This window comes from Necator americanus, chromosome I (assembly GCF_031761385.1).
Source record: "Necator americanus strain Aroian chromosome I, whole genome shotgun sequence".
In the NCBI taxonomy this organism is placed as follows: domain Eukaryota; kingdom Metazoa; phylum Nematoda; class Chromadorea; order Rhabditida; family Ancylostomatidae; genus Necator; species Necator americanus.
Genome location: NC_087371.1, coordinates 12,572,426 through 12,677,953, shown reverse-complemented (window position 1 = coordinate 12,677,953; position 105,528 = coordinate 12,572,426). Strand labels below are relative to the sequence as shown.

Here is a 105,528-nt window from a genome sequence, read left to right as displayed (position 1 = left end):
AAGCTCCTAGGTGCTTACAGGCTCTTTGAAAACTTTCCTGGATACTATTTCGAGAGTTCATTCCGAGGCGGTACATTTCGATTCCGAGACGATTCGCATACAATGACTGTGCCTACCGTTTAGCGGTGGAGACGCAAAATTGCGATTTTTTGCAGATAAGTACCCATGTACGTAAGGACATCCGTTTGCTCATTAGGTCAATTCTAACTTTTATTCTTCTCATCTAAGATGCAAGTACATATTTCCACTCAAAGCATACTGTATTTCCAACCAAACAACAAGTTTTTTGAGACAAATTCTACAATAAATTGTATTTTCTTTCTAACAGATCTAACAGAATACGAACTTGCTCTATTTCCTGACATGCTCCACCAGTTTTCAGTGGAACATTACAGCTGCTCGTTCAATGTTCAGTCTATAACATAAAGAGCATTCGATTTTAGAAGTACATAAAAAAAGAAATTTATTACTAGATAAAATCAGAGATGAAAAAATGACATTTGGGAGTGATTTTGTTATTCCCAACGACTTATCTGAATGAGAATGATGAGCATTTAGCGGATTCTTCGGAAAAAAAAGAAGAAAAAAACGTTTTAAAATTATCTACAACACTCTGTGTTTTTGCAAGAGGTGAACTGCTGTTTGAGTTTATTAACCAGTTTTTTTCGCATATAAATAATAATTGTATCATAAAACGATCTTAGATTCTCACCCCTAGTGTTTCGGTTTCCGATTAGAAAGTAATCCCTTACGCTTTTCACACATATTGATTTTCGCGCATAAGTTCTCCGGTTTCGCAGTATTGAGAGTCATTGACAGCATCTGAAAACTGTCAGGAAAAAAAGTGGATTCGGCTCGATATGACTTTGAATCACAGGTTAAGGTACTTACATTCACAGAGGCTTCACAAAGCGTTTGTTTCTTACCGACAACAGAGCACACCGTCTTTCCAACCTGAACTATTTTTCTTTTGAAAACTTGCGACAAAGAACTGTTTCCTGATTATGTTTTTTTTTCTCTTTTTCCCAAAATTTCGGCTTGTAAACATCTCCTGAAAACGTTCCTACATAGGACTAAAGATGCCACCGTGCCGCGCTTCATTGAAAATCGTACGTGGAAATTTCCTAAAAAGTTCTTGAGTGTTTCCGGATCAGCGCTGAACCTTTCAGGCATCTGCTATTTCTGAGAAAGACCGAAGAGCTTTTTGAGGTTTATAATTTAAAAAAAAGAAATCTAGTGCAGTAATATCTAACATGCCGCTTTGGACTTCTTGTGAGCTCATCGCTAAGGAACACATAGTGGGATGTGTGCCTTAGCGATGAAAAAGTGCTTCAACGATATATTACCTCTTTTAACATAGGACTCTTTTTATTCCAATCCTTCAACATTCCAATCGCTTGTTTACATGGTTCACAGAGTGCAAGAAGTGGATCCTAGAATGAAGATTACTGTATCTCGTGAGCTTCATCTGAAGTTCTGCATAACTTTTCCTTTTCCAAAGAAGAAGTTCCTAGGGGAAAAAGTCCTTCCATTTCGTCAACAAACCTTTTTGAAAGCAAATATTCGAAAAATACTGGGGAACGGTATCTTTTCTACTTTATTTTTTTCCAGAAAAAAATATCATCTCAAAAATACCAAGAGAGCATATTACTTTGTTGATTGCGAGATTAAACATATTTTACCTACTGCTTACTTATTTTGTTATTTACCATGAAAAATTTGAATTTTGAACGTTGAATTTAATTTGAGTGTCCGTATTTCTTTAACACCCTAAAAAAAGCTTTAGAAAAAGTTTAAAAAAACTCATAGAAGTTCTCTTGCATCTGCAAGAAAACTGAGGGGAAAATAATAAAATAGTCAGCCCCGCACTGGTCACTTTTATTTTCACAAAAAGAAGCCTTCTGGATGCTGCCCTCGTAGCCTTTGAGAGTCTTACACTTTAGAGCAATGCAGTTATTGACAAAAAAGTGAACTATTAAGTGCGAAAGCTTTTCAATAAGCAATTCTGTGCTTGTTAAATGCACTGAACTGAGTGAAGAAAGTGGCGAAAAAGAGTCTTTTATGATCACAGTAGCGGTCAGAGGTTGCGCTTCCTGCACGATCGATCGCAGATTCGAATCCGCCCTAGTGCTCACCAAGCCTTTCATCCCTCCGGGGTCGATAAATTGGTTCCAGACCTGTCTGGGAGGACAAAAACACTGACTTGACACATCGGCTAGCCACCGCAAGTGGGGGCTAGATATACTGCATAGGCCAGTTATACGTTCGTAAACCTCAAACGATTCTGAATTGAAGTGAACGTGGGGGCGCATCCCAAGCGGATTGATTAACGCCAGAAACTTTATCCTTTATCCTTTATGATCACAGTTTGAAAAAAAACCAATAGTTCTTGAACTGACAGACCACTTACTTCTTCTTCGCTGTGGGGTTTCTCAGTTGTCTTGGCGCTCACACATACGACCACCAAAAACACGGAAAACAAGTAGAACGAAACCTGTGAATTCATTGGGCGCTTAACGGAACAAATTTCGGAGAAGAATACGGTATTTATGGCGTGAAAAGGAATGAAAATATTTTTGCACAGCTATTTTATTTAAGCAGGAGGATTTCAATAACACATACAGCCAACTGAGTAAACTATTTTGGAACTATCGCCTTTACAGGAAGTGTCAATGTCTATTCGTTATTGGAATATATGTATATAAGAGTGGATTAGAGGATGTAGTCTTAAAAACTTTCATGGAACTGTAAAGGATCCCGGAAGAAAAGATTCCAGCAGTAAAATGTACTGTCCAAAAAATAAATGGTTAAGCACTGGGTCTTTTCCCTTCATACTCCTCCTCGTATCTATTCTATATCTATCGTCTCAAGTTGTTATTATGCCGTTCTCAGAAAAGAAACGCCAAAAACGCTCTTAAATATAGCAGGATGTTTATGTATCTCCTGGAACGTTATCTTTATCAGCGGATGATGTCTTTCACGTCATTTTATCCAAAACACCATTCTTTGATAACCGTATATAGAGAACAGAAAAACCCATATTTCCGTGATAGTTTTAAATATGTCTATAATATATTGATAAGAGTGTTTGAAGCTGAAGCTCGAATGGTTTGCAAAAAAAACTGATGCGTTCAAAAGAATTAATCTTCAGTTATAATTAAAAAACATTGCGGAGATACACAAGTCCAATTTCATACAACTAATAACACTAATATTAATTTTCGTTTATCAGTGAAGGCGAGCGAAGCAAACACCACAGAAAGTCTAAAGTCCGGCTTTAGCCGGACGCTCAGACAGGTGTATATATAAGAGTGGATCAGAGGATAGAGTCCTAAAAACTTTCATGGAACTGTAAATCCCGAAGAAAAGATTCCAGCAGTAAAATGATGAAAAATTTGATTGGAAATAGTATACATTAAAAAGCTATTCATTAGATAGTAAATAGTTACTACTGACTCTGACTTCAAAAGAATAACGGCGACGACCTCTTCCAGAAAATACGGTAACCAAAAACAGGCCAAAACAACAGCGATTTTTTAGAAAAAAAACAAAACTTTTTTTTCTAGAAAATCGCTTCCATGATTAACAGAACATAGATGGGCACAGCTGGAAATAGGAAGGAATAAAAACTAGGGAGAATTTTTCTAAAAGTATGGAAAAAATCATAAAAGTAAAAATAAAAAAACTAAGAGAGAAGGAGGAAATAAAAGAGGACTGGTAGGTGTTGAGAAGTTTGGAAATAGTGCAGCAGATCAAACAACCAAACTTTCGGAGATGAAAACGTTGCCCAAGGGAATATCTCAATAGGTGACAGCCCCAAAACGAAGGTTTTGAGTATTACATTCATCCGCGAATAACATTAATCATAAATAATCTCTGAAAATCCACGAAACTTGACTGCTTAGAAGTGAACATTCGAAACGTGATGAAATAAATGTTTAGCCTCATATAAGATTCCTAGTAAGCATTGATTGCGCCTCATTGGCTCAGGGGCAGAGCGTCTGTCTAGTAAACAGAAGGTCGCTGGTTCGATTCCAGCATGAGGCAGCTGTTTTGATTAGCCCTAAGATTGCTTTCTAGTAGGTTGCGAATTCAAATATGTCCATTCCTTACGTTTTGGTCTTTTGGTTTTTATCTAAATAATATTTCCTGTACTTAGATTGGCTTTTATTTGCCTGATTTTTTCTAATTTCTGGATTAATGGCAACAACAAGTGTGATTTTAGCTAAGTCACCACCTCAACTTGGCCCAATCACATAAAAATTTCCAAATTAAGGCACACAACATCGCATTTTCCAAATATTCTAATTAAGTAGATCCTACGGTCGAAGAATGAGATTCCGATTTTGACTTACTGGGGATAGCACAGAAATTGAGTTAATATCCTCGATTTTTATCCAGCTGAGGTATGTATGTTAGATTTTCCAGCGAGAATAGGAAGTGTAGGACAAAGCCACTTAATCGATAGGCCGATCATTGCGATAGATCAGCTAAGCTCTGCAAGATCCAGACAGGTTCATTTATTCACTTCACTTCACTCAGGTTCACTTGGAGAGACCACAAAAGAAAAAAGTGGTGCAATGTCCTGAAGTGCTAGGATTGTTGGGATCATCATCCGGTTGGGACCGGTATGATTACTGTAGATGTGGGTCTACATGTGAGCTGATGTCACCTAAACACCTTAGAGCAGGCGGTGCACACTTTGAGCAACAATCCAATGCTATCGAAAAATCAGTAGTTGAACTCCCTGAGGCCACAATCAGTTCAAGGTACTTTTGCGGTTTCTTTTGCTGCGCCTGTTTTTTTCTCTAATTCATCTCCCTCATCTTCATCCCTGCTTTGTTTTCTTTTCTAATTTTCCCCTTCAAAAACCCGCTCATATTTCAGACTTCTTTGCTGCAAAGTTGTTATACTTCATAGTACTTTTTTACCAGTTAGTTTACTTCTTTAGTGAAATAAGTACTTGTAAGTAATAAGGGGTTTGATAGCAGTAATAATAGATTTTGCTTTCCAAACGCTTTCATCACTTGAAACATAGACTGATAGAAGTTAAATTCTGGCCTTTAATAGTTGCGGATCGGTAAAAGAGTATTCTAAAATTGTTTAAACGTAATTGTCTTCTCGAAACTTCCTAGAATTCTCGCGGATATGTTGTCTGACTGACTTGTATTCTTCCATTTTTTTACCAAAATCTTTTAAAAATTTCTGTTTGAAATAAATAATTTTCTTGCTTTATACACATAATCTTCTCTTAGATGTTCAGTTCGTGAGATAACAATGATCATCCGTTCAATATGGATAGACGAAAGGATACCTGATTCGTGGAGACACGCTATCATAATTCCCCTCCACAAGAAGTTATCCGTCACGGACCCTAGGAATTATCGAGGAATCTCTTTGCTGCGTATTACGTACAAGGTACTGGAGCGCATTATCGTGGACCGACTCATTAAACATCGCGAAGAAACAACGCACAACGAGCAAGTTGGCTTTCGTCCTGGCCGATCTACGATTGTCCAGGTGTTCATCGTCAGGAGAGTGATCGAAATCTGGCAGCGGTGTTCAGAGCCAATGCGATTGGCGTTTCTGGACTTTGAAGTCGCTTTCGACTGTCCTCACCGAGGCCGTCTTCTCAACGCACTGAGCGCCGATGGAGTACCAGGAAAGTTCGTTCGCTTGCTTGATGACATGAATCAACGAACAACTGCTGCAGTTCGAACACCAGCCGGATGTATAACACCGTTTGAAGTGGTAACTGGAGTAAGACAAGTGCAGTGGCAGGACCTTTCCTGTTCAATTTTCGCTATCGACGACATTATGCGAAGAACAGTCGACCGGTGTCCTGCCGACATTGTCTTAGCACCATCAGGGCGCCCCTTGGCTGATCTCGAGTACGCCGACGATGTCGTTATATTCGCGGAAAGCAGTACGAAACTTCAACGTGTTGTTAACCTTGTATCGAAGCTGGCTGCAGCCAATGGACAACGCCTACGCCCTGATAAATGCAAGCAGATGTGGATCTCGAACGGGAATCAGGGTGGACGGACAGCCGATAGAATTTGTCGATGAGTTCTGTTACCTGGGCTGTACGCTGAAGAACAACGGCTACGAGAGAGATGTTCAGCAAAGATGCGCTAAGGCCACTTCTGCATTTAACTCCTTAACGAAATGCCTGTAGTCGACCCCCATCACCAACGAAGTCAAGCTGCGAGTCTACCTATCCGCAATTCGCCCCATCATGATGTACGGGCAGCACCATCAACGGTTATGGAGAGGCTTGACTGCACGGAACGAAAGCTGCTTAGACGGCTACTTTTCTACTTTATGTCTAGAGTATGCCACAATGAAGATCTTTACGCAGAAATCGATGTGGTTTACCGGCGGATGAAAAACACCAACATCTTGCACCGCCATCGAAAGTGGCTAAAGTAAATCGTCATATATTAAGTCATATATTAATATTATTATACTTTGGTCATATATTAAGGAGACCGGCAGATCGCATTGTTCAACGAGTTCTGAGGAGTTCGTCGGGTTCGAGCTGGAAGAAGCCACCTGGCTGAAAACGGAAGTTTTGGACTGAGGTGGTGAAAGAGGACCTGAGGACACTCGGCGTGGATAGGCAGTTTAGGCGAGAGTAAGGTTTCGCAGAATATGGAATAGCGACGAATGGATTGATTCTGTGCAAGCTCTCGCAGAAGATCGAGAGGGTTGGGCAGAGCTGTGTTCAAGGACGGCACACCTCGGCGAAGATGCGGGTAATCGCGTCAGGCGATGACGTCAGCCCGCCGATTAAGTCAAGTAATTCAAGATGTTCGGTAGCTACCAACACATTATTCGACTATTTTTTTCACTTCCCTTCTCGCAACTCATCTTCTACTTTTACACTTCCTCCATTTATTCTCCAAGCCTGTTTACATAGCTATGGATCGTAATTGTGAACCTGAACTGCTTCTTTAAATCTCAATACAACTAAATCCCCGATCAGGATACATTTTTGTCAATGACTAAGTAGATTCTTAGATCTTTGAAGAAGTATCATTTACAACGATAAAAAATTATCTTGCTACGTTTCTATAAGCGGTACTGTACTTCACTCTATACTGTAGTCCAGATACGAGTTACTGTTCTTAATCTAGGAACCTTTTCAGTCCCAGGTAAGATGGTTCAGCCTGCTAAACACGAGTTTATTATCGAGTTTTTTTTTACTAAGTCCAGTTTTGAAAAGGTATTGGATTTTGCTGCAAAAATATGTTTATACTAGACCATCTATCCAAAAACTTCCAGAAATTACATGGATACTGGAATGTGTGGTTCCCAGGTGATGTGCTGATACGTGTTGCTTCAAGAAAGGACAAGAATACTAAAAGGTATATCACCTCTCTTAAGATTGTTATCTCTTCTCTTTTTGTCGGGACCAGCAGTAGCGGTATGGGAAAATATGGGATAACCACAAATCCTAGAAGCCTATTTTGAAAATCTCCTATGGAAATTCAGCGGAGTCCATTTCACTCCGTTGACTTGGAATACATGAGAAATTTGACAAGGTTTTCCGAAGATCCCTTCAATTCAGCGTTCAGCGTTCTCTTTCTCCCTCTCTGTCAAAAAAAGCATCAAGGACTTCTTTTTGCTTGAAAAAAAAAACGCGAATACCCGCTATTTGTGTGGTCAAGCTGCACACGGAATGTGACACATCACTTCTTTCAATGCATAGTGTTTTTTTTTTCTTTTTTTTTCTATCGTTGACTCTTCCCCAGGACCGACTTCTTCAACGAATTCGCTAATGAGCGTCCCTCTTGTCTCGTTTCTTCTTCGGGATGAATTTCGTAAAACTCACTCGTTGTCCGGGTGACATTACTTGCGTATGCATAGAGGACAAGTGCCAGTAGTCGTTTTAGTGGTCACTAACATTTGTGGAAACGTACGACATCGTTTATGGAATTATCGAGAGGAAGGATTTGTGCTAAGGAAGAAATGTAGCATAGGATTATTTGGAAAGGAAGAAGTGGTAAAGAAAGAAAGGAAGAAAGAAGAAAAATAAGGGTTGGAGGAAGAGATAGAGTCAAAAGTTTGAAAACCCCCAACAATGCTGTTGGATCTAGCGGTTTAGTGGATACTATCATGGTAACATTATTACGATTGCGCTATTAGTGACGATGATCTATTACGGTAGTTGCAGTACCCCAAGATAAAAAACAGCCGGAAAACTCACTGCCGTAAGCTCGGCACGAGGCGATACAGATGAGGTACGCGCACGAAATCTGTGCAAAGAGAGATCATCCGAAGGTAATTTCCTCATAATGCATCGATGTGACAATGTGAATAAGGCAAGTGGTGAAATGAGCTAAGAAACACGTTAGCGACTGTAAGATATAACATAGATGAGAAAAATTGTTCTTTTTTGAAGAAAAGTTTAAAAGAGGACGTAGAGATGAAAAGGAACCTAAACAGGTTACTCAGAACTCACAATAAGAATGAAACACAAAGAGAGCCACCAGGTTACGTCGGACTCGGCTGAAGGGTTACTTCCGCGATTACGTGGCCATTTCCCTCCCTGGTTTAAACAGAGAAGTATTGTTCGGTCATTCTTGCAGTCTGAAAGCTGTGAATAGTTGAAAAGATCAGTATGAATTAAGGTGACGCATGCGCTCAGGGATAAGTAACGGATCCCCGAGCAGAAACCGACGACTTGCCGTATCATGTTACTGTAGAACAACCGTGTTCGATCTCTTCGCTCAACCGCAGAGATCAAACAGGTGGTACTCCGTGTAGTCGATGGGATCGACGATATTCTCGCTGATCCCACACGGAAATTGTAATTCATATCTATTAGTATGGTATGTTCATCCACTACAACCCTTCGCTTCGGATCGTCTCTTGTAATAGAATAAAATCCTCTCTGAAATAACCAGAACAACAACAATTACTGCTTTGTTGATGGTTACAGTTGGTCGTCTATTTCTCCCAGAATGGTACAGAGAAGATCGAATCCTTAAAGTCATAGAGGTTTTTACGTGAAAGCCTTGCTCAAGCTTAAGCATCCGTTGTACTGGAAAGTATGGATTGTCGGAACTCACTTAAATGCTATCAGATTCTCCTCAAGACCTCATCAATGTCAATGAGGTCCTTCCCCACGGTTCTGGTCTACCATCTACGTCTCTTGGATCTTAGGTGGAGCATAACTGGTCAAGGTGGATAGTCCTGTTTCACGCGCGGCACGTTTATACTTCACCCTTGACCTTACATCACTCCACACCGTACATACGTCTTATACATAGACGGTGGGTCCAGCATCCATGCATAAAAAGTACCTGCCACGCGCACACATCACGTTTCTAAGTGCCAGCAGTGAAACAGTTTATTTTAACTATTTTTTTCCAGAAAATATCACAGTACCTCCCCTCTAATCCCTCCCGTAGTGAGGACGTAGCGTTGAAAGCGTTCCAAATTTCCTGCCTGATGTTCGTTTTCCATTAGGTCACCGCGAAACGGAAGTATGTCGTGTCGAAGCGTCATTCGTCGAACACCACAACGCTCCGTGAGTCATCCGTCCACGGCGACGACTGCTTAATGATGCTGTCTGAGAATGAGATCAGTGCCGGGATAAAGCGTAATAGGGTGAGTCAAGCTCACCTTGACGATTTTTCTTTTTTTTTCTCTTGTTGTTGAATACGAAAAACAGTTTGTCCGGAGGGATGATTTCTGGTTGTCTTCCATGGTGTTAGACGTTATTGGTGAGTCATGTAAAATGTTGGAAAAAGTTGGAATTGGAAAATAACTTGAAATATTTGAAAAACCACTAACTTCAATGGGTTTAAATGACATTGTGTTAGAATACTGACGTTCTGTAATGTACCCGTTCTGGGTTTTGCCTCGGTGTGTAAGTTGATGGACGATATGAATTAAATGATAAATATTACAAAAATTAAAGGGTATAAATGAATGAGTCCTGCGATGAACTCATATTAATTCATAGGTCATAGGACCCAATGAAAATTACATTAATATATCTATGAACCGGTCATAGCTGTGTCGACGGCGATTTGAGTCGAGCTGTGGTTAATTGTTGCCTTCAAAGAAGAAAATCCAGAGAAAGAGAGAGAGAGAGAGAGAGAGAGAGAGAGAGAGAAAATAGGAAGGTCACTCTTGGCTCAAAAAAGGCACTTTTTAGGTTAAAAAACGCTTAGCTTTGGGTTTCTTAGATTTTTTTTCTCATAGAAGTTTATTTTGCTATGGCTTATAGCCAGTATGCAGTGCATGACCGGACCAGTACCAAACGAATTTTGTAGTCATTTACCCCTCAACGTCCAGTGTCCGTTAAATAAGTTGTCTGCAAATCTTTAATCTGCAGATAGCTTATTTAACCTTATTAATATAATTTTCACCTTAATTGTAATTTATTTATTAGGATCATTTTTATTGCTCTTTGTCTAGATCCACAAATGCTACCCCTAAACTGTTAAGATACTTTTGGACCTTTCTTAGACCTCAGAAACTTGTTTTCTTAAATTGAGTCGGACAAGAGGTTGTTATAATCCTTCTTCCGGCGGTTTCCGCGTGTTCGCCTTCTTCAGAGCCTGAAAGGATGAAATCGAACGAGATTTATCCGACTAAACGCCCTATCCGTCCAACAAAGAGAATCCTGAGCGTACTACTGGGTCTCATAGCTACAAGTGGAAGTGTAGATCGCCCCTTAGGACTAGATGACTTCCCTGCAATTCCTAGGTACCTGTGGTCGAGTGATTAGTCAATCGATCAATCAAATATCACATCTCTCCCGATTTCGGTTCCAGTTCTGTCCGATTCTTGCTCCGAAGGTCCCTCACTTAACTCCTTTTGCCAAGAAAAGGAATGAAGGAACTTATATGTATTACCGTCAAACCAGTTTAGTCACCTTTTCACCCTAAGTTTTTTTTCAATTTCAAAGAACACAAGCGAATAAACGAGTCCTAATCGAATAGACGAATACAATTACTCGACTTTTTTTCCCCCACGCACGCACACGTTCCACCACCTGACTCTTATGGACTCTTTTGTGCAATCACGACCGTAGCGCACCGTTACGGTATATACAAAATTTATTTCTAAAGCAAAATAACTCTTTCTCAACTATGCACAAAACATTGTGAAGTACCGTAGGAAAAAAGCAAACACATACACATTGAAAATAATAGTAAAGCGGAGCGAAGAGCGAGCGATCGCGCATAGCACCAGTACTTTGTCTACACATGCAGCGTAAGTAGTAGTAGTAATAGCGGAACAAACACACACAAACACGGTATCGATCGATGCGCGAATCGATATCGATCAATCATAGTCACGCGATACGGTGAGGTAGGACTGGCAACCTCATCACTACAAATACATGACGTACGCAAGTACGACGACTATATATGGAATCTATGACCGCATCAACTAGAAAATCAAAGGCTAACGTACAGAAAAATAAACAGACAGATCATTGTGGAAAATTGAAGCTTTCCATGGAAGAACCGAATTTTCGGGCAAACGTCGAGAAAATCGATGAAAAGAAATCAATATTGGCAACCAATAGCTCATCTTATCAGCAGCATTAACAATGAAAAAATCGATGATATCAAAGAAATCGACGTCAAATTGGCTGAGGACTCGGCGTTCTCATAGTCGTCGTCGATTTCTTCGCTTGACGGCAACACTTCTCTGTGTTTCTGTGCTTTCTCATGTTTTCGTAATGTTTCTTCTTCCGTTAGACGACGTCTCTCATCGGCACGTGCTCTTTCACGACTAAGAAGAAATTATCGTAAAATGAATGGAGTTAGAAGTAGAATAGCAACTAAGCAAAGCGAAATACCGTTCCATGCGGTTTCGTTCTCGTTCTTTACGTCTCTGCTCCTCTCGTTCTTCTGCGGTGTCTTCTTGATCTCTGCTCATCTCCGCTTCTTCATCTGCCAGTAGTTGTTGCAATCTCTCGTCCTCTTCCCGCATTTCTTCATTCAAACGTCGTCGCGTCTCGTCGAAGGTGTCTCCGAGTTCGGCTTCTGTTGGAAGTGGAAGCGCCTGGAATCGGTTAGCATATTTCAAAAAAATTTCGCGGTACTCTAGAAAATAATCTGGAAATTACCACAGAAGAATAAAATTTCAAAGTAGTGAAATAGTAGAGAAAAAGAAAATTGAAATTAGGAGGAATATTGTTGCTGACACACCAGTAATTGATGTAATCCGAAAAATTCAGAAACAGATAAATCAGTAAAATGTTCTTCTTAAATGCATCACCCCACGAATCTGAGGTGGTGCAGATTTCAGGTGGAGTATTCTTATAAGGGATAGTAGATTATGGAGAGGAGGGTGATTACGTCCATTTCGTTCTAATTGCCGTAAGAAATGGCCCGGAAGATGCGGCGCCGCACAAGGCTGGCGCGCTCCAGCCGAACTCCCTGTAGAAAATAGTGCGCCAGAACGCCTGAAGCCTATCTTCCGGGCAGTTTTTTACGACAATTAGGAAGAAATGGACGGAATCACCCTCCTCTCCATAATCTACTATTCCTTATAAGAATACTCCACCTGAAATCCGCACTACCTCAGATTCGTGGATTGATGCCTTTAAGACAAGTTTTAAAGAATTCGAAAAAAAAAATCACGGAAAGATAAAATGAGTGCAACAAAATAGCAGCGAAGGCATAAACCGTTAGATTTACGGCTATGCCATTTCTGCAATATTTCGTATTCATCGGATTTTTTTTTCTCAGTATCCGATTCGTTGACAAAAAAACGCATATATCTTGTGTGGGTGGACAGTGATTGAAATCTATTTCCGCATGGATATTATGTATGCCTCGAGCAGAGGTCGCTGAATCGTCGAGAAAATGAGGCAATTGAGTGAACTGATTAAAATAATAGCAAACATAAAATAATAGTAAGCAAATAGTAATTAAAATAGTAGGAGTTAATGAAAAGAGGAAAAGGGCGAGTCACCGTAGTGTTTACTTCTGACATGATTTTTTTAAAAGAAATTCAAGGTTAAAATCTAAAAAAGCAAAGAATTTATAGAATATCTGTGAAGGATTCAGCGATATAACATATTAGCAAAGAGAATTATTTTCCTTTATGCAAAGATAAAAGCCGACGAATAACCGCGACGCGGCCGACAGAATAAATAGGCATGACATTGACAGATAAAAATAGGCTTGCACTTCGTTCCAATGGAACGTAAAGAAGAGCGAATGTTCTGCTAATCTTGAGATCAGAAACAAAAAAAAGAAGGATTAAAACCGAACAGAAATAATAATATTAGTAACCTATTATTATGCTATCACGTTGCTGCTATCACGGAAACCAACCGAACTTTCGAAAATCAACTCGAAATATCTAACCTCATCGTCGGATTCGATGTTGTTACTAATCGCTTTTGTCGTCGCCGTCCACTTTTTGGTTGTGGTTGATGGGGTTGTGGTGGAAGCAGTGACGGTGGTGGTGGTCCTAGAAACGGGTTTAGTCCCTTTCTGCATGTATTTCTTCTGTGTGTGCTTCTTCGTGGGTGGTCTTGTCGGCTTGGTTCTTGTCGTAATGGCGGTGGTGGATGTGGTAGTGGGCTCTCCAGTAGTGGTTTCTGCTGAAAAACAGGAGGTTGCTTTGTAACCACCACGGCAAGGCTATAATTAGCAACTAATTAAAGGATAAAAGATAAAGTTTCTGGCGTTAATCAATCCGCTTGGGATGCGCCCCCGCGTTCACTTCAATTCAGAATCGTTTGAGGTTTACGAACGTGTATCTGGCCTATACAATGACTTGCGGTGGCTAACCAATGGTCAAGTCAGTGCTTTTATCCTCCCAAACAAGTCTGGTACCAATTTATCGACCCCGGAGGGATGAAAGGCTTGGTGAGCACTAGGGCGGATTCGAACCTCCGATCGATTGTGCAGGAAGCGGAACCTCTAACCGCTACACTACACCCGCCCCTTAACAACTAATTATTAACAATAACTAATTATTAACTTGCAATAGTGTCATTAATTATCCATAACATTACGATTAATTAATCATTCTGAATTTGATCACACTAAGTCCCTACTTCATTTAAATGTCGAAGACTACATGACGCACCGACGGGTCTCAAAGTTTTGTCAGGTGACCCAGGATGGGTCAAGCCAATGTGATTTTCTGCAACCATGAAGCGTAACTTTTTCAGCTCTTTAAGTTTATGCTCCGATATGCATAAATACTTATAAAGTACCTAATTATATATGTATGCGTAGAAAAGCAGATAATTTGTTTTTAACATTATAATTATTTGTTTTTTTTTATTTTATGTGTAAAGCCCTATCATATTCAGTTCATTATCTAGTGTATTTAGTGAAAACGCGATTCTACGTACGCACGAGGATAAGTGTTGCCGTCACTGTTGTGAAAATTAGTAGCGTGGTTGATGAGATCAATTAAAATGTAAATTTTCTGGGAATAGGAAATGACCATGATAAAGTACGATTCAGAAGGAAGGCTCATCTGGCACAGAACTCCCGAGTTTCCAAATCCGAACTTTTCGAATTCCATGGCGGAGGTTCAGAAAGGAATAATCCACTTGATTATTCATTAATTATTCAATCACAGAAAGTCGGTTGCTGGTATCCGACTGCAGAGTTAAAATTGTGAGAAGTCTTCAGTTGCTGCTGCTCTGCTAACGACGATTCTTTAGAGCTTTCTATGCCAGAAACTTACCAAGACGTTTTCTCTGTATCATTTTTAGATATATCGTAAGAAAAGTAAAGTCTAAACGTATAAATCCTGTACAAAATCTGTTAGATTTGCTGCTCCTTTGACCACTGAGCACTGTCGGTTCCTCATAAAACTGCAAGAAAAGAGATTTCTGGCTCGAATTCACTTCTAAAAATCTTCTAAAAATTGCACTTCTAAAAATTCAGCCATTTTTCCAAGTCGGAACTTTATCTTTTTTTAAAGATATTTTTAGGAAGCGTGAATGTTGCTACAGGATTGGTGTTTTGCATTAGGTCAGCGATCGCTATCGATCATTTCAATCTCATTTCGTTTTTTCCAATCATTTTAAATTAATATTCTAAAGTCCGAATGTTCTCTTTCAAACCAGGAAAAATCCTTCGAAGAATCAGGTTCGAGTGAATTCTTCTAAGCTTCATATGCATAAGTCATAGCTTCAAAACGATAGCCTTAAGGTTTTAGATTGGCATAGTCACATACGTGGTTGTTGACACCAGTTCAGTTACTTTAATTGGACAAAATTGAAGTGAAAAAACATTGTTTCTCCGAGGTCGAATTCAATTCTAAAATATTTCATGCATGTATTTGTTTTATGGTTATTTACATAGAAATAACTTTCAGTTTTATATCTTGAGGTTTCTAGAACTTTTGGAAATCTTTTCGCTTTTCTGTGGAAAAAAATGAATGGAATTGAATGGTGTTTCAATTATCAGCTGATTATTATTCGCGCAAGAATATACGGGCACTTAGGGCATACCACTTTTAGGCGTCTATTCTCCCGTTATTATTTAAAACCACAAAAGAACTTATGTTGAAAAATGGCAGCACGAATTCAGCTATGGAAATTCTCTTCTCACTCCTAATTAGCAATTAGGAGTGGCCTAATTAGCAGTTTTCGATACAGCAGTATTCAGTCTTTAAGGTTCTGGATCTATTTTTACCCCATCATTCATCAGTTCCCAAATCTACTGTTATTACTTCATATCCCCTACTTCTTGCCTACTGTTATTTGTGAACTATACAGTAAATTAGAGAAGGTATTATGTAAGTTATAAAGAATAAGTTGTTGTTTACGCGATATATTTGATCCATTCAGACGTCACACACCTTCCACTTCCTCTCCTAGATTCGCGCCCATCTCCAATTTCCTGATAATCACTTGCATCTTCTTTTTGTCGGATTTCTGAAAGGCGTCCAGTAATTGTCGACTCGTCTCTGGACTATTACAGTCGTCCGTTCCCCCGCACCAACATCGAACATTCCCCGAATGTTTTCGAACGCATCCTGAATGTGTGGGAAATGGCATTTGTGACACAAAAGTTCACAAGATTTATCTGTTCTTCTCGAGATTCTCTGAGGTTTTGAATAGGATTGTAAGGTCATAGCTTAAGCACACATTTTAATGGTGTTCTGCAAGAATTCCAAAAGGACGCACACGGCAGGAGATGATAGAGGATTAGAGCGTGCAGGAATTCTCTGAATTTGTTGAGGATTTTACATTAAAACATGAATTTCTGTATTTTTTACTGTATTTTTATTGTATTACAACAATATAATGCTATTATAATGAATTAGAATTATTTTGTTGTATTCAAAATGTATTTTTGGCGCAATCGAATTGAATGTTTTGCACAGCAATATTCTGAAAATCTCCATAAAAAAGAAGTATTTTTCGTATTTTTTGCCTAATGAGCGAAACTTACGATGACTAAAGGAGTTCTAAAGATTCCCTCTCATTTAGGAACGAGTTTCAAAACGGTTATTATTTCAATGTTTTTCATTATGTTTTATTGCAGAATGTACAGCAAGTTACTGGGAAGTGGGAAATGTTAGAAACACTCTGTACGTATCTCAGGAACCAAAAACTACTCGATAATGTTCTTGATAGATAAAGTAGTAATGTGAATCTTATAAGTTCTACGAATCTTTGCTATGTCTCCGCAGGAATAGTTTTCAAGGTTAAAAATTTTGCTTTTTTTATTGAGAATCCTATTTCAAGAATATCAGAATTCTATTCTCAGAAAAAATGTTTTTCTTTTCTGTTTTTTGGATAACGACTTGAGTTTTGTCAGAGAAAGAACAAAATCTCTTTCTGGAGAAATTTCATTTCTTTTATTTTCAGCCTCAGTAGCGCTTCTCAGCTCACCAGCGATTCCTTCGTACTCTCCAGGATATACACAAACAAGTTGATTCCTATCGTATAGTTTTGACCATTCATACCATTCCACATGGTCGGATCGGGCTTTGATTCGACATCCGACCGCTGCAGCAGGACAAGCCTCGGATGCGAAACCGTAACCTGGAAAAAACCTCGATAGCAGTAGTTGTGAAAACGGTAGTAAAAAGTGAAATTATGTTGTGCTGTGGCTGGGTAACAGGAGAATAAAACTGGAAAAGCAAGGACGGAATAAAAGCTATCGTATTCCTTCTTAAAATGGACCTGGTAGAAATGTGGTACTCAACTGACATAAATGATCAGAACAAATCTGCCATAACTTCTAAGAAATTTGCGGCATGGTATTTTTGTTTACTTTCATATTAATTTTAGCTCATCTGGAGCCAGCAAATGTCAGAAAATTTCTCGAAACAATTCCTTCGAGGGCGCTATTTCCAAGCGAGTTTTTTAATTGAATTATTAAATTTATTATCTGTGGACAATTATAGATATGGGTAGAAAAAAATGAAAATTTGTCCATCTGTGTAGATCGCTGAAATCTCAATCCAGATTCTAAGCGCTAGTGGTGAAACCAATCTAACATCGAAAGGACCACAATGTTAAGAAGAAATGTGTTTTCTAAGGATTTTTTTAGCACACGAAGAGAAGGAATTCGCCGATCACCTGCACCCGTCCCTTTTAATTACCAGCTGGTACCGTCCGGAATTGATCAGCGCTTCAGATGAGAGCGGCTAGGGCCTTATTAAGCGGAATTACGGTCGGCGTTGCTCAAATATTTGAGTCGCCGAAACAATAAATTTGAGGATTTACGGCCGAGTTGCATTGGAAATGCACGGCAACACACGCACAATTGCACAGCAACCAAATAGAGTTGGAGAGTACGCTGAACAAAGAGCGTGCCGGACGAGTGGACGGTGTAGTTGTTCGTAATCATCTCCGGGGAGCTCATAATTCCGGAATCACTTCTGCACACGCATGTTCTGGATTAGTTACTTCACTTTGCTATTGGCCGAAGGAACGGGTAGCAGCGGCTGGCCCCTTTGGTTGTTTTCTCCCGTAATCTTCATTCATCTTCAATGTGACTCGTCCGAATAGCCGTTGGGACCGCGTGGACCCGCGGGAATAGTGGCCCCTCGGAATCAGGCGCTCGAAAATAAGCATATTACTAATGGCGCGAAACCAATCCGCGTTCGACACTAGTACGGGTGCGAATTTGAGATGATTTGCGGCAATCAGTGCGCAACCCGTTGCAGTAGCGGAGCTCGACGCTCACCACTTTACTATTTTGGACATTTAGCCTTTAAAAGGAACTGAATCTTTAAAAGTCACCGTTAGGAGAGTGATGGACATGAAAAAAGTGGGGAGGAGATGAATTTGAATGAGGAAAATGAGCTTTTGAACGGAATACGTTAGTAGCCGCGCACATATACCATCTGATAGATGTCGTTCAAGGAAATTCCATAGAATCAGTGAAAAACTGAGCACGAAATTCATTGCTCCCAATGGAAAAAAAAACTATCACAGGATAAAGACCTGTTAAAGAATTCAGCTACTATTAAATTATTAGGATTATGTAGGAGATCAAACAATGCTAGATTTTACTTCTTCCTGGTTAAAAAAATTGGAAAGATTGGAAAAAGCTGACACGATAGTAATTATTATTCCGAGGAAAGTTTCCACGAAAGGAAAATTTCGTAAGTGCTCGACAGAATGCGAGACTCTTACTTAAAACATGAGGTCATATGTGTTGGATTTTTTGTTTCTCCAATTAATTAATTAATTACCAGTTTTATTTATTTGTTTGGTTGATCCATTACTTAATTGTTTAATTCAAAATTCTATTTACTTGTTTTTTTTGAATACCGAAATTTTCTACAAGCTATTGAAAATTGTGAGTCTGTATCATTTCTGCATGATTCCCTGTCTCCATTATTATATTTAAAATATTCTCTTTCAGTGTTGTTAGAAATGAGAATAGTAGTTGCTGCGAGAATTATGTGGTTTGTAGAAAATTTCAGATATATCCAGAGTGTTAAATGAAGTCCAGAAAACGATTAAGGCTCTCTTTTATGATTTCTGCTAATAAATTCATGGAAATTAGAAATATTAGATGCTTCATGTACAAAAAATTGTTCTTCTACTGATGAAAAGGAATATTTCTAGACGTTAAATTAAAATAGATCCCGAGACAAGACGACTCCACTGTTCCTTTATCGTGCGAAAATCGAAAATGGGTTTTTGCACATTCACTGTGCAAGCACTTTTTCGAAAATTCCATCAGTTGGTTGCGAAACTCGACAATTTTCCAGCAAGTTTTTGGAAATTTCGCAAACAATTTCCCTTCAGTTTGGAAAAGGAAAAGCTACCAGGAGAAATTTGCAACCGAGTTTGACGTCATGTGATAGCTCAGAGGGATAGCAGCCCGACTAGATTGGCTAGAGATAGTGCTGGATGAGTTTGCTATGAATGTTATGGATGAAGATCGAATGGCCAGGAGAAAGGGGTTGCTTTAAAAAATCCAACTTTAGTGATTTTTTTGTAAAATATGTAAGACCCGTCTTTGACGGCTTAAATAAAATGAGCCATGTGGATAAAAAAGAAGAAACTAGTAGTAAAAAGAAATCTTTAAAATACCATGGTTAGGTGTAAAAATAAATTCTCCAAATGAAAGCATTTCGAAAGACTCAAGAATGGATACTTTTGAAATTGTTCTAGAAATAAAGTTCAAAAAACGAGTCAAACATAAATTTTTCGCCTGTTTGTCGGAAATTTTGGAGTTTTTTCCAACCCGTACTCTCGCGAAAATTATCTCCTTTTGCTTGTTTTTGTTATTGCTCAAAGTAGTTGAGAGTACAGATCATAATTACCTGTAGCTTTTGTATGTTTGGTAACGTAGGTTGGGTCTTATGAGTGATTTTAATTTCACAGATAATTTTCCTGAAATTCAGTAGCAGATTTTCATGATTTCTCGGTAAAATTTTCCCTAAAACACTGTTCTTTTGTCACTCGTACATATGGCCTCTTTCGTCCTTCCCGTTTCCAATAATTTCATCTGAAATTCGCTGAAGTGTTTCGAAGATGTTGAGTCATTTGCCATTTCCACACTCGTCACAACAGTTATTTTAACACTCCAAAATTGGACGTTATAGTTATGAGCAGAAATTGCCACAATTCCACTTCTCCCCAATGAATCCCTCCCTCCCCATTAAAAGTTCGAGAAGTTCAATGATCAGTTGTGTGTAGACGTCGACAAGGAACTCCTATTGTTATCTCTCGGCGGTTTCGATGTCACCACGCGAGTTTTTTGTTCGTTCCGTACAAAAAGCTGACTCCGTATGTTTGCTTGAGATCATATTGCATGCTGCGTGCTAACAATATTAGCCTTGCGCGAGAAATTCACAGATCAAAAGGTTTTTAGTTGAGTTAAACTATAAATGCAGCTGGGAAAAAATCATTTTCTTTTTTAAAACATGGAAAAAACTCTTTTTTTAAGGGAACACATATGAACACCCGATCACTTTCGGGCAACTTCACAAATTCCAGCGTCTCTAAGTCTACATTTTCCACAGAATTATATAAATCGCTTAGTGCGTTGCAGCTTGATTGCTCCCAACAAGCCAGCAATTGCGAAGCCTTCGAAGCTCGTTTTTTCATCACCGCAGCACTTGAGACCATATAATGGCGACGAAAGAAGCTGACAAACATCTAATTTACTCGTGGCTGTGTGATGTATAGTAGAGGATTTAATGGAAAAGAATCCTTAAAAGGCCCTGGAAAAGCTCCACCTCGCTTATCGTAACATCATATCTATGAATTTATTATCCTCGTTGGGAATTTCCCGGAAGTCCCCGAAAATAACTCCTCTAGAAATTTCATCATCCCTTAAATTTCTTCCAATGGCTTTTGTCAGTCTTCGATTTCGTTTAACAAGGATGGGAAAAGAAATGGAAGTCCTGGAAAAAATTTCTCGTTTCCTAGAGAAACTCATTACAGTTCGGCTCTAAAAGGATTAACCAACCGTGGAGAAGAAAGAAATTTTAGTTTGCATTCACTTTTGAGAGAAAATTTTCTTGGAAAATTCCTGCCATCATCGAAGCCGTCATCAGAAATGAGAAAATTGAAATGTTCGAATTAATCCCAACAGGAGAATTTTCTTAAAGAATTAGTGGGTGCGTGTGACACATGTGAGTCATCATTGGGACCATTATTTCAGAGCCCCGGCAACTGGAAAAGCTGGTATTTCAGACTTTTGAGCATGAGTCATCCGATGACTGATAGGGTTTCTAAATGTGCTTTTGAAGCTATTTTCAATCAGGAAAAAAATCTGAATGATGAAATTTGCGCCAAAACACTTCCAGTTAATTCTCTTTTCTTCTTTTCTGTTCAGAAATCCAACATTCAACTGGGGTTGTAACGCTGGAAATTTCCCTAATTATTATTCCAAGAAAGACATAAAAAAGGCGAAAAGGAATGGGAGGGAAGATTTTATATCCAGATGATTAATTAAACAATTTACGTAGGAAAATGTTGCAGAAAAAAGAAGCAAAATGGGAACAGAGAATCCACACAACTTCTGCGGCAAAATAAAAAGAATTTCATTGAAGTGGATGAAATAATCTTCGTGAGAACATCAAAGCGAAAAAGCAGGAACTTTCAAGAAATCAGATAACTTTCGGGGATTTTTTTTCTGGTTCTCAATTGAGGCTTTTTTGCGAGTTCTAACGAATTTTGCCGAGAAAGTTCTAGGATTTTTTACAGCCTAACACCACATCATTATCTAATTATGGGGCAGTTTTACAGTCTTACAGCAATAGCCACCCCCTAATTATATGGCACAATGATAACAATCGATGGCAGCTGAATACTGTTGACTTTCTGTTGGAGAGTGAGGGGTTGTTGAGGTCGCGTTGGCTACGTGACGTACATACGTCGTAAGTTAAGCACCACAACCACTCTTGACATAGAATAACAAATGACAACCGTGAACGCTTCTCAGCGTATGACCTGCCCTTTTGCAACAAACTCCATAAATTATAGATTCCACGGGGACTTCTTTAAAATAGCCCTCCCCGGCTAAATTTTCGTCTCTGTTTTTTTTTGTTGGGGCCCACAACTGACCACCAACCATTCACAACCCGGGTATTCTTCTGTCCGTCACCGCGATGACCACCATTTAGCATATGACGGATTTAGCAATTTGCAGTTCGCCGACCGAAAAAAAAACAAGCCACTAGGGGTTACGCATTGACCAATGCGGTTCCGCTAGTGACGTGAATGGATAGATTTCTGAAGAAAAATGATGGATCTCGCAAAGAACACGTTCGGATGAAGGCTCGTTCTAGCAGATATGTCAAAATGGACTAGAATGTGAATTTTTGGCAACATGCAGGGGAACAGTATTGCAAAAAGAGCGGTAAGGCTTTGAGAAAAAAAGGGAAAAGAGTGGAAGAATCTAAAAAATTTCTTCTCTTGCTTCCTCTAAACCATAGTTCAATGTACGTTCTACGTTCTTTGTCCCTAATTAATTTAAATATTTGTGTTGTAGGGTTCAAAGCCCTTAGTTTCAAAAAATTGTTACCTAGCACCAAGGTTTTATTAAATAATTTTTTTATTCTTTTAAATTTATTTTTATTTATTCATTTTTTATTAAATAATTCTTATAATTATATCTAAGTAAGCTTTGTGTATGTAAAAAAATTTGCTCCCCCCTGACTAAACCGCTTTTTTACCTTGCCTTTAACTGATGTGAGACTCGATTAATGTCTGAAAAATGCTCGTGCGACCATAATTTCCGTCGTGTAGTATAACATCTGCGCTAATGATTTAAAGCGTCTCTGCCACGCTTTGCCGAAGGTACCGTCGTAGTTAATAAGCAAAGACTGAGACTGTAAAAACAGGTTCAAAGAGATTGAGTCTGACCGTCTGTATTCTCTTCGTGAGAGAGAGAGAAGGAGAAAGAAAGAAAGAGAGATGTGAGACAAAGTTGATCAAATCAGATATTCGTTTTACTCTTTGAACAAAAGTCGAACCAATCTGTTGCTTTGGAAGAAACCTCAGTTAGAGTTTAAAAAGGAAACAGTGAAATTTTAGAAGAAAAACAAGGAACAATCGACTACGCGGCAACAAATTTACGCTCAAAAAAGGCATGTGGCATGCTGTAGCTTTCGAAACAAATTGTGCAGAAAGACCAAGGGAATGTTGAGGCTTCGAGGCTATTAGGAATTCGGGAACCCTATAAATAGATCCTCCAAGAAACGATTGCAGAATTATGTGTTTTCGAGGTGTATTCATGAGAAGATCCGTTTGTCCTATAAACACCTACTGAGATCATGCCAATAGCACTTAAGTGTTTTGCAGCGCTGACAGAATTTCAACTTTTTCTCACCGCTGTGTGTACTTTTATTTCGAACTTTAAACTTTGTTTTTTTCTTCTGCAGCAGTTCAACTCACTTTTCTCACGATTATTTATAGAAAGCATAGAGTTTAAGCAGAAATTAATTCGTCAACGTGGAAATAATTCAAGACGAAGAAGTAAAGGATAAAGGATAAAGTTTCTGGCGTTAATCTATCCGCTTGGGATGCGCCCCCACGTTCACTTCAGTTCAGAATCGTTTGAGGTTTACGAGCGTGTAACTGGCCTCTACAATGACTTGCTGGCACCGATGTTCAAATCATTTTTATCCTCCAACAATCTGGACAATTTATCACCTGAGGATGAAAGGCTTGTACACTAGGGATTGAACCTCATATCAGAAGGAACTCTAACCCTACACCCCCCCTTACGAAGAAGTATTCTAGAAAAAAACTAGATTTATCCCTCTCCCAAGCAAAACCGACTATGATCAGAGCAACACCAAAGTTTGAACTCTCGCCAAAAAAAAAATCCTGTAAAAAATCTGGATGAGAGAGACAAATTACAAGGTCGATCCCGTTTCTATGAAAAATTAGAATAAATCGTAATATGGAACAGTCCAACAGAATAGAATAGGAAAAATCCAAAAATCAAAGAAGTACCTTTTGTGAATATTCTGAAAGCCTCGAGAGCTGGATGCCGGCCTTCGGATGAAGTAATTTATAAGTTCGCAAAGTGCTGTTGATGACTGGGATCAACAGCACATCAGAAAGCTGCTCCTCTTGCAGTGCTGGTTTTTTGTGAAATTTACACTGTGTTCATTTTACGTGGAAGATTGCGTATGGAACATTGAATTTTGCGCAATTTTGCAGATATTATCTCGATTTAAGTGATCGTATTTTTCTAGCATATATTTACAGGAGAAGAGTTTTTGAAGACATGCTTCTCAAAATAGGTTACTTATAAATTCTAAAGATTAGGTAATCATAGCATTATTTGAATTTAGAATATTTTCGTCAGGAAAAATTTAAAATTTCTGTTATCACGATGGAAAATCGTTCCAAATGAGCCACTGCTTGCGATTTTTGAGACGATTTTCGAAAGAGCGATAATCGTAAATCGTAATTAAGTTACATGTGTAGACTGTGGAGAAATTCAAAAACGAAAGAATAATTGGAGAAAAGGCTGAATTGGATTACTAACTAGTCGCAATAATAATTGTAACACAAAAGAAGAAATTTCCAAGCAAAGACTGGTTGCGCAGAACATCTTTAACTCCCAATCCTATTCGCCCCGTTTCTGCGATTTGTCTGTCCCTCTCAGATGAAACTCAGCCATTAGTCGTTGATTTCATCGGTGTTCTTCTCTTCTCTCATTATTGCTCTTCCGAATAATCTCTTCACATTCTTATCTTCCAGTTCGGCATCGCATATCTACGCAGAATCGACAAATCCCAGTTCCGACAGTAATCCAATTAACCTCTAGTTTTGAATTGCTCATCTCCTCTACACCTCATGTTTTCACTAGATCGACCTTGAAAAAAGGCTCATGGTGTGGGGAGAATCTCGCTCGTCGATGTTCACTTCGCTTGCGTGATGCACAAAAACTGGCGGCGACGATGCCAAAACTGCACCTGCTGTGAAACGACGACGACGCGTACGCGAATTTTCATACATAAGCAAATCATGAGGCGTGGTGGAGGTAGAGGAGCGCACGGAACCGAACTGCGCGAAATTTCGGCGACAAACGAATAGAACGCTGATTTCCTGAAGAGAAGACGCGTGTGGGCACAACGGAAATCGATGATGAGAATGTTTTCTACGTCCTTTAAATGTTCTGCTGTTAATGAGGAATTTGCAAGGATTGCTTCACAGAAATCTCAGGAAAAACATGGATTCTGCGAAAAAAAAGTTTGAGACAAGAGAGGAATTTTCAATGAAATCAATGCTTTAGTGATGTTTTTTTTTATCCCTGCCTTATTCAAATACTATATTTCATATTCTTGAGCAGATTTTTTACAGTTGATTCGGCTGCTATTTTTAAATAACTTGGAATTAGAACTTAGAATAAACATAGAATTTTCTTTAAACAAGTACTCTATTCAGAAGAAGATCTATACCCTTAACTTCTCGTTATCTTGATCAAAAAATTCCCTGGATACCCTAGCAAGGATGAATGAGGAATAAGTACAAATAAGAATGTAAAAGAACCAAAATTTCTTACAGCATGTGATTTGAACGCTTCAGATTTTCATTTATTTAAGAGCATGTCTAGAAAAAAAAGCTAAAACGAACGCTAACAAGAACTAACCAAACTAACACAATTTAAAAATTGATATCTACAAAAAAAGCTTTCAGAGCTTTCCACCTTCCAATGCTACCCGCATTTTGTTGTTGTCCTGGATCTTGCATCTCCAAGTGTGAATAAATAAATAAGTAGATGTCAGACACTATCATTCCATTATTCAAAATTTCTATGAAGTAGGGGATTCTACAAAACTTTTGACGCAACAAAACGAAAGCGACCACAAGATTGTCAGCCGACTATGAATGAACAATAGATTTTGATTAAATGAAATTGAATCACTTCATCAAACGAAAGTTGTCGTTTGAACAAAATATTGATATTTTCTCTATTTTTCAATGATTTTAGCGTTCAACAGAAGCTGCATGATAGGACAGAGCTTAGTCAGCTTCGGATTTCATCTCATTTCAAACGAACAACTTCAGATATCGTTTCAATATGTTGATAATCGCATGAAGCGACGGATGAGTCACGGTATACATGTTTTATTCGGGACTGTATGATACACGCGTGACTCACTACCGGCTAAAAGTAACCATTTTGCTAGTGGAGAAACATCGAAATGTTCGATATTAGTGGCTTATTTTATTAATAGAAAGAGTTGTCGTGGCCTTCTTTGACCATGAAGGAAACTAAGAAAGATAGTCATGATGGCAGTGAAAAAACATAGGTGCATCCTGGAATGTAGGAGAAAATATTTTCCCAAATCCGAAAAAAACCTATTTATCTATTTGCATTATCAACTATTATTCAATTAATTGTTTCGTATCATGTTTGCCTTCAGAAAACGTGCGTGCACTGTCTCCCAGAGAATGCATGAATAGAGCATTGAAATTCTAATTTTTTAAATTTCCGATTTTTCTTAGTTATCCGCTCTTTTTCTTCGAGTTTTGAATTGTCGAAGACAGGTACCTAAGAATAGCTTTCCAGGAAGTGGAATAAAATTTGGAAAAAAAAACCTAAACGTTTCATGCTGCCTACATTAATGCATAACAAAAGGGGAAATTTCTGCTAGAACTTTCATATAGTTAGAAAAAATTAACCGTCCATAGAGATGCATGATTTCGTTTCCACTTCAACGTTCGAGTCAGCATTCACTTCCAAAAATGACGCACGTAACGAGTTTAAGATGTTTTCCAACGCGTGTGTTGATATGATTGTTTGTTTGTTTTTGCGACCATAAACATACCTCATAAATGACATTGTTGGAATTCCTAACATAGTTAACAAGTCGAACGTAAGCAATGCGATAAATTTTCCGGTGTTGTTTACTGGTGTGTGAGATATGTGAGAAGTTTTTGTAAAATTCTCTTATCGACCGGCTACTTCCTCTGTAAGAGACCATTGTCATAAAAAAATCTTGGTTTTTCCCCTGATTTCTGACTTATAATTTTATTTTATATGTATCAGAAGGGATCACGAAGTAAAAAAGTGAAGCGAAAAGATGGTGAAGAATTTCCTGAACGAGGCAAAGATGTGTTAGAAGCCTTGATGTAACATTTTATGGATTGTGTATTCCATTTCTTCTACCTTGTTTCTTTCCCTCAACATAAATAACATAAATTTCTCTAATTTCCGTATTTTTTTCAACACACTGATTTAACACTGAGGAGAATCATAGTCTGAGTGAATATATTGATTATGGAGGTCAAAAAAGCCTGCTGAATCGAAACAGTCACTATCCATCAATTTCTTTGTGGTCTTTGCAATTGTAGCTTAGAAACTTTTGTCATTAAGGCCGCTCTACATTGGAAGATTCAGATTCTGTGTATAAAACAAAGTCTTCGAGTCTATATGGAAATATTTCACGGAATCGGTTCTAAGCAGAGTTTAATTTCACAAATGTGCTGATGATTTTACCCTTCATAAATTTCTTGAAGTTCCGACTTCGGCCCGGCAAAAGAATGTATTGTTAAAAAAAAACAGATAGATCTATGAGAGGGAAAAAATTAGATCGTTTCTCCGTCTCTTTTTGTGAGATTGATCTTTTTTTACTACTTATAAGAATAGAAGAGGATTTTACTTATTTTTTAAGCCTCTCATATTTCGTATTTCCTTACAAAAAGATTTGTTAGGAACAGAACGGAGCCTGCCGAAACGACTATCGGAAAACGAAAAATTTGCGAGCAATACTCATTACATACTGGTCAGAGAAGATGAAAAATGGGTGTAGTAACTTAGTAACAGTTGACACGGAAGCCCGCTCGGCCCTATCTACAAATTTCCCACAAAAACCGACAAAATCTGCACTTCCATCAAAATTTACCATTATGAAGGAAGAACTGATGTGAAGTTTTTCCATTTCGGCTGCCTTTCCTATTCAGAATCCACACCCTGTTTGAGATCCATAGAATGATCCTAATAAAATAAAAGTACATATTGCGCAGATATTCTTGAGACAGCAAAAGATACATGACACCTAGAAAGCATTTGCTAGTAGGAAAAAATAGTCTCTTCCTATTATTCAAATAATATTTGAAGTAAAAATGATAATTTTATTTAAAAATACAGTAAAATGTGATAATTTTTGTGTGTAGTTCTCGACTAAACTGGGAATGCATCGCTCCCAACGAAGCCAGAAATGATCGTTTCTACTAATGCGCGTTAGTTTGGAGGGGAAGTCAGTGAGTGACGCTGTGGGCCTAAAAATCGAGCCGGCTGATTTTTCCCTATTCAACTTGCGCCGCACATTGAAACAAATTCGAGTTGTCAGTGCGATTCGCTGCACTATATACATGCAAAATAGAGTTGTGAGAGATGGAAAAAGTGACGAGACGAGCGAGTGAACTATGCGAATTTATTCAGGAAGCGGGGCACCACAAAAAATCGCACCAAAAAGACTCAATAAGGCCCGGCAAGAAAAGGAAAAGCAGCGCTCGCGCAGCTGCATGCACATCTGTGAATGTCTTTGGAAGAGTGATGAGCGTGAAAATGTGGCCGAAAAAAGACTTTTCGCTTCGTGTTGTCACGTTTCTTCGCCATTTCTTCATCAGGATCCCTCAAAATACGTCTTTGTGTTCAACTTTCCTTTTTCTAAAGTGTTTTGCAGAGATTTTTAGCATCAACGCTGCGTTGGTGAACAACAAAGGTTGTGGAAGGAATAGGAAATTCCTCCTGTTTTTACGACGAAATACGACGTCAGAAAAATAGACCTCAAAAGCGTCGATTCATGGGCCGCGAAGCTGTAGAGACAGGAGGAAATTTGGAGAATGCTTGCAGAGAATCGTCCACGAAGAAATATGAGTGTCATTTGGAGAGACAATAAATATCCAGGGAACATGTAAGGACTAAGAAATAACGCCGAGAAACATGAAATGTGAGCGAATAAACAACAAGAAATTAGTGGGAAATTACAAGAAAAAAAAGCCTGGAAAAAACCATCCCACCTGGTCTTGTCACCAAACAACTAATAGCGAATACAGCTGTTGGCAGAGAAATGAAAACGAAACACAGGCAAGTCGCCCGCATTTCACCTCGAGCAGTTCACCACCAAGCGAACGAGTGGATCGACGAGTAGATCAAATACACGGTGATTCCCCAAGCGAATTCCAGAAATCTGTCGCCGTTGAAGCTAAGCGTCCTCGATGATGCGTTGCTCGTTTCGTCTTCAGTGGGTGGGTTTCGAGCTGCAGCCGACGCTTCCTCCCACCCTTTCCGGCCGACTCCGCCCACTTTCAGTGCACCTTCAGTGCAACGGAGGTGGACAGACGGCGTTGAGCTGAGCTCAGCCAACCTGTAGTAGCCGCCCGGACGAGAAAACTAGCAAATACAGTGGGAGAAGAATAAAGGACAAACACAGTGTGGCGCTAAGGTCAGCCGGTTAAGCTGCACCGATACGGTACGTTCGGCGGACGACCGGCGAATGTTGGTGAGGGTGCAGGTATTGGCTTGGTGCCTAGTTCGGTAGAAAAACTCTCTGCGTCCTTTTACTCGTCCATCATATGGAATTTCAAGTTGACAACAAACGCATAAAAACAGAAGTCTTTGAAGAGAGAACTTCAACTAGAAGAATGTCTAGTCGAGTTGTCCATTACGTTTTTTGCAAGTGTTCTGAATCTCATAATATAAAGACTGGTATGGTGGGCTTGCGGTGACGGGTGGTAGAGATTTTCAAAAATTTCTGCTTGTTCCACTAAACTAGATGATTTTCTATTTAATGCCTAACCATCACTATTTATGTTAGGTGGATAAGGGTCGACTAAGGATAAGTCGTAATCAGAGGAGAATTTTTTTTAATCAAAATGTCTGTGTAAAAAATTGAAGCGGGTATATGGCTGTTCCATTTTGTTTCCGTGTGATTATTGAATAGAATATTGAAATAAAGAGAAAAACTTTCTTTGATGACTGTTATGCCTGATGCCTGGCCTGTGGTAGCCGTTGTTGTTTATAACTCTGCAAATTTTTCAGTAATCTTGATTCTCCTAAATATACTTGATTTTCTAGAAAATGTTTTCTCTGCGTTCATACTCAGTTTCTGGTCGATTACTGGGAAAATTTCATAGGAACATTAGCAGGACATTTCTTACGGTTCTTACTGTTTGTGGGACAACATAAGTTTGGACAGCTGGGACGCATCTTTTTTTGTCTATAGAAGCTCCACTATAATTACTGAGTTACTGTATTACCTACTGTTCAATTTCTAGCTGTTTCATGTTTTGAAATAATATTTTATCAATCAAATTGTTGTCACCACCAGTTCGATCTACCTCAAATTTTACGATCTTCATGTTTCTTTTTTTTTAATTTTTCTGTTTTTCAAAAGTACTCCAAGAACCTTTAAGGTTCTCCTTATAATCCTTTAGGTGCTCAGACTAAAAAAAGAATAAAGAACAAAAAAATTGATAGAAGAAAGTAGGGACTTCTTTTCGAGAATGTTTGATTGGCTTCACATAAGAATTAGTGACAATTAATGAGAACAGTTGAGGTTGATTAAATTAGTTAATAAATTATTTTGCGACCACCTTGAAAGACATTGGTAGTGAAGTTTTGGACGTCACGGTCACACTACCATCACTTCCTCGACTTCTTCCGCCATTATGTGCCAGTCCTCTGGAGTATGTATCTCGTAGCGAGAGCGTTCACCCACTGAACCCGACATCGCGAGGTCATCCAGTTCTCAGGGACGCTGTGAAAGTTACCGCGAGGGTCTCCGAGGCTATCCAGGCTGAGCGTTAACTGGGGTGGTGATCCTGTATTCATTCTTAACTAAACAAAGTGAAACACCAATTTTTAAACAATATGTTCAAACGTCTCTGGAACTTATTTTTTTATTCTTATTATTTTCTTTGAAATTTTTCGAATGCAAATAAAATAAATAGGACCTTAGCCACCTAAGGAAGTGTGAAATAAAATCAGCATATATAAAACGAAGATGAGAAGAAAAAGAGGGCAAATAAAAAAACATTTTTCCTGACTCTCTGAAATATTTTTATGTGAACTAACAACGATTCAAAAATTCTCAAAAATAAGGTGAGCTTATGTCCACCAAATGTGTAAGTTACAAGAAAGAAATTATCACAAATTTGAGAGGGAATGTAATCGAAAAGATAGATTTCCTTGTCCTTGACTTTCTATTTTGTAACATTACCTGCTATGTATGTTGTTGCAGCTTAACCGAATTTGTTGAGCTGATCCATTTAGAATCTCGTTAGCTTCTGCATGCTTCCTAGAAAGATTGCCATATTTTGTTCGGAATTAAGTTCATCAGTAACATTATCGAGCCGCACAAATCTTGCCTAAAATCGAATTAGCGCCAATAAAATAGAGCTTGGATGTGCTCATGCTGTGGTTGCGATTTCCTCGGACGGCCTCGTGATGCCCTCTCAAATCCGAAAGCAAGGACATCAACACAGCTAATTCTCTGCAGAACTGTGCTCAACAGCAGCCTTCGTTACAAGGAAGTCGTTATCGAGACGGAAAGGGAAAGGCAGAGAGAAAGAAAAGAGAGGGAATTTTAGCCCGTTGTCTGTTGTCCTATTTTAGAGCGCCAAAAGAGTCCCAAGGCGATTCAGCGTTTCAAATTGCCAGAACCAACTATTATGTCAGATTTCCTTTGTTGTTTCGTTCGTTTGCAGCCTCTTTCAGGGCGGGTATCGTTGATTTGCTTGGACGCGTCGGCAACGTCGGCTAAATCGCGTCTTTCGTCGCGGAACACACACACACACACGCGCCAAGCGACGAAATTGGCTTGCCACACTTATCGCATTACCAACACTAAAAACGTCGAACAGCGACCGAAGCGTCGTAAGTCGTACAGCTGATGCATGATTCAAAATCTGGGCTAGTCACTCCGCCTTCTGTGTTACTTGCAATTTTTTCAGAAAAAAAAATTACTAGTCCTACACAGCGACAATCGCATTCCAGCTATTTCAAAGGAATTTTTTGAAGTAGTTTTTCTTGAGAAATTCCCAATTAATGCCCGGCTTAAGGATTTCGAAGGTCTAGACCAATTTTTTTCTTAAATTCGAACTCAGTCATAATAGCCTATAGGTTTCCTTGAACGAATGAGGTGTCACTCCGTGCACGACATCAAATAACTCCGTGAAACTAAACCATATCAAGGTTCAGAGGAGTTGTAGAGTTGATGGCCGTTGTTTGCTCACGGGAAAATCTCGATTCCTTTTATTCGCTTAGTTTTATGGTCCCTGTCCCAATATTAACCTTCAACAAGGTCGACCCAATGGAAAACAACGAGCAAGCCCTATTTCTGGATATATGTATACATGTTCCAAACCTTAGTCATCTCACATGTATACATGGACATGTGTCACAAGTGCAACATGCAAGAAGCAATTGTAGCTGTCCACGAACGCATATATGAGAAAAATGTGATGTTCTGGGTAAAATGTAAGGGGAGGTAATACAGTGGTGAGTAAGGAGTTTTGGAAAATGAGTTTCTGGTATTCTTTGCGAAGAAAGTTCTAACAACTTAACTTTACTTACATTCTTACTTCTATGGTTTTTTTCTCAGCATTTTTGGACAAAGTGCTTTTTTTAGTCGTCTCTCTGCATCCACATCCCCTTTCTTCCACTTCCTGCTTTTGAAAATCCAAAGAGAGAAAAATGAGGAAAAAAAATGACTGCAATTTTTCATGTCATTAGAAGTGAGTAAATGATGAAAGAACCTGTCCTTCACTTCTACCAAGAATCTGTAGCATTCCTGTAGCAGAAAATTTCATTTGAAGTTTAGAAGCGTTCTAAAATTTCTGGATTTTCTCCTCTCCTATTCTTCCTGCTTCTTTCTGTTGCTTTCTCTTACCTCCTTGACTAAGCTCTCATTTCGGCCAAAGAGGACAGCAAAAGCTGTCAGCGTAGCTTTGAAAATTTCTGGATCGTTGCCACTACATATCAAAGGTACTTTTCTCGAAACTTTCATGTGCCTGTTCCAGTTCTCTCCTTTTCTTTTCCTCCTTGTTTGGGTCTGCCCTTTCACCTTCCAACTTTCATGGATGGATGGTTGTGAAGGTCCAGTATTACACTTATTGAACAGCTATTTATAGTTGGAAGGGAGAATTTTCCAGAATTCAGGCTGTCAGAGTATTACAAATATTATTGTCAGAGCATTATAATTTCTTGCATTTGACGAGAATAAAAAAGATCAAATTAATGCAGAATAGCTCCCGATGACGCAGTTATATCTGCGTTGTCTAGGACTTCGGAAGTTGAACAAAATTATTTCTTAATTAGCATATCTAACTCTCCAATATGAACTTTGCTAGGGCAAGCAGCAATGTCGCCACTAATCTCCTTGCGCCTCTAAATCGGTAGTCTTGGGATTTTGAAGAGATGCACTGAGGTCTGGAAAATGATTTAAGCCACCCCTAAAAGCTGAGAGCACCCATAACGAGCTGAGCCAAATAAAATTTCCGTGGCTAGTACGATTGCCTTTAAAATTGATGCTGAGTAGAAGCGAGGAAAGGTCTATCGTAAAAACTAAGGCAGTGCTAATTATAAATCCCGCCATAGATGTGAGCTTGCCGAAATTACGTTAGAATTGGCGGTTCTACCGAAGGATGATGACCTCTGAGTGCACGAGAATGTGAGCCACTTATCGATTTCCCGTTCTATTTGATCAAGTTCGTGCAGTGGCTATCCGCGATACGTGTCCGTCTCCATAAGAAGCGCTTATTATTTGATTATCAAACATACGCGATGCTAACCGCGTAGTCCTCCACAAGACAAAGGCTGGGCCGGAAAACCCGGGGAATACAGAACTACATACTCGAACAACATGGTGCTAGTCGGCCAGAGTCGATCCGTCGGCTACAGAGCCGCAGCGCTGGTAACTCGATATGTTGAGTAGGTGCTTCTGCAGACATCATGTGAACGATGTTTCGGATTGTTATTTGCTTGGAACCACGCTGTTTGCTGATGTCCCTCTTTTCTCACAACGAAACGTTGTGTTTGCTCGACGTTTTTTCCCGTCGACTCTATGTGATCCTTGTTATTAATGGCTGGGATTACGCATCGTGTCGTACTTATCGGTTGTCGAAAAGACGAACTACGCTCTCAGGAAAACCAAATACTCGACGGTGGGAGCCAAACGGAATGACCTCACGCGCTCAGATTTGATTGTTCCCAGCACATCATCAGCATAGCGGCGAAGTTTCATCACTGAGACCACGTTGAGCCAAAGATTAAGGTTAAAAACTTCTGAGACCCATGTAAATGTAGGTGTAGATTGTGGAAATGTAGATTTTAACAGCTTAACTGCTAAGCTTTATTGCGAACCTATTGTTGTACTACAGCGTTTTGGTCTAATTTTTTTTTGGAAGTGAACGATGATCCAGGTTAAGTACCATCGTAAAACGGAGCAGAATGATAGTTTCTTGGACGTTGAACGTGTTAGCGAGAAATCCATTAAATGTCACTATTTTTCATATTATACAGCGTATTAGGTCATCCCGTCAATATTGCAGCTTTTCCAGCAGCATCGAGAGCGTATTCTTCATTACGGACAAGCCAATTTTGAAGGAAAGATTTTGAAAAGATGGAAGAAGATTGTAGAAAGTTAAAGGGAGTGTTTTCAAATTGAAAAAGTCTTATCAATCTTAATTTTGGAAATTTGAGAAAGTATGGAATACCGTACTATTTATGAAATGACCACATAAGAGAATACACTTTTTAAAGTCCTAGGAGCGACGGGTATTTTTTGTGCTCGTAGTTGGCTTCTTCTAATTCTTAGGATATTGGATAGTGAGCTTTGAGTTTAAGTTGATTTAAATGTACTTCAAGGGGTGTTTGATCTTTATCTACAACTCACGTTTCGGGTTAACCCCGCTGCTCAGAGTTTGGCAACCAAAAATATAAGAGATTTAGTACATGTTGTTCTTAAATTGAGCCGCTTCCAAAGTTGCTATTATTATTCTGGCTATTCAGCTTATTTTTGGCTTAGGTTTCGGTGAGTTCGTCTTCTTCAGAGCTTCAAAAGGCGACGTTAAGTGTGATCTTCACGACCATAGGTTGCGTTTATCTCATAGTGAAGGATCTACGTCCACCTTCTGGGTAATCTATCTAAATCTATTTAAATAAATAAAGTGTTTTAAACTTATTACTTACGTATTCAAGCGGAATATTTACGTCAAGCAAAAAAGACTGTCACATGACTTAAAGCGCTTGACATACGGAAGACAAGCTGCTGTAATTAGTATTATAGAAGATACTGACCCAGTAAAGGATCCGTCCTGTCCTATCGCTTCTTCAATCCATCCGCGTTCATAAAAAATGGATAGTAGTCAATCTTATAAATTATGGCAAACTAAATCCTCTAACAAAAGTTCGACAACGTTTCTGAGGTTTTGCTCCATTCGTTACAACTGTTGTAGGGCTCAATTCTCGTAATTTTTTTTTCGGATTTTCCTCTTTGGAGCTTTTAATTCTTAATTCTTTTTTTTATTATTTTCAATTTACTATAATATCTATTGTTTCACGTTTTAATTTCTTTTGCTTGCAATGAATCATTTATTAAACAGGCACCATCACGAGATACAATGCTTCGGTCTTTGTTATGAAATTCCAGAGTCTCCAATGTCCGTCGGAACAAGAGATGACACATTATGATTTCATAAAGAATGAGAAAAACAAAGTTGAGGGAGAGATAGGGAATTCCTGTTCCAATCGTTCTTTGTTCTTCTTTTTTTCGCGTTCTTTCAATTTAATTTGTATGAGTGCCTAGATAATACAAGGTGTGGAACAATTTGTTTTGACGACAAGGTGACTAACTATCAAATGGAATCGATCAGTCCACTCCTGCAGAAGGTTTAGCGGGAAAAAAATTTGCGTGCTCAAAAAAGGTTCTTAGTTATCTATTAAAAATACTTATTCATTTGTAACGTTGACATAACTTTACTCATTTTTCTATAATTCCTGCTTGAGAGCGACATTATTGGTTTCACAACTTTTTTGCATGAGAGTATTTCATCTAGATTGACTTTTTATCCTTGAGGCACGTTAGTTGCAAGAGGAGTGATTCAGGATTTGGATTTTGGGGTAAATGAAGAACTTGAACTTCAAATTTACACTGATCGTTAATAGTTCAGGATAGTTTTTCCGCCAACAAAACTTCGCAGATCAATCCGTATGTATATGTACCATACACATTGCGAGAAAATCGAAATGAGCTTCTTTTTATAGCGTCACGAACGATCCGTGAGAATGGCAATGCTTTATAGATCATCGATCTTTTATGGCATACGATGATTTGGCCCGCCGTCTCCGTTCTTGCGCATTCCCAATATTAAATTTGTTTGGTCAACACTATAAGGGAAAAAGATCTAAATACTGGTAAGTGGAGTGTATCTACGAAGTATACAATTGCATCCATGTATACACTGAGTGCATCAATGTTTGATTGATTGATCAGTGCTACCATGACTCACTGATATGTATTTTTCTCATAGTTATGCCATAAAACATAGTTCAGTCGCAGTTAAACTTTTTTCTGCTTCGTAACTAGTGATTATCTCCACTTTACGTGGCCAACGCTTTTTTCTTCCAAACTTTTCTGCATTCGCTTCGGTCATAACCGCTCATTTCATATTGTTCCAGTAATTCTTCAAATAAGACTTCCTGACATTCTGTGGGATTTTCCATTTGTTTTGCGCTGCGATCGAATGGCTGTACCATAGTGGTGTGAGATCGCTGCTGTTGGTACACGGTCGATGGTTCGAAATCGCCCTAAGCCATTCAAGTTATTCTTTTCTCCGAGGTCGACAAATTGGTGGCAATTGGCTTGGTACACGGAAATATCCAAGTTCATTCAATTCCGTCAAAAGAAATTCAAAAAGAAGAAGACATTTGCAATACAAACGCGATGCACAATTCATCTTGTGCGAAATTTTTGTAAGTCTTTTGAAGAAAAAAACGTTAACAACAAATGTTAATGATTACTTAAAACGTACAAAATGTCGACTTGCTTTTGCAAATTGCAGTTGTTTGCTAGAAGTGGATATTTTTGAAAACCTAAACGGAGCCGTAAAGAAGAAATCGTGAAGAGAAAGTCCGCTATGCCATTGATGACTGTTTGCTTGAGCGAGAAGGAGAAAGTGGTGGTGGACAACCAGGAGGTGGAGGTAGCGGTTGACTACCAGAGAAAAGAGGCGACGTTGGACAATCAGGAGAAACAGGTGGAGGTCCGAGTTGAATCACTCGCTTCAGACGACGATTTCTGAACGATTTACATCCTGTCGAGAAACCGAAAAGATCGGAAACGATTGTTTATGCTCACATGTTGTCGCTGTTGTTAATTCGCTTGAATGGCACGCACTGCATTCTAAGGACCAGAACGCACAGAATGAAAAAAAGAACTGATTTCATTTTCTGCTACAGATGCTAAACAATGTCTTTGTCGAGGTGTACATTCGAAAAGTTCGGTAAGTGGCTAAACTCTATTAAAATGGGTAAAGATTGGAGCTGTTATGAACAAATTTTATGATGTTACTGTAATAGCAAAGTAATGGTGATGGATGGAAAGAATGGTGATGAACGTAAAATCACAACAAGAAATATTTTTCAAAAGGAGAGTAGTAGTGAAAACTCACTAGCATAAAATATTACTTCGCAACACTACTACTGTATCTATTCTACCTATCGGACATTTACAACGGTATTGCTCTGAGAACGTGGAAAACAATGAACGCATCGGGGGGAGGGATTCGTTGTCATCACAAGTTTCATAGGAACCGAAACAATGAGCAAAAAAAAATTAAAGGAACGAGCAGATCTCGGAGGAAACCGGCCCTGGACAATACTGTACAAATAGATATAACATCGATGTGTTTATATCGGTGTGATTCGTTTACGTTATGTTATGTTAGTGCTTCTTCCTATATAAATGATTTCAACAAAAAAAAAAACGAATAGAAAAGTTAGTGTGCTCGGCGCGCAGCAGTCGTTTTCCGATAAACAGTAGGATCGCTAATTCTTCGACAGAAGACGAAAAAGACCCGAATCCGCGTCTTTTTCGTCTTTTCTTCACAACTCGCCTCGATTTCATCTCTATTACAAGATCTATATACTAATAGATTCGTGAGCGCAAGTTTCACCGATTGAATGTGACTAGAACTTCAAGGCCTAACAAAGAAACACTTTCTGAAAAAATTACTTGGTACTAATTACATTAAAGGCATCACCCCACGAATCTGAGGTGGTACGGATTTCAGGTGGAGTATTCGTATACGGGATAGTAGATTATGGAGAGAAGGGTGATTCCGTCCATTTCTTCTTAATTGCCGTAGAAAACGACGCGGAAGGTACGGATTCGGACGTTCCGGCGCGCTATTTTCTACAAGGAGCTCGATTGGAGCGCGCCAGCCTTGTGCACGAGCCGCATCTTCCGCGTCGAAATCATCTACTGAAATCCGTACCACCTCAGATTCGTGGGGTGATGCCTTTAACAAGGTTGAGTCCGAGATAATTGCGCCCCAAGGATATATGAGTTTTGGCGTGGATATATTTTTTGAAAAGTGAAATAATAGTTACATAATCGTAGTCTACATACTATTGCGAATAATTTCATATCTCTCACAGCTATAACTCCATGGCTCTGAAGATTTTGTAAATATGACTGAAGTGACATGTTTCAGCTCTGGGGGCGACCTACATTGCCAGCTTAAAAATTATTTTCTTACAAAATCTACAAGAAAACTATTTCTTGTGGAATGATATTGCCTCTTCATTTTCTAGCTCAAAAGAGTTTTGTGCTATTTGAAGCTAAAGTTACAACTTCGGTATTTTGCATTTCTTGCTCTGATTTTTGGCAGTTCGGCACAAATTAGGTTTGCCACCTGTCGGCACATTACAATAGGGAGCAGTCTCTGTACTATGATCTGTTCCGATTTTTTTCTAGAATGTCTCATCTGTGGTCAGTTTTGAACCTGCAAAGATATAAAACATTTCATATGTTGTTACAAAAAGCTTATTTCTTGCAATTTATTGGAAGTTTCTTCGAGCATCAAGTCGATATGTTTTTTCAGAAGGAAGAGATGTATTGAAAGGCGTCGATTTTAAGAAAAGTCTGTATCTTTCAAATTTTCATCGCAAACTACTTCAGCCTCTATGGAAGATATCTAGGCACGCCGACCCATCTGATACCATAGGTCGCACATTGAGCTATGGCTGTGTTGCCGCATTGATTACTTCATTTGAAAAGAATAGAATAACTACAGAGGAGAATGCTACACCTGCAGAACGATACGCTTCAGAATTGTCTGTTTTAAACCCTTGAAAACCCTTGAGATTGAAGATTCTCATAATGAAAGTGGGGCTCTGTCTTACTGAGCTGCTAATTCTTGACTTAATTCTGAATCCATACTTTGGTACTTCTATTCAGATTTGTACTTCAATGATTTTTCATCTTTGTTCGTCATTCGTTTGCTCCATTCCAGTAATCGTATAAAGATTCGTTTAAACATAACTATTTCTGTGAACTGACGACTTTAATTTCAAAAAGCGAAGAATGCAGGTAAAACAAAGAAAATATAGTGAACAAAAAGGAATAAAACAGACAATTCTGAAGCATATCGCTCTGCTGGTATAACATTCTTTTCTGTAGTTATTCTGTTTTACACAAAACCTTTTGGAGCTAAAAGCAAGAGACAAGATCATTCTACAAGAAATAGTTTTCTTGCAGATTTTTTTAAGAAAACAATTTTTAAGCTTGTAATGTCGGTCATTTTTGGCGTTGGAACGTGTCACTTAATTAAATTCACAAAACCTTCAGAGTCATAGAATTATAGCTGGGAGAGATATCAAATTGTTCACAATTAACTATCATTTCACTTTTTAAAAAGTATATTCAGGCCAAAACTCATATATCCTTGGGGCGCAATTATCTCCGACTCAGCCTTGTTAATATGTAGCCGCGGGTAATTTTTTTAAAATGTTCCCTTCATAGGTCTTGAAAGTTCTAATTACATTCGTTCGGTAGAGCTTGCGCTCGCGAATCTACTGATATATAGATCTTGTAATAAAGATCAAATTGAGGCGAGTTGTGAAGAAAAGACGAAAAAGAAGCCAATCCGCGACTTTTTCGTCGAAAATTCGCCAATCGAAAGACAAGGATGAGTTTTCTCCGGAATCCAAATAGAACATTCATTGCATCGAAAAAGAAAGTGGATCTCCTCCATTTCACGTGCTTTACGCTCCGCCCACCTTCGTCTCTATGAAAGGAGCCGCTCCGTGTTTCGAAATTCATTCCATCAACATGTCACCCTGCAAGCGGTAACCGGAACGGACTCAAGGAGCGGATGCGATCGATCATGAACAACAGCGCCACTTTCGACATATACTGTCTGTCAAATGGGAGGAAGAGGAGCTGCCACGATGGCAGGAGGTAATCGGCTGTCTGGCGGAGTGGAGCACATGATCCCTCGTCCAGACTTCGCTCATACGTCCGGAGATTTCTACTTGCCGGGCCCGTAGCGAGTGGCTGGTTAGGCCCGGCTGCAAGCGCCTGCAAAGCGGCGGCTTGTGGATCCACACAAGTGTCATAGCGTAGTGTATAAGACGGCGTGGGATCAGAGTAAAGGTAGAGTACAGAATAGTATGGCGTTAGCCTTAGAGCCTCCCAAGGTAGTGGTCCCGCGTGGCGATGGGTGAAGGAAGGGGGCTGGACACAGGCTTGGTGGCTACCATGTTCACGTGCGGGTACGCTCTAGCCAAGTGAAGCCGTTCGCGGTATTTCTGGGATGTTAGGATCAGGTGCCAGTTCCTCAGGGGACCCACAAGTCAACGAGTCTCCGAAACCCGGGCGACTAGCATCCGGGGGCGCGACAGCTACGTTCCACCGCACCGCCTTGAACGCAGTCTCTTACGCAATAGCACCGCTCTTCATGTCGTTTTAACCCTACTATAGTTGCTGTAACGTCGCAATAAAGAGAAACAACTACAAAAGTATTCAGGTATCTTGATAGTAATGTAGGGTTCTCAACAAGCTGCTACTGATTTAAAAATACCGCAATCCCTTCTGATGACAGTTGACAGCTTTGGTTTTCTTATTTTCGTTTTCTATTATTTTTTTCCATTTGTAGTGTGATAGCGTCTCTTCGTTTATGTTGTTGTTAAGTGCTTATTTCGCCTCTAGAGAATGATTAGTGAGCGACGTGTCTTGATGTTACTAACCTTTTACAAAAATATGAGTACCCTACGATAACCTTTCGGGTCTAGCTTTGGATGCTCGATCGTTACGATTCTCCAGATGAAGGTGCTAGTTGAAGAATTGTACTTTGAAGTTTGAATGAACAGGCTCTGATTCTCTTTTTGCGACAATGAAGAACGTTCCGCGTGTTCTTACCCGAAAATTTTGTGGGCATTTGTAAAAATGAATTGAAAATGAAAAATGAATTAATATTTCATGTTAATCTCATTGATCTCTTCTCGCATTCCCTCATTGAACTGTTTGCAGAACAATGAATTTTCACTAAAATTTTTGCGTGTTATAAAATCTGTAGTTTCATACCATACCAATTTCATACTATAACATTCTGTACACCCTTTTAATCTGCCAATGGAAGCAAGCATAACGACAATAGCAACAACTATTAAACTACAAATTGTAATCTGACACGATGATTGAACAGACAACCGAGGCATCAAGCACTAGATAAGTAGAAGCAATAGAGTGGGTGTAATGTGCTGTCAATTCCAAATTCAACGCATCAGGTTGCATGGTTGCATGGTCGTTGAAAAAAAGTGCTTTTTTTCGAAATTTAATTATTTTTCTTTCCTACGTTGTTAATGCATGACAATGGTTGATAGCTTTGACAATACGAGGTTTCTACCAGGAAATCCGTATTCTGATCTGTGAAGAAAAGATGTGGTCCAAGATCAGCTCTTACTATCTTCGTCGTTTACACTGCGACATCAAGCCACGAAGAAGTCGAAACTTTCCATATGGACCTAGAAACAAAGTTCTACAGAAAAGAACATACCTTCTACAAGGTCATTGTCAACGCCAATAATGGCCCCAGAAGAACGCCTAAGGAACTTCATATCAGGACCAAAGGCCTACAATGGAACGAATAGGGGAAGAGGCTTTCTGAGTTTATCATGACGAAAAAGACCATCCATGGGAACTCGCAATTCCAAAACCTCTCTTCTTTATCCTGAACGTGAGAGTCACTCGGTGGAGTGTACAGCATTGAAACTGGCCAAATCATTATCAGTAGAAGGTTTTGCCCGATGCATGTCGCTTTTATCCCAAAGTTCTGTGGAGGATCGGACCATCGCTTTTTCCGAGGAAAATTTTCCTTCACTCAGAGAGAAGGTAGAGTTCCAAAGGTCAAATAGCGATATTTCAAAACTACCATTAACGTTATCGTTAATTAGCATTTTTTGGCTACGCTAGCTGTCTTTTTAGAAGATTCCGCAGTGTACAACATCGACGAGGAGTGCGACCATCTCTTTGGACACCTTCCCCACTGCATAAAAGGCTGATACTTTTATATCCACCAGAGACATCTGTACTTGGAAATTCTTGATACACCTGCGTGGAGTAGTTTGGACCGCAGCCAACCAGGAGCTCACATTCAAGCATTCGCGGAACTTAGCAAGGAAGCGATAAAAGAAGACCTCGGAGAGGTAAGAGCGGCAGCATTGGCTGAAACTGCAATACCAGGAAACAGCACTCACTACGGCCGTAGAGAATTCGCCAGCAAAATACAAGGATGAGTTTTCTCAGGGATCCAAATGGAACAACCATAGCATCGAGAAGACAAAAGGAGAAAATTATCTACGAATTCCATTCTGATCTCTTCGACACCCATGTCCACTTGCCTCATCACCATCTGAAGGACATGGACATGTCATTCCATCGGTTCTTCCGTGCAAAGAACGACATGCTATCATGTTGCTAAGAAATCGTACGGCATCCCTTCCTCACAGGATAAGATCTGAATATCTGAAGAATCCTCCGCCAGTTCTTATCAACACTACGGCGAGACTCTATACACGTGACCTGTTGAAATCCAAGGTTCCTTAACAGTAGAAGACCAGTAAGATCGTATTGGTGTACAAGAAGATCTACGTGATATCGGCAACTGTCGTCCCAACTGCTTACCATCCACCATCTATAAGCTTTCCACAAGGGTTGTTCTCAACAGGATTAAAGAAGTTTTAGATGAAGAACAGCCATATGAACAGGCAGGGTCTCAAAAAGGATTCAGCTCGATTGACCAGATTACGTTGTTTCCAATCTCATCGAGGTATCGCAGCGTACAAGTTGCTGCTAAGACTCACCTTCATCAACGTGAACAAGGCCTTTGACTCAGTTGAGACGGAAGCAGTCATGGAAGCATTGGACAACCAAGGCGTCCCTCCCACGTACATAAAGGCACTTCAAGACTTGCACAGTGAATTTACAACTGGAATTTAGCCCTTCTACAAGAATATCGACATGAAGAGAAGGATTCGATAAGGTTGTACAGTAAGGAAACCCTAGGAAGTTTTAAAGGGCATCAGGGATGTAGTGAGATGCAGTGAGCGTCTCACTACATCCGCTACATGAACGCTCAGTCTGAAAGACTGAGAAGTAGAAGTATCACGCTTCACGCAGTCAAATGACGGGACTCGAAAGTCTACCTTACGCCACCTTCATCGGAGATTAGAGGCGTCTCTATTTTTGCAATGGAAGCAAAATAAGGTGGCCCGGACACGTGGCTTCAACGAAAACTGATGGACCAACGTTAGCTAGTGGGCTGCACGCGATTCCAAACCCCACTTCTTGACAAAGTAGTTCAAAGAAAAATTCTATGCTCTTTGTTTCTCATGCGAAAGGAAAAACCATGGGCGACTGTATCAGGCGATTGGTACAAGTGGAAAAATCACTGGTGCTCGCTCGACTGATTCGATGAACCACGGAGGTCAAGGTTAGACTTGAACATCTTGGATCGGCTGGTTAAACATAATGAAGAAACCAATAAGAAAAAGCCGGCTTTCGCCGGGGTCGATCGACGATTGAGCAGACGATTGGAGTTTATTGTGAGAAGGGTGATCGAAGTGTGGAAGTGATATCGGAAGCCTCTGCAGCTAGCTTTGCTCGACTTCGATCCAGCAAAGCTAGCTGCAGAGGCCTTCTTTTAGTCGACAAAGGTGAGATATAGCGGCATTTTGTACTGTCGTAGTACCTCAATGAGCTTCGAAACAGTGTGAATGTGGTCAATCGTGCTGAATCCCTTTCGAAACCCTGCTTGCTCGCATGGCTGTCCTGATCACTCTTGTAAAGAACTTGTAGACAGACAGTAATCAGATTGGGCGATAGTAGCCGATGTCGTTCTTGTACAGCAGCACAGTCTCGCTGGTCTTCCACTGTTTGAGGGCCTTGCATTCCGACAGGTAACGTGTAAAGAGCATCGCCAGGGTGTTGATGAGTACTGGCGAAAGGTTCTTCAGTTGTTCTGGTCTTATTTTGTCTGGACCGGCTGCCGTACGATTTCTTGCCGACATGATAGCATGTCGTGATTTGAACGGGAGAACCACTAAAATGACATGTCCGTCTTCCCTCATATGGTGAGGAGGCAAGTGGACATGGCTGTCGAAGAGTTCAGGGTAGAAGTCGTAGATGATTTTCTCCTTTCCCCTTCTCAATGCAATGGTTGTTGCCTTCGGGTTCCGGAGAGCAGTCATCCTCGTCCTGCGACCTGCGAAGTCTCGACGGGCATAGCGGATGCTTTTTCCCGCCTCTGCAGCTTCAGCCAGCACTTCTGCTCTTCCCTCTTTAATGTCTTCCTTTATCGCCTCTCTGCAAAGTTTTGCAAGCTTGGACGTGAGTTCTTGGTTCCCTGCGGTTGGTGCTGCTCCAAGCTGGCGTATCAGCTCAAGAGTTTCAAGAGACAGGCGTTCTTTGTTGGTTTTAAAACTCTCAGCCTTCCTCGTGCAGTCATGAAGATGTTCAACGAGCCGATCGTAATAGTTCTGGTACTTCGCTATCTGAACTTCGCGGCTTTCTCTTCTCTCCGGGTAAACGAAAATGTTCCCCGGAGGGGACGATGGTCCGATTGCGTATAAAACTTTAGCATAACAGCGACATCCGTCAGGCAAAACCTTTTACTGACGATGATGTGATCAATTTCAGTATGTTACCCTCCTCTCTACGCTGGATGTGGAATTGCGTGTTTCCATGGATGGTCTTAGTCGTCATGATAAACTAAGAAAGCCTTTCCACCTGTTCGTTCCATTGTTTCTGTAGAACTCTGTAGAACTTCTCCAGGTCCATATAGAAAGCTTCGACTTCTTCTTCTTCGGAGGTTGATGTTGGAGCGTAAGCGACGAAGATTGTCAAAACTGGTGTTGGACCACATCTTCTCATCCGCAGACGTCCGATTCGGGTCGTAAGTTGTTCGAAAGAGTGTTTTTTGCTATACTCGTGTTGAAGAGAACGCCAACTCCACCAACACCTCTACTATCGTATGTTCCTTAGAAAATTTCTTCTCCAGTACCATACACTACATTGGGGTGGCGTCGTCTCGCCTCGGTCATTCCGATGACGTCGTACTTAAACTTCTTGGCTTGAACCATCAGATATTCGAGCTGCATCCGATGCAAGCGTACGGACGTTATAAGTACAGATCGTCATCCTAGTCCTTTTCCGTTTCGGTAACCTCTGACTATGACTCCGGCAACCTCAACGTTCCTGGCGCTACAGGCTTTCGTCCGGAATCAGGAGACTCTTTCTTATTATTGTAACATGCCTAAAATTTTGAAACACACAAGCAGGTTGCATACCTCTAGTATAGTGTGGAGCTTATTTGTTGGAGGCGACTCCAAACCGCTTCCCTTGCCCCTCTCAGTCACTTGAATGGAGGCTTTTGGCCGGACCAACGTGATGGTTGCAAGAAGAGTCAGTCCTGCTAAAGCAGAAGCAGGAGGTCCCTCACCTGAATCCACTTGCTCCGTCTCAGGGCAGGCACAGGCACAGGTCGCTACTGGTATGCGATTAGCCCCCTATCCGCCACGTGGCCTCGCGACTAACAGGCTGTGATCCCTCTAGTTAGGAAGATCCGTGAGAAACCACTATAATGTGACATAATATAGCTCCACAAATATTGCAGACATCAACCAATGAATAAGAAGAAGAGGTGAGGAGGATAGGGTCGCATTCGTGTCCAATTTATACCCGTCGTGGTTGCTCCTGGTCGTAGATTTGCTACAGCTTGTTTAAGTGTTCTGTAGAGGTGCTGTAGTGTAATTTTTTATTTGCTACGAATATTAAAGAATAAAGATTGAGGTGCACAGCGTTAATCAGTCCGTTCGATGATGCAACTGCGCTTTCGATTTTGATTTTTCAACTGTTTTTAGGGATTCGACTATTGAAAACTTTTCAATAGTCGTTTAGAGGTTTATGAACGCGTGTCTTATATTGACTTACGGGGGCAAGGCGATATGTCAAGTCAGTGTTTTCATCCTATTGGACTAGTCTGGGGCCTATTTATTTACTTAGGATATTTACAAAGGAGGGATGAATTGCTTAGTTGGCACCGGGACGGTTTTGAACCATCGATCCTGCAGTCACAGCCAAACATCTTACTGTCTTCGTTACACGTGTCCCACATCACTATGAAGATTGTAGACGAAAATCACGATTTTTTGAACTCCAAAAAAACTGTGTATTAAGCGCATGCAGATGAACGATTTCTGCACCCGCTCTAGATCAGAAAAAAAAACATCATCAGAAGTTGTTGGCAGTCTTGTTAATTCTAAATATCTCCTTAAGAACATAGACTCTGGAAATTGTAAATCTTTGTCACTAGCAGAAAGTTTCAAATTTCTGGAACATGTGTCAAATAATGAAACATGTTGCCATTCGAACACTGTCTACGATTAATAACTTAGGACACCAACTCGGAAACTTATGTGATTATTTATGTCTAGCAATAAGCGGCGGTGGTAGTGGTGGACAGCCAGGAGGAGGAGGAGGCGGCGGCGGACCACGCGGGGGAGGTGGTGGTGGACACCTGGGTGGAGGCGGAGGAGGCGGAGGAGGTGGTGGAGGTATCTGAGGTGCTCGTTTCAGGCGAAGAACTCTGAACAATTCACATTACTTCAGACTAAGAAAGATTTGAAATTGGCAATATGATAATGCTCACATATCGACGGTATCGTCAACTTCCTTTATAGCAGCGCATTGGATTCTGAAGACCAGAGTGACCAGAAGAATAATGAGAACCGATTTCATCCTTCGCTATACGTCTATAGCAGGTCCGTTCTTGATGGCCACGTTTAGAAAATTTGCAACGACGTTTCGGATGAGGCTACTTGTGTAGTCAATTTGAGATGGAAACAATTTCAGGAACTGATTGTTATTTTAGTACAGAGAAATTAACTCATTTTGCGCAAATATTTATTGGGAAAGTACTACTTAAAATAGAGAATAAAAATTATTGGATACTTTCGAACAATTTTCGGATGATATCTGTGGTTTCTGTGGTATGCAGACTCATCACAGAAGTAAGAGGGGCGTAATCGTGGCCGTTGCTTGACTTCAAGCCGTAATTGTGTTAGAGAAGGAGAGTGCAACAAACGCAGATCTGGTAAGGATAAGACTTGTGTGTTATTCCAGCATGTAAAGAGCGAGTGATGTATGGTACTGAGCATTTTGAAAGTGGAAAGGGAAAAGAGATTCATGCAGCAACCTAATAAAAAACACAGGGAGTAGGTAGGAACTGTCGGTGAATGCGATGATGATGTACAATTTGAAGGAAGAAGTGAAATGTCACTGTATAAAGAAGAAGGAGAACGTAGGTTCAAACTGCCCTCTTTAGCCAACAAATCCTGAACGATTTATACTGCACAGAGGGTATAAAAATCTTGTCAAGCCAGCGCATTGCCTCTATCATTAAGTTCTATTTCCAACGCAGTGCAAATTTAAGATTAAAAAAAAAGCAGAAGGGCATATGAAGAAAAGAGATGGATACTCGGCCGCTTTGATTCGGCTTCAGGGCTTTAAACGAAATGGTGGGTCGAATTGTAAACAACGATGTGTTAGAAAATGGTCACACCACTGACAAAGCAGCTTTGAAACGACACGCTCCCAAAGCGCACAAAACCATAAACACATTTTTCTTTGCTGGATTGAAGGATACGGGCGGACCAGGAAGGAAATTTACTATCTCACCACATAACTTCTCACTGATATTAGACAAGCTGGATAAATTCTTGCGTTACGATCATGCCGAAGTACTACTCGCAATTCTAACAGAGGCTTGTTGCAACCAGTACAAGGACTGCTAAAATGCACCAGAGAGATCTGTCTTTCAAAAGAGGCCTGATGTCAGAACATTCTTTGTAAGTTTCTTCCTCTGCTTAGCCTTTATATCACTGAAAAGATTTCCTTTAAAAGAACAATCGATAGTCGGACAATTCGGAACTCGAAAATCAATTGTCCAGATAACCATAGCATGTCGACAGCCACCAAAAGATGGATATTCATAGGCGAACGCAAAAGGATCCTTCTGCAAGGCCTTGCTACAATTGGATTGCCTGCAGAGATGAGTACGGTCCCACCTCGTTCCTTGGCTTCGAGCTGCTAATGCAACTACACTAGGCTTCAAGTGGTTTTTACTCGACTTATGCTTAGGGATTTGGAGCAGTGTGTTGGAGCTTCACCTTTCCAAGAGGTCCGTTGATCGTGTCACCTAAAGCTCCACCTCAAGGTCTTTCAATCCATTCTGAACTACTCGTTTCAGGTACTCGTGAAAAAAGCGAGACTGTGCTGATTGGATGGCTGCTTGCTGATGTTATGTTGATCCTTCTTCCAGTGCAACACCCTTGCTGGTCTTTCTATAGTCTTGCTGGTCTTCAGCTGATTAGGAACCTTGTATTCCGTCAGGTACCATGTGGAGAACGTTGCCAAGGTGATTAAAAGTACTCTGATAACATTTTGGGTTTCGGAAAGGAGAACTTCAAATGGCAGTGGATCCTTTACCCCAAGTGGTTAACCTGAATCTGACTGTCGGAAGGATGAGAGAGTAGAGAAGTAGGGTTGTGCTAGATCTTCTCTTTTCCTCTCGTGGTTACAGTGTTTGTTTCGTTACAATCTTTGGAGCACGTCCATCTATGTCTTGTAATTACTGAAATCCAGCAGATCGTGGCGAATGTCCTTCTCCGTCTCTTCAGCTGTTACTGCTTTTGATCTTTCTTTTGGATTTTATTTTGCTGCTGATTTAGTTGCTTGTGGCTCTTCCCCTGTGAAAGTTGCTTCTATGCTTTCCATCAACTAGAAGAAAGCGGCAAAGAATGCGGTGACCTGCGTAGAGCTTTTTGAAAAAATTAAATTAATTAATTAAGCGAAATTATTGGCGAGGATAAAGTCTTTCATTGTAGTAATCTTAAACGAGGTTTACCCACATCCAACGTAACTCGAGATTCTAGGAACCGAAGTAAGTTTAGTTTAGGTTAGTTCTAACTTTTTAGTTTTTTAGTTTATAATTCTAAATCGTTCAGGGATAAACAAGCCTTTCATCCTTTCCAGATAAAATCTCCACAAGGCACTGCCGCACACAAGTCTGTTCACCATTAAGATTCTGTGTTGATTTCGAGTACCCACTGTTTCCATTTTTTATTTACAAATGAAATTAGTAGCCCGTAACAGAAATTGTTTCGGTGTTAAAATTATGGAGTTGTGCAATTTAAATAACAATCACACCAATGAAGACAAATTGATGTACTTCTGATTTGAACTTCATCGCTCAAAACCGGTTTCTCCTTGAGACATTTCAGTTTCTCCCTTTGATCCAATTAATTTCCCTGTTTTTCTGAGTGTTCTAAAAAAAGTTTAGGCGTTGATAGATGATGGATGATGTTCCGTTTGGTTCATTACGTTGCCACAATATGTACAGTGCTACATAAAAATAAATACAAACCAAAAAAGTTTCGATCTCAGCCACTCTTTAATTTTGTTTCCTTCATTCAGATATATTATCAAATTTAAGAGCAGTTTTTCTCCACCAACCCAACTATTGCTATAGCTATCGCCATGTAAGTTCAACCATATGTTATCCTTTGATTGAATTACTGTCACTGTCAGATGTTTCGAATGTATAATTCCGATAGAAAATCTCAGTTCAAAGGTGGCATGTTAACCTCTCTCGAAGGAGAAGACCTACTCTGCTCGTTGTACTTCACCTTTAGCACCTTTTGCTTGCAAGTGTCTGGCCAGACGTACCAAATCAAATGTGTGTGGATCCGCACTCGGCGCTTAAAGGCATCACCCACGAATCTGAGGTGGTACGGATTTCCAGTGGAGTATCCGTGTATGGGATAGTACATTATGGAGAGGGGTGTGATTCCGTCCATTTCTTCTTTCCTTTCTATTCATTTTTGGACCTTTTGCATTTGTCCAAAACGCTTCTAAAGTTCTGCGAGCTATAATTTCGGGTTCGTACGATAGAATTGTGACAGCTATGCAGAAAGGAACGTTTCCATGACATTGTCTGCGGCGAACCCCGAGGGGAGTTGCTGCATTCGATTGTTTCATCCCCCTTAGATGTTCTTTAATGCGAACACAAAGGGGGCGCCCTGTTTCGCTAATGTATAGGTTCCCACATATTTTGCACGAAATTAGATAGACTACACCAGAGACCATGCAGTCCCCTTCCTTCCCGAATGGGCATATTACACAGTCTGGAGTGAGACGGAAGCGGTCGTACATTCTGTTTCGAACTAGTTGTTTTTTGAGATTTGTTGGAGGTATTTCCACAACTCTTACTTGGTCCTCGAAGCCGTATTTTCTGGACCGTTTTCTTCGGCAATTAGGAAAAAATGAACGGAATCACTCTTCTGTCGATAATCTACGATCCCGTATACGAATACTCCACCTGAAATCCGTACCACCTCAGATTCGTGGGGTGATGCCTTTAAATACCCTTACGTCCACTCCCCTAGTATGAGTAAATTCTGGTTCATCAGAAAACACTCCACAAATCAAACTGCACCGGATCACTCACCAGGTTAGTCCTAATCCTAATTTAATCCAGATTTTCAAATTAGGGAATGCCGTGAACATCCTTTGAACTAAAGTTCACCCCACATTTGGTGACGTATCGTAGCCGAGTTGGGGGGGGGGGGAAGGCTGGAAGGAATTTTAGACCGTTCCTGATACATCATTTTCTTATCTATTTTGTTAAAGTTATTTGCTAAATTATTTGAATTTATTTGTGATGTCGTAATTTCCCTATAAGCCTCACCTCTCTTTCGTTGTTCACTGTGCTGATGCAGCGTAATAAAAGACAGACTAAATTCATAGTAAGATTGAGTTAACTTCGAAACGTGATAGTGAGTGTTTGAGTGGTGAAATACTTGAGTTCGTTCTTTTTTCTCAAACAAAAAAACTCAAACAATCTACAGTAAACGAAAACCTACTCACTAGCTACTGCCACTTTTTATAAGTACGGATGTTTCTCAACCCGAAACCCTCCATAGAGAAAGTGCGATCCATATGTTAATTGCAGAGCTACGGTAGTTACTCTCGGAAATGCCCCGTCTGTCTTCTGTCTTGCCGCTTGCGACATTCATGTGGTAACAACGAAAAAAGGAAAGTTGAGAATTATGAAATTATGTAATTAATTAATAATTATGAAAACCCCTTCCGAATAATTCCATTGTGTTAACATTCTTTCTGTCTATATTAGAAACAAATTGAGAAACTTCGTCAAAATGTTCATGCATACTTTCTGAATGTAAATACATGTGTAGATGAGACGTCATCAAGTTAACGAATTTTTTGAGAAGCGCAAATGAGAAATAACTCCTCTGCAACCTCAGAGGTAGAATGTTTATTAGAAACGCAAGAAAACATTTATTAATTTTCGACATTTTTTCTTTTTCTCCTTTTTTATTCGATACTGCCAAAATTTGAAAATATCATTCAAAGTTAACTTGTTGATAGTCGAATTTAAGCAACAGCCAAGATTGTTAACAAAATTTATTACGGCTAACGTTTCGGCGTTGTCGCCTTCGTCAGAGCCTGGAAAGTAAGAACATTTGCAATATATCCTCTCAAATGTCTCATCCAAAACAAGTCATCATCCACTAGGATATTACACCCGGAAACAAAAACCAAAAAAGCCCAAATCGTTGTGCCTACCTTAGTAGCCGCGTTGCCGTGATGTTAGCGGATATCCGCGTGGTGCTATCGCTCCGCTGATACTAATTAGGATGCGACCCGCATATGACCCCGTAGATCAAACCCGCAAAGGTCTTGATACAGAGCCAGCTCGTTGGTCACGGCTAAGCACTGTTCCTTTCTATTCATTTTTGGACCTTTTGCATTTATCCAAAACGCTTCTAAAGTCCTGCGAGCTATAATTTCGGGTTCGTACGATAGGATTGTGACAGCTATGCAGAAAGGAACGTTTTCATGACATTGCCTGCGGTGACATTTAAAGTTGAATTTTTTTTGTTTTTTCTTCTCCAATAAATAGTACAAAATGATGTGCTAACATCATGAAATGATTTGAGCGTCATTGTGACACGTTCGTGACACGAAAGTAAAGCTCCACGCCAAACCATGTTAACTGCAAGTAACTTATGTAAGCGGCATATGCAGTTAAAACGGCTTCGAAATGGCACACACCGTCTCATTTCCTTTTTATAAATCCGCCTGGATATTGAACGGTACCACTACACCAATAACTGCGCTGATTCCAACGTTTGCTCAACTGCACCCAACACATACTATGGAGCCGTTCTCGGTGCATTCTGGCGGACCAATTCGAAGCCGTGCGACCAGTCTCACTTCGTTCTGGAATATCGCTTCGGACACACATACACACATGACAGACTAATTCTGTTATTATATAGCATGATATATATTACAACAATTCAACCTATCAAGGAACTCTGATTGCTTGAAACTTTCAATTGAAATCTCCAAGTTGTCTTCAAAAAAGTTCTTACATTTTTTCGATGTAAGGTCAAAACACTGCCTAAGCGCACCTCCGCACTTAGCACTTGGATTGCACCCTGTTTTTGGCGACTGTTGGGATGAGAAATGCCACCCCACCACATTTTGTAGACACTTTATGTTAAGCATTGTTAAAAGAGGTATATTGTCGATAGTTTTATTTGTCCTGAAAATCTTTTAAGAAGACTTTTATTTTCCTCCACAACTCATAATTTCTTGTCATCTTCGAGAAGTCCATGCTCATCAGGACACTTGTTAAGTAATGAAATAAGGGTCCTGTATGAGACATGACCTTTTATTTTCTTTCTTATTCAGCCATAACGTAGTGGCGGTGGAGGTGGTGGAGGTGGTGGAGGTGGTGGAGGTGGTGGGCAGCCAGAGGGAGGATGAGGAGGCGGTGGACCACCAGGTGGTGGTGGGCAGCCAGGTGGAGGTGGTGGAGGTGGTGGAGGTGGTGGGCAGCCAGGGGGAGGAGGAGGAGGCGGTGGACCACCAGGTGGTGGTGGGCAGCCAGGTGGAGGTGGTGGAGGTGGAGGAGCGAACTGAGGGACACGTTTCCGGCGACGAAATCTGAACAAGGCACAGATGAAGAAAATAGAGAAGTTTTTAAAAGATTACTTCTTGTACTTACATAGTGTCAGTATCCCTCACTTCTTTTATTGAACCACATTGCATTCTGAAGACCAGAGTGACGAGAAGAATAACGACAAGAAACTTCATCCTTGCCTACGAAATCACGAAAATACGAAACTAAATCTGGTACTTCTTTAGGCGAAACGTTTTTAAAATTTAATGTCTCGTGGGAATAAATACTGAAAGAGTGCCACTTCAAGAACTCAAAAGATTAGACATCTTCAAATTTAATACTGTGAAGGAAGGAAACAATGCGAAATTAAATCAGCAACGGTATCATTCAACACTATATCTTTCGTTGGAATCAAAACAGAAAAAACAACAACAAAGTTCACGAATTTGGCGAAGAAACAGTCAAATTTCGAGAGCGAAACTGGTTTTGAGCAGAAAAATTAACATGTGTAATTAACAGGTTCGAATTCGTAACAAGTGAAAAAACAGTTCCAGAAGCTTCAGAACGGAGATCTCTTGAATTCTAACTTTCTTGCCCTTATATATCTGTACTCTATATGAATTTTTATTCGTATAGTTCTAGTCACTGCTTCCACCTTGTGGAGCTTGCGAATCTACGCCAAAACACATTTCTAACGATTCTGAAGCACATAATTTGGACATATTTTTAGAGCTTGTTCATGGAAATAGTGTCGAGTATTTGGCGAGTGGAAACTTGATCTAGTTGAAATAGCAGAGCACTGACTGGGGAACAGCCAGGAGTCCCATCACACGCAACACACGAATAAAAGGAGAACTAGGGCAGAGTAACCCTGTATGACTAGCAGCTAGCTAGCTTACTTCAACAGACATCTGTGAGGGACCATAAGTGTTTTTGGAGGCCCTACGGGTGTCTTGATTAAGATCGCTGTGTATCTTCTTACTTCACACTCCATATGGGTTACTAGTGCTGTAGCACGCGAATCATTTATAGACTTGTATTTCAGCATCCATGGGCTACGGAAGGGTACGCACAGACATTCACATGCGATAGACCCAGGTGCAGCAAATGAACCCCTTCCTTATGGCTGCGGTATACACTAACATACTCTGCATAAACCCAGAGGTAACGATACATACTTTTTAGCCATGTACATATAAATTTATAATAACATTACTAGAGGGTGCTGTCAGTGTCACTAACAGAAGCTTTAGGAGGAACAAAAATGGGGGGGGACAACACGCAAAGGCGCGGAACAGAGCTGCGACACTCCATCCCTGCAAATGTAGATCCTTCAAGGCGAAACCTTTAAAAAGATGCGGAAAGTTGCGACAAATAGACATCCAAAGACTTCTGAAATGGAGAGAGATTTTTAGCAAATTCAAAGGATTTCAGGTCTTCTTCAATCCATTTTCGAGCAGAACATTACGTCGACAAGAACGACAAACATTTTGTGTTAGGAAGTGCCTTGACGCTGAACAAACAGGAGGATTGGCCTTCCTCAGCCAATGAATCTTAAACGATTTGTGTTGGTAGAAAAAGGATAAAGGCGCCTTTTTATAGTGGTGTATTTACTGTATTATTAAGTTGCCTTTGCAAAACGCAATAAGCTTAAAACTGGAAAACAGACAGTTGGAAAAAACGAGATTCTGGCTATTCCACCAAAAATGAATCGAGTCGTTTGTAGCGAAACATTTATAAGCCGTTAGCGTTCTAAATGAAAAGATAGAATCGAACAGTGAACATGGACATGATGACAAATGATCACACCAGTGACAGAACAGCTTTGAAAAGACTCATCTAAGCCAAGAAAAAGTGAACACATTTATCTTGGCTAGATTGAAGAATACGGGCAAATAGGGAAGAGCTACAGAAAGAGTAACACTGAATTCAAATGATTCTAAATGTACGTCAGAAGAATATACCTCGAACATTTTCACTTCACTGATATCAGACAACATTTGCTGATTTTCCTGTCAGAATCATGTACACTAGAAGATCCACAGTTTTAATAAAGGTCCTTAATAAAACTCGCGTGACACCAATACTAGACGGCGAGTTCCGTCCTCGAATGTGGCCCGAAGCATTCTTTCTTAGTTTCTTCCTCAGCTTAGTCCTTATATCACTAAGTTTCAGTTAACAACTGACCACTCGAAAATCAAGAATCCAGATAAGCATAGCATAACGGCAGGTCTTGAAAGGATGGATGTTAACAGGTGAGCATATGAGCATGCTTCGGTTCTGTTTGCTGCAGTTGAACTGCCTGCAGAGGTGTTTACGGTCCTACCTCGATCCATACCTTCAAGTGCCTTTGACTAGACTTGTGCTTTTGGAGCACTGTGCATGTGCTGAATCCTTTTCGAAACTGTTCATTGGTCATATGGCTGTTCATAATCTAGTTTTCTTCAATCCTTTAAAGATTATTTGATTAAAGTTCCTGTAAATAAGAAATAGTGGACTGATTGAATGATTGATGTGGATCTCTTTCCTTATGCAACAGTGCGGTCCTCCTGATCTTCAGCTGTTCAGGAACCTAGCATTCCGACAGTCACCGTCTGAAGAGTGTCGACATGGTGTTTACGAGAATTAGCAGCAAGCCTTGAAGGGTTCTGAGTTTCGCTGTCGAAGTTCACACGACCACTCGCCAACGTGATGACATGTCGGACTTCGAAAATGAGCAGTTCTGAGAAATATGACCGTCCAGCCTCAAATGGACATGGCTGTCGAAAGGATACAACCAGAGTAAAGGATTTACCTTTACTTCTATTCTTCTGGTTGCATTCATTGCTCCACTTTGATTTTCGGAGGACGGTCATCTTTGTCTTGATTGCTAAAGTCCCTCTCTCATCTCTTCAGCCGTTACTGGTTTTTCTCTTTCTTTGAAACTTTCTAACTGCCACTTTAGCTGTGTCCTGCTAATGTTTTCCCCGATAACACGGAAGTATTTCAAGTTCTCTTGCCACTAAACCCTCTTTTAGCTAGATGAAAAGAGCAAAGAATGCGCTGGCCTGGAACCTCGAGAAAACGCAAAATCGGTTGATCAAAATTCATTATTCATGGAGATGAAGTTTGTTCCATTATGATAACCTCCAGCCGGTGATTCTCCTGTTTAGAGTACTTCTCAAACTCCGATGATTCGATGCACTCCAGTGAATTTAGCTCTGTGCACGGTGTCAATGGTTCAAAACCGTATGAAAGCAATAAGGCCTTTCATCCCTCCGAGGCTGAAACCCATGACGACCACGAGCGATTAGCTGCACCTCCGGTCTACTCCCTCTATGCTTCAGTGATAGAGTCGAACATGGTAGAACATTCGCATTCATTAAAGCGTTCAAAAATTGAGCTGTTAATTTCAAATCACTGTAATTAGAAAAAACTCTCGTCACTCAAATTTACAACCACTCAATCAGCATTCTTTTTCCAGCGGGAAATGAGTATGTTGACTCATATATCTTAGGAGTCCGTGCTCCTGGAATTAACCAGCTCCTGGAAAGGTGGTTGTAGGACTGTTTCCTTTGTAAAGAATTGTCAAAATACATGGAGAAGTGTTAGTCGGTTGGCGACAGGTAAAGTGAATTTGAAGGTTGTGGCAAGACTTTATAGTACAGCTTTTAAAGCGTTGGTTGTGTGAGGTGCGATCCGAAGTTTCGTGGACCTTTTCTGTGATGCCGGCTGTAGGTGTTGCAGATTTCGCTCTTTTCGACGTTTTCGATCTTTCTTTCTCTTTCTTTTCTTTCCTTTTTTTCTTTTTTTTTCTTTTCTTCTTTCTCGACGCTTTTCGTCTCATCAGTTGTTGAATACTCTTCTTAGGCGTAGTAGTTTCACCAGGATTCAGAAATTTGCACTGGATTAAACCGACAGCAGACCACCAACCCGTAACCATCACCTTTATCGGTGCAAGATTGGCGTCGGAAAGTGTTTGGAAACTTCATCTCGGTCCAACCTTCGAAGCTGTTGCCTGCAATCAGTTTTCATTACTCGAAACAATCCTTTTGAAAAAATGATTCGTTACTGTAACGTGGGAGATGATATCGGAGACTTTTTTTTTTACTTCAGTCAGATAATGAGGGAATCCGCTTGACCCACCTTTTCACCTTTCCAATTTGCGTAACGACAGTAGAATGATCGAAGTTGATTTCTTCAGTTTCTTCAGCAACTTCTCGTGTAATTATAAGGGACCGTTTCTCAATGATGGCTCTCATTCGGTGAACATGGGCGATAAATATGAATTAAAATAGTTTGTAACATTAACTCGTCTCTTAAAGAATTAATGTTAGTCTCAAACGACAACGGTCAACTTCAAAAAACCGACATAACTTTTGCACCTTAATCCGTAGCAGGAATTATTTCAATGTTAAGATTATAAAGTAATACAGCACAAATACGAACCTCACCAATGTATGCACATCGATGTGGTTCTCATTTAAACTGTATTATTCTAGGCCGGTTCCCCAACGTTTGCGTTGTTTCTGGAACAATACTGTCTGTAAAATTGTGAAGGTCCACTCACTGCAATGAGTAAACTTTTGCATGAAACAGAAATATTTTAGGTCAGTTTCTCAATTACTATTTTAGTCAATTAAATTTTATTCCTATATTCTTCTCTGGTTTTTCTCATGAACTTGAATTTTGTGCTTAATAGTAGAGAGTTTCTCTCTAAGGACTTAATTACGGATATAGCGATCTCGTTATAAATTTTTTATTGCTTTAACTCTAGTCACAGTTCATCTTCCACCTAATGCCACTGGGAGATCTTCTTAATGTACGCTTCCTATAAACGTCCTGATTTAACGATTTTCCGCGGTTTAACATTGTCATCGAGAGCTCCGTAGTCATTAACGCTGTGACCCCATACCGTAATGGTAACCAAGTGAGAAAACCTATGTACATCCTGTTCAGTTAACATCTCACTCATTCTAGGTGAACTCAGATCAGCTTGTGGAACTCTGAACTGGAGAAGACGTTGAGGACCTTTTTCGTTGAAGAACCACCTCCGATGCACCTTCTGGCTCAACCTCACCTTCTGCTCAACTCAATCTCACCTTCTGCTTAGAAACGCTCTTGTCTACATAACGTAATTATGAGCAAATTTTGACAAAGAAAAAACAACGTGTCCGTCGAATAATTCGGCGAAGTGCATCTCAGAGCAGGGACAAAGTTGTCTTCTGTTCTGTGCTTAGCCTTTGAAACCTAAATGTGAGTATGCCAACCTTACAATTTCCCGAGTAAAACCATCAAAAGTGGAGAGATGAGCGGATATCTTGTGGGCACCACTGCATGCTCCATAGAATATCCGAAGAAAAAATCCCGTACAGTGTTGTGGAAGTCGAGTAGGAGCACCGCACAAATATGAGTTTTAAAAGTCTGTGGCAAGAAAACTCCCACACTAATTTTCTGGGAAATCTACGTTGGAACGATCTCTAATCCACTATCTTCTTGCCAGTCTTGTTAGAATTGTTCGTTTTCAATTGCATTTATTTTTCATTTCGGTTATCGAGTTTCTTCGAGCTGTAGCTCCTTTTCATGGATCATTATGTTTATTCAATCTAATGAAAAAAATCAGGGATTATGTAATTGGGTCGGATGAATTTGCGCAACATACTAGTCGATGAAACAAACAAAGTAATCAAATATGTATTTGCTGTGAAGTATCCAACTGCAAAATATTTTTTCGATTGCGTTTGCTCAACAAATCTCGCCTACAGAATTTTTTAAGCTATGAAATGCATAAGAAGCATTGAATTCTTAGAAGAATTCAAGAAAAATTCAATTCAATTCAAAATTATGTTAAATTCTCCCACCTCGAGTAATACGAAGTGTATCCAGAAAGTAAGTTTTCGGGAGCAAGACCAGGAGTGTATGGCGAATGATCAAACCGCTCTCAGCGAAACTCCTTCATAACGAAGAGCTGAAGACGACCGTTACACGCTGGTTTCATTCACAGACTTTAGACGTCTACGACGCAGGATTACAGAAATTGATCCCACGATATGTCAGTTCTCTCAATTCTGGTGATGACCATCTCAAAAAATAGCTCAAACATTGCTGTACTTGATGCCAACAAAGTTTTCACGCAACGACGTTTTCTGTTTTTTTTTTGTAATGGGGAAACTTAATTTTTGGATGCACACCGTAGATCTTGAGTGAATTCAAAAAATATGCTGAAAACGTTCGACCAACTGCTCGAAAGTCTTTAGTTTTGAGTAAACAATAGCAAACTTCTCGACACATTCAACTCTTTATAAACGTCTGCACAATGACGATTCGGTATGCTTATAGTTCGTCCTACACTAGATTGCTGAGGCTGCCCGCAGAGCCGCCAAACCGCAAGGCCGCGAGGTTTTGCGGTTCTGCGGTTTCGACGGTTATTAACTGCCCAAGCACTGCGAAGTCACCTGCACCAAACCAGCCATCCATGTTGGAGAGGCCAACTGATGTAGCATCAAGTCAGTGTTCTTAATTTTCCGGGCAAATCTAGTACCAATTTATCAAAAACTCTATAAATAAAATAAATGAAAGGTCCGGCTGAATCGGGTGATTTTAAACCATTGATCGTGTAGTTACAGCTGGCGCTCTTAGCACCTCCTCCTCAATTCCTCATCCCGCATTAATGAAATAAGCACAGAAAAACTATAAGAAATCAATGGAATTTTTTTGGACAACAAAAACCGCCTTGCTAAACGGTTTTATTTCTATGTGCATTCTAAAAGATACGCACAATAATCATCCTCCGTCAACCCGGCCGTGGTGGTACGACAACCACCGTTGGTCTTCGTGGTGGTGCGACAACCACTGTTGGTGGCCGTGGTGGTGCGACTACTGGCGGTCGTGGTGGTGCGACGACGACCGACGGTCGCGATGGTACGACGACAACCGGCGGCCGTGGTGGTGCGATGACAACCGCTCGTTTCAGACGAACTCTGAACGCGACATAGAATGTGTAAGAGAGAAGAATCAAATTAACTTTTCTTGTGCTTACATATTGTTGACATCGTTAACTTCCTTTACAACAGCGCACTGCATCCCCAGAAACAGTGCATACAAAAGAACAACAAGAATCGTCCTCATCTTTAGCCACAAACGCTAAATTATGTCTTTTATCGAAGGCTACACTTTAAAAACCGGATAGGTTAATGACACCAAGATAATGACTACTAGTGTGGTAGATTTAAGAAAATAGCATTGTGATGACCGAGAGCGGTTATAGCAACTACTAATTTGGAGTTAAGAAGGGCATTTAAATTTTAGGGCACAGTTACACGTGGGGAAAAAATGTGAAAAGAGGAGAATTAGGCAAGTATTACCAGAAAGGAGCAATGTGAGTCGAAATTACTTGTTTGTGGCAACTCTTTTATAGGAACCAACACATTAAGAAAAAAATTGACGATTCTGGCACACAAACGAACAGATTTTGACAGTGAGACTGGTTCCAGACAGAGGAATTATCATAAATCTTTCGTATAGGTTTCGCCACGGTTTTTACTTCTCCGAGTTTAGTTAAACTCCGTTTGGCAATGATAACATTTTTTGATGTGCGCATCATCGCACGAAAACTGGAAACCGACAGAAATTTTTTGTGGGGACTGAACTTTGAAAAAAAAATAATATCATAAAATTGTACATGAATGTCAATCCATAATTTAAAACACTTCTCGAAAGTGCTAACATAAATAGTGCAGCGTATTTGATCAGTGGAAAGTAACGAAAATAGCTGACATTGGATGAATGCACTTGTTTACTTGCTATCTCGACTTTCATTTTTGTCGATTTGCTCGAGCAAGCGCTAATAATACTTCCATTTATACCCAACGCGTCCCAGATTTGCCCGGCCATTTCTCCTTGCGCGTGGGTCACAAAGATGATCAAAATTTTTTTAAACCACTTCGTGAAGAAGACTAACCATCGGGTAGGCGTTTTTCCTGTAGTGCACATAGCATCACAAAACCCAGTCGCTTATGACTCTGTTCCAACGTCGATTGTTGTTTCTCCTTTCGCGTGGGATACTAAAACCGTCAAAATTTCTTATGCTGTTTGGGTTGTCGTCGAAACACTTAAACATGTCCTGCTCACCTTGATTTGCTTTACCTGGCAAATGCGACAACGTCTCTTATTTTCGATCGCTGACTTAGAGTAGAACTTCAACTCTCATCCCTCACTTGTGTCAAGCGAGATAATCCTAGCATCACTCTTTCAATTGTGTGTTCAATGACGTCCACCGCATTTTCTTCTTACTTCCAGAACCCCGGGTAGGAGCATGGGGCGAAACAATACGTCCGATGATGTTGAGCACGAAGCCCGGTGTTCTTGGTCTTCTTCATTACGTCTTCGATGCCCTTACTGCTTACTTGACTTAATCGGCGGGCAAATGTTACGACCTAACACGGCTATCTGCACCTTCGCCGGGGTGTGTCGTCTTTGCACGTATCCGAGCCCGTCCTGTTCATTCTTCAGCTAGAGTTCACATAGAATCTATCGACACGTCGCAATTCCACAAGTGGTAGGATTTCACATATCGACTGAACTGCATGTTAACGCCAGGTGTCCTCCGATTTTGTTTACAACCGGGAAGCCTTCTCCAATCAGGACTTGGAAGCATCCTCAGGACAACTTGGAGAGGACGATCAGACGGTCTCCTCATAACGTGACCTTAGATGCGAAGACGGTCTTCTATGACTACTTCACAAGGCCGGACAAAACGTCAACGTTTTCCACGTGTCATCCGCCGGTACACCATGTCCACTTCCTAGTCTTCTTTATGGCATACCAACGGTCAAAAATAGTCTAGCAGTCGTCTAAACAGCTTTCTCTCCACGCAGTCAAGCTTTTCCATCACCGTCGCCGGCACTGCCAAAGTCTCCGATCCGTACATCATGATAGGGCGAATTGCAGTAAGGTAGACTAGCAGCTTCTTTTCGTGGGCGATGGGGGTCGATCACAGGCACTTAGCCAACGAGTTCAATGTCGAGTTAGCTTTAGCGCATCTTTGCTTAATATCTCTCTCGTAGCTGCCATCGTTTATCAGCTTACAGCCCAAATAACAGAACTCACCCACGAGTCCGATAGATTGCCCATCCAGCCTGATTCCAGTTGGGGGGTCTCGAGGAGACCCACATCTAACTGCATTTATCAGGGCAGAGTCGCTGTCCATAGACTGCAGCTAATTTTGGCACAAGGTTAACAACATGTCGTAACTTTCCGCTGGTAGAAGCGAAGAATTGCTACATCGTCGGCGTACTCGAGATCCACCAAGGGAAGTGCAGGAGGTGCTTATATGACATCGGCGGGGCACTGCTCAATTGTTTTTCGCATTATATCATCGACGGCAAAGTTGAACAGAAAGTGTCCCGCCAGGCTCCTTGTCCTACTCTGTTTCCACTTCAAAGGATGTAGTACATCCAGCTGGTGTTCGTACCACAGCAGTTGTTCTTCTATTCATGTCGTTTATTAGCGGTGCTAATTTTCCTGGGACTTTACTTATTGAGGGTGGAGAAGACGGCCTCCAAGAAGAGAGTCGAAAGCGGCTTCGACTCTCCAAAAATGCTAACTGTAGAGGCTTCGAATATCGCTGCTACACCTCAATCACTCTCCTCACAACAAACACCTGATCAATCGTCGATCGACCAGGGCGAAAGCCGGCTTGCTCGTCATGGGTGGTTTCTTCGCGATGTTGGACTAGTCGGTCCTTGATGATCCGCTCCTAAACCTTGTACGTTACACGCGGCAAAGATATTCTTCGGTAATTGCTGGGTTCCGTAATGGATATCTTCTTGTGGATAGGAATTATAATAACCTGTCTCTACGAGTCAGGAATCCTTCCGTCAATCCATATTGATAGGATTATCTTCGTCATCTCACAAATCCCAAAAGAATGAAGAGATTTCACATTTCTGCGCTAATTCCATCGTTTCCACCAGGTTTTCCATCCTTCATTTTTTGAATACAGACTCTGATCTCAGACTCCGTCGGTGGCTCCTCGCTGACCGTGGTGTATGTCTGTCTTTGAGCGTGCACGAGTTCAGGGACTGGCAGCGTTAGTCGGTTCAGCAAAGTGTTACAATGCTCCCTCAAGATTGGCAGGGTTAAATCCCTGCTCATTTCAGCGACTCCATTGGCTGTGTTTAGGACGGGCGACTGCCTCTTCATCTTGCTGCTGTACTGCCTTAGCAGAGTATAGGGTTTTCTCGGTTTCTTGTTTTTCCACGCCTTCTCAAACTCAAAAGCAGAAGATTCTGGTCGCTTAAAAAACAGAAGGGATGTGTGGCTTCAGAGTGCTTCAGTTACCCAATTGATCGATTTACGTTGGCGGAGAGGGCAGGTATAAAAGGCTTCTTCTCAGCAACTGTGAAATAATAGAATAAAATTCTTCTAGAAGACGCATCTTTTTGCTGATTTATAACTACAAATTCGGTTCGAGAAATGATTAGTTAGCATTTCTTTAATTGTTTTTTATTTTTTATTCTATAGAGCGGGTGTAGTAGAGTAGTGGTTAGAGGTTCCGCTGCCTTGATCGGAGGTTCGATTCCGTCCTATTGATCACCAAGCCTTTTATCCCTCCGGGGTCGATAAATTGGTACCAGACTTGCCTGGGAGGATAAAAACACTGACTTGACACATCGGCTAGCCCCCGCAAGTCATTTTATAGGCTAGTTACACGTTCGTGGACTTGAAACGATTTTGAATCGAAGTGAACGTGGTGGTGCATGCCAAGCGGATTGATCAACGCCAGGGACTTTATCCTTTTCGTCCTCTTACTTTATCCTTTTATCTTTTCTATTCTATGCAAAAAAAGTGCAGCAAATTACTCTATGATATATTTTCCGCAATCCTTTACTATTTCCTTCTATATCTTCTAAAGAATTGGTGTTGATCTCAAGCCATAGCAGTCAACTATGAAAAACCGACATAATGTTTGCACTTCACTTCTGAAATTATTAGACTATTAAATTGGTAAAGTAGGATTTTGTAGTTGCTAGATTATGAAGTAATGCAATACAATTAAGATCACATTGATGTATCCTCATCGATATGATTCTTATTTAAATTCTGTTGTTTAAGGTCGGCTTCTCTCCAACACACGTCATCATCATAGTCGAATCCAATCAATTTCCCAGTTTTTCCGAGGTTTTCGGTTTCAAACAAATATCAATCATTGATGAATTATCAGCCCTTCTGCGCTGTTTCCAGAACAATAAGGTTTCAGATTAATGTCCAGTCGCTGCAATAGCCATAGTACTGTGTAAAACGAAAATATTAGAAAATAAAGAATTAGAAATGAAAATGAGAATATAAGAATATAAGAAACAAAAGAAAATATTAAAATATAGAAACTATCAGTAGATTTTCATTTCTATCTAATTTTTAAAATTTTCCCTGGTATTTGTAGATACACCTCTGAGTTTAGGAGCAGAGAGGCTCGCCTTACCTTTGTCTATGTTTTCTATTAGTGTGCCTATGAGGTCTTTAGATGGAACCCTCATTATCCAGAGATTCTACTTTTTCAGCGTCTTCAGAGAACACTAAAAGAAAACTTCTGACACCGTTGTTCGCCTCGTGAAGGATGAAGGATAAAGTGCCTAGCGTTAATCAATCCGTTTGGGATGCGCCATCACGTTCACTTCAATTAAAAACCGTTTGAGGTACACGAACGTGTAGCTAGCATAAACAATGACTTACTGGGCTAGCCGAAGTGTCAAGCCATCGCTTTTATCCTCCCAGACAAGTCTGGTCCCAATTTATCGATCCCAAAGGGATGACACGTTTGGTGAGCACAAGGGCGGATTCGAACCTCCGATCGATCGTGTTTGCAGCGGAACTTCTAACCGCTACATTACACCCTCCCTTTGTAGCCTTATTTCATAAGATGGACCCTCTGTATATCTGACCCGTTGGAAGAAAAGAGTTCATTTGTTAAGATTTCTGCATTTCTTGAAGGCAATATCCAGACGAAACTCGCTCCCACACTGACCATTTTTCCTTGCACATTTACTTGTAATTGTGTGATTCTTTGTGTCTCTATGGCCGGAGAGCACCTCTGACGGTTGTCTACGTCTTCATGAACGGCGGCTGGTGCGTAGCTTCGTCGTCGTACGTGACCCGTAATGTCTCGGTGCTGTTCGCAGAGAATTCGCCGTGTTCCTCTTTACCGTTCCCCCGATATACTCAAGTTGCAGATGCTTTAAAAAACGTCACAGCTTTTTTTGTTGTATCTTAGGTCGGTCTTTTCATGACAGAAAAGTGAATGTGCAGCATAAGTTCGTTACCAGTTCCGTACGAAAATGTGCTCAAAAAACATAATTGATCTCAATTAGTCATCAGTTTTGGAAGGAATAAGTATCAAGAGGAAAATCAGCCAGAAAAACGTTTCTTACCATGTGTTTTCAGATATTTATTTTGCTAGTTGATTCTAAGGTTCTGACAACTTTATTGATTAACCTACTCGTCTATCAAACTGACGCTCCATTTATGATTACGATGCCAAGATTCAAAGAAGGTCGAACTTGGAACTTGCTCCATTTATGTTTTAGTTTTGATCTGGAGACACAAGAATCAATAAGAGACCAAGCTATTCCTGTCTTGTAGAGCAAGGAATTCTATTTCAAGAGGTAGTTTTTATTTCTGGATGAATTTTTAGTATTAAATACACGACTACCAATAATTAATTTTTAGTACCAAATACACGGAATTTATCCGCAATCCAATAATAAACTCGTTGCTGCTGTTTAAAAATTAAAATTGCTATCTCTCAATAAATTCCTTCTATATTTTCCTTGTTTCTTTGCTGTTTCCATGCCTCTCCTGCTTTAGTGCTTCAGGTGAATTGGAAAAAAAAAACAAATGGTACCGAAAACTCTCTTCATTTCGCTTGTCATCCCATTTTAGATTTCAAAAAAATAAAAGAGTAAAGAGATTGATATCTAACATTTCGCTTTGGATGTGATACAGCAAAGGGTTTGTCTTCAGTTTAGAATCGTTTGAGTTTTATGAGCACGGTATACGGCATATACTTGAAGACCCAGTTAGTGTATCAGGTCAGTATTTTTATCCTTACCCGCCATATAATGGAAGTTTATCAAATCGAAGGACAATTGTGAATGGAAAGCTTGCTGGGGTCGGGAGATTTTCAACAACTGACCATGCAGGTGCAGCTGGAGCTCCTACCATTACGCCACGCTCTCTCCCATTGATAAAATAAGCACAAAAATAAAATCTTAAGAAATCCATAGAATTATTTCGTGCGACATAAACGACCTTGCCGAAGTGCATATTTATTATACACTTCGGCAAGGTCTATTATTATTTATATCTATTATTTGCATTCTAAAAGATAAGCTCAATAATCATTCTTCGTCAGCCCGGCCGTGGTGGTACGACGACTACCGTTGGTTTTCGTGGTGGTACGACAACCACTGTTGGTGGTCGTGGTGGAGCGACAACTACTGTTGGTGGCCGTGGTGCTGGTGCGATGACAACCGCTCGTTTCAGGCGACGAACTCTGAACACGACATAGAATGAGTAAGAGGAAAGAATCAAAGGAAAATTACTAAAAATGTGCTTACATATTCCCAGCATCGCTAACTTTCATTATAACTGCACATTGGATCCCCAGAAACAGTGCACACAAAAGAACGATCAGAACCGACCTCATCTTTAGTCAGCAACGCTAAATTATCTTTTAGTCTTTTATCGAAGGCTACACTTCTAAAGGCGGATCGCTCAGTGATACTAAGATAGAAACTACTTGTGCAGTACATCTAAGAAAGTAGCATTGTGATGACCGACAGCCGCTATAGCGACTGCTAATTTGGTGTAGAGAAACACCTTTAGATTTTGGAGCGCACTTATACTTGGGAGAGAAATCTGAAAAGAGAATTAGGCCAGCACTGCCAAAAAGGAGCAGTGTGAATTGAAACCACTTGTCAGCATCAAATCTTTTATAGGAATCAAAACGCTCAGAAAAACAGCAGAAGTGACGAATTTGGCAGAGAAACGAGCAGAGTAGCGAAACAAAGCAGAGTAGTGAAAAAACAACCTAAGCAAAAACAGAATGTCTGTCCTATTACTCGGGGAACTGCATTTCAGGCCGGGCAAAAGGTTGCTTTTGTTCTGCGTTCAACCGTCTATTCAAGAATAAAGGCTAACCACGCAACTATCCTAGTGAGACCATTGAAATGAGGGCAATAAGGGAATACTTTGTAAATCTTACACAATGCTCCACATCGAGTAGAATCTTGTCGCACCACACAATTATGAGTTCTCAAGTTCTATAGCAGTAAAACTTCTACATTTTCAAGAATCTGCATTGAAACTATCCCTAATTCATTATTTCCTTGTCAGGCTTGTTAGAACTGTTCGTTTTTGTTTAAATTTATTTTTCATTTCGGTTATCGATTTTTTTCAAGTTGTACCTCCTTTTTGTGGGTCATTATGTTTATCCAATCTAATTGAAAAAAATCAGGGATTATGTGATTGGGTCAGATGAACCTGCATAACCTACTAGTCGATGAAACAAACAAAGTAAAAAGTCATGAAACATATATTTGTATTTCGCCAGTTTACTATAGAAAAAGGAAGTTTAAATTCGGAAACATCTATACAAAAATTTCGGAGGAAAAGGAGTTCGGACCTTTATTGGTACAGAATAAATAAATATGTAAAATATCCAACTGCAAAATACTTTTTCCATTAATCCACTACAGAAATCGCGCCTACAAAATTTTTTATTCAACTTGCATTTTCACTTGAATTTCTCCCACCTTGAGTATTACGAGGCGCATCCAGAAAGTATGTTTGGGAGCAAGATCAGGAGTGTATGGTGGATGATCAAACAGCTCCCTACGGAACTCTTGCAGAACTCTCGCTGTGCACCGAGTCGTATGTGGACGAGCATTGTCATGTTCTTGCTCCCAGCGCTTCGACAACGACAAGGAACTGTCACACGCTGGCTACATTCACAGGAAGCGGATTTCTACGACACAGGATTGTAACTGCATTCTAATGTCTGATACCTTAGTGATTTTGAAAGAGTGCTTGGGCAGCACTTTTAAGAAGGTACAAATTTTGGTGACCATGTCTGCTTTCGCCAGTTCAATATAGAAAAAGGAAGTTTAAATTTGGAAACACACTTATACAAAAATTTTGGGGAAAAAAGGAGTTGGGACCGTTATTGGTACAGAATAAATGAGCCCGCAGCAACGTTTTACAGGTCCAAGATATCAGGGATTCTCATATTTAGTGACGTGAAGAAAGGAAACAATACAAATTACGAATGGAAATAATACGTCAGTACCAAACCTTTTATAAGAATGGAGGCCATCATAAAAACAGCAAAGATGACTGATTTGCTTGAAAAAGGTCAGATTTCGATAGTGGAACTGGTTCCGAGCAGAGGAATCCACCATAGCCTTAGCCAAGTAGCAGAATTTTATTGAAGAGATGGGGGAAGAGGTAAAAGCTCAGGGGATCTATCTGAATAAATCATTAAAATGATAATGAGTATAAGTAAAATTTGTGAATAATTTTTCAAAGATCTCTCGTAATAGGCCATTGTCCGCACCTATGTATCAATACTTCCGAGTATGAAGAACGCATCAGGAAGTCACAAACAACACCTTTCGTATCGATTTACGCACCGTTCCTACTTTTAGGATTCTCTTCTTCGGCAAATTTTACTACATCACTCGATGGTGGAAGCGTTTTTTTTTTGTTCAAATCAACCCATGGAACTGGATATGGACACACTACGCGGGCCCATTTCCTTACTATTGGCTTTCTTCGAAAAACACAAAGGCGACGTATGGAAATAAGAAGAAGGTCAAGTGGATAGTATTTTCTCCACTCAAAAACGGATGGTGATGAATACTCTAGTCCGATTTATTGACATTATTCCAAGGCTTAATCATTTCAAATCCACGGATTCATTTGGAAATTCGAACACTTCAGAGAGTTGTTTTTGACATTGTTCGAAAAGGTACTCGATATGGCGAAGATATGAAAACTGATGAAGAAGAGTTGAATCTTCCTATTTATGATCTATTAGATACCACAGAATTTTGGGCTAACTGCTAATTAAAGACGGCGTATCACGAAACTGACGTAGTTGGGAAATCTACAGGAGAATCCACAGCACGAAGATTTCGAGAATGAGCGTGGCTCCACCGAGTTCGCCTTAATGCCTCTGAAAAAACTACGTTTTTCTTAGTATATACGTTAGAACGTGCTCTCTTGCACGCGCATCGGTCCCCTCGGCAGTCTTTTCATCGGTTTTGTTTGAAAGACTGTTGAGAAGACATAATTAATGTCCCACCGCTCACTCAAGGATCCGGCACGTTAACAATGGCGGTGCGCCCCAATTTACTTCATAGGAACGGATACCGTTTACAACTTTGTTTTTCTGAACGATTAAGAAAAATTGGGCGAGGCCACGCTCATGCTCGTAATCTACACCCCAAACTCTATTTTTTCCCACACTTTTCACAACTAGGTGAGTTTCGTGATGCGCTGTCTTCAAGAGTACGTAGTAACGATTTTTCGAAAGCTACGATTTCCAGCAAGTATAGGGTTGAAAACTTTCGATTCTGCTAGTTTCGTTTGCATCATCGTGAACAGATTGCTTTGTTTAACCGATATGGTTTTAAGTCCCCAGTTCGACCTTTTTTGCTTTTTTGAATCCTCTCCTCTCTGAAAAGAAGCACCTAGATCCCTTTGTGAAATCAAAACTGTCAGCCCTTTTAAGTGCTCATCGACAACAATCCTTTAAAGATAGCAGTCAAGATTCTGGCAAACGGACAAGACATTCTGATGCGAAAAAATATTGGATGAATTCTATATAAGAGCCAAAAGTATAATCATGATTCTTAAAAAAAAAGAGTACATTGGTGTCACAAATGAGCTGGCACAGTATACAAACTTCTGAAAGTTTTGACTTAGATGTGAATCAGGGTAAGAAGGAAGGGGTATCACTTCTCTGACGTTATTTGCTGATAACACATGTCTTCAAGCTGAGAGGAAGGCAACGGCGCCGAAACAGCCGGAATAAAGATCGATAACAGTCTTAGTTGTGCTCAAAAATAATATACAAAGTGATTCCTTTCCCAAAGTTCCACCCAATATCGAGTCATCGCATCTCTATCTGAAACTTTTTCCTGTTAGCAAAAATTAGAGTTTAGAAGCGTCTTGCCTCCGGAAGCCTTCGAACCAATACTGTTGAACCGGAATTTTAGAGTTCGCAAAACGTAAACAGCAGCTAACCTTCCAGAATAGCGATTAAAAAAGGTATTAAAGGAAGAAGAGTGGCAGTACCGCTGAAACTCTCCTCATCCACATTCCCAAACGACAAAAGGTTAGTCGAGTGTCATGACGGCATTCGCTGCTGGCTCCCAATAACACCAAGGCGCCGAGTACTTTGCTAGAAAGACAAGAAAAATAAATTGCATTCAGTGTCGCAAAGAGAAAACAATTGCGCGTCATCAATCGCAAACAAAAATTGGAAATTCGATAGTAATCATAGATTCGGCGGTGTTCTCCCATATAGAATAAAGCATCTTCGTATAAAAAGAAATTCATTCCAACAAGCAATCTACATACTGTGATCTAATATATATATATATATATATATATATATATATATACCAGTCTAAATGTCCGGCTAAAGCCGGACTTCAGACTTTCTCTGGAGTTCGCTTCGCTCCCCTTCGCTGATCGTCATTTTCTGTGAAATTAGACTTGTGTGTCTCTAACTATCTTTCTTCATCTTTTTTCATTATAAGTAAAGGCGAAATATTTCATAGTCTTCTTTTTAAAGGACGATCAGCGTCAGATCTGCATTTGGAGAACATTCAAACATCCGCTTCAAACACTCTTTACCAATCTATTATAAAGAGAGAGGCATTACTCGAAATATGAGTTTTCCTCTTGTTTCCCTCAAACAGTTATCAAAAAATGATGTTTTGGCATAAAATGACGTGAAAGACATCATCCTACTGATAAAGATAACGTTCCACATCAGATCACATAAACATCTTGCTATTATTAAAGCAGCCGTTTGCATGCATGTTTCCTTTCAGAGGAAGCATGCTACCAACTTGAGGGGAACGAAGAGGGAAATAGACACATGGAGGAGTCATAAAGGTGAAAAGCAACACGCACAGTGGCCAAGGCTATGAAACGGCTGCAACGTCCCGTCTACCTTTACCGAATTGCACACGAAGTTATTGCGTACCGATCCGACGCTGGTGGACCCGTCATCCCCCTTTTTCGAATTTCGTGAATGACGCACACGAAAGTAAATCCTTCTATCTAATCGAAAGATTTTCCATCGGAACCTTACCTTATATAATGTGGATCGTCTTGGTGGAGATGAAAGGACCTAATTCGACAAATTCCACACAGATAAGGACTATAAGAAAAAAGCATGCCGCAGAAACAAAAACACCAACACGTATATTTACATACATCCAATAATTCCACACATTTCGCGCACTATCTGTTCTATATAAACTCGTAGCGCAAAGGTATGCTCTCGCCACGCTGTCTTCCGACGAGTTCAATGTTCAACTTCCAGCCTTATTATCATGCATAACATTCTTTTAACTCCTTTCTACTTTTTTACTTTTCATCGCTTTATTTCTGTCTATTTTCTGCACAAAATTAATATGACAGGTTGGGTGTATTAGTGATAAACAGAGGTATCTGTTATCTGGCATAACTGTGAGATACGCCTTCAGCTACTACACGTCTGCTAGACATTAGTCGGGCCCATTCAGGCGTAGGATGCCAATTTTACTCAGCTAGATATGCAAAATGAGATACCTACAAAGCGAAAAAATAAAGAAATATACTATGATACCGAACAATGGGACATTTTCAAAGCATTTCTTGTATTTTCAGAGATAAATCTGCGGTTTCCATCCCACAATTCAGAACAAATAATAACAAATGATAACAAACACTTCGAGTCACAATTCTAAACACCAATTCATTTATATGCCCATATCAAACAACTCTTCGTAATCTATAGTTTGAAATAAATTTCTCGCCAAGCACTTTCCTTTTTTGTTCGTTCCAAAAAGCGCATCGTAAGAGCTGCAGGCGCGGCGAATTGGAAGGAAAAGAAAGTGTGGGCGTGGCGTCAGTGAGACGTAGTGCAAGAGAATCGTTCAGGCTACTGTAGCGGTTATGACGCTGAGTCGGTGGAATTATCGACGCTAATTAGCCTCCTGGATACGCGGTGGCACATCATACATGTACCTCTTGACCCTTCTCTCTTTGATAGAGAGGAGTTTGTTAAAACGTCATGAAGGATAAAGGATAAAGTTTCTGGCGTTTATCAATCCGCTTGGGATGCGCCTCCAAGTTCACTTCAATTCAGAATTGTTTGAGGTTTATGAACGTGTAAGTGGCCTATACAACGACCTGTGGTGCTAGCCGATGTATCAAGTCAGTGTTTTCATCCTCCTAAACAAGTCTGGTACCAATTTATCGACACCAGAGGGATGAAAGTCTTGGTGAGAAATTAATAATAATAGAAAGACAATAAATGAATGACGTGACAGAATAAATTAAAAATTTAATAACTGAATCATCGTATAGCATGATAATAGTGCCGTCATATAGCATGATAATAGTCGAAAGTCTCCAATTTGGTTAGTTGAAAACGATGAACAGTTCCTATGTAAGCGCCTAAACCACATTTTGTGAAGGAACGAAAGTTATGAGCTAGTACTGAATCGCGAGACTTAAGCGTTGATGGCAGGTCGTTGACAGCTGCTCAAAGATTGCAACAAATAATGAAATGAAAAAAGGTTGTAAGGCATTGAAAAAACGGAACATTTCAAAACTAAAACTTATAATTCCAACTATTGTCTAGAATAAATTGTTCACTTGGAAATATTCGCGAATAAGGAAAAAAAAAGGAATTTCTGCCTTTTTATTCGCCTTCAATGAATCATTTCAGTCAATTTCATTTCAGTCGGAAGCCTAACATTGTCATATTGGCTGTCAATGTCCAGTCGCTGCAGTAGGTACAGTGCTATTTGAAACAGAAATACTCTAGGCCAATAAATTTTCGTTCTGTTTTATTCCTCACTGGCAGACGTATTTTTGTGTTTAGAGCAGAGAGTTTCTCCTTATCAATCTAATTGCTCCTTAAACCAACTTGTCATTAAATTTCTATTTCTTCAATAATAATGAATGCCAACCACCACAATCCTACTTAACGCTACTGGTAGATCTTTTTAATGTACGCTTATCATGTCCTCCAGAGTCGCAGACACCAAAGTACTCCATACTGTTATTGCGGCCATGTGCTAAAAAGCGTGCGCATATTGTTTGGTCGACATTCCATCCAGTCTGGGTGAACTCAAGGTTGGTTTCCCAACCTCTCGCGAAGAAGACGTGGAGGACCCTCTTCGTCGAAGATGAAGTCGTCTCACAACCAACTGCACTGCACCTTATATTCCTTATCACAGACATCTGGCCCAATTCAGCTACAGGATCGAATTTGCATTAAACCTGTGCGCATGCAAATGCTTCCAAACTAGTAGTTAAATAGGCCTACATTGGCATAACCTAACTATTCGTCAATCCTGTTACAACAAAAACAGGATGTCTGTCGAATAATTCGGCGAACTGCATTTCAAGGGGGATGCTTTTCTTTCTCACCTAAACTCTATTCTAGACCTGAGCGCTAACCACGCAATTATCCTAGTGAGACCATTGAGTTAGGGCGATAAGGGAATAACTTTTAAATCTTACACTATGCTTCACATTTAGTGCAATATTATAGGAACTAAGTGAAGGCGTCGCACAGTGGGTATACACCAAGAAAACCTACAATGAGTTTTTCAGAAATCTGCATTGAAACTATCCTTAATACATTATTTCCTTGTCAGCCGTGTTAGAATTGTTCGTTTTGAACTGCTTACATTTATTTCTCGTTTCGATTATCGATTTTCTACAAACTGTACCTCCTTTTCATGGATCACTGGGCTAATTCAATTTAATGAAGAGACAAAAGTCAGGTCATTTAATTGGGTCACATGAATTTGTACAACATGCTAGACGATGAAGCAAAATAGGCATTTGTTATGACGTATCCAAACTACTTTCCCTTAACAATTTGCGTCTTCATAGGTTCCTTCAACCAATGGAATGCATTAGACTTACTTCTTTCTTGGAAGAATTCAAATTTCCACTTCACTTGAATTTTTCTCGCCTTGAGTGGTAAATTTTTAATATAATAGAATTTAAATAGAAACTATTCAAAAGATTTCTATTTCTTTTTTCTAATTTAAAAATCCTATTTTAAAACTACTCAAAAAATGTTAGAACCCCCGTTCAGTTCCGTGCACAGAGCCTGTAGCAAACTTTCCGCCATGTTCTACTTCTTATAAACTTCCAAATGATGACGATTCCGTGTGTTTATAACTCGTCGTGCACCAGATTGCAAAGATCTTCACTGCTGACTTCGCGTTCAACTAATTTGACTTCTTCGTAGCGTTGAAAGGTAAAATAAAGTTTCACCTACACGTAACCAACCGAGTTTATGATTAAACATTTTATCTACCTCATTACGACGAACCCGTTAATGTTTAGGGTCAAGTCCACCTTTCGAGTTCCCTAAGAGAAACAGTTCTAACATAGACCTTGTGCTAGAAGGGTCGATGAAATTACCATCAGCTGACGGATTGTTAATTTCAGACGAAAAACTTTCGAAAAAAGTTAAATATGTAGTTTACGCATGACCAGCAAGCATTCCTCTTTGCGGCTCGTTTCTGAACTTTTGACACAAACACCTCGAGAACATCGCAGGTGGTAACCACGAGTTCATGCGTCCTGTCACCTTCTCAACTTCGAATTCGTCTCCCCTGTAATAGCGCGGCTTATGGTTGCCCAACATCGGGGACGTACGTAGTTTCCTTTGAGATCTGGGTGTTCATTGATGCAAACACATACTTGTCATAGTAGCCTCTGCGATATATTGGGTGCGTGTAAAGAGGGCCCCGGCGGATCTTCTGGCATGCCCTAACCATGCCTCGGTACAGCAATTAGCGAGGGTGTGTATTCTAAAAAGATTCACTTTCGTTGTTGATTAACAATGATTAACTGCTTACTTGTTGCTAATCATACGCTCACCGGCTAAGATATAATCCACGAGCTACTAAATTATCTTTGAGAATCACGCCCATCTACTGGAATCTGGTGATGTGAGGCGATCTCAAATTTATGGCCGTACAAGAAGTAAGAGAAATCCTCAACTGGAACATAACGGAAAGATGTCTCTTATAGCTCCAGTTTACGTACTTGGGAACATTCGGTAAACGGGCAACATTCCTGCTTTCAAAACTAACAGGATCATCGTTATCGTGTCAGTCTCAAGCTTTTTTACCTGACGGAAGAAAAAGAGTTCACTTGATAAAATTTCTAGACTTCTTGAAGGTAATATCTAGAGAAAACTCGTTACCGTTCTTAACACTCTTCCTTGTACATTTATTTATAATTGTGTGATTCTTTGTGTCTCTATGGCCGGAGAGCACCTATGACGGTTGTCTACTTCATGAACGAATGGTCCGTAGCTTCGTCGTAGTACGTGACCAGTAATGTCTCGGCGGCATTCGCAGAAAATTTGCCGTTATCCTCTTTACGTCCCCGATGTGCTCAAGTTGGAACTGCTTCAAAAATATCGCAGTTTTCCTATCTTGTGTAGGTCTTTTTATGACAAAAAAGTGAATAAGTACAACAAGTTTCCGTACGAAAATGTGCTCAAGAAAACATGTCAGTCAAAAGTTCTCCTCATTCATCCACTCAGATATGCATTCTGACAGTTGATTCAAAAGCTCTGCGAACTTCATTGATTGTACATTCCACTGATCTATCAAAATGACACTTCAATTCTGTTTCGGTCTGGAGAAGCAAGAATCAATAAAATCGGAAGACCAAAATATCCCTATCTTGTAGAGCGAGGAATTCCTTCTCAAGCCATAACTAACAATTTGGAAGTAGTCTTTATTTCTTCATGCATTTTCAGTATTAAGGATACTGCTACGAACATATCCTCAATTCAATAACATACTCTTCGTTGTTGTTTAAAAATTAGAATTCCCATCTCTCAGTGAGTTCCTCCGATGTTTTTTTCTTTGTTTTCTTTGTTGCTACCATGCCTCTATCGCTTTAGCGCTTTGGTTGAATTGAAAATTGAAAGTTTTGTTTGAGAAAAAAGTGCTGCAGAAAACTCTTCCTTCAATTCGCTTGTCATCTCATTTTACAAAAAAAAAAGAGTAAAGAGTTTGGTATTCAACACTTCGCTTTGGGTCCGATGCAGCAGAGAGTTTGTTTTTAGTCCATAATCAATTGAACCAATTTATCGAGGGCTATCATGGTGGAATGGAAAACATGGTGGAGTCGGGAGATTTTGAACTGTTGATCGTGCTGTTGCAGTTGGACCTCTTATCATTACGTTACGCTCTCTCCGATTGATAAAATAAGCACAAAAATAAAATTTTAAGAAATCCATGGAATTATTTCGGGCGACACAAACGACCTTGTCGAATCGTTTCATTTCTATAGCATTCAAAAAGTAAGTTCGTTAATTTTTCGTCAGCCTGGATAATATGGTGGTCGTCGTGGTGGTACGACAACCACCGTTGGTCTTCGTGGTGGTGCGACAACCACTGTTGGTGGCCGTGGTGGTGCGACGACGACCGACGGTCGCGGTGGTACGACGACAACCGGCGGCCGTGCTGGTGCGACGACAACCGCTCGTTTCAGACGAACTCTGAACGCGACATAGAATGTGTAAGAGAGAAGAATCAAATTAACTTTTCTTGTGCTTACATATTGTCGACGTCGTTAACTTCCTTTACAACAGCGCACTGCATCCCCAGAAACAGTGCATACAAAAGAACAACAAGAATCGTCCTCATCTTTAGCCACAAGCGCTAAATTATGTCTTTTATCGAAGGCTACACTTTAAAGACCGGATTGGTTAATGACACCAAGATAATGAATGACTACTAGTGTAGTGTAGTAGACTTAAGAAAATAGCATTGTGATGACCGAGAGCCGCTATAGCAACTACTAATTTGGAGTGAAGAAGGGCCTTCAAATTTTAGGGCACAGTTACAGTTACACGTGGGAGAAAAATCTGAAAAGAGGAGAATTAGACAAATATTGCCAGAAAAGAGCAATGTGAGTCGAAATCACTCGTCAGCATCAGATCTTTTAAAGGAACCGAGACAGTTAAAAAAACAGCAAAATTGACGAATTCGGAAGAGAAACGAACAGATTTTGATAGCGAGACTGGTTCCAGGCAGAGAAATTAAGATTGTACATGTACATTATCTTCCATATAGGTTTGGCCATTGTTTCGACTTCGAATTTGCAAACATTCGTCAAATTTCGTTCGGTGATGACAGTGTTTTTTTCTCCTGTGCGAATCATCCTACGAGAACTGGAAACGGTCAGGATTTTTTTTTTCGTGAAGGAGTTGAACATTGGAAGAAGGCCGTGACATCGCAAATTTAAAAAACAAATTTTGAGTGCATGATTTGAAAACGTGCGAAAGTTCAACTTCCCTTGAATCTTGGCATAGAGATTGCAACTTGTTGATAGTCGAATTTAAGCAACAGCCAAGATTGTTAACAAAATTTATTACGGCTAACGTTTCGGCGTTGTCGCCTTCGTCAGAGCCTAGAAAGTAAGAACATTTGCAATATATCCTCTCAAATGCCTCATCCAGAACAAGTCATCATCCACTAGGATATTACACCCGGAAACAAAAACCAAAAAAGCCAAATTGTGCCTACTTCAGTAGCCACGTTGCCGCGATGTTAGCGGATATCCGCGTGGCGCAATCGCTCCGCTGATACTAATTAAGATGCGACCCGCATATGATCCCGTAGATCAAACCCGCAAAGGTTTTGATACAGAGCCAGCTCGTTGGTCACGGCTAAACACTCTTCCTTTCTATTCATTTTTGGACCTTTTGCATTTATCCAAAACGCTTCTAAAGTTCTGCGAGCTATAATTTCGGGTTCGTACGATAGAATTGTGACAGCTATGCAGAAAGGAACGTTTCCATGACATTGTCTGCGGTGAACCCCGAGGGCAGTTGCTGCATTCGATTGTTTCATCCCCCTTAGATGTTCTTTAATGCGAACACAAAGGGGGCGCCCTGTTTCGCTAAAGTATAGGTGTCCACATATTTTGCACGAAATTAGATAGACTACACCAGAGACCATGCAGTCCCCTTCCTTCCCGAATGGGCATATTACACAGTCTGGAGTGAGATAGAAGCGGTCGTACATTCTGTTTCGAACTAGTTGTTTTTTGAGATTTGTTGGAGGTATTCCCACAACTCTCACTTGGTCCTCGAGACCGCATTTCACCAGATTAGCCCGTATAACTTTACTCAGGTTGTCGGTTATGAAGGACAGGTAGAAATTGATCTTATTCGACTCAACCAGTGTGGCATATTGCGCTGCGCACCAAGATCTGGCCTACGTGCTACATTACCAATGTAACCGTTAGAATTCAGGATGCGTTGCGCTAGGTTGATCGCATCGATCCGCTCCTGGACATCTGATGTCACCCTTACGGCTGTCCTAAACACGTTTTTAACCACAAATTTCTTAGTTTTCCATGGGTGAGCGGAAAGACAATGAACTAAAATGTTTTTGTTGCTATGTTTTGGAAACCATCGTGTCAGCAACTACTACTCCGAACTGCGCTGAAGACAAAACAAGACCGATTGTATTCTATGCTATTAAAATGTGCTTGTAAAGAAGAGTGTTGTAAACGATTCGTGCCTGGTAACCTTTGGAGGAGAATCGAGGGTGAGTCAAGAGTCATTTGTGATAATGTTCGCTCTAATGCCAAGTCTAGGCTACAAAGGAAGTTCAGTAAGTTATTGCATCGGGAACTGAATCAAAAACAGCGTATAAGAGTAGTAGCAGACCCTGGTAGTGCCAGCCGTAGTGATATTACCGAAAATGCAAAATTACCGCCTCGTGTTTCGGTCATAGGCAGTGTATCTCTTTCTAATAATGCGCTCTCAGTTCTGGATATGGGCCCAAGTTTCTCACCTGTTCAATCGATAGGGCCCAGGGTAGTACGAAAGATAGTGGACAGCCTAAAGTACGTACATGACCGTCTGCGATATAGAGCAAAGATCGGAGAGGAGGAAACGAGCAGAGGAAGTAATATTAATGCGAGTTTTCCTGTGGTACCGTTCCCCGCAATGATATTCAAACCACAGGATCCCCATCCTCAAGTTTCGTTTGTTCACCACATCAGTTTTCTCGATTCTCGAACGAGAAAACATCCTATTTCTAATCTCACGTAAATGCAACGCTCTGGCCTACGTGAGATACGCGAACTCTCAACACGTGGTGAGATAAAGGTCACAATCAGGGATAAGGGAGGAGAGTTTGTGGTCATATCACGTGAACTAGACATGGCCATCACTCGAAACCATCTGGATGACGCTACGCTCTACCACTCTTCGTCACATAAAGAGTTCATAAAACAGAGTCGCCACCTCAGTAGAGTTTGGGTAGAGATTGAAAAGGCTGCGGGGTTACATAAAACAATGATCACAAAGCTGAAATACAAACCTCCTACTTGCCCAGTTCTATACCTGCTAATAAAAACACCCAAACTCTCTTCCTTTGCTTTCCTTTCAGAAGACCCGGATGTATTCAAAGTATGTCCTATCATAAGCAAAGTAGGTGGCCCCACGGATAGAATATCTCGGCTTTTGAATGCTATACTTGCACCATTGCTCAAGTATGTTCCCGCGCATCTATCCAATACCAACATTTTCCTTGAGCAGCTTAAAAGAGCGCGTTCAGGAAAAGAATGTGTCATCGAATCTCTCGATGTCACATCGCGTTATACAAATGTTTCCAACGGCGCTGCAATGCAAGCTGTGTTCGAGCTACTCGCAGAACATCGGGACACCTTAGACTTGCACGGATTTTCTATAAGGCAAATTATGACGCTCCTGGATGAATGCTTAAGGTGCTCCATTTTTCGTTGGGCCGGCAACTACTATAGACAGGTCAGGGGATTGGCCATGGGACAAAGACTTGCTCCCACATTAGCCATTGCATTCATGTCCAAAATAGAACAACCCATTCTGGAACGGAAACCTTTCTTGTATTGCCGTTATATTGGTGACTGTTGCATTATATGCCCCACTCAAGACGAGATAGATACTTGTTTTGAGCTTCTAATCTAACAGTCCCCTTACATACGGTTCACAAGGGAGAAACCCAAAGAAAATTGGCTGTCCTTCCTCAATGTAGAAATACAGTGGTCCAATGGTGAATGGAAGACACGATGGTTCCGAAAACATAGCAACAAAAACATTTTAGTTTATTGTCTTTCCGCTCACCCTTGGAAAACTAAGAAATTTGTGGTTAAAAACGTGTTTAGGACAGCCGTAAGGGTGACATCAGATGTCCAGGAGCGGATCGATGCGATCAACCTAGCGCAACGCATCCTGAATTCTAACGGTTACATTGGTAATGTGGCACGTAGGCCAGATCTTGGTGCGCAGCGCAATATGCCACACTGGTTGAGTCGAATAAGATCAATTTCTACCTGCCCTTCATAACCGACAACCTGAGTAAAGCTATACGGGCTAGTCTGGTGAAATGCGGTCTCGAGGACCAAGTGAGAGTTGTGGAAATACCTCCAACAAATCTCAAAAAACAACTAGTTCGAAACAGAATGTACGACCGCTTCTGTCTCACTCCAGACTGTGTAATATGCCCATTCGGGAAGGAAGGGGACTGCATGGTCTCTGGTGTAGTCTATCTAATTTCGTGCAAAACATGTGGGGACCAATACATTGGCGAAACAGGGCGCCCCCTTTGTATTCGCATTAAAGAACATCTAAGGGGGATGAAACAATCGAATGCAGCAACTCCCCTCGGGGTTCACCGCAGACAATGTCATGGAAACGTTCCTTTCTGCATAGCTGTCACAATTCTATCGTACGAACCCGAAATTATAGCTCGCAGAACTTTAGAAGCGTTTTGGATAAATGCAAAAGGTCCAAAAATGAATAGAAGGGAAGAGTGCTTAGCCGTGACCAACGAGCTGGCTCTGTATCAAGACCTTTGCGGGTTTGATCTACGGGGTCATATGCGGGCCGCATCTTAATTAGTATCAGCGAAGCGATTGCGCCACGCGGATATCCGCTAACATCACGGCAACGCGGCTACTGAAGTAGGCACAATTTGGCTTTTTTGGTTTTTGTTTCCGGGTGTAATATCCTAGTGGATGATGACTTGTTCTGGATGAGGCATTTGAGAGGATATATTGCAAATGTTCTTACTTTCTAGGCTCTGACGAAGGCGACAACGCCGAAACGTTAGCCGTACTAAATTTTGTTAACAATCTTGGCTGTTGCTTAAATTCGACTATCAACAAGTTGCAATCTCTATGCCAAGATTCAAGGGAAGTCGAGCTTTCGCACGTTTTCAAATCATGCACTCAAAATTTGTTTTTTAAATTTGCGATGTCACGGCCTTCTTCCAATGTTCAACTCCTTCACGAAAAAAAAAATCCTGACCGTTTCCAGTTCTCGTAGGATGATTCGCACAGGAGAAAAAAACACTGTCATTACCGAACGAAATTTGACGAATATTTGCAAATTCGAAGTCGAAACAATGGCCAAACCTATATGGAAGATAATGTACATGTACAATCTTAATTTCTCTGCCTGGAACCAGTCTCGCTATCAAAATCTGTTCGTTTCTCTTCCGAATTCGTCAATTTTGCTGTTTTTTTAACTGTCTCGGTTCCTTTAAAAGATCTGATGCTGACGAGTGATTTCGACTCACATTGCTCTTTTCTGGCAATACTTGTCTAATTCTCCTCTTTTCAGATTTTTCTCCCACGTGTAACTGTAACTGTGCCCTAAAATTTGAAGTCCCTTCTTCACTCCAAATTAGTAGTTGCTATAACGGCTCTCGGTCATCACAATGCTATTTTCTTAAGTCTACTACACTACACTAGTAGTCATTCATTATCTTGGTGTCATTAACCAATCCGGTCTTTAAAGTGTAGCCTTCAATAAAAGACATAATTTAGCGCTTGTGGCTAAAGATGAGGACGATTCTTGTTGTTCTTTTGTATGCACTGTTACTGGGGATGCAGTGCGCTGTTGTAAAGGAAGTTAACGACGTCGACAATATGTAAGCACAAGAAAAGTTAATTTGATTCTTCTCTCTTACACATTCTATGTCGCGTTCAGAGTTCGTCTGAAACGAGCGGTTGTCGTCGCACCACCACGGCCGCCGGTTGTCGTCGTACCACCGCGACCGTCGGTCGTCGTCGCACCACCACGGCCACCAACAGTGGTTGTCGCACCACCACGAAGACCAACGGTGGTTGTCGTACCACCACGACGACCACCATATTATCCAGGCTGACGAAGAATTAACGGACTTACTTTTTGAATGCTATAGAAATGAAACGATTCGACAAGGTCGTTTGTGTCGCCCGAAATAATTCCATGGATTTCTTAAAATTTTATTTTTCTGTTTATTTTATCAATCGGAGAGAGCGTAGCGTAATGATAGGAGGTCCAACTGCAACAGCACGATCAATAGTTCAAAATCTCCGGACTCCACCATGTTTTCCATTCGTGATAGCCCTCGATAAATTGGTTCAATTGGTTATGGACTAAAAACAAACTCTCTGCTGCATCGGACCCAAAGCGAAGTGTTGAATACCAAACTCTTTACTCTTTTTTTTTTTGTAAAATGAGATGACAAGCGAATTGAAGGAAGAGTTTTCTGCAGCACTTTTCTCTCAAACAAAACTTTCAATTTTCAATTCAACCAAAGCGCTAAAGCGATAGAGGCATGGTAGCAACAAAGAAAACAAAGAAAAAAACATCGGAGGAACTCATTGAGAGATGGGAATTTTAATTTTTAAACAACAACGAAGAGTATGTTATTGAATTGAGGATATGTTCGTAGCAGTATCCTTAATACTGAAAATGCATGCAGAAATAAAGACTACTTCCAAATTGTTAGTTATGGCTTGAGATGGAATTCCTCGCTCTACAAGATAGGGATATTTTGCTCTTCCGATTTTATTGATTCTTGCTTCTCCAGACCGAAACAGAATTGAAGTGTCATTTTGATAGATCAGTGGAATGTACAATCAATGAAGTTCGCAGAGCTTTTGAATCAACTGTCAGAATGCATATCTGAGTGGATGCATGAGGAGAACTTTTGACTAACATGTTTTCTTGAGCACATTTTCGTACGGAAACTTGTTGTACATATTCACTTTTTTGTCATAAAAAGACCTACACAACATAGGAAAACTGCGATATTTTTGAAGCAGCTTCAACTTGAGCATATCGGGGACGTAAAGAGGATAACGGCAAATTTTCTGCGAATGCCGCCGAGACATTACTGGTCACGTACTACGACGAAGGTACGGACCATTCGTTCATGAAGACGTAGACAACCGTCATAGGTGCTCTCCGGCCATAGAGACACAAAGAATCACACAATTATAAATAAATGTACAAGGAAGAGTGTTAAGAACGGTAACGAGTTTTCTCTAGATATTACCTTCAAAAAGTCTAGAAATTTTACCAAGTGAACTCTTTTTCTTCCATCAGGTAAAAAAGCTTGAGACTGACACGATAACGATGATCCTGTTAGTTTTGAAAGCAGGAATGTTGCCCGTTTACCGAATGTTCCCAAGTACGTAAACTGGAGCTATAAGAAACATCTTTCCGTTATGTTCCAGTTGAGGATTTCTCTTACTTCTTGTACGGTCATAAATTTGAGATCGCCTCACATCACCAGATTCCAGTAGATGGGCGTGATTCTCCAAGATAATTTAGTAGCTCGTGGATTATATCTTAGCCGGTGAGCGTATGATTAGCAACAGGTAGGCAGTTAATCATTGTTAATCAATAACGAAAGTGAATCTTTTCAGAATACATACCCTCGCTAATTGCTGTACCGAGGCATGGTTAGGGCATGCCAGAAGATCCGCCGGGCCCTCTTTACACGCACCCAATATATCGCAGAGGCTACTGTGACAACTGTGTGTTTGCATCAATGAACACCCAGATCTCAAAGGAAACTACGTATGTCCCCGATGTTGGGCAACCATAAGACGCGCTATTACAGGGGAGACGAATTCGAAGTTGAGAAGGTGACAGGACGCATGAACTCGTGGTTACCACCTGCGATGTTCTCGAGGTGTTTGTGTCAAAAGTTCAGAAACGAGCCGCAAAGAGGAATGCTTGCTGATCATGCGTAAACTACATACTTAACTTTTTCGAAAGTTTTTCGTCTGAAATTAACAATCCGTCAGCTGATGGTAGTTTCATCGACCCTTCTAGCACAAGGTCTATGTTAGAACTGTTTCTCTTAGGGAACTCGAAAGGTGGACTTGACCCTAAACATTAACGGGTTCGTCGTAATGAGGTAGATAAAATGTTTAATCATAAACTCGGTTGGTTACGTGTAGGTGATACTTTATTTTACCTTTCAACGCTACGAAGAAGTCAAATTAGTTGAACGCGAAGTCAGCAGTGAAGATCTTTGCAATCTGGTGCACGACGAGTTATAAACATACGGAATCGTCATCATTTGGAAGTTTATAAGGAGTAGAACATGGCGGAAAGTTTGCTACAGGCTCTGTGCACGGAACTGAACGGGGGTTCTAACATTTTTTGAGTAGTTTTAAAATAGAATTTTTAAATTAGAAAAAAGAAATAGAAATTTTTTGAATAGTTTCTATTTAAATTCTATTATATTAAAAATTTACCACTCAAGGCGAGAAAAATTCAAGTGAAGTGGAAATTTGAATTCTTCCAAGAAAGAAGTAAGTCTAATGCATTCCATTGGTTGAAGGAACTTATGAAGACGCAAACTGTTAAGGGAAAGTAGTTTGGATACGTCATAACAAATGTCTATTTTGCTTCATCGTCTAGCATGTTGTACAAATTCATGTGACCCAAGTAAATGACCTAACTTTTGTCTTTTCATTAAATTGAATTAGCCCAGTGATCCATGAAAAGGAGGTACAGTTTGTAGAAAATCGATAATCGAAACGAGAAATAAATGTAAGCAGTTCAAAACGAACAATTCTAACACGGCTGACAAGGAAATAATGTATTAAGGATAGTTTCAATGCAGATTTCTGAAAAACTCATTGTAGGTTTTCTTGGTGTATACCCACTGTGCGATGCCTTCACTTAGTTCCTATAATATTGCACTAAATGTGAAGCATAGTGTAAGATTTAAAAGTTATTCCCTTATCGCCCTAACTCAATGGTCTCACTAGGATAATTGCGTGGTTAGCGCTCAGGTCTAGAATAGAGTTTAGGTGAGAAAGAAAAGCATCCCCTTTGAAATGCAGTTCGCCGAATTATTCGACAGACATCCTGTTTTTGTTGTAACAGGATTGACGAATAGTTAGGTTATGCCAATGTAGGCCTATTTAACTACTAGTTTGGAAGCGGCAGGTTTAATGCAAATTCGATCCTGTAGCTGAATTGGGCCAGATGTCTGTGATAAGGAATATAAGGTGCAGTGCAGTTGGTTGTGAGACGACTTCATCTTCGACGAAGAGGCTCCTCCACGTCTTCTTCGCGAGAGGTTGGGAAACCAACCTTGAGTTCACCCAGACTGGATGGAATGTCGACCAAGCAATATGCGCACGCCTTTTAGCACATGGCCGCAATAACAGTATGGAGTACTTTGGTGTCTGCGACTCTGGAGGACATGATAAGCGTACATTAAAAAGATCTACCAGTAGCATTAAGTAGGATTGTGGTGGTTGGCATTCATTAGGATTGAAGAAATAGAAATTTAATGACAAGTTGGTTTAAGGAGCAATTAGATTGATAAGGAGAGATTCTCTGCTCCAAACACAAAAATACATCTGCCAGTGAGGAATAAAACAGAACGAAAATTTATTGGCCTAGAGTATTTCTGTTTCAAATAGCACTGTACCTACTGCAGTGACTGAACATTGACAGCCAATATGACAATGTTAGGCTTCCGACTGAAATGAAATTGACTGAAGTGATTCATTGAAGGCGAATAAAAAGGCACAAATTCCTTTTTTTTCCTTATTCGCGAATATTTTCCAAGTGAACAATTTATTCTGGACAATAGTTGGAATTGTAAGTTTTAGTTTTGGAATGTTCCGTTTTTTACAATGCCTTACAACCTTTTTTCATTTCATTATTTGTTGCAATCTTTGAGCAGCTGTCAACGACCTGCCATCAACGCTTAAGTCTCTCAGTACTAGCTCATAACTTTCGTTCCTTCACAAAATGTGGTTTAGGCGCTTACATAGGAACTGTTCATCGTTTTCAACTAACCAAATTGGAGACTTTCGACTGTTTTCACATAAACCAGATTTTTGCAGCCTCTATGAATTTTTTTCCGTTCTTGAAATAGCCGGTTCTTCTCGCAAAGAGGCGCTCTTTCGAATGATTTCAAATTCACTTCTGTTTACAAATTTCAAAATGTTGACACTGAATCCGCCCACTTATACAGCATATAGCAAGTAATTTTATTTAGCTGGAATGGTTATCGCGACTCGGGCATGTTCCGCCAGATATCTCACACCTCCGCTAGGCTACTTCTCTTCCTATTCCCCGTCACAGAGGCACTATTGGCGTGCTATATAATAATTCAGTCGCGCTTATTCTGTCACGTGTGTGTCAGCCACGAAATTCCAAAAAGTGGACGTTACGGGTCCACTAGCATCGAGTTGGTGCGCAGGCAAAAGAATGCTATAAAGTTGGAGACGGGGAGGGGAAGGGGGGGGGGGGGCGGTTTTAAAAAAACGCTGTCAGAAAAGAATTCTAAGTCAGCGGAAAGTGTCGCTGCTATTAATTTTCAGTGATCAGTGATGGCGAAGGGAAAACCAAAGAAAGTCTTAAGTTCGGCTTTAGCCGGACGTTCAGAGTGGTATTTGAATATAGATGAAGAGCGACGACACTTACACACGGTTCTCACTCACAAAGCTATAAAATGAGGTGAGACGGGTGCCCGGCATCGGATTGGTGGGCCGACGCCACAAAGTTATGAAATGGGGTAAGGCGGGTCTCATGGTGTCGGATTGGTACGCAATAACTTCGTGTGCATGAAGGTGGATGGTGTTACAACCGTTTCATAACCGGACCACTGCCCGTGTTGCGTTTCGCCTCAATTACTCCTCAACATATCTGTCTCCTCACAGGTCTGCGTCATCTTGGTAACAAGCTTTCTTCAAATGGGGGAAATACCCATGTAAACGACTGTTGAAATAGTAGCCAACAGTTTGCATGATCTGACGTGGAACGTTGTCCTTAACAGTACGATGTTGCTGCTCACGTCATTTTATGTCAAAACATCATTTTCTGATGACTGTTGGAGAAGAACAGAAGTAAAACCCATGTTTCGAGTGATGCTCCCAATTCGTGCCTATATTATATTGGTATCGAAGGAGTTTTTGGAACTGAAGTTATCCAAATGTAAAAGTGAAGAGTTTACAAAGAAAACTATGAAATCTATCGCCTATATTTATAATAAAAAAGAGGAAGAAAGCGTTGTTAGAAGAACAGAAATCTAATTTCACAGAAAGCGCTACTACTATTAATTTTCATCAAACAATGAAGGGGAGTGAAACGAACACCACAGAAAGTCTGAATTCAGGCTTTAGCCGGACGTTCAGACTGGTGAGTAATAATAATAAACTTCGCATGAAATGAAAAGATATGCAGATAATTATACGGTGGTAGTGAAATCACTCATCTTCCAATATGGGCGGACACGAACATAGCCATTCCGAAATATGGCTGTAGAGGGATGTAACGGACATAGTAAAGCCGAGTTTCCGAATATTATCGGTGAAAAATCCGACTGTTGCAATTCATTCGTGAAAATACATTCCAGTCTGATAATTGGGATCAAGTGATAGTGTCCGTGGACGAGTACGGTTGGTTCTCTATTTTATTAACGAACCAATAACCTATTACATTTTTCAAGCTTTGCCTAACTTCTTTTCAGCACCCCTCAAGTGTTCAGTTCACAGGCGAAAGTGCATGCGCATAGTGTTTGTTCGCAATAACATCTTAAGAAGTAATCTTGAAATCTCTATTCTTGAAACTTTGTCATTGGAAAATGTTTTCTCGCTATGCCAACAAATTTTTGGTGAGAAATTATTATTGGTATGACGTTTCGCCACGGATCTCCCTCACTAGAGGAATCACAGCCGGTTAGTCGCGAGGCTACGTGGCGCGTCCCCGGGTGGCGGATAGGGGGCTAATCGCGGACCAAAAGCGACCTTATGAAAGAGACCCAGAGACGCAGGTGGATTCAGGGGATGGACTCCCTGTTTCTGCTGAGCCAGGACTGACTCATGACATCCTTGTATCCCGCACGTCGGTCCGGCCAAAAGCTTGTCATCAAGTGACTGGGAGGTGCAAGAGAGGCGGTTTAGAGTCGCCTCCAACTAATAAGCACCACATGTCCACTTCGGGAGAACGTAAGTTCTCCCAAAAACTCATGGGACTAGAGGTTTGCAACCTGCCCATGGGTTTTAAATTTTATGCAAAATATAGTAATAGAAAACAGTCTCCTGATTCCGGAGGAAAGCCTGGTACGGTAGCGCCAGGTAGGACGGGGTTGCAGGAGTCATATAGGCTACCGAAACTGAAAAGGACTAGGATGACGATCTGTACTTATAATCGGAAGCGGCCATCGAAGATCTGATGATGCAAGCAAGAAGATCAAGTATGACGTCATCAGACTGATCGAAACGAGACGACGTCACCCTCTCAATGCCGTATATGAAACTGGAGAAGAACTGTTCTTAGGAACATGCGACAGTAGAGGTGTTGGTGGAGTTGGCGTCCTCTCCAACACGACTATAGCAAAGAACACTCTTTCGAACAACTTACGACCCGAATCAGACGTCTGCGGATGAGAAGATGTGGTCCAACACCAGTTTTGACTGTCTTCGTCGCTTACGCTCCAACATCATGCTACGAAGAAGAAGAAGTCGAAGCTTTCTATATGGACCAGGAGAAGTTCTACCGAGAAGATCATGCCTTCAACAAGGTCATAATTGGCGTTTTCAACGCCAAAGTTGGCAAAAGAAGAACGCCAGAGGAACTTCACATCGGGACCCACGGCCTACAATGGAATGACCAGCTCTCCGAGTTCATCATGACGACTAAGACCATCCATGGGAACTCGCAATTCCAGAAGCCCTCCTCTCTACGCTGGACGTGGGAGTCACCCGGAGGAGGGTATCGTAATGAAATAGACCACATCATCGTCAATAAAAGGTTCTGCCTGATGGACGTCGCTGTTGTACCAAAGTTCTATACGGGATCGGACCATCGCCTCCTCCGAGGAAGATTTTCTTTCACAAGGAGAGCAGAGAAAGCCGCCAAGTTCGGAGGGAGAAATCCCAGAACTATCATCAACTGGGATCTCTTCGCTACGTTAGCCGGCTTTTGGGAAGATTCCGCAATGGACAACATCGACGACGAATATGACCGGTTCGTTGAACACCTTCACGACTGCTGCGAAGAAGGCTGAGAGTTCTAAAACCACCAAGAGACGCCTGTCTTTTGAAACTCTTGAGCTGATACGCCAACGTGGAGCAGCACGAGCTGCAGGGAACCAAGAACTCACGTTCGAGCTCGCAAGGCTTTGCAGAGAGGCGATAAAGGAAGACCTTAAAGAGAGAAGAGCAGAAGTGCTGGCTGAAGCCGCAGAGGCGGGAAAAAGTACCCGCTATGCACGTCAAGACTTCGCCAGTCGCAAGATGAGGATGACTGCTCTCCAGAACCCAAAGGGAACAACCATTGCATCGAGAAGGGGGATGGAGAAAATCATCTACGACTTCTACTCCGATCTCTTCGACAGCCATGTCCACTTGCCCTCCTCACCATCTGATGGAAGACGGACAAGTCATTCCAGAGGTTCTCCCGTCCGAAATACGACATGCTACCATGTCGGTAAGAAATCGTGCGGCACCCGGTCCCGACAGAATAAGACCAGAACACTTGAAGAACCTTCCGCCAGTACTCATCAACACCTTGGCGAGGCTCTTTACACGTTACCTGTCGGAATGCAAGGTTCCTAAACAGTGGAAGACCAGCAAGACCGTGTTGTTGTATAAAAAAGGAGATCAACTTGACATCGGCAACTATCGCATAATCTGCTTACTGTCCGTCATCTACAAACTCTTTACGAGAGTGATCCTTAATAGGATTGAAAAAGTCCCTGCTTGAATGAAGGACAGCCATGCGAGCAAGCAGGGTTTCGAAAAGGATTCAGCACGATTGACCACATTCACACTGTTTCGAAACTCATCGAGGTATCACGAGAGTACAAGATGCCGCTCTGTCTCACCTTCATCGACTTAAAGAAGGCCTTCGACTCAGTTGAGACAGAAGCGGTCGTGGAAGCCTTGGACAACCAAGGCGTCCCTACAGAGTACGTAAAGATACTTCGAGAGTTGTACAGTAATTTCATGACCTTAATTTCGCCATTCTACAAAAATGTCATCATTGACGTCAAGAGGGGAGTCCGACAGGGTGACACAATCTCACCCAAAATATTCACAACCACCCTCGAGAACGCAGTGCGAAAGTTGGAATGGGACGACATGGGAGTGAAGGTCGACGGTCGGCAGCTACACCATTTGATGCTGATTCGCTGATGACATCGTACTAGCATCAGCCAAGCGGAACGAATGCTGACCGAATTCGACAAAACATGTGGATGCATCAGTCTTCAGCTGAATCTACAAAAGACGATGTTCATGCGGAACGGATGTGTCTCGGATGCCCCATTCACGCTCAACGGAACGGACATATCCGAATGCACCAGCTACGTTTATCTGGGTCGGGAATTGAACATGATGAACGACTTGACCCTCGAGCCGGGCAGGAGGAGACGAGCGGCTTTGGGAGCATACAAGAGCATCGAGGATGTAGTGAAGAAGACCAGGAACACCCGGCTCCCTCTCCGGTACCACCATACTTCCTGCTTTGACTTATGCTTCGGAAACCTGGGCATTTCGCAAGCAGGAAGAAAACGCGGTGAGCGTAATTGAACGCGCAATTGAGAAAGTGATCCTAGGAGTATCCCGTTTCACGCAATTGAGGGATTCGAAATTTTCTCCTACGTCAGCGTTCGAAGATTAGAGACGCCGCCGCGTTTGCCAAGGAAAGTAAAATAAAGTGAGCCGGACAAGTGGTGCTCTTCAACGACAACCGTTGGACCAGAGCCGTGAGCGACTGGGTTCCCCGCTATATAAAGCGCACTACAGGAAGATCGCCGACCCGATGGTCAGATTTCTTCACGAAGTCCTTCAAAGAAAAGTATGATGCTCTTCGTGTCCCACGCGAAAGGAGGAACCACTGGGCTACTTTGGCACGCGACCGGGACAAATGGAAGAATTACTGGCGCCCGCTCGACCAGTTCGAAGATCAATGGGAGTCAAGGTGATCAAGGTGATGACGTTTCGAGGGCAGGTGTAGTGTGGTGGTTAGAGGTTCCGCTTCCTGCACGATCGATCGGAGGTTCGAATCCGTTCTACTGATAACCAAGCCTTTCATCACTTTGGGGTCGATAAATTGGTACCAGACTTGTTTGGGAGGATGAAAATACTGACTTGATACATCGGCTAGCACCACAGGTCGTTGTATAGGCCACTTACACGTTCATAAACCTCAAACAATTCTGAATTGAAGTGAACTTGGAGGCGCATCCCAAGCGGATTGATAAACGTCAGAAACTTTATCCTTTATCCTTCATGACGTTTTAACAAACCCCTCTCTATCAAAGGGAGAAAGGTCAAGAAGTACATGTATGATGTGCCACCGCGTATCCAGGAGGCTAATTAGCGTCGATAATTCCACCGACTCAGCGTCATAACCGCTACAGTAGCCTGAACGATTCTCTTGCACTACGTCTCACTGACGCCACGCCCACACTTTCTTTTCCTTCCAATTCGCTGCGCCTGCAGCTCTTACGATGCGCTTTTTGGAACGAACAAAAAAGGAAAGTGCTTTTCGAGAAATTTATTTCAAACTATAGATTACGAAGAGTTGTTTGATAAGGGCATATAAATGAATTGGTGATTAAAATTGTGACTCGAAGTGTTTGTTATCATTTGTTATTATTTGTTCTGAATTGTGGGATGGAAACCGCAGATTTATCTCTGAAAATATAAGAAATGCTTTGAAAATGTTCCATTGTTCGGTATCATAGTATATTTTTTCATTTTTTCGCTTTGTAGGTATCTCATTTTGCATATCTAGCTGAGTAAAATTGGCATCCTACGCCTGAATGGACCCGAATAATGTCTAGCAGACGTGTAGTAGCTGAAGGCGTATCTCACAGTTATGCCAGATAACAGATACCTCTGTTTATCACTAATACACACAACCTGTCATATTAATTTTGTGCAGAAAATAGACAGAAATAAAAGCGATGAAAGGTAAAAAAGTAGAAAGGAGTTAAAAGAATGTTATGCATGATAATAAGGCTGGAAGTTGAACATTGAACTCGTCGAAAGGCAGCGTAACGAGGGCATACTTTTGCGCTTCGAGTTTATATAGAGCAGATAGTGCGCGAAATGTGTGGAATTCCTGGATGTATGTAAATATACGTGTTGGTGTTTTTTTTTCTGCGTCATCCTTTTTTCTTATAATCCTCATCTGTGTGGAATTTGTCGAATGAGATCGTTTCGTCTCCACCAAGACGATCCACTTTAAATAAGGGAAGGTCCTGATGGCATATCTTTCGATTACATAGAAGGATTTTTTTTTCTCCTTGATCATGATATATAATAACGGGCTTATTCTGTCGTGTGTGTGTGTGTCACGAAATTCCAAAAAAGAGGTGACGGGTCCACCACCGCCGAATTGGTGCGTCGGCGCCAGAAAACTACAATATGCGGTGCGACGGGTACACAAGCGTCGAGTTGGTGCGCCGGCGCCAGAAAGCTATAATATGGGGGCGACGGGTCCATCGACGTCGGATCGATGCGCAATAACTTCGTGTGCAATTCGCTAAAGGTAGGTGAAACGTTGCAGGCGTTTCATAGCCGTGGCCACTGTGCGCGTTGCTTTTCACCTTTATGACTCCTCCACATGTCTATTTCCCTCCTCGTTCGCTTCAATTTGATAGGATGATTTCCTCAGAAAGGAATCAAGCATGCAAACGGCTGCTTAAATAGTAGCGGCCAGTTTACGTGATCTGACGTAAAACGTTATCTTTATCAATAGGATGATGTATTTCACGTCATTTTATGCCAAAACATCATTCTTTCATAACTGTTTAAGGAGACAGGAGGAAAACTGATATTTCCAGTGATGCTTTTCTCTTTATAATAATCCAGTCTGAGCGTCCGGTTAAAGCCGAACTTCAGACTTTCTGTGGTGCTTGCTTCGCTCGCCTTCACTGATCAACGAAAATCAGTATTAATGCCCTTTTCTGTGAAATCTCCAACAATCTTTCTTCCTTTTTTACATTATAACTAGAAGCAAAAGATTTCAGTCTTCTTTCTAAACGCGTCATTTTTACATTTGGAAAGCAAGCGAACTTCAGCCTCAAACACTCGTTATCAATATATTACAGACAAAATTTAAAAATATCACGCGAAATAGGGGTTTTTCCCTGTTTTCTATAAAAAGTAATCAGAGAATGATGTTTTGGCATAAAATGACGTGAAAGACATCATAATACTGATAAAGATAACGTTCCAGATCACGTAAACATTTTGCTACTATTTAAGCACCCGCTTGCATGTGTGTTTCCAATCTCCGGACCCGTCGCACCCCCTTCTATAGGTATCTGGCGCCAGCGCACCAATCCGTCGCCGGTGGACCCGTCGCACCCCTTCTATAGGTATCTGGCTCCGGTGGACCTGTCGCACCCCTTTCTATAGGTATCTGGCGCCAGTGGACCTGTCGCAGCCCCTTCTATTGTTATCTGGCGCCGGCGCACCAATCCGACGCCGCGGGACCGTCATAACTCATTCTATAGCTATCTGACGTCGGGTGGACCCGTCGCACCTCCTTTTTCGAATTTCGTGACATACAGACAAACACACACACACGGACTAAGCTCGGTATTATATATCATGATCATGATCATGATCATGATTGGTAAGGAGTGTTTGAAGCTGAAGTTTGAATGTTCTCCAAATGTAGACCTGACGCGTTTAAAAAGAAGGCTATAAAATATTTCGCCTTTTTTTATAATGAAAAGAGATGAAGAAAGATTGCTAGAGATGCACAAGTATAATTTCTCAGAAAACGACGATCAGTGAAGGGGAGCGAACTGGAATCGGACTGACGTTTGGTGCGACGGGTCCACCGGCGTCGAGTTGGTGCTCCGGCGCCAAAAAGCTATAAAATGGAGTGCTACGGGTCCACCGACGTCGGATTATTGTGTCGTGGTGTAGAAGTACTGCGCAGTAAATTCGTGTGCATGCCACAAAAGGTGAATGGAACGTCCCGAACGCTTCATAGTCATACCCACTTTGCGCGTTGCTTTTCACCTCTACGATTCCTCCGTTCTTCAGAAAATGGAAACACGAGTGCTAACTGCTGCTTATATAGTAACCAACTGTTTTCATGATCCAATGCGGAACCCTATCATTATCAGTACCATAATGTCGTTCGCTTCATTTTATGTGAAACACCATCCTGTGATAACTGTTGGGGAAAAAAAGAGCTAAACCTATACTTTGGAAGTGTGCTGAAAGGAGATGAGATGCTCGAAAAATTTAATTGGCTTCTGGTTCGTTACTACAATAAAGAACTCAACCGTTTTCTAACATAAATACTAACATGTTCTCCCTGTCATCAACCTGGAATATATTCATGAACGAATTGTAACAGTCAACATTTTCATTTTTTTTCCAATATTCGATTACCCTTAGCTTTACCAAGTCTTTTACATGCTTTGTAAGTTCCATCATTGGTATCTTTCTTTATTTTTCCACTCATGTCCAAGTAAGTTTCGGAATGCCAATGTTTTTGTTCGCCCATGTTAAAAGATGAGTGATTTCACTAGTGTCAGATAATTATCTGGATATCGTTTCATTTCATGCGAATCGCTGATGTTCGTTATTATTACTTACCAGACTGAACGTTCGGCTAAAGCCTGACTTCACACTTTCTGTGATGTTCGTCTCACTCCCCTTCACTGATCAATAAGAATTAATAGTAGTGGCGGTTTCTGTGAAATTAGATTTGTGTTTTTCCAACAATGCTTTCTTCCTCTTCTTCATTGCAAATATAGGCGAAAGATTTCATAGCTTTTTTTTGAAAACTTTTCAGTTCTACATTTGGAGAACAACCAAACTTCAGCTTTAAACACTCCTTTGATTCCGATATTATACAGGCACTAATTGAAAGGATTACTCGATGTATGAGTTTTTGACAAATGATGTGAAGTGTTGGCTACTATTCAAGCAGTTGTTTGCGTGAGTGTTTCATTTCCAGGGAAAGGCATGCTACCAACTTGAGGAGAACGTACAAGGGAATAGACGCGCGTTGTAGAAGTTGTAGAGTTGAAACGCAACATTCCCATAGGCTGAGAAAGGGTTGGAACTTCTCATTCATGTTTTGCAACCCAGGGAGTCAGTGCGTATCAATTCGTATCAATTCGAGGCCGTTGGACCCGTCACCCCACCCCCTTTTTTTTGAAATTTAATTCACACATACACACACGACAGACTAAACCTGCTATTATATAACACGATAGTGATTATTATTCAGCGCGATGAAGCGGAAACAGAGAGAAAGGTTCCTCTTTCGCCAGCTGCACTCTGATTTCGTTCGAAAAAAGCAAAGAAACGCCGCTAATTTGACTTTTCCTGAATTTGACCTTTTGAGAATAAACCGTGTAGCCCAAATCGTTCAACTTGTGAAGTTTAAGTGGTGTGACAGTTAAAAGAAGTCGTGGAGAAGAACTGAACTCTCTCTGTTAACTAAAGCCGGATGTGTGTGTTGCAGTTTCCGGCGTTTCTCATCTCACCAGCTGTTGAAAACAATTCCCAGACATAATGATTTTGCCAGATTTTAGAAATCTACAGTAGATTGAACTAAAAGCACACCACCGAGCAGTAAACATCACTTCTTCTAGTACAAGCTTATTTTCTCCGGATATTTTGGAATTCATACTGTCCAACCATTGAGTTATCGTCTCCAACTACACAATCCACTTTCCATCACATGTCACAATTCGGTCGAAAAATCTGTCGTAACTGTTACGTAGGAAAGAAGAAAATGATATCTGAAAGCGATGCTCTTTTTAACTTTTTTCAGCGACTATCAGTCAGTTTACGAGGCACGCATTTGCCTACCACTTTCACTTTTCGGTCCACATACCTAAAGACAGTAGATTGATCAGAGTTGGATTTTTCAGCAACTTTTCACGTAGCCATAATAGGTTATTTATCCAATGATGGCTCTACTTTGGTCGTTGTCAACTTTGCCTTACCGGCTATAACGAGACTCATGTTCGAGGCTCTCAGAACCCTGAGAATATTCTTGAACCAAACACTGTACGTTCCTTAGTATTTCCGATGCTGAATGCATTGCTGATGATGACAGATCCTTCTGTCGCATTTTGACCCGTTTTGAAATCACATAAGAATATGGCTCTTTTCTTCTCGTATTATCCCTTCCATGGGTTACGAGAGAATTGCGATGAACAAAAGCAGTACATTATCACCAAGAAAACATGGAATATATAAAAACCAGTCTGAACGTCCGGCTAAAGCCGGATTTCAGACGTTCTGTGATGTTTTCCTTGCTCGCCCTTCCACTGATCAAGGAAAATTAATAAGAGTGGCTTTTTCTGCGAAATAAGAATTGTGGTTTTCTAGCAGCACCTTCTTCTTTCTTTTTTAAATTATAAATTCCAAAGATTTCATAGGTTTCTTTCTATTCGCGTCATTTTTACATTTGAAGAACACTCAAACTTTAGCTTCAAACACTCCTTCGATACCAACATTATATAGACACCATTTGAAAGCTTCGGGTTTTACTCCTGTTTTTCTCAAACAGTTATCACAGAATGATGTTTTAACATAAAATGACGTGAACAGCATCACCGTACTGATAAAGACAATGTCACACTTAAGATTACGTCGCCCGCGCTCAATTCGACGCCGGTGGACCCGTTGCACCCCCATTTCGGAATTTCGTTTCACACATTGCACCTGACAGACTAACCCCGTTATTACATAGCATGATCATGATAATACGTAACACTGAGTTATCTTCTAAAGAATTACTGTTAATCTCAAGCCAGACAAATATAAAGAACCGACTAGACTGCCGCACTTTACTGCTGAAATTGTTAGACCGTAGCAAGAATTATTTTGATGTTAGAATTACGAAGTAATGCAAAACAGTTAAAATCACGCAGATGTATACTCATCGAATTATATTTTATTGTTTAAGGCCGTTTTATCACCAACACATTATTATCATCCAATAAATCTCTGTTTTTTTTGAGTTTTTCAAATCTAAGCAAATATTAATCACTTATGGATTGTCAGCCTCATTTGTGTTGCTTCCAGAACAATGACCTTTTCAGAAGCAAGCATAACGTTGTCATATTGGATGTCAAAGTTCAGTCGCTGCAATAGGTACAGTGCTATTTGAAACAAAAATATTCAAATTCTGTTTTATTTCTCATTGCCAGATGTATTTTTGCGTTTAGAGCAGAGTGTGAAGCTCTTCATCAACCTAACTGCTGCTAAAACAATCTTGGCATAAATTTCCTATTTCTTCAATCCTATCACAATCCATCTTTTACCTAATGCTAGTGGCAGATCTTTTGAATGTTCGTCTCCCACAAAAAATCTGACTTAATGATATTCTGTGGAATAATATTATCATATCCTCCAGAGTCGGTAGACAGTGAAATATCCCATACCGTTATTGTGACCAAATGTGGTGAAGACGCATGCGCATATTTTTGGGCCGGCATTACTTTCGGTCTGCGTAAATTAAAAGACCTCTCGTGGAGAGGACGTTCAGGACCCTTTTCATTCAAGATGATGTCGTCTCAGAACCACCTACACTACACTTTCCATTTCTTACCGTAGACACCCGCCCGAATTGAGCTGAAGGACTGAATCTGCAGTCAGTCTGTGTGCATCTAAATATATCTACACGAATGGTCGTCGTGTTCAACTGCTTATAAACCTACGTATGATGTCGATTCGGTATAGATACAACTCGTCGTAAATGTTTGGTCGGCTTCGAGCGTTCCGGAGCGCTGCTTTCTAGAACAAGTTCGATTGGAGCGCGCTAGCCTTGTGCACACGCCGCATCTTCCGGGCCGTTTTTTTTTACAGGAATTAGGAAGGAATGGAACGGATCACCCTTCTAATAATCCATAATCTCCATAATCCATTCTCCATAATCTACTGTCCTGTATAAGAATACTCCACCGGAAATCTGTACCACCTCAGGTTCGCGGGGTGATGCCCTTTAAAGGAGAAATCGAGTGTCACCTGCACCAAACAAACCAACCACGCCATCAATCATTTTGTCTGTCTCATGACCTTGTCTGTTTAGGGTCCACTTTTGAAGTTCCTTAGTTGGGAGAAAGAGTTTTAACCTGGAATCTTTCTAGAAAGGTTGATGGAACTACTATCAGACGAAGGATTGATAATTTAACTTGAAAAACTTCTGAAGAGGGTTAATTACGGAGTTTTTGCATGATCGGCCATTCCTCTTTGCAGCTTATTTCTGAATTTTTGACACAAACACCTCGAGAACGTCGCTAGTGGTAACCCAGACCGTCATTTTCTTAAAGGTATCACCCCAGGAATCTGAGGTGGTGCAGATTTTAGGTGGAGTATTCGTATACGGGATGGAAGACTACGGAGAGAGCGACTACGGAGATGCGGCGCCGCACAAGATTGGCGCGCTCCAATCGAACCTCTTGTACAAAAGGGTGCGCCAAAACGAATGAAGCCGTATCTTCCGGGCCGTTTTTTACGGCAATTAGGAAGAAATAGACGGAATCACCCCCCTCTCCGTAGTCTCCCATCCTGTATACGAATACTCCACCTGAAATCTGCACCACCTCAGATTCGTGGGATGATACCTTTAACTTTGAAGTCGTCTTCGTTGTAATAGTGCGATTCCCCGACACTGGAATATGCACGTAGTTCATTTTGAAATCTGGGTATTCCTTGATACGAATACACAGTAGTCTAGCAGCCTCTCCGACATACTGGGTGCGTATAAAGAGGGTCCCGGATGATTTGACAAGATTCTTAGACTTCCTGAAGGTAATATCCAGACGAAGCTCGCTCCCATTCTCACCATATGTGGTTTTTCTCTGTACCCAGAAGAGTATCAGATACGGTTGTCTCAGTCCTCATTAACGACTGATGCGTGGTTTCATCGAGGTACGTTCGCGTATCCCCGGCATACTCACAGGACCCGTAATGTAAGGGCGGAGGAATACGCAAAGAACTTTGCCGTGATCATCCGTGTTCTCCCGATACACTCATGGAGCACTTGTTTTAAAAACACCCCAGCTTTTCTATGTTGTGTCGGTCTTTTCATGAGAGAAAAATGAATATGTGAACAGGTTCGCTACCAGATTTCGTATTAAAATGTGCCCCAAAAAGCACTGTTGAGCTCAATTTGTCATCAGTTTGAGAACGTATAAGTACCAAGAGAAAAATCAGTCGAAGATGCTTTTCTTCCATCCACCCAGATATGTATTTTGCACGTTTTGCATCCACTCAGAGATGTATTTTGCACGTTGATGCACAGTTTTTGACAACTTTATTTGTAGACTTTCTACTCGTCTATCAAACTGACACTCCGTTTGTGTTTCAGTTTTGTTTTGTCGGAATCAATAAAATCGGAAAACCAAACTATTACTATCTTGTACAGCGAGGAATTCCATTTTATACAAAAGTGACAAGTTGGAGGTAGTTTTTGTTTCTGGATGCATTTTTAGAACTACCAATAATTAATTTTGCAGTACCAAATACACAGAATTTATCCACAATCCAATAATATGTCTCTTTGCTGTTCTTTAAAAATTAAAATTGCTATCTCGCAATGAATTCCTCCAATATTTTCCTTGTTTTCCTTGTCGTTTTCATGTCTCTCCTGCTTTAGTGCATCGGGTGAATTGAAAAAAAAAAACCAATGGCAAAAACTCTCTCTTCATTTCGCTTGTCATCCCATTTTACATCTTAAGAAAATTTAAAAAATAGTTTGGTATTCAACACAATGCCTTAAATGCGATGCAGAAAAGAGTTCGCCTTCAGTTTAGAACTGTTTGAGGTTTATGCGCAAGGTGTGTGGCCTACATGAGCACATGATGACCCAGTTGATGTATCAAGCCAGTATCTTATCATTCCAGCCGATCTAATGCAAATTTCATGAAAATCATTTTTTCATGACAATCATGAATGAAAAGCTTGCTTGACTCGAGCGATTTTGAACCACTGACCTGCAGCTGGAGCTCCCGCAATTACGCTACAATCTCCCATTGATGAAACGAGCACAGAAACAAAATTGTAAGAAATACATGCAACTACTCTGGACGACAGAAAGCACTTTTGCAAAAGTTCCACTTTTATTTGCGTTCGAGAAGATATGTTTATTAATTATTTTTCGTCAACCTGCGTAAAGTGCTGGTCGCCGTGGTGGTACAACGACGACCGGCGGTCGTGGTGGTACGACGACGACCGGCGGTCGTGGTGGTACGACGACGACCGGCGGTCGTGATGGTGCGACGATCGGCGGTCGTGGTGGTACGACAACGACCGGCGGTCGTGGTGGTGCGACGATTGGCGGTCGTGGGGGTGCGACTACTGGCGGTCGTGGTGGAACGACGACGACGGGCGGTCGAGGCGGTACGACGACGACCGGAGGTCGTGGTGGTGCGATGACAACCGCTCGTTTCAGACGAACTCTGAACGCGACATAGAATGTGTAAGAGAGAAGAATCAAATTAACTTTTCTTGTGCTTACATATTGTTGACATCGTTAACTTCCTTTACAACAGCGCACTGCATCCCCAGAAACAGTGCATACAAAAGAACAACAAGAATCGTCCTCATCTTTAGCCACAAACGCTAAATTATGTCTTTTATCGAAGGCTACACTTTAAATTTTTTTTTTTTTTTTTTTTACCCCTCTCTCAAAACCGGATTGGTTAATGACACCGAGATAATGAATGACTACTAGTGTAGTGTAGTAGACTTAAGAAAATAGCATTGTGATGACCGAGAGCCGCTATAGCAACTACTAATTTGGAGTTAAGAAGGGCATTTAAATTTTAGGGCACAGTTACACGTGGGAGAAAAATCTGAAAAGAGGAGAATTAGGCAAGACTCGTCAGCATCAAATCTTTTATAGGAACCGAGACACTTTAAAAAAAAACAGCAAAATTGACGAATTCGGAAGAGAAACGAACAGATATCGATCATGAGACTGGTTTCAGGCAGAATAATTAACAATGTGTACATCATCTTTCGTATAGGTTTGACCGTTGTTTCGACTTCTTCAAATTTGCAAATCTTCGTCAAATTTCGTTCGGTAATGACAGTGTTCTTTCTCCCCTGCGAATCATTCTACGAGAACTGGAAACGGTCAGAAATTTTCATGAAGGAGTTGAACATTGGAAGAATGCCGCGACATCGCAAAATTAAAAACAAATTTTGAGTGCATAACTTGAAAACGCTTTTCGATAATGTTTGCAAAAATTGCACAACGTATTTGCTGAAGGGAAACTTGGATCGCTGAAAATAGCTGACCACTTACTTTCGGAACGGTTTCGGAGCTGTGGTTATTAGCCGGCTTAGTTCACCAACTATAGTAGGGGCAAAACGATATGAAACGATTGCTTAAACGACTGCGTTCGAAGCTGTGCGCTGGAGCTGGGATCGAAGAAGTTGAGTTGGTGGCACCATTCTGAACTGGAATTCGATGGTTCCCCACCACTTCCACCGCCCACTTCGAACGCAGCAGCTTAAGCAACTACACCGTGCTTCATGTCGCTTTGAGTTTACTCTGCTTGTGTAGCTCTACAGCTGTTTCTAAAGGCTTTATTGCTACCTGCGTAGTATCGTTGCCTCTTTATCTACATCATCCTTTATGTGGGTTTCTATTTAGTCTGACACCTAAGAAGAAGCATCTATAGCATCTTTATCCTCTTGCGGGACATAGGCTACGAAGGACATGCACACTGTACCCTTAGATGTTACCCTTTAGTGATGCGATTGTCTCGTGTGCTACTAATGAACCCAGCTCCTTCATAAAGCGCATAAAGTGCACGACATTGATCAATCACAGTGGTGATGCCCCAACGCGTTCGAATTTTTTTGAGAGCAGTATGACCTTTACGACTGCGCGTGTAGCCTTTCAGTGACTTGTGGAGGTTAGCCATGTTCTTCAAGTCAGTGTTTTTGTCTTTCCAGATAGGTCTGGTACCATTCGAGGAATGAAATGCTTGGTCGGAATTAGGGGCGGAGTCGAACCTTTGATCGGTCGAGCAGCCAAGATGGAGCCTCCTACTGGCTGCGCCACCCCGCTTCCATTCAATAATTTGGTGCAGCGAGAAGGAATTTAGATTCGAAGGCAGATTAAAATGTGGGAGAAATTTTTGGTAAAGAGAGAGTGAGCTGTCATTGGCTTAGAATATACCAGTATGCAGTAATTTGCCAAGGAATCGGATATTAGGGATTCTCATGTCTGATTTCATAAGTAATAATGTGAAGAGTGAAAACAATGCGAGTCGATATAGTACATCAGCACCAAACGAAGTTAATCCTAAAAACAGCGAAATTGACGAATTTGGTCAAAAATGTCAGATTTCGAAAGTGAAACTGGTTTCATATAGAGAAATTCATATGTGCAATCTCTACACTTCAGCGAACTAGCAAAATTTTATCAAAAGAATAGAAGAACTCTCCGAGACTTAACTGAATAAATTAAGAATATATTAACAGGCACTAGAAAATGAACGAATAATCTTCAAAACTACCTCGTAATGAGAAAAGATCCATATTTCTTCCTCAATATTTCGAATATAAAACGCAAAGCAACATATCATAAACAACATCTTTCGAATCGGTTTACGCATCGTTCCTATTTCGGATTCGCTCTTTCGCCAAATTTTGTCACATCACTCGATGGTGGAAGTGTTTTTATGTCTAAGTCAACCCATGAAACTGGAAATGGAAACATTATACCTATCCATTTTGTTACTAGTGGCTATCTTCAAAAAACACGAAGGAGACACATGAAATAAGAAAACGCGCATTGTGGTGGTTTTTTCTCCACTCAGGGGCGGATGGTGATGGTGATGAATACTTTAGTCAGAACTATTCACATTATTCAAAGTCTCAATCATTTCAAATTCACTTGGAAATTCAAATAATTTAAAGTGTTGTTTTTGATCCTGTTCGAAAAGGTATTCGACATGCTTTAAGAAGGGAACAAAGCAGCAGAAAAATCAGGTGCCAGCATGGAATTCAAGTCAAAGGAATATAAATGGTCAGAATAACACAAGACCAATATAAGCACCAAATCGCGACCGGAAAAATACGGGGAATCACAACGACGGAAGAAAAGTAACGTCGAATAAAACTCACACGGGTACGGAAAAAACTACCCTCGGATACAGAACCAACAAATAACGCAACCCAGTTAGTTCTTATGACAAGTGATGGGAACATTTGGAATTGAATAAGAAGGAATTTAAAAAAGTGCACTTTTTCTTCGATTCTGCAGCACAGAAAACGGTGATTGAAGGATCACTAGCCGAACATTTTGGCCTTCTTCGAGAGACAACAGGAATATGCACCATGTTCGGAATAGGTGGACATACTGAGCGCTTCAAAAGTCACGTAGTACATAAGAGAATTGGTACAGCCTTCGGGGAAGTGATCAACATGAACATCCAGACTAAACCTGTGATAACAAGTGGTTTTCTCTGACAAATACGAAAGTCAGAGGAGAACACCAAACCCCACGTATTTTGTTAGGGTTATAGTACTATCACGAGTTAGTAACTGATCATTCTCAGTAATAAAGACACAATGGTCTACATACCGCAAAAACCGTAGTCGGACCCGCGATATACGGAAAAGGAGCTGTTCATACAGAGAACGAAAAAGATACTCTGTTGTACTATGAACTCACTGCTCTACACGAAAGCAGCGAACAAGAGAAAACTCTCAACACCAGACCGCTTAAAAAAATACCAGTCCTAACGTCAGGCAAAAGCCGGACTTCAGACCTTCTGTAGTGTTCGCTCCGCTCGCCATCACTGATTAATGAAAATAAATGAATAATAGTGATATTTTCTGTAAAATAAGAATTGTTACTCTCTAACAACGTTTTCTCCTATTTCTTAAAGGAAATTTAGGCTAAAGATTCATAGTTTTCATTGTAAACTACAGTTCTACATTTGGAGAACATTAAAAGTTCACCTTTAAGCACTTTTTCGATACTAAGGTAATATAGATACGACTTGGAATCATTACTCAAAACATAGGTTTCCCTCTAGTTTCCCCCCCACCCCCAACAGTTATCGTAGAATGATCATCATGATCATGATCATGATATATAATAACGGGCTCATTCTGTCACGTGTGTATGTGTGTGTATGTGTGTGTGTGTGTGTCACGAAATTCAAAAAGGAGGGTGCGACGGGTCCACCGGCGTCGAGTTGGTGCCTCGACGCTAGAAAGCTATAAAACAGGGTGCGACGGGTCCACCGGGGTCAGATTGGTGCGCCGCCGCCAGATACCTATAGAAGGGGGTGTGACGGGTCCACCGGCGTCGAGTTGGTGCCTCGACGCTAAAAAGCTATAAAACAGGGTGCGGCGGGTCCACCGGGGTCAGATTGGTGCGCCGCCGCCAGATACCTATAGAAGGAGTGCGACGGGTCCAATGGCGTCGAATTGGTGCACAAACACCAGATAGCTTTGAAATGGGGTGTGATGGGTCCCATCGG

The 105,528-nt window shown here is 40.7% G+C and overlaps 20 protein-coding genes across 28 annotated transcripts; 9 read left to right on the top strand and 11 right to left on the bottom strand.

Moving 5' to 3' along the window:
• Positions 1-5,277: 5,277 nt before the first annotated feature.
• Positions 5,278-6,069, top strand: RB195_005319 (uncharacterized protein; the record flags this gene model as incomplete). Its single annotated transcript, XM_064177740.1, has 1 exon — positions 5,278-6,069. The coding sequence occupies one exon, from the start codon at positions 5,278-5,280 to the stop codon at positions 6,067-6,069; it is 792 nt and encodes a 263-aa protein (XP_064034854.1).
• Positions 6,070-11,555: 5,486 nt separating this feature from the next.
• RB195_005318 (uncharacterized protein) lies at positions 11,556-29,006 on the bottom strand (the record flags this gene model as incomplete). Its single annotated transcript, XM_064177739.1, has 6 exons — positions 11,556-11,763; positions 11,831-12,036; positions 13,350-13,588; positions 15,814-15,990; positions 16,853-17,005; positions 28,925-29,006. 6 exons carry the CDS (start codon positions 29,004-29,006, stop codon positions 11,556-11,558), a joined length of 1,065 nt encoding a protein of 354 aa, XP_064034853.1.
• A 7,500-nt stretch (positions 29,007-36,506) lies between these two features.
• On the bottom strand, positions 36,507-37,352 carry RB195_005317 (uncharacterized protein; the record flags this gene model as incomplete). Of its 2 annotated transcripts, XM_064177738.1 has the most annotated exons (4): positions 36,507-36,713; positions 36,938-36,998; positions 37,057-37,203; positions 37,264-37,307. In XM_064177738.1, 4 exons carry the CDS (start codon positions 37,305-37,307, stop codon positions 36,507-36,509), a joined length of 459 nt encoding a protein of 152 aa, XP_064034852.1. The 2 variants fall into 2 exon arrangements, with proteins under 2 accessions (XP_064034852.1, XP_064034851.1); XM_064177737.1 differs by lacking the exons at positions 36,507-36,713; positions 36,938-36,998 and having other exon boundaries at positions 37,041-37,203; positions 37,264-37,352.
• Positions 37,353-44,276: 6,924 nt separating this feature from the next.
• Positions 44,277-45,339, bottom strand: RB195_005316 (uncharacterized protein; the record flags this gene model as incomplete). The annotated part of the gene is made up of 2 exons (XM_064177736.1): positions 44,277-44,960; positions 45,196-45,339. 2 exons carry the CDS (start codon positions 45,337-45,339, stop codon positions 44,277-44,279), a joined length of 828 nt encoding a protein of 275 aa, XP_064034850.1.
• A 1,548-nt stretch (positions 45,340-46,887) lies between these two features.
• RB195_005315 (uncharacterized protein) lies at positions 46,888-47,205 on the bottom strand (the record flags this gene model as incomplete). The annotated part of the gene is made up of 2 exons (XM_064177735.1): positions 46,888-47,053; positions 47,117-47,205. The coding sequence occupies 2 exons, from the start codon at positions 47,203-47,205 to the stop codon at positions 46,888-46,890; spliced, it is 255 nt and encodes an 84-aa protein (XP_064034849.1).
• A 776-nt stretch (positions 47,206-47,981) lies between these two features.
• RB195_005314 (uncharacterized protein) lies at positions 47,982-48,260 on the top strand (the record flags this gene model as incomplete). Its single annotated transcript, XM_064177734.1, has 1 exon — positions 47,982-48,260. The coding sequence occupies one exon, from the start codon at positions 47,982-47,984 to the stop codon at positions 48,258-48,260; it is 279 nt and encodes a 92-aa protein (XP_064034848.1).
• Position 48,261: 1 nt separating this feature from the next.
• Positions 48,262-49,601, top strand: RB195_005313 (uncharacterized protein; the record flags this gene model as incomplete). Of its 3 annotated transcripts, XM_064177732.1 has the most annotated exons (5): positions 48,262-48,314; positions 48,370-48,526; positions 48,607-48,646; positions 48,716-48,883; positions 49,353-49,387. In XM_064177732.1, the coding sequence occupies 5 exons, from the start codon at positions 48,262-48,264 to the stop codon at positions 49,385-49,387; spliced, it is 453 nt and encodes a 150-aa protein (XP_064034846.1). The 3 variants fall into 3 exon arrangements, with proteins under 3 accessions (XP_064034846.1, XP_064034847.1, XP_064034845.1); XM_064177730.1 differs by lacking the exons at positions 48,262-48,314; positions 48,370-48,526; positions 48,607-48,646 and adding an exon at positions 49,501-49,601 and having other exon boundaries at positions 48,864-48,883; positions 49,317-49,423; XM_064177731.1 differs by lacking the exons at positions 48,607-48,646; positions 48,716-48,883; positions 49,353-49,387 and having other exon boundaries at positions 48,298-48,314; positions 48,370-48,559.
• A 3,642-nt stretch (positions 49,602-53,243) lies between these two features.
• RB195_005312 (uncharacterized protein) lies at positions 53,244-53,652 on the bottom strand (the record flags this gene model as incomplete). The annotated part of the gene is made up of 2 exons (XM_064177729.1): positions 53,244-53,502; positions 53,564-53,652. 2 exons carry the CDS (start codon positions 53,650-53,652, stop codon positions 53,244-53,246), a joined length of 348 nt encoding a protein of 115 aa, XP_064034844.1.
• Positions 53,653-56,972: 3,320 nt separating this feature from the next.
• Positions 56,973-57,380, bottom strand: RB195_005311 (uncharacterized protein; the record flags this gene model as incomplete). Its single annotated transcript, XM_064177728.1, has 1 exon — positions 56,973-57,380. One exon carries the CDS (start codon positions 57,378-57,380, stop codon positions 56,973-56,975), a length of 408 nt encoding a protein of 135 aa, XP_064034843.1.
• A 2,850-nt stretch (positions 57,381-60,230) lies between these two features.
• On the bottom strand, positions 60,231-60,565 carry RB195_005310 (uncharacterized protein; the record flags this gene model as incomplete). 2 transcript variants are annotated; one of them, XM_064177727.1, is made up of 2 exons in its annotated part: positions 60,231-60,417; positions 60,477-60,565. In XM_064177727.1, 2 exons carry the CDS (start codon positions 60,563-60,565, stop codon positions 60,231-60,233), a joined length of 276 nt encoding a protein of 91 aa, XP_064034842.1. The 2 variants fall into 2 exon arrangements, with proteins under 2 accessions (XP_064034842.1, XP_013301047.2); XM_013445593.2 differs by having other exon boundaries at positions 60,477-60,520.
• A 2,811-nt stretch (positions 60,566-63,376) lies between these two features.
• On the bottom strand, positions 63,377-63,640 carry RB195_005309 (uncharacterized protein; the record flags this gene model as incomplete). Its single annotated transcript, XM_064177726.1, has 1 exon — positions 63,377-63,640. The coding sequence occupies one exon, from the start codon at positions 63,638-63,640 to the stop codon at positions 63,377-63,379; it is 264 nt and encodes an 87-aa protein (XP_064034841.1).
• A 3,204-nt stretch (positions 63,641-66,844) lies between these two features.
• On the bottom strand, positions 66,845-67,142 carry RB195_005308 (uncharacterized protein; the record flags this gene model as incomplete). The annotated part of the gene is made up of 2 exons (XM_013445595.2): positions 66,845-66,989; positions 67,054-67,142. The coding sequence occupies 2 exons, from the start codon at positions 67,140-67,142 to the stop codon at positions 66,845-66,847; spliced, it is 234 nt and encodes a 77-aa protein (XP_013301049.1).
• A 9,947-nt stretch (positions 67,143-77,089) lies between these two features.
• RB195_005307 (uncharacterized protein) lies at positions 77,090-77,370 on the bottom strand (the record flags this gene model as incomplete). Its single annotated transcript, XM_064177725.1, has 2 exons — positions 77,090-77,267; positions 77,327-77,370. 2 exons carry the CDS (start codon positions 77,368-77,370, stop codon positions 77,090-77,092), a joined length of 222 nt encoding a protein of 73 aa, XP_064034840.1.
• A 2,465-nt stretch (positions 77,371-79,835) lies between these two features.
• On the top strand, positions 79,836-80,732 carry RB195_005306 (uncharacterized protein; the record flags this gene model as incomplete). Its single annotated transcript, XM_064177724.1, has 1 exon — positions 79,836-80,732. The coding sequence occupies one exon, from the start codon at positions 79,836-79,838 to the stop codon at positions 80,730-80,732; it is 897 nt and encodes a 298-aa protein (XP_064034839.1).
• A 1,877-nt stretch (positions 80,733-82,609) lies between these two features.
• RB195_005305 (uncharacterized protein) lies at positions 82,610-82,935 on the top strand (the record flags this gene model as incomplete). 2 transcript variants are annotated; one of them, XM_064177722.1, is made up of 2 exons in its annotated part: positions 82,610-82,698; positions 82,758-82,935. In XM_064177722.1, the coding sequence occupies 2 exons, from the start codon at positions 82,610-82,612 to the stop codon at positions 82,933-82,935; spliced, it is 267 nt and encodes an 88-aa protein (XP_064034837.1). The 2 variants fall into 2 exon arrangements, with proteins under 2 accessions (XP_064034837.1, XP_064034838.1); XM_064177723.1 differs by having other exon boundaries at positions 82,655-82,698.
• Positions 82,936-89,460: 6,525 nt separating this feature from the next.
• On the top strand, positions 89,461-91,213 carry RB195_005304 (uncharacterized protein; the record flags this gene model as incomplete). 3 transcript variants are annotated; one of them, XM_064177721.1, is made up of 3 exons in its annotated part: positions 89,461-90,044; positions 90,205-90,626; positions 90,789-91,213. In XM_064177721.1, 3 exons carry the CDS (start codon positions 89,461-89,463, stop codon positions 91,211-91,213), a joined length of 1,431 nt encoding a protein of 476 aa, XP_064034833.1. The 3 variants fall into 3 exon arrangements, with proteins under 3 accessions (XP_064034833.1, XP_064034836.1, XP_064034835.1); XM_064177720.1 differs by lacking the exons at positions 90,205-90,626; positions 90,789-91,213 and having other exon boundaries at positions 89,461-90,084; XM_064177719.1 differs by lacking the exons at positions 89,461-90,044; positions 90,789-91,213 and having other exon boundaries at positions 90,417-90,782.
• On the top strand, positions 90,887-91,213 carry RB195_005303 (uncharacterized protein; the record flags this gene model as incomplete). Its single annotated transcript, XM_064177717.1, has 1 exon — positions 90,887-91,213. One exon carries the CDS (start codon positions 90,887-90,889, stop codon positions 91,211-91,213), a length of 327 nt encoding a protein of 108 aa, XP_064034834.1.
• Positions 91,214-91,246: 33 nt separating this feature from the next.
• Positions 91,247-91,609, top strand: RB195_005301 (uncharacterized protein; the record flags this gene model as incomplete). Its single annotated transcript, XM_064177715.1, has 1 exon — positions 91,247-91,609. The coding sequence occupies one exon, from the start codon at positions 91,247-91,249 to the stop codon at positions 91,607-91,609; it is 363 nt and encodes a 120-aa protein (XP_064034831.1).
• RB195_005302 (uncharacterized protein) lies at positions 91,270-91,548 on the top strand (the record flags this gene model as incomplete). Its single annotated transcript, XM_064177716.1, has 1 exon — positions 91,270-91,548. One exon carries the CDS (start codon positions 91,270-91,272, stop codon positions 91,546-91,548), a length of 279 nt encoding a protein of 92 aa, XP_064034832.1.
• Positions 91,610-101,180: 9,571 nt separating the features above from the next.
• Positions 101,181-103,650, bottom strand: RB195_005300 (uncharacterized protein; the record flags this gene model as incomplete). Of its 2 annotated transcripts, XM_064177713.1 has the most annotated exons (3): positions 101,181-101,478; positions 101,538-101,641; positions 103,552-103,650. In XM_064177713.1, the coding sequence occupies 3 exons, from the start codon at positions 103,648-103,650 to the stop codon at positions 101,181-101,183; spliced, it is 501 nt and encodes a 166-aa protein (XP_064034829.1). The 2 variants fall into 2 exon arrangements, with proteins under 2 accessions (XP_064034829.1, XP_064034830.1); XM_064177714.1 differs by lacking the exon at positions 103,552-103,650 and having other exon boundaries at positions 101,538-101,581.
• Positions 103,651-105,528: the final 1,878 nt, after the last annotated feature.